Genomic DNA, 144,179 nt, shown 5'->3' on the forward strand with positions numbered 1-144,179 from the left:
ATGGATCCCCCCAACGCGTCTGCATCCGGAACGTACCGATGGAGAGCAGTCGAACCCTCCGCCACCACCTCCGCCTCCAGAAGCATGGCAAGATTTGATGGCGGCCACCAACGCTAACACTTAGATGCCGATTCAACTCATGCAAGAGCGAAATCAAGGCCAAGGCAACCAAGGGAACCAAGGCCAAGGCCACAACAACAATCAACCTCAGTTTGCTACCCTCAACCAGTTTCTTGCAAATCAGCCAAAGTCATTCAGCGCTTGTGATGAGGCCATGGACGCTGTTGATTGACTCGTGGACATCAACAAGCATTTTGAATGCAGCAATGTCAGGCCTGAGGACTACATCAAGTTCGCTTCTTTTCAGCTCAAGAACCAAGTAGTAGATTGGTATCGACAGTACAAAGACTCTAGAGGGGGCCGAGTGATTGCCTGGACTGACTTCTGCAGGGATTTTTGAGCTCATCACATTCCAACAAGTGTTGTCGACAGCAAGCGTGAGGAATTCCGCAATCTCAAGAAAGGAAGCAGGTCCGTGTATCAATACAATGTCAATTTCAGAATCTTGCACGCTTTGCAAGGCAAGACGTTCCTGATGAGAAGAGTATGATCTACCACTTCAGGGGTGGCCTCAGAGAGGATCTGCAGTTAGCTCTCGTTCTTGTTGAGCCTACTCAGTTCGATCAGTTTTATAACATGACCCTCAAGCAAGAAGCTGCTCAGCTCAAGTGTGAGGCTTCAAAGAAGAGACTCGGGGATGTAGTCCAGTCTTCTTCCTCCTCTCAAGTGGCAGCAAAGCAACAGAAGTTTTGCCTTCCTCCACCTCCTCCTTTTCATCCGCCTTATCAGCAGAAGCACTCATGTGGTCGTGGATCTTCCCACCCACCCAACCCAAGCCATCAGAACAAGTCTCAGCCTCAGGCTCCAAGGACGGGTGGTCCTCCTCCTCCACCTTTCCATCCACTTTCAGAGGACACTTGTCACAAGTGTGGTATGAATGGTCACCATTCCAACAAGTGCTTCAACCAAAGGCGCCTTACGCCTCCTCCTCCATTCAGGTCATCAAGCAATGCAGTAGTCAAGCACAATCCCAAGTCTGCAAGGGTGAGCATGATGAATTCAGCTCAAGCAAAGGATTCTTCAGAAGTGATCATGGGTAACCTTTCTGTTGACTCTATTCCTGCAAAAGTTTTATTCAATACTGGTGCATCCCATTGTTTCATCTCAAGACCTTTTGCATCAAAGCATTAGTTGGTTTTTCAAGATTTGCCTAGTCCGTTATCAGTTGTTTCTCCAGGTTTATTCATGCATGCGAGCTCGGTGGTTCGGGATGTCACCATCAAGATGGGCAATTATAAATTCCTGGCTTCCCCAATTGTTCTCGGTGATTCCGATAATGATCTCATTCTTAGCATGGATTGGATTTCGAAGCACAAGGCCTTTCTTGATTGTGCTGCCAAGGAGGTTAAATTAACGCATCCATCTTAGGATGTGATCATCTTTGCCGCTCGTGATGACACCATTCGGTTGTTCTCTCTCAATGAGAAAGGTGAGATCAACACTACTTCTCAGATTCCAGTTGTTTGTGGGTATCAAGATGTCTTTCCTGAAGAGCTTTCGGGTATGCCTCCTCACCGGCCAGTCGAGTTCGTTATTGATCTTGACACTACAAAAAAATACACTTCCGTGATGAGACGTGTTTGTCACAGTAGGTCACCGTTTTCTGTCATGCATGTACGTCCATGACAATTTTATGACAGAATCAAGATAGTCATACTTGTGCTGTCGTAGAAGTGTTCGATGACATTACCAAAATTATCATCACGGAAGTGTCCACTTCCATGACGATAAATCATGCATCACAGAAGTGCTTTCGTCAAGGGTGACCGACACATGGCATCCACCGTAGCGGAACGCCGTTAAGCTATCGGGTCCGGTTTTGGATCCAATAACCCGTTAATAGCCCCGACCAATGGGTATTTTCCACTTGTAAAATCATCATTGGCTGGAGGAAACACGTGTCGGCTCACCATTGGGACAGATGTCATCCACTCATTGGACCCAAAGCGCCTATGATACGTCGACACGTGGCACGGCCCAACAGAAGCCCATTCCTGTGAAAAGGCCGTCCCGTTTGACTTGGTCAAAAGGTGGTGGGCCGGCCCATGGCAAGCCTGTTAACGGCCTATTCGCATATAGCCCATTTACAGCCCGCTAATCCAGGGCCCGTTTACGGCCTGTCCGAATTAGGCCCAGTAGCGTCATCTGGGCCGTCCAATATAATTCAAGCCCGTTTTAACTTCCGGCCCATGTATGGCCCATGACGTATTTCGGCCCATATGAGTCCCTTTGTAACTCTTGGCCCATATATGGCCCGTGGTGAAACCGACCCATAATGAACAGTGTATCGCTTTATACCCATTAGCGCCCATTATTCCATTGGGTCGTTTCCAGCTCGTGTTACCTTTCGGCCTTCTGAGGTCCCATTTATTCTTGGGCTCATTTCCAGCATTCAGTTACTTACGACCCGTTACTGGCCTTTCCTGCTTGTGGGCCAAATTCAGCCCGTGGATACAGTCGGCCCGTTTGTGGCCCGTTAATCTGTTGGGCCATTTTCATAGCATCATCAAATACGGCCTATTAACGGCCCGTTATTGTCAGCCCATAAAACGTACGATTTCCACTCTAGCCCGTTTATGGCCCCTTATACAGCCCGTACAAGGCCCATAGATGAGACGACCCGTAGAAGGCCCATGGATCCTACGGGACGTAGAAGGCCCATTGACCCGACGGCCCATAGAAGGCCCGTTGATCCGATGGCCCAAGGCCCATGGATCTGATGGCCCATAGAAGGCCCATGGATCCGACAACCGATAGAAGTCCCACGAATCCGACAGCCCATAGAAGGCCCACGGATCCGACGGCCATAGAAGGCCATGGATCGTCCGTCCCGTAGATGGCCCATGGATCGTACGGCCTGTGGAGGGCCATGGTCACTACAACGTTTGGGCGAGTTGGCCCCCGTTTCAACGATATATCATATTCAAAGAATTATCCTACTCTATACTATCACCTCTAAAAAACATGTACTATACAATCAAGAGACTAAGGCATAGAAACGTAGAATAATCCTACACTATACAATAAAGAAATTACAGCCGATTATACCCACTGGGCATTATGGTTCGGCACCAGTGATAATAAAACATATGCAAACAGCAAATTACATACACTGGGCAAATCCAGCTCATACATCATGGACGCGCGTCAACATAACTTACCATTTCAACTATAATCTCTTCAGGAAATAGGATTGGCCGGATTTAGATAGCACAAATTTCAGTCTGCAAAATCTCCAATTCCTTCGTTGTTACCTCAGTGTCTTGTTTCATTTTGTTGACTCCTGCCTCTAATACCTGCATGTCCAGTCTCAACTTGTTGATTGTATGTTCAGAATCATGTACATGTTGTCTTGCCACCTTTAGTTGATGCTCGAGAACACCAGCACATTCCAATTCCAATCCATAATCATTCGGTAACGGCCATGGCGCGCTGCTCGCAGATCTTTGTGTTGATGTCACTTCATCCTGAAATGTTTCTGTAAGTACACATGACTAGGGCAAATATATAGTTACAACAGTGAAGCGAGCAAGACAGACTATTTTGTACATGGCAAAACATGACTAACAATAATGTTACACGTCATGAAGCATAAGCAGGTGATATTTTAAAAATTATAAAAAAGGTAGTCTGTGCAGCCTGCATACAGAAATCTCTCTTAGCTCACCAGAGGAGCATGATGTTGGGGCCGAATCCAAAACACAGACAAGTTACAAATTTAGACAGCACGTTGTGTAGAAGTAAGCAAGCAGTTGGCTATTCAGTAGCTCAATTAAAGTCTTAGGGAGCATAATGAACAGCAGAGGGTTTCATACAAACATACTACAGCAAGCAAAACTATGCAATCATTAGCCTAGTATAAACTAGATTGTGAGCCTCATGCAATAATAGTTGGTTAATAGACTTCAAAGCTTCACGCACACTTCGGCGGAGTAATTAAGTGGTAAGGCCTTTAATTATGTCAACTAATGGTTATACAGGTACCCAACATCAGGCATCATTCTTTGGGCATCTCATTGACTGAGGACAAATAAAGCAATTGAAAAGACCAAATTAACTATGCCTGAAACAAACAAGGAATTGAACTGTTGAGTTGGATAAAGTGACTTACCTTAACAGGTTGAAGAGGCTCAGCGTAGCTCCTACTTCTCTTGCAAGGCTCCTTCCTAACATCTTGTACTTGGAAGTCCTCAATCTTATCTTCATTGCACCCCCTCTGCAAGGTGACACAAACTAGTTACTCATCTCCTTGGAAGATAAATATGCATACTTTCCAGTCTGTGAACACAAAAGGATGAGATTATAACAAAACAACACCACATATTGAAACATGCCGCATCTCTTGCACTTGCACACAATGAAATGAGCATTTACTTTGTCTGCACTATGTAAAAACTAGGCATACCTTCGAACTGGATCTCCAGGTACTCTTCGAGAGCCTACTTTAGTGTACAACCAAACCTTTATGTCACCTATGAGTTAGAAAAGGCCCCACTACAGCAGCCCTTAGTGTTTAAATTGTTGACAAGCTCTGTTAGAGTGTTTGGTCAAGAATAGCAAGTAATCAAATCAAATAGTCCTAGTATGGCTGGCTGATGCAAACTAGCAATTGAACAGATGTGTGAGCAAATCTTACATATCAACAAAAGAAGCAAAGAAGGAGGCTTAAAGACCATCACTTGACTGACCAGATTTAAGGGGCATTTAAACATCATGTGCAATGTATGAACTAACATAAACATTGCATATTCCAGATTGTACAACGGAATGCACATGTATTAGGTTATGCCATGTATGATGATGCCTAAATGTACACTATAGCAGGCAGGAGTGATTCATCATTGCACGCATAATTGAATTGCAGGTTAAGGGCCAGTTCTATTCCTCCTTTTCAGGGCTTATTGTCAAAATAAGCCATAAAAGATGTAAAGAAGTCATTTTTGAGTTATGGGCTTGGGCTTAACTAATTTCGCTTTGGAGGGGGGTGTTTCGGGTAGAACCTGAGTAAACATTGAAGGTAAGGGGAATAGTGAAATGACTCTGTTGTATGCCTATATTACACTCAAAATGCAACTGCTGACGCCCGCGTCACACCTCACCCTCAAGTAAAAACAAACATGCAAGTCTTCATTGCCCTGCTCGCTTGCATCTCCTCTCCCCTTTCCCTCTACCTCGATCCCCTGCCTGTAGCACTAGGGTTCCTCCAACAAGCCGTCGCCACTGGTCCCATCTGGCCTGGTCCTCGACGATGCTCTGTACAGCTAGGCTACATGGCCGGCGGGTAGGGGCAAATCTCCCTGGCTGCTCCTCCCTCTAGCGCCGCCCCTCATTCTCATGGTCTCCAGCAGCTGCTCCAGTGTGGTTCGTCCAACACACTACTCCGGCAGGCGCTGCACAACTACGGCTGATGCCACACTGCGGCAGAAGGCACCTTATTCCCCCTCCCCACCTCCCAGGCCGTGGCCTTGAGGTGCTGTTAAAGGATGAGCACATCCAACAAGGTGAGGATCTCCTCTGATTTTTTGCCAAATTTTCATTCTGATCCACTATACGATGAATTGCTATGAGCTGGTTCTGCTGCTGCTATATGATGCATTGCTATGAGCTGCTCCTGCTGCTGCTATATGATGAATTGCTATGAGTTGCTGCTGCTATATGATGAATTGCTATGAGCTGCTGCTGCTATATGATGAATTGCTATGAGCTGCTGCTACTATATGATGAGTTGCTATAAGCTGCTCCTGCTGCTACTGTATGATGAATTGCTATGAACTGCTCCTGCTGATGCTATATGATGAATTGCTATGAGCTGCTCCTGCTGCTGCTATTTGATGAATTGCTATGAGCTGCTCCTGCTGCTGTTATATGATGAATTGCTATGAGCTGCTCCTGCTGCTGCTATATGATGAATTGCTATGAGCTGCTGCTGGTATATGATGAATTGCACACTGCTGCCGGTGCTGCTGCTGTATGATGAGTTGCTGCTTCTTCTATATGATGCTTTCAGGTGGTGCTGCTATATGATAATAACCAGCCACTTGGACCATCGAATTTCAATAAATAATTGTTCTTCATTTAAATGTGGGTCATGCGTTTTTCGTTTAAATTAGGCAATGGGATCTCTATGGAAAACATTGACCAAAGTAGATTGTGCCAAGTAGATGGTATCTTTGTATTTGCATTTTGAGCAAATAGTGATGGTCTATTTCCTATCATATTAATTACTGCACTGGGTTCAATTTGTGATGTTTGCAAGTCAAATTAATTTTCATATGGGCAGGAAAATGAAAAAATATAATGCAATCTAGACTTTTCACTGATCATACCAAAGATAAGCTGAAAACGCAATGAAAAGAACTAGTTGGCTTATTACATGAAGCTTATATTCACAGGTGCTTATTTTCTTAGGATAACTAGTAATATCTGTCCCTATGAAACTTGGCCAATAGAACTGACATACAAATAACATGTCACGATGATTGCAATGGAGGAGTGATGTACCATAGCACACTGTATAGGCTCACCGCTGGCTCTCCTTTTTTTGCGATGTTTCATGAAATTGCCACATATATCTTGTACTTTTTCATTGTGTAACCCTATCTGCATGTTGACACGACTAATTTCAGACATCTCTACATGATAATACATTGCATATCCCTTGCGCATATTTAAACCACCAATTAATGATTGTGTGCGTAGCATAAACTAGCCATGACTCTGTGTGCTGGACTAGCAGGCACTCTAAGGGAGCCTAATGTAGTGTACTGGAATTCATACATGCGACCTACGATTTTGTGTAATGTACTGCCTCTGTTCCTAAATACATGTCTATGTAGAGATTCCAGTATGGACCACATACAGCTGTATATAGATGCATATTCGAGTGTAGATTCACTCATTGTGCTCCGTATGTAGCCTATAGTGGAATCTCTAGAAAGACTTATATTTAGGAACGGAGGTACGAGGTAGTATCATGTATGACATCTACATATCTAATTTAGCAGCCAGTAGTAGAAATCATTGTCTGCACAAAGGGATTACTGGTCGAAAATCCTAGCAAAGCACGCTGGCAGGCACAGAACAATACAAGAGAGAGAGACACACTTACAAGATCATAGCAATGCCTCGGTCCAGGATCTTGGTTGGCCAAGCTGTTAGATCCAGAAGAAACATCGTCCTTGTAGTTTTTGCCAGCTGCATAACAGGTAATAGTGACCTGTTAGTATATTTGAAGTACATCGGGCATGTGATGCTGGACGGGTTTAAAGGTGACAAGTACCTAGGCCATGGCGGGTGCTTGGCATCTTGCCAGACGGTGGGAATCAGGTTAGAAACGTCAAGGATGATGACACTGCGCTGGCTGTTGGGGTCCGGTAAGGAGATCTAGAACCGTCGATTAGGGTGTTTGTGGAGCGGCTCCGGTAGGGTGGACTACGGTGTGGGCGAAGCGGATCTGTGGCCGCCGACGAGGGCGTAGGTCAAGCTGCTCCGGTGGTTGGGTTAAGGATGGTGTCAACGATGCGGATCTGCGGCCATGGACGGGGCGTCAGAAGCTGCTCTGGTAGGTTGGATGAGGGTGCGAGGAAGCGGATTTGAGGCCGTGGACTTGTGAGTTGGCAAAGCGGCCCCGGTAGGGTTGAAAATTGTATAGACGGCTACTCCGGTGTGGTTGACGATGGTGTCGGCGAAGCGGCTCCTGTAGGGTTGAGGAAGGTGTCGACAAAGAGGATCAGAGGCCGTCGACGGGGGCGTCTGTGGGGCGGCTCCGGGGGGTGTGGACGAAGCGTCTCCGGTGGGGAGTACGAATGAGCCGCTGCAGATGCGCTGCGGTTGACGAGAGTACCGGCAAAGCAGATCCGGTGCCGTGGACAAGGCCGGCACTGAATGGGCTGTGGTACAGTGGTGGATGAGCAGTCTACCTGTTTCTAGGGGAGGTGGGAGGGGTAGATGCGGCCGCAGAAGTAGATCCGGCGAGGTGGACGCCGCTGGTAGTGAATGGGCTCTGGTACGCCGGTGGATGAGCAGTCTAGGGTTTCGACAGGGGAGGGGAGAAAGGCCGCTGAAGTACGGATGGCGTGATGTGAGATGCTCTGGTGCTGTGGAGTTAGTCGTTTTTGCGGGAGGGGGAGAGGAAATGGGTGTGCCGTGTAGTGGGGGGAACCGGAAGTCACCAAAGCAGCCCCGACCTATTATGTAGATGAGGGCGGTATTGTAAATGTTGGTCTTCGTGCACCAAGGACAAAAGGGGAATTTCGCATGCTAAAAACTAAGGTGGCGGAAATTTTAGAAGGAGGTGGGAGATTTTGCCGCCCGCGGGATCGTTCGTATCCAGTTTCAACTAATTTTGACCGTGCTAGCGGGAAGGTCATGCGAGACTGTGTACACGGGGCACGCGTCGGCAGTTAATAACTGGTGTGAAGTCCACCCCAGAAAAAAAGACAATAACTCAGGATGATGCGCCGATAACTTGGACGTTCACACGGGCGCGGCCAAACGTACGGGTGTAGTGGCGCGTTCAAAAAAAGGGATCAAACACTCAGCCTATGTATTTCTCGTGTAAATAGATAATTTAGTGCAATTGGTTATTTACTTTAAACATAATGCATTGACGTGTTAGTGTAGAGGCGCACAAAAAGAAATGGATATTGTAGTCCGCTACTTAAAAGTGTTACCTCATATGATTACATAGCCTCCATTTCATAAATTGCGTACCCGTTGAATTCATATATGAATATTACATATATTACTTCATCATAGAACCTTAAATCATCCAAGACTAATGATTTTGAATGCAAGAGTAATAATGGTGCATGTACATGATAGCTACATTGGTTGTTTGAAGAAACATCACTGTAACTTTGGCATGCACAACTGAAAAGGTTTATTTAACTAGAAAAAAATGTGATATGTGAGTGTCCAATCTTTATAACATTGAATCCATATTGTACCTTTGGCCACGATACGAAGTAGATATTGATTTATGTTCAAGCGATGCACGTCCACGATCGCTATATAGTGATACGTGAACGAATTGTGCAATCTCTCTCACACGCATACATATCTCATTTCCCTGTGGGTATCGGAATCACACACGCGCACTTCGTGTATTTCTCTCCCTCCGTCCAGGTTAGAATTCGTCTTTCTACCCCGTCCTACAAGTCTCTCACACAGAAGCACACACGCTCTCTCTGTCGAACACGCCCACCCCTTTAATTCCGCCCACCCACAACCACTAATGTCTCAAAGTATAATAATGTCTCTCACACATATGCCTAAGGTTAACTCGAGTTCCGGAACCATATGAATACATACAATGGGATTCCAGCAGAAAACCTTTTGTTTTGAGATTTCGCTCTCTCTCTCCCCCCCCCTCTCTCTCTCTCACACACACACACGCGCGCGCACACACAGACATTGTTTCTCGCTTCATTTTTTCCGGCACTTGCATGCACACAATTTTGTTTATCTTCGTGATGCTTTAAGTATGCCTCGCACAAATGCTATCTACCTATCCCTTAATATAGCTAGATATGTGTCACACAAACTCCTTCTCCCTACTAGCAAGATGCCCATGTGTTGCACCGAACATCAAGATGCATTTGTATGAGTAGTTTATCTTGTGGGAGAAAAGGATAAACGAGGGAATGCCTTATTTGCAAATGCGGAGAGGGGTGTGGGTATCTTTTTGCAAAATTGCCACAATTTCCTTCCTATCAGTCGGATATAAATCGGATGGCCTATATTGAAGGATGGCAGGAACACCATCATCACCAACTCTGTTTTTATAAGAGTAGGGATATGTAAGTGTCACTGCCCCCCCCCCCCCGACACACACACCCACACCCACACCCACACCCACACAACCACACACACACACTTCCCAACACCGAAGGAGTAGGGTGACACCTCGATCTTGATACTAATATATCGATTGGCTTCACTCTCAAACACACACACACGCACACACACTACCCGACACCGAAGGAGTAGGGAGGCACCTCGATCTTGATAGTAATCTATCTACTCCTCTTTCAAACACACACACAGACTCGCTAGTTGTGCCTCTGTGCCTACCGCGCACACTCTCGATACGTCTTTCTCTCCGTCCCCCTCCCCCCCCACCCCTACAATGATAGCAGAAGGGTGACAATTCGATCTGATCGTAATCTGTCAATTGGTTTCTCTCTCGAACATTGTGTCTCTGTGCCTCGCTCAGTAGCCCCCTCGATATGAAGACTTCTCGCGCGCGCACAGCTGTAGTGACGATGACGCTGAACCCAGTGTGCCTCGTTTTTACCGGCCTCATGTGATAGTTTTCACCCTGTTTTCTGTTAATTAACAATGCAACCTTGTCTTTGTTACTACTAGTGAATCTGAAATCATTCGGGGCAGACATAAAATATACCACTTCAACCCAATTATCGTAGTAACTATTTTAAAAGAAACTAGCTAGATGCCCGTGCAAACGTGGAGTGGGGTGTGGGTATATTTTTGCAAAATTGTATGAGTAGGGGTGTGGGTATATTTTGGCAAACGTGGAGAGGGGTGTGGGTATATTTTTGCAAACGTGGATAGGAAGATGCATTTTTATGAGTAGTTTATCTTGTGAGAGAAAAGGATGAACGAGGGAAGTCCGTATTTGCGAACGTGGAGAGGGGTGTGGGTATATTTTTGCAAAATTGCTATAGTTTTCTTCCTATCCGTTAGATATAAATCTGACGGCCTATATTGCAGGATGGCACACACACCATCATCACCAACTCTGTTTTCTACTCTCTCCATTCCTAAATATTTGTCTTTTTAGAGATTTCAACAAGTGACTACATATGGAGCAAAATGAGTGAATCTACACTCTAAAATATGTCTACATACACATCCGTATGTGGTAGTCCATTTGAAATGTGAAAAAGACAAATATTTAGGAACAGATGGAGTATAAGAGTAGACATGGAGATATATCTCAAGCATGGTCTACAACCAAAATGTGCTGGACTGGTTAGCGCGGGATGCTCGCAACGCGATGACATGAGTTCGAATTATGTCTTTAACTTTAGATTTTTATATTATATATTACTTATTTAATATATACTTCTTTCGCTACTATACTGACAATGGAACCCACAGAGTACTTAGAATACAAGATTAAGGATGGACTTGTTTCTTTTTAACTTTCTGTACGAAGCTGTAGCCACGCTGCAAGTCACGTGTACACTGTACATGCAATTAACTTTTTATAGAGGGATAATCATACACGCAATTAACTCAAATGGATTGGACGTCACTCTATTATTTCCAGCATAAGAGCATCTCCAACGGCAGCCGGCAAATTTCCTCCCGCTTCCTTCCGCGGAGGACGACATCAAACGCCAGCGGCATACATTTTCACAACTCTAACCAACCAGATGAAATTCGTGCAAACACGGACTGATTTCACATAAGCATGAAGGATTTCGTATAGAAAAGCCGGATCTTCATATAAACATGATGGATTTCATTACATTTACATGAACTAAGCAGTGCCAATCCGGCTCTCTTGGTATAATTAATACTCCCTCCGTCCGGAAATACTTGTCCTAGAAATGGATGTATCTAGGCATATTTTAGTTATAGATACATACAATTTATCCATTCTTACAACAAAAATTTCCCGCCAGCTGGAGAGGGAGTACATAATCTAAATGGCCGCCCGCGGATCCCTTTGTCTTCCTCATGTCCGGCAGACACTTTGCGGGGTCGACGGAGGTGCTCGGAAGAGACAAAGAAGCAAAGAAACCACCTGAATGCGCAGTCTTCGCCTCGGCGGTGGCCTTCATTGGACCCAAGTGGCGGCAGCCTCCCGTGTTCTACTTCTCCTCGATGATGGCGGCGGACACGAAGAAGCTGGCCGCTGACTCGTCACTCTCCACGCACCCGGCTTCTGTATGTACCTGCATGGCGCTGCCACGGGGACGGGAGGCGCGCCCACACACACGGGAGGACCAGCACCGCAGACACTGGTGGCGCGGTGTGATGCGGCAGTGACGACGCCCGTACCAGTGTACTCGCCACCGTGCCGGCGTGGAGCAACTCGCCACTCCTCATAGAGCTGAACTGGAGCGGCGAGTTTCTGAACCACGTGCCTGCTTGGGGCGGCAATTGGCTTCGTCGGGCCAAGCGAGGTTGGTGGCACACCGAGCGGCCTCGCCCAAATCTGGAGGGCTCGGCGGGCCACCCAGCCGGATAATATGCCGGAGAACGGCTCCTCGGAAGCCATCGAAAGACTGGAGAAAATGGTGAAGGAGATGGGGGAGCGGCGGAGGGGTGCGATTCTTGCCTGCTGTCTGTCTGGCCTCGTGTAAATAGAGGGCGGACGGTAGGAGCTTGGTCGGCGTCTGGCCTCGTTTAAACTGAGGGCGGACGGGAGGAGCTCGGCTGGTGTTGCGTTTAATTCCAGCCCGCTCATGAACGGACATATGGCCGGAGTAGGTTTCTCGGTTTGCATGTGGGTTTAACGGAGGGGTTTGATGGAGGCGAGGAGGCGTGTTCAGCCGGGCGTGCAGCTCGCAGCGCAGTACTATTCGATTTGACAGCGGGCGGGGCAGTTCCCGATACGGGTTTAATGCAGACGAGGGACAGAGTAGCGGTTCCCGAAATGTTGAACGGCCAATGCATCCTCCTTCAATTAATGCATGAGGGAAGTAATGGGAGGAGGACCGGGAAAAGATGTTGCACGATGTGAATGCAACGCAGTTTGCCCTCATATAAAGGCGCCCCTCCATTCCAGTGCATCTACCACATCGTACGCACCTAAGCATTTGCCTAAGCACCTACACTAAGCGCAAAAGAGCTCACTCCAGACCCATGGCGGCGATGCGCGCGAGCGGCCAGCGGCTGTGCCAGATGGTCCACGACGTCGGCCTGCGGCATGGCGCCGAGGATCGTCTCCAGACGGTTTTGGAGACCGGCTGGTGGATGGCCGCCGTCGACGCCAACTACGACTCTTAGTTGGACCAGATGATCTGTAAGTGCATCTAGTGCCCCTTAGTGACTTTGGTGTATTGAAGACTTATAGGTTAAGGGACTAATGCGTTTGTGAGTGTACACAGATCTATAAGTCTATGAGGAGTTTGATATTACAGAGAAAGTCGACCCCTAAAAATGAAGTTCTTCGACTGAAGACTTTCTGAAGACTTTGAAGTTGAAAAAATTGGTGTGACCTTGAAGACTTGGTATTCATTTGAGGAATATGAAGTATGAAGACTTTTGTTTTCGTAGTTTCATTTTATCTTTCGTAGGAAACACCGTACTGTTAAAGGGGGTCAAGAAAATACTAAGGAAAAATTTCCATGTGATGCTCAACTCAAAATCCTACACCTACCAATCCCTTCGAGTGAAGCCATTGGAAATCTCATACAGTTTAGTCATATTCTTCAGTGACAGAGACGAAGTTCTTCTGGTCTCTAAGGAATTTGTTCTGACTGAGGAGTTAGAATTCGCCAGTGCGGATTGCCTACACAGTGAGGAACATGATAGCCCTGAGGAATTTGATACTCAAATTTCCCGACCGTTGCTGTGCTATGCGCCAGCTGTCCCAAAATATCTACCCACCTAACGGTAATATCATTGAAGGGCATTTATGTCTTATCATGTCGGGCTGCTCCTTAGGCTATAAATAGCCGCCCCCTACAACCACTAGCTGGTTGGCTGCTCCTAGAGAAACTGACACTTGTCATTTGAGAGCATCCCATCCTCCGAGGACTTTGAGCGAAAATCATCAAGTGAGGAAAAACGCCAAACCCAAACACCTACAAACCCAAAGTGATTGAGCATCACTGAAGAGATTGACCCTGCATGGATCCGACGCTTGTTATCTTTGAAGACTGTGCTTCTTCCAGACGGTTAGGTGTTATGGTCTAGAGCATCCAAGAGGAAATTGTGGATCGCCGAGTGACCGAGTTTGTGAAGGTTCGGAAGTCACCTGAAGACTTACCACGAGTGATTGGATGAGGTCTATGTGATGTTAGTTCAAGGAGAATATGGTGAGGACTGTGTGTCCGGGACTGGGTGTCCTCAGGTTTAAATACCTAGCCGCTCCAACTAGACGTACAACTGAGACAGCAGTTGGAACTGGTCTACCAAATCATTGTTTTCACCAAGCCAACTGGTTCTATTTCTTCAACTCTTTCATTTCCTCATTCCAGTATTGTGCAATTGTTCATATCTATGTTTGAAGACTTTGATTGAAGACTTTCTCAATTTCCTCAGTTCAATTTCCTCAGTCTGTTTGTCTTCATCCTATGTTATCCTGTGCTTACGCTTTCTGTACTCTGTGCTTGTTTTCATTTCATCATGATGACTATGCTTGAGTTCTGCTATGCATACTTTTGAGTACTTATTCCGCTGCAAGTAGTTCTTCGCTAAGGAATTTCCTCACGCAAAAATTCCTCAGTGAAGAATTTATAAAAATCGCCTATTCACCCCCCTCTAGTCGATATAACGCACTTTCAATTGGTATCAGAGCAAGGTACTCCCTTGTTCTGTGTGATTTTGGTTTAACCACCTGGAGTTTTAGTTATGTCGATCGCAGGTATGATCAAGGTCTCTGCTGGGTGTCCTACCTTCGATGGGACGGACTACCCCTACTGGAAGAATAAGATGCGAATGCATCTTGATGCAATTGATAACGATCTCTGGTATGTTGTGGAAAAAGGTGTTCCCTCTGTCTCACCCTTACTGAACACTGCCGATGTGAAGAGATTCAAGCAACTCGATTCTCAAGCGAAGAATATCATATGTGGCCATCTGAGCAAAGTACAGTATGGAAGAGTGAGTGCTTTGGAAACTGCTAAGCTTATCTGGGATAGGTTGTCCAAAGTAAATGAAGAAGCCTCAACACAGCGTGACTCTCGAGTTGATGTTCTTCACAATCTCTTCAACCGCTTCAAAAGACTCGACAATGAGAATGTTCAACAAACCTTCGATCGCCTCACTGACATCTCAAATGAGCTTCAAGCACTTGGTGCCACTGACATCACCGACCACGAGGTGGTGAAGAAACTACTGAGATCGCTTGATTCCTCATTTGATACTCTGGCCTTGATGATACAAGAGCGTGCTGATTACAAGTCACTTGATCCCGCTGATATCCTCGAAAGGCTAAACACTCATGAGTTCCAGCTTGCTGAAAAGAGAGATCTCTATGGTTCGAGCTATAGCAGATCACGTGCACTAAAGGCCAAGGCAGTTTCTGAGTCTGAAGATGAGGACTCTGAAAGCAGTCTTGGTGATCCTGAAGAACTGAGCCATGATCTATCACTGCTTGTGAAGAAATTCCATAAGCTCTCAAGACGTGGTCGCTTTGGAAGACCCTCAAGGAGCAATGATTCCTCATCCAATGACTACAAGAAGAGGCTTTGTCACAAATGCAAGAAACCAGGACACTACATTCAAGATTGTCCTCAGTGGGAAAAGGAATCAAAAAAGAAGAAATATAAGGATTACAGTTCTGATGATACGAAGAAAAAGAAGAAATCCTCAAAATCTTCATCATCAAAATCCTCAAAGTCTTCATCTCACAAGAAGAGTAGCTCCAAGAAGGCTCGGGCATTCATTGGCAAGGAAATGGACTCTGAGGCTGAATCTGAAGAAAATGAGGAAGAGGAGGCATCTGAGGATTCCGAATCCGGTGGGGCGAGCCTAGCCCTCGCTACTGCATTCGTCAGCAAGTCTATCTTCAACTCTGAAGAAAATGACCTCACGAACAAGGCTGATGAAGGCAATTATGACTACGCTCCCACATATTCCTTCATGGCAAAGGGTGCCAAGGTACTCAAATATGCCTCATCTGAATCAAGTGAAAATGAATCTGATGAAAACCTTAAGCCTAGCTATTCTAAACTTTCTAAGATTGTTGTGAAACAACAAAGGGCCCTTGAAAAGGTTCAAAACATGCTAGACAAGAGTGATGATATGTTGGGTGAAGAAATGGATCGCACTAAAACCTTGACTGGAAATCTTCAGAGACTTCAGAATAGGTATGACAACCTTCAAGGTCAACATAACACTCTTTTGTCTGATCATGAGAAGCTTTCTTATGAATTTCTTCAAAGAAAGCAAGATCTAGAGAAGCTAAAAGTGAGTTATGAAGATCTTCAGAAGGAGCGCGATTCATTACTTGCTCAACAAATCAGCGCTGCTCAGGAAGAATTTGTTCCTCCATGTTTGAAATGCATTGAACGTGAATCTGCTAATTCTTCACCTGAATGTTCAAATGCTCCTAATGCTACAAATTCCTCAACTGTCTCTGCAATCATTAATTCCTCATCTGAGGACATTGCTAGTATCACTAACGATGCAGGGCTGAAGGAATTGTACATGACAGGCATGTACAAAAGCCTCAAAGGGCATCAGACTCTTTGTGATGTGCTTAAAAGGCAGATCCTCAACAGGAACCCTAGGAAAGAGGGTATTGCCTTTGAGAGGAAACTCAATGCTGATGGTACATATTGGAAGCCTGAGCAGTACACAAAAACCTCATGAGTTGCTGCAAAGGGACCTCCAGTTGATCCATCTAATTTATCTGGCTTTACATGTGAATCTACTCATTCTTCTGATGAGTCATTTGACTCCAACTATAAACTGTTCAAAAATCAGAATGGTGAAGTATTTGCTAGATATGTTGGCACTAACTGCAGGAACGGTTCCCCTATGAAGAAAATCCGGGTTGCCAAAAGGTGCCTTGAAAGTCTTCAAGTGAATGTCCTCATGACACCATCTATGAAGAATAGGAACCCCATATCAAATTCTTCATATGGACCAAATTCTTCATATGGATCCAAGTCCTCATACGGACCAAATTCCTCACGTGGATCAAATTCCTCAAAAGGATCAAAGTCCTCATATGAACATCATTGTGCTAAAAACTCTATTTCGCAGGGAAGAGCCAAGGGCTATGAATATGAGCATTATTCTTCTAATCATTATGTTCATAAGTCCTCGAAGAATTTCTCTGCTTATTCATATGCTTACCCTAACTCCTCTTATGTGAAATGAAATGGATTGGCTTCTATGCCACCTTTCTCATATGGAGCTCGCAGAGTGATGAACTCTTTGCCACCCCTTCAAATGTGGGTGGTGAAGAAAAGAACTAATCTCTTCTGCAGGGTGAGGTCTCCAGACGTACTTGAATGTCTGAAGAATTTGCTGGAGACCTGAAGTTTGCCTGAAAGGACGCAGGCTAATCATGAAGAAATGAACTTTCATTTCTCACGTCCTCATACTGCTTTATCTGTTCTATTGCTTGATGAAATTGATCTGATGAATTGATGTCATATTCTTCACTGATGAAGTATATGAAGTTCGTAAGCTGCACTAATTCATCTGCAGGATGATCAACCCAAAGCCATTGAGTGGGTCCTCGATAGTGGATGTACAAATCACATGACTGGTGACAAGAATCTATTGATTGATGCTCCCTTATCACCATCGCATCTGAAGCATATCATCTTCGCTGACAAAGGCAAAAGTCAGGTATTGGGTCTAGGTAAGGTTGCGATCACAAAGGATCGACACATGGACAAAGTCATGCTTGTCGAGTCCTTAGGATACAACCTCATGTCCGTCTCAATGCTTTTTGATCTTGATATGGTAGTTGTCTTTGGCAAGTATCGTTGTGTTGTGGTTATGGAAGCTGACAATTTCGAAGTCTTCGAAGGCTTTAGGAGAGGAGACTTGTATATTGTAGATTTCTCTACAGGACCGCAACCAGCCGTGTGCCTACTTGCAAAAGCTTCAGAAGGATGGCTATGGCATCGACGACTTGGTCATGCAGGCATGAGGAATTTGCACACGCTTGCGAAGAAGAAGCATGTCATTGGCACTGAGAATGTCAAATTCCTCAAGGATCACCTATGTGGAGCTTGTGAAGCTGGAAAGATGACCAAGGCTAAGCATCCCGCGAAGACTATCATGACCACTACTCGACCATTCGAATTGCTTCACATGGACCTCTTTGGTCCTAACCATTACTCAGCTATCACAAATGACGCATCTCTCTATGGGCTTGTTATTGTTGATGATTACTCTTGTTACACATGGGTACACATTGTTACTTACAAACATGAAGTGCAGGAAGTCTTCAAACGATTTTCCTCGAGGGCTTCAACCAACTTTGGTGTGAAGATCAAGCACATCAGAAGTGACAATGGAACTGAGTTCAAGAATTCTAGTCTTGATGACTATCTTCATGAACTTGGTATTACTCATGAGTTATCTGCTCCTTACACTCCTCAGCAAAATGGCGCCGTGGAGCGCAAGAACAGAAATCTTGCTGAGATGGGTCGCACTATGATTGATGAGTACAAGATGCCTCATCACTTCTGGATTGAGGAAATTTATACTGCGTGCCACATCATCAACAGGGTATATCTGCACAAATTCTTCAAGAAGACTGCCTATGAACTCCTCACTGACAAGAAACCCAATGTGAGTTATTTCAAAGTCTTCGGTGCTAAATGTTGGATTGGAGATCCTCATCACAATGCTAAATTTGCACCGAAAGCACATGAAGGTTTTATGCTCGGTTACAGAAAGGACTCGCACACCTACAGAGTCTTCAACACCGTTCTTCACAAGGTTGTTGAAACTGTAGATGTGCGGTTCAATGAAACTAATGGCTCGCAAAGAGACCACCTACCCTATGTGATAGATGAACCAGCACCTGAGGAAACTATCAAGTTCAAGGCTACTGAGGATGTCATTCCTACCGAAGAATCTGCTGAAGAATTCATTCCAGAACGTGAAGAACGTCGAGCTAATGCACATGAAGAAATTGCTGAAGAAAATGGTGCTGAAGAAAATGCTGATCAAATTCCTCGACGACAACCTACTCATCCTCGTGTTGCAAAAGAAGTGCAAGTTGAGAACATCATCGATGACATTGAAGCACGAGGTCCTCTCACACGCTCAAAAGCTTCACATTTATCTAACTTTTGTGGGCAATATGCTTTTGTCTCTATCTCAGAGCCCACTAAGGTAGATGAAGCATTTCTGGAGCCTGAGTGGATTCAGGCCATGCAAGAAGAATTACATCAGTTCGAGCTCAACAACGTTTGGGACCTGGTCAATCGTCCAGATCCTCGCAAACACAATATCATTGGCACAAAGTGGATCTACCGCAACAAGCAAGATGAAAATGGCCTTGTGGTGAGGAATAAGGCACGGCTAGTAGCTCAAGGCTACACATAGGTTTTGAAGATCCTAAGCATCCTCACAAAGTCTTCAGACTAAATAAGGCCCTCTATGGCCTCAAGCAGGCCCCTCGGGCGTGGTATGATACTTTGAAGGAATTCCTCATGAAGAAAGGCTTCAAACCCGGTTCGCTCGACCCTACTCTTTTCAATAAATCATATGATGATGAATTGTTTGTATGCCAAATATATGTTGATGACATCATCTTTGGCTGTACTGACCAACGTTATAGTGATGAATTTTCCTATATGATGAGTGAAGAATATCAAATGTCTATGATGTGAGAGTTGAAATTCATCTTAGGTCTTCAAATTCGTCAACAGCGCAATGGCATATTCATATCTCAGGAGAAATACCTCAAGGATGTACTGAGGAAATTCGGCATGCAAGATTGCAAAGGCGTCAAAATTCCTATGCCCACAAATGGCCATCTGTGCACTGATGAAAATGGTATTAACTTCGATCAAAAGGTATACCGCTCCATGATTTGTTCTTTATTGTACTTATGTGCATCTAGGCCAGATATTATGCTTAGTGTTTGCATGTGTGCCCGATTTCAAGGTACACCGAAGGAATCACACCATAAGGCTGTGAAGCATATTCTTCGATATCTAGCGCACACACCAACACTAGGATTATGGTACCCCAAGGGCTCGGCTTTTGATCTCGTTGGATATTCTGACTCTGACTATGCTGGTGATCGTGTGGATCGCAAGTCAACATCTGGTACATGTCATTTCCTCGGACGATCTTTGGTCTGTTGGTCCTCGAAGAAACAGAACTGCGTATCACTGTCTACTGCTGAAGCTGAGTACATTGCTGCTGGTTCTTGCTGTGCTCAATTACTATGGATGAAGCAAACTCTCAAGGACTACGGCGTAAATGTGAAGAATGTGCCTCTCTTCTGTGACAATGAGAGTGCCATCAAGATTGCTCACAACCCAGTTCAGCACTCAAAGACAAAGCACATTCAGATTCGTCATCATTTTCTTCGCGATCATGTGTTGAAGGGCGACATTTCCATTGAGCATGTGAAGACTGAAGAACAGCTAGCCGATATCTTCACAAAGCCCTTGGATGAGAAGAGATTTAGCAAGTTGCGGTGTGAGCTAAATATCTTAGAATCTTCTAATGTTCTTTGAAAAGGACACTCATCCTAACACTTATGCAAAATTGATGACTTAGATGTGCAACACATGAAGAAACGTTTTTCTTCAATCAATGAAGAATAACACTCTAAGTGTGAAGAAATTAATGAAGAATTTGATTCTCAGTACCCTACGACAATTGTACGCGGTGTCTGAAATCATCATTCTTATACGGTGAGTCACGCCACCACAAAAGTTGAAAATCTTCAATTTCAGTTTTTCCTCAGTTTTGAAATTCCTCAGTTGTTCATATTCTTCAACTTTGCAAAATCTTCACTGTTTCCGTTGTTTCTCTTCATTTGCTATATATATATATATATATATATATATATATATATATATATATATGAGTTTATGTCCTCTACAACATTCACTTATGGCTAATTCTTCAAGTTGATTTTTCTACTAAGTGAATGTGATTGGACCCTTCCCCCTCTATGCTATACTCAACCCAATCTATTCACAAATTCTTCATGTGCGTTCTATTTGAAACTTGTTCAAAATCTTCACTGTGTCCTTGTCAGCTGAAGAATTTGCGAACGGAACTTTTAACTTATCCAAATTTTCGGCTTTGCCGCTCAAACCGTTCCGCGCCCCACGATATACTTATCTATTCACCCACGATCTAACACGATCTCCACTTCTCAGTACGTGGGTGACACATGTCATGTGAATGAGAAGGGTCAGGGGCACGTTCGTCCAATATCTTCGGGCGAACCGTTTTTCACCGTGGCTATAAATACCCCCTCTCCCCTGCCTCACTTCTTTTACTCCGCTCGACCTCTCTCCAAGCTCGAGGTTCTCAAACCCTAGCGCCGCCGCTACATCATCGTCGCCGGTGAGGAAGAGCTTCACTGCCTCGACCTCGTCGCCGCCGTACTCACGCCGGCCGCGGAAATCTTCAGTCCGCCGCCGCCATAGCCGTCTTCCTCCGCCAAGTTAGGGCGTGGAAGATCTGCACAGACGAGCTTCACTTCTCCACATCCCAGTTCGTCGTGTTCTTCGTTCAGGGTAATTAAAAGTTACTTTTACTGCCCACTTTGATTCAAATGTTTACTACAAAATCTTTAAAGGTGTTTTTTTTCAAATCCTCACACACTAAACACCTCACATGTCATCTGCTCTTGATTCGTTTCTCTAAGCATCACTTTTCTTCAAGATTCCTCAATTGTGTGGATCTTCGATCTATACAACTCTGGAACCTAAGACAAAGAACGCTTAGTGAAATTCTTCAAGACTCGTCTGGTCAAATTCCTCAAACTTGTTCTTATTGAAAAACCTTTTGAGAACGCATATGACCTCTCCAAATTCCTTGCAACTATACTCTGTTCACAGGTACTCATGTCTGCTGCTGAATCACTAGGTTCTCATCAACTTAACTCATTTGCAGTGTTCCTTGAAGAAAACTTGCATACTTCTTCAGAGAGTTCAATTGTTCAAATTCCTCAACTAAAGAAAATGGCTAATGAAAAGAGGCCACAGAAAGGAGGAAAGAAGCCTGAGGTCAATACTGCCTTTGAAATCCCTGAGGACATTTATGCTGGGTACTACACACCCCCTGAGGAAGATAAAAATCAGCGCAAGGTGCGCATTTAGAGGATAGAAAGGAGATGGGCTAAAGAGTGGAGGGAGTACAGGTATGTGACTCCAAAATACATGAAGAAATTTGCTATTACTCCTCCATGCTCAAGACCTCCATTGGCACCTGGCCAAGAGGCATATCCCACTAGCATCAAGCGCGGTGAGGATTTTCCTGAAGAATGGGCCAAGCGCCAGGCCAAGTTGGCCAAACAGGCAAAAGATGCAGTGAGGAAATTCAACGACGATTCCACTGCTGCTGCTGCTGAGGCCTCTGTAAGGCCGAAGAAATCCATGGCAAAGAAGCCTGCGCACCAGCCAAGTGCCTCTTCTTCAATGCCCTCACGGCCAATTTCCTCAGCTAAGCCCTCACGGCCAATTCCTCAAGCCGCTCCTGCTCCTCCAAAGTCCTCCGCTGCTCCGACAAAATCCTCAGCACATGTGCATCTTGCCACGTGCCAAAGGACTACAGGCATCTCCATTGCCTCAGGAGCTTCAGCTAGTTCCTCAGCTGCACCATATTCTTCAACAGGACCCTCTCTGCTGAAGACTAAGACCACTGCAGGACGAGGCTCTCGCCCAAGTCCTCAGAAGAAGCAGGTCGCCTTCAAAGTACCGTCTGAAGATGATGATGCAGATGGTGAAGAACTTGCTAATATCATCAGAGACAGGCAAGTCAGGGCCGCTAGAGCCAAGGGCATAGAAGTGCCACTGCTTTTGGATCCAAAGCTGATCCTCGACTATATTGATCTCTGGCACAAGGACCCAAACACTCCTATGCCTGATTTCAAGTTGACACCTGGCCAAAGTCACATGCTGACCCATTTCATCAGTGAAGAAAAATGGAAATATGAGAAGTCCAGGCAACTCAAGAAAGCACAGTACAGGAAGGAGAAGTTTCTGAAGAACAACATTGTCTCTATGACAACTGATGAACTCGTAAAGCTCCAGTCTGCAATCAAAGTCCTCAGCGATGATTTCAATGCTTACTATGCTGATTGGAAAGGAGCCAAGGTCAGGTTCGTCAATCTGACGAAGACACTCACTTCAAGTGCCGCTGCCCTTGTGCATATTGAAGTCACTCCGGCTGAAGCATCTGCTCAGCAAACTGAAGAACATGCCAGCACCGTTGATGACAATCAGGCTGCTGAAGATAATGTGAGTTCCAAGGCTGATGACTGCATTCCAGCCGCTGATGAAATTCCCAGGGCACCCACTTGTGGTGCGCCTGAAGAAAATGAAGAGGTCAGGGCAACTGCATCAGTTGTGCCTGAAGAAACTGCACCAAATTCCTCTGCTCCACCTACGCCTACTCCAACTCCAATCCTTCCATCTGCATCAGATGTTAAGAAGACCAAGGCTACAGAGCGTGCAGCAGTGAAGAAAAGGAAAGCATCAGCTTCTTCAGATTCTTCTGCACCGAAGAAAATGAAGTCTATGACCAGCTCCTTTGCAAACCCGATTGATGATGTTCCAATCTCAACCATGCCATCAAAGGACCTTGTTCCTTTTGGTGAAGAATATGTGATCCCTAGCGGATCTGATGAAGAAACTCCTTCTGCTGCTATGTCAGAGTAGATGGATGAAGAAATTGAAGTGGATGAACTCCCTTCAACCCCAGTTGTTTCCTCGCCCGTGCCTCAGTTTACTGCTGAAGAGGCCGACGTTGAAGAAATTCAAGATGAAGATGTGGACATTGGTTGTACCACACCTGTGATGAATGATGACTTTTGGGAAAGTCAGCACCCCAATTCTCCACTATTCACTCCACTGCAGCAAATTCCTCAGTCCCCAGTCACTACGGTTCAAATGGGATCTCATGAAGCTCATGAAGACATTCCAGTCGCTAGTGCTAAAGAAACTGAAAATGAAGAATTCAAGAACCAGGCTGCCACTGAAGAGGAACCAGAAATTCCTCGGCCTGAAGAACCTGAGATTGCGATTCCTGAGGTTGTGATGCAACTCACTGACACCCCTCTGCCCAAACCAAAGGATCCATTCTCCAGGAAGCAAAAATTCAAGACTGATGCCTTGTTTGGCGAGCATGTATTCTTCACTGATTACAACCCTTATGACTCTGCTCGCATAAGGAAGAGGCGTTTCTGGACTGCCAGCCAGGCAAATTTCTATTCCTCAGTACTGTTCGACAAGGACAAAGTCTTCGATCATGAGCACATTCCTCACATGGACATGGAATCTCTGCCGTGCTTCGTGCCAGTCCTCAGTGTTCTTCGCGACGCTGGACTGTTAAATTTTTGCACTGACATCTGTGATTGGAATGAATAACTTATTCTTCAATTCTATGCAACGCTGCACATCACCGGAAATTCTGAAGATGTGAATTCATGGGTGCTGGACTGGATGTCTGAAAACACTCACTACAAGGCACCAGCTACTGAACTGCTTCGTGCCTTACCTCTCAGTCCGCCCCTTGAAGGTGCTTGTTGCGTCTACAATGAACCTGAGCTAACCGATCACTACATGCAAGTGCTGATGAAGCCTTTGAAGCCAGGTCAGACCTCAAGAACAAAATTCCTTGTGAAGGAATTGATGTATGTGCCTCGGACTGTCTATCGCATTCTGACGAAGACATTGAGTCCAATCAAGGGCCACGACTCCAATGAAGAAGAAGTCGTTGGCATCATGAAGAATCTGCTTTTCAATATCATTCATGGCATTCCCATCAACTTCCATAATTTCTTCATGAGGACTCTGGCTAATGTCGCCATGTCACCATTTGAGTTGAAGCCTTACGCACCTTGGATTATGAGATTCATCGGGACAAGGTCTTCACTCAACTATAAAGCTGATACACTGAACCATTGCAGCTACTTGCCCCCAATTGAAGTCCTCAAACAGACATTTTCCTCAGCTGATGAAAAGGGCAAGGCTACTGCTGTAATTGATGAAGGCATTCGTCCATTGGATGGACAATTTCGCAAGGCTGCATCCTACTCCACCAATGATGACTCTGCCACCCATGACTCTGCCGCCAACACACCCAAGCAAAATCCTCAAGGCACAGCACCCAGGGTGATGACTGACCGTGAGCTTCTCCTCAGTCTTCACCAGAAGGTTGATCGCAATCATAAATGGGTCAAGCGTCAGTTTGTTTCAATTCTACACAACATGACTGCTACCCACAATCCAGTGAAGAAAAACCACTACTACCTTCATGAAATCCTCAACCGCACATGGGTTGTTCTGTCTCAAGTCTATAGTGAAGAAGATCTGAAGACAATGGGTCTCAAGGACGATCTTGACTGGGCTGCACCTCCTCCGAAGAACTACAAGAAGTTGAAGGTTCCTTCCTTGGTGGCCAGCTCCTATTCTTCATCACGTGACACTGATGAACATGAAGATTTGGACGACACTTCGGCAGGCCCTACTCCAACAACCGACCCCAACAACGCTGACGCTCCTTCATCACCTTGATATTCTTCAAGGGCGTTAGTCCTCATTTTCGACCCTTTTGGTCATTTGATGACAAAGGGGGGATTTGAGTTAGTCTTCAAGCGGGTCTATCTTAAATGGGCGTTTTATTAAGTTGCAACTCGCGTTCTTTTGAAGACTTTGCTGGATCGAGTTGTAAACTTAAACTCTATGGTGACCTGATACTTTTGTTGTTTCTTCTGCATTCCTCGTTAATGTTATTGCACGCATGCTGAATTACATCAGTCACCATATTTCATCATGCATTTCAAATTCTACATATATTATGTCAAATGCATGTATGAATTACAAGATATAGGGGGAGATCTCCATGATTCAACTTCAAGTGTGCATTGCTTCAAAAGCAAATTCCTCACTATGCACATCTTCAGGGGGAGTTCTTCTATATCTTGCAATCAAATTCCTCAATATCAGTGTTTACACTTCATATGTTTATCCCCATTGAGAACTTAACCTATATTGTCATCAATCACCAAAAAGGGGGAGATTGTAAGTGCATCTAGTGCCGCTTAGTGATTTTGGTGTATTGAATACTTATAGGTTAAGGGACTAATGCATTTGTGAGTGTACACAGATCTATAAGTCTATAAGGAGTTTGATAATTACAGAGAAAGTCGACCCCTAAAAATGAAGTTCTTCGACTGAAGACTTTCTGAAGACTTTGAAGGTGAAGAAATTGGTGTGACCTTGAAGACTTGGTATTCATTTGAGGAATATGAAACGTGAAGACTTTTGTTTTCTTAGTTTCATTTTCTCTTTCTTGAGTCATAGGAAACACCATACTGTTAAAGGGGGTCGAGGAAATACTAAGGAAAAATTTCCATGTGATGCTCAACTCAAAATCCTACACCTACCAATCCCTTCGAGTGAAGCCATTGGAAATCTCATATAGTTCAGTCATATTCTTCAGTGACAGAGACGAAGTTCTTCTAGTCTCTGAGGAATTTGTTCTGACTGAGGAGTTAGGAATTCGCCAGTGCGGATTGCCTACACAGTGAGGAACATGATAGCCCTGAGGAATTTGATACTCAAATTTCCGACCGTTGCTGTGCTATGCGCCAGCTGTCCCAAAATATCTACCCACCTAACGGTAATATCATTGAAGGGCATTTATGTCTTATCATGTCGGGCTGCTCCCTAGGCTATAAATAGCTGCCCCCTACAACCACTAGCTGGGTGGCTGCTCCGAGAGAAACTGACACTTGTCATTTGAGAGCATCCCATCCTCTGAGGACTTTGAGCGAAAATCATCAAGTGAGGAAAAACCCCAAACCCAAACACCTACAAACCCAAAGTGATTGAGCATCACTGAAGAGATTGATCCTGTGTGGATCCGACGCTTGTTACCTTTGAAGACTGTGCTTCTTCCAGACGGTTAGGCGTCATGGTCTAGAGCATCCAAGAGGAAATTGTGGATTGCCGAGTGACCGAGTTTATGAAGGTTCGGAAGTCACCTGAAGACTTACCACGAGTGATTGGACGAGGTCTGTGTGACCTTAGTTCAAGGAGAATACGGTGAGGACTGTGTGTCCGGGACTGGGTGTCCTCAGGTTTAAATACCTAGCCGCTCCAACAGACGTACAACTGAGACAGCAGTTGGAACTGGTCTACCAAATCATTGTCTTCACCAAGCCAACTGGTTCTATTTCTTCAACTCTTTCATTTCCTCATTCCTGTGTTGTGCAATTGTTCATATCTGTGTTTGAAGACTTTGACTGAAGACTTTCTCAATTTCCTCAGACTTTGACTGAAGACTTTCTCAATTTCCTCAGTTCAAAGACTCGCCTATCTTTACGCCGGTGCCTTCTTTAGCTGGAGACAACTCAGCTCGCAGTGGATCATCGTCAAAGCTGATACACACTTCTGTGATGGTATTGAACACAATGGCATCATATACATGATCAACAAAGCAGCTGGCACCACGTCTTGCTGGGACGGCGCGTGTAAGTTGTTTCCGTCTCATGTTAATGATGATGCCATGACACTGTTTGAACTTTTTGTGATGATTGGCATATCCCTGTATGAGCAGAATTTGAGTAGAACTATGGCAATGTATTAGAGACGCTGTAAATCAGCTATATTTGGAATGAGTTAATTCATGCAATCGTGATCGTGTCATTACAGCCAATTTGTACCCCTAAATAATCAAACGGTCAGGAATATATGGATATTCTCGTTATTTTACAGTAATTTATATACTACTACTAAATATGAGTGTGTATCAATGGCCATGTTAGTTTCCTCATTTTCTTGATGTGGAAACATGCACCACACTGTTGATTTCATCTAACCATACATTAGGGAAGTAAATGTGCATATGGAGAACTCTATATTTGGAAGTAGTGAAATCCTGTAATGCTTACCAAGTGTACATACCTATATACGCCCTTCAGCAATCAATGGCTATAATAATATCCTCACAAAAAATTTGCCCAGAGAACACGAGTATATAATAATGCATGGTCTGTTAGTTACCTTGAAGAATTTGTTTGTGAGGACAGAACATGACTACATAACATGCATGACATGGTAGTTTCCTGTGAAGAATCGATTGCGAGATAACATGAGTATAACCATGCATGGCACTTCTATATTTTTGAACCCAGTATACATTTCCGTGTATTTTCCTCCCAGTTCCAACACGGACATATCAATGTTGTTTCTTGCATTATCCTACTCATACTCTGAACAATGCTGATCTTACATTAAGAATGCCTGTCCTTTTTGATATGATGCAGTGTCCCTACAGTTACTTCCCTTTGTAATCACACCACCTTTGCCAAAAACAGGGAAGCACAACTGGTTCCTCGCTCGATCAGACGACGGCAAAAGATTGATGATCATTCGGACACATGAGCCGGAAAAGTTATATTGCAAAAACCCCACTGTATACAAGCACCGTGAAATACGTGAGTATCCGGACAGTGGCTGTTACGTTTATGAGCAGGATACCAGCTTGTTGGGGCCTTCGGGATTTTTTTAGTTGGAGGCGGGTAAACAGCCTTGGTTCACACTCTCTGTTTCTTGGACTTAATTATCCGATTAACCAGGAGATCACCGTTGGCAAGGACGTTGATTGCAGAGAGACTCTGTTTGCTATGGAAAACTGTGTCTACACGGCGAGCCCTAGGAGTTTGGGAGCAAACTCCCCTGATTGTCAACGATACAGCCTGCAGCCAAAAGAAGGTGAGAATGACAAAGGCATCCAGATTAACTTTGATCCTTGGATGTCCCAATTACGACAGGGAGTGATGTGGTTCAAGCCTTCAGGTTGATAGGTAATTGGGCTGTTGCATCGAAAGGGTGGAGTACTGGTGTCTCCGGATCATTGGTCGCTGAAGCGGGCCTACAAATTATGATGGTGTTGAATCATCGCTTCGAATGACTTTGTTGTCTTTGCTGCTTGTTCTGGATGGGTAGTTCTTTCTTTTGTTATGCATATTCCTTGTCATTTGGTCATCCTCATCTATGTCACTCATACTATGTAATAGTTGCCTCTGTTTAGAATGTCATTCTCGTCTGGATCACGAGAGTCTGAGCACTGCAGATGGGTGTGTTTTGGTGGTGTAGCAAGACTTCTTATGAACTATCATGTCTTGCTGTTTATGTCAGTAGTAGTCACTAGTCAGTGTTTGAATGTTGTATATATCATTGTTTCAAACTGTTTATTGTCTCGAACTACTGGTGGGCTAAATGAGGGCATCACCATTCTCCAGTGTTTAGAGTGTATCTCCTTTTTTGAAGTTATATAATTTGAGCTCAGTGTCTTTTCTATGATGTACACTTGTTTGGGCCAATGAGTTGTCATTGAATATGGGCCGAGTAGTAACGCAATGCCAAACAGGTCAATTATGACTCTTAGGCTGGGCTCTCAAAAGATCCTCAAAAAAAAGGTCGGGCTCTTCAAAAAAGAAAGAATAAGGACTCTTAGGCCGACATGTGGGCGCCACCGGTGTTTTCGTGCGCTTGCACGCCGAGAGCATATTGGCGCGTGTTCGAAATTCAAGCTACCTTTTTATCCCCAATCTCCCACCCCTCCCCCACCTCTGGAATCTCGATTCCTACTCCATTTCCCCAAAATCCCCCTCCTGTACTCCCTGTAGTCAAGCTCACTATCATGTCGCCGGTCAACGCGGATCTCCGAGCCGGAGATCCTGAGGTCCGTCCTGCCTTCGGTCGCGGCATGCTGTCGCTCAACAGTGGCATGGCGGCGCTTGACGACAATTTTGCCGACAAAGTGCTGATGGTAACCATCAACGGCGACCGGCCTCCCGTCTCGCCGGACGACCTTGTCAAAGCTCTTGGCATTGCGCACGACATCCAAATAAGTGACTTGCTCGTCGAAGTCTGTCCGCCACCGGCTGATTTCTTCGTCAGGTTCCGGACAACTTTTGACTACAGTCGTGTGTTCGAATCTTCCCGGCGTTTGTTCTGTGATGGCGCACTGGTGATCTTTGATCGGTGGCGCCAAGGATGGGGCTCGGTGCCCTCTGAGCATGAGTTTTTAACAAAGCTTACCTTCCATGGCATGCCTCGACGTGCTTGGAACAGCGAGTCCATGAATGAGCTTATCAATGACCTTGGAGGTGAGCTCGGAAGTATTTTATTCCTCCAGACAGCTAGGCTCTGGCGGTTATGGAATGGATGAAGAAGCCGTCCACCATACCGAAGGTGATTGGTGTTGAGATACCGGTGCAGGAACCGGGGTTGTACTATTCGTCGCCACCAAGGTCGCCATGGACCACATTAGGGATGTACCCGTATCGAGTGTTCGTGCATGTCGAAGAAGTGGTCAATCCATCAATCAAAGTCCTACCGCCGCAGCTGGTGCCAGGGTCCGTCTGAAGGAAAAATGCCCTAGAGGCAATAAAAAGTTATTATTTATTTCCTTATATCATGATAAATGTTTATTATTCATGCTAGAATTGTATTAACCGGAAACTTGATACATGTGTGAATACATAGACAAACAGAGTGTCACTAGTATGCCTCTACTTGACTAGCTCGTTGATCAAAATGGTTATGTTTCCTAGCCATAGACATGAGTTGTCATTTGATTAATGGGATCACATCATTAGGAGAATGATGTGATTGACTTGACCCGTTCCGTTAGCTTAGCACTCGATCGTTTAGTATGTTGCTATTGCTTTCTTCATGACTTATACATGTTCCTATGACTATGAGATTATGCAACTCCCGTTTACCGGAGGAACACTTTGTGTGCTACCAAACGTCACAACGTAACTGGGTGATTATAAAGGTGCTCTACAGGTGTCTCCAAAGGTACTTGTTGGGTTGGCGTATTTCGAGATTAGGATTTGTCACTCCGATTGTCGGAGAGGTATCTCTGGGCCCACTCAGTAATACACATCACAATAAGCCTTGCAAGCATTGTGACTAATGAGTTAGTTGCGGGATGATGTATTACGGAACGAGTAAAGAGACTTGCCGGTACCGAGATTGAACTAGGTATTGAGATACCGACGATCGAATCTCGGGCAAGTAACATACCAATGACAAAGGGAACAACGTATGTTGTTATGCGGTCTGACCGATAAAGATCTTCGTAGAATATGTGGGAGCCAATATGAGCATCCAGGTTCCGCTATTGGTTATTGACCGGAGAGGTGTCTCAGTCATGTCTACATAGTTCTCGAACCCGTAGGGTCCGCACGCTTAACGTTACGATGACGGTTATATTATGAGTTATGTGTTTTGATGTACCGAATGAGTTCGGAGTCCCGGATGAGATCGGGGACATGACGAGGAGTCTCGAAATGGCCGAGACGTAAAGATCGATATATTGAACGACTATATTCGGACTTCGGAAAGGTTCCGATTGATTCGGTTATTTTTCGGAGTACCAGAGAGTTACGGGAATTCGTATTGGGCCTGAATGGGCCATACGGGAAAGGAGAGAAAGGCCCCAAAGGGTGGCCGCACCCCTCCCCATGGACTAGTCCGAATTGGACTAGGGAGGGGGGGCGCCCCCTTCCTTCTTTCTCCTTATCCCTTCCCTTTTCCTACCCCAACAAGGAAAGGAGGAGTCCTACTGCCGGTGGGAGTAGGACTCCCCCCTTGGCGCGCCCTCCTCCTTGGCCGGCGGCCTCCCCCTTGCTCCTTTATATACGGGGGCAGGGGGGCACCCCATGACACACAATTGATCAACGATCTTTTAGCCGTGTGCGGTGCCCCCCTTCACCATATTACACCTCGATAATATCGCAGCGGTGCTTAGGCGAAGCCCTGCGTCGGTAGAACATCATTATCGTCACCATGCCGTCGTGCTGACGAAACTCTCCCTCAACACTCGGCTGGATTGAATTGGAGGGACGTCACGAGCTGAACGTGTGCTGAACTCGGAGGTGCCGTGCGTTTGGTACTTGATCGGTCGGATCGTGAAGACGTACGACTACATCAACCGCGTTGTGTTAACGCTTCCGCTTTCGGTCTACGAGGGTACGTGGACAACACTCTCCTCTCTCGTTGCTATGCATCACCATGATCTTGCGTGTGCGTAGGAAATTTTTTGAAATTACTACGTTCCCCAACAGTGGCATCCGAGCCTGGTTTTATGCGTTGATATTATGCACGAGTAGAACACAAGTGAGTTGTGGGCGATATAAGTCATACTGCTTACCAGCATGTCATACTTTGGTTCAGCGGTATTGTGAGATGAAGCGGCCCGGACCGACATTACGCGTACGCTTATGCGAGACTGGTTTCACCGTTGCGAGCACTCGTTGCTTAAAGGTGACTGGCGGGTGTCTGTCTCTCTCACTTTAGTTGAACCGGGTGTGGCTACGCCCGGTCCTTGCGAAGGTTAAAACAGCACCAACTTGACAAACTATCGTTGTGGTTTTGATGCGTAGGTAAGAACGGTTCTTGCTAAGCCCGTAGCAGCCACGTAAAACTTGCAACAACAAAGTAGAGGACGTCTAACTTGTTTTTGCAGGGCATGTTGTGATGTGATACGGTCAAGACATGATGCTATATTTTATTGTATGAGATGATCATGTTTTGTAACCGAGTTATCGGCAACTGGCAGGAGCCATATGGTTGTCGCTTTATTGTATGCAATGCAATCGCCATGTAATTGTTTTACTTTATCACTAAGCGGTAGCGATAGTCGTAAAAGCAATAGTTGGCGAGACGACAACGATGCTACGATGGAGATCAAGGTGTCGAGCCGGTGACGATGGTGATCATGACGGTGCTTCGGAGATGGAGATCACAAGCACAAGATGATGATGGCCATATCATATCACTTATATTGATTGCATGTGATGTTTATCTTTTATGCATCTTATCTTGCTTTGATTGATGGTAGCATTATAAGATGATCCCTCACTAAATTATCAAAGTATAAGTGTTCTCCCTGAGTATGCACCGTTGCGAAAGTTCTTCGTGCTGAGACACCATGTGATGATCGGGTGTGATAGGCTCTACGTTCAAATACAACGGGTGCAAAACAGTTGCACACGCGGAATACTCATGTTAAACTTGACGAGCCTAGCATATGCAGATATGGCCTCGGAACACGGAGACCGAATGGTCGAGCGTGAATCATATAGTAGATATGATCAACATAGTGATGTTCACCGTTGAAACTACTCCATCTCACGTGATGATCGGACATGGTTTAGTTGATATGGACCACGTGATCACTTAGAGGATTAGAGGGATGTCTATCTAAGTGGGAGTTCTTAAGTAATATGATTAATTGAACTTAAATTTATCATGAACTTAGTCCTGATAGTATTTTGCAAATTATATTGTAGATCAATAGCTCGTGTTGTTGCTTCCCTATGTTTATTTTGATATATTCCTAGAGAAAAATTATGTTGAAAGATGTTAGTAGCAATGATGCGGATTGGATCCGTGATCTGAGGATTATCCTCATTGCTGCAGAGAAGAATTATGTCCTTGATGCACCGCTAGGTGACAGACCTATTGCAGGAGCAGATGCAGACGTTATGAACGTTTGGCTAGCTCAATATGATGAATACTTGATAGTTTAGTGCACCATGCTTAACGGCTTAGAATCGGGACTTCAAAGACGTTTTGAACGTCATGGACCATATGAGATGTTCCAGGAGTTGAAGTTAATATTTCAAGCAAATACCCGAGTTGAGAGATATGAAGTCTCCAACAAGTTCTATAGCTAAAAGATGGAGGAGAATAGCTCAAGCAGTGAGCATGTGCTCAGATTGTCTGGGTACTACAATCGCTTGAATCAAGTGGGAGTTAATCTTCCAGATAAAATAGTGATTGACAGAATTCTCTAGTCACATCACCAAGTTAGTAGAACTTTGTGATGAACTATAGTATGCAAGGGATGACGAAAGTAATTCCCGAGCTCTTCGTGATGCTGAAATCGACGAAGGTAGAAATCAAGAAAAACATCAAGTGTTGATGGTTGACGAGACCACTAGTTTCAAGAAAAGGGCAAAGGGAAGAAGGGGAACTTCAAGAAGAACGGCAAGCAAGTTGCTGCTCAAGTGAAGAAGCCTAAGTCTTGTCCTAAGCCTGAGACTAAGTGCTTCTACTGCAAAGGGACTGGTCACTGGAAGCGGAACTACCCCAACTATTTGGTGGATAAGAAGGATGGCAAAGTGAACAAAGGTATATTGGATATACATGTTATTGATGTGTACTTTACTAGTGTTTATAGCAACCCCTCGGTATTTGATACTGGTTCAGTTGCTAAGAGTAGTAACCCGAAACGGGAGTTGCAGAATAAACAAAGACTAGTAAAAGGCGAGGTGACGATGTGTGTTGGAAGTAGTTCCAAGATTGATATGATCATCATCGCACACTCCCTATACTTTCGGGATTAGTGTTGAAACTAAATAAGTGTTATTTCGTGTTTGCATTGAGCATGAATATGATTTGATCATGTTTGTTGCAATACGGTTATTCATTTAAATTAGAGAATAATTGTTGTTCTGTTTACATGAATAAAACCTTCTATGGTCATACACCCAATAAAATGGTTTGTTGGATCTCGATCGTAGTGATACACATATTCATAATAATGAAGCCAAAAGATGCAAAGTTAATAATGATAGTGCAACTTATTTGTGGCACTGCCGTTTAGGTCATATTGGTGTAAAGCGCATGAAGAAAATCCATGCTGATGGGCTTTTGGAATCACTTGATTATGAATCAGTTGATGCTTGCGAACCATGCCTTATGGGCAAGATGACTAAGACTCCGTTCTCCGGAACAATGGAGCGAGCAACTGACTTATTGGAAATAACACATACTGATGTATGCGATCCGATGAGCGTTGAGGCTCGCGGCGGGTATCATTATTTTCTGAACTTCACAGATGATTTGAGCAGATATGTGTATATCTACTTGATGAAACATAAGTCTGAAACATTTGAAAAGTTCATATAATTTCAGAGTGAAGTGGAAAATCATCGTAACAAGAAAATAAAGTTTCTACGATCTGATCGCAGAGACGAATATTTGAGTTACGAGTTTGCCCTTCAGTTAAAACAATGTGAAATAGTTTCACTACTCACGCCATCCGGAACACCACAGCGTAATGGTGTGTCCGAACGTCATAACCGTACTTTATTGGATATAGTGCAATCTATGATGTCTCTTACCGATTTACCACTATCGTTTTGGGGTTATGCATTAGAGACAGCTGCATTCACGTTAAATAGGGCACCGTCAAAATCCGTTGAGGCGACACAATATGAACTATGGTTTAGCAAGAAACCTAAGCTGTCGTTTCTTAAAGTTTGGGGTTGCGATGCTTATGTGAAAAAGTTTCAGCATGATAAGCTCAAACCCAAATCGGAGAAGTGCCTCTTCATAGAATACCCAAAAGAGACTATTGGTTACACCTTCTATCACAGTTCCGAAGGCAAGATCTTTGTTGCTTAATATGGATCCTTTCTAGGGAAGGAGTTTCTCTCGAAAGAAGTGAGTGGGAGGAAAGTAGAACTTGATGAGGTAACTGTACCTACTCCCTTATTGGAAAGTAGTTCATCACAGAGATTTGTTCCTGTGATTCCTACACCAATTAGTGAGGAAGCTAATGATGATGATCATGTAACTTCAGATCAAGTTACTATCGAACCTCGTAGGTCAATCAGAGTAAGATCCGCACCAGAGTGGTACGGTAGTCCTGTTCTGGAGGTCATGTTACTTGACCATGGCGAACCTACGAACTATGAGGAAGTGATGATGAGCCCAGATTCCACAAAATGGCTTGAGGCCATGAAATCTGAGATGGGATCCATGTATGAGAACAAAGTGTGGACTTTGGTTGACTTGCCCGATGATCGGTAAGCCATAGAAAATAAATGGATCTTCAAGAGGAAGACGGACGCTGATAGTAGTGTTACTATCTACAAAGCTAGAATTGTCGCAAAAGGTTTTCGTCAAGTTTAAGGTGTTGACTACGATGAGAGTTTCTCACTCGTATCTATGCTTAAGTCTGTCCTAATCATGTTAGCAATTGCCGCATTTTATGAAATTTGGCAAATGGATAAACAAAACTGCATTCCTTAATGGATTTATTAAAGAAGAGTTGTATATGATGCAACCAGAAGGTTTTGTCAATCCAAAAGGAGCTAACAAAATATGCAAGCTCCAGCGATCCATCTATGGACTGGTGCAAGCATCTCGGAGTTGGAATATACGCTTTGATAAGTTGATCAAAGGATATAGTTTTATACAGACTTGCGGTGAAGCCTGTATTTACAAAAAGTGAGTGGGAGCACTAAAGCATTTCTGATAAGTGTATGTGAATGACATATTGTTGATCGGAAATAATGTAGAATTATTCTGCAAAGCATAAAGGAGTGTTTGAAAGGAGTTTTTCAAAGAAAGACCTCGGTGAAGCTGCTTACATATTGAGCATCAAGATCTATAGAGATAGATCAAGACGCTTGATAAGTTTTTTTTCAATGAGTACATACCTTAACAAGATTTTGAAGTGGTTCAAAATGGAACAGTCAAAGAAAGAGTTTCTTGCCCGTGTTACAAGGTGTGAAATTGAGTAAGACTCAAAGCCCGACCACGGCAGAAGATGGAAAAAGAATGGAAGTCATTCCCTATGCCTTGGCCATAGGTTCTATAAAGTATGCCATGCTGCGTACCAGATCTATTGTATACCCTACACTGATTTTGGCAAGGGAGTACAATAGTGATCTAGGAGTAGATCACTGGACAGCGGTCAAAATTATCCTTAGTGGAATAAGGATATGTTTCTCGATTATGGAAGTGACAAAAGGTTCATCGTAAAGGGTTACGTCGATGCAAGTTTTGACACTAATCTAGATGACTCTAAGTCTCGGTCTAGATACATATTGAAAGTGGGAGCAATTAGCTAGAGTAGCTCCATGCAGAGCATTGTAGACATAGAAATTTGCAAAATACTTATGGATCTGAATGTGACAGACCCGTTGACTAAAATTATCTCACAAGCAAAACATGATCACACCTTAGTACTCTTTGGGTGTTAATCACATAGCGATGTGAACTAGATTACTGACTCTAGTAAACCCTTTGGGTGTTGATCACATGACGATGTGAACTATGGGTATTAATCACATGGTGATGTGAACTATTGATGTTAAATCACATGGCGATGTGAACTAGATTATTGACTCTGGTGCAAGTGGGAGACTGAAGGAAATATGCCCTAGAGGCAATAATAAAGTTATTATTTATTTCCTTATATCATGATAAATGTTTATTATTCATGCTAGAATTGTATTAACCGGAAACTTGATACATGTGTGAATACATAGACAAACAGAGTGTCACTAGTATGCCTCTACTTGACTAGCTCGTTGATCAAAGATGGTTATGTTTCCTAGCCATAGACATGAGTTGTCATTTCATTAACGGGATCACATCATTAGGAGAATGATGTGATTGACTTGACCCATTCCGTTAGCTTAGCACTTGATCGTTTAGTATGTTGCTATTGCTTTCTTCATGATTTATACATGTTCCTATGACTATGAGATTATGCAACTCCCGTTTAGCGGAAGAACACTTTGTGTGCTACCAAACGTCACAACGTAACTGGGTGATTATAAAGGTGCTCTACAGGTGTCTCCAAAGGTACTTGTTGGGTTGGCGTATTTCGAGATTAGGATTTGTCACTCCGATTGTCGGAGAGGTATCTCTAGGCCCACTCAGTAATACACATCACAATAAGCCTTGCAAGCATTGTGACTAATGAGTTAGTTGTGGGATGATGTATTACGGAACGAGTAGAGAGACTTGCCGGTAACGAGATTGAACTAGGTATTGAGATACCGACGATCGAATCTCGGGCAAGTAACATACCAATGACAAAGGGAACAACGTATGTTGTTGCGGTTTGACCGATAAAGATCTTCGTAGAATATGTGGGAGCCAATATGAGCATCCAGGTTCCGCTATTGGTTATTGACCGGAGAGGTGTCTCGGTCATGTCTACATAGTTCTCGAACCCGTAGGGTCCACACGCTTAACGTTACGATGACGGTTATATTATGAGTTTATGTGTTTTGATGTACCGAAGGAGTTCGGAGTCCCGGATGAGATCGGGGACATGACGAGGAGTCTCGAAATGGACAAGACGTAAAGATCGATATATTGGACGACTATATTCGGACTTCGGAAAGGTTCCGAGTGATTCGGGTATTTTTTGGAGTACCGGAGAGTTACGGGAATTCGTATTGGGCCTTAATGGGCCATACGGGAAAGGAGAGAAAGGCCCCAAAGGGTGGCCGCACCCCTCCCCATGGACTAGTCCGAATTGGACTAGGGAGGGGGGGCGCCCCCTTCCTTCTTTCTCCTTATCCCTTCCCTTTTCCTACTCCAACAAGGAAAGGAGGAGTCCTACTCCCGGTGGGAGTAGGACTCCCCCCTTGGTGCGCCCTCCTCCTTGGCCGGCGGCCTCCCCCCTTGCTCCTTTATATACGGGGGCAGGGGGGCACCCCATGACACACAATTGATCAACGATCTTTTAGCCGTGTGCGGTGCCCCCTCCACCATATTACACCTTGATAATATTGTAGCGGTACTTAGGCGAAGCCCTGCGACGGTAGAACATCATCATCGTCACCACGCCGTCGTGCTGACGAAACTCTCCCTCAACACTCGGCTGGGTCGGAGTTCGAGGGACGTCATCGAGCTGAACGTGTGCTGAACTCGGAGGTGCCGTGCGTTCGGTACTTGATCGGTCGGATCATGAAGACGTACGACTACATCAACCGCGTTGTGTTAACGCTTCCGCTTTCGGTCTACGAGGGTACGTGGACAACACTCTCCCCTCTCATTGCTATGCATCACCATGATCTTGCGTGTGCGTAGGCATTTTTTTAAAATTACTACGTTCCCCAACACCGTCGACGACGTCCATTACAGGAGTCAACGTCAGACTTTCCCCGTGTTTCTCGGAACGATGGATGGCACAAGGCTTACTCCATCGCGCGGCGGAGGCCGCTGCTTCTTTGGGAGAAGAGGCAGGGTGGCTGCCTGGATGTGCTCTAATTTGAGGTAACAACTGAATCTTGTCAGATACTAGTTAAATCTGAGCTATGGGTGTGAAGCACTGATGTGCCAGTACATTTGATTGTGACCTGTTCTAATTTTCTACCTGAACTTTTTTAGAAAGGGTTGTACATCAACTTAATGTGCTAGCAGAACTTATTGTGTTGTGTGTCTGTTTTCTCTGCACAGCATTCAAGATATTTCCTTGTCATTGATAAAGACGATGAACCATTATGTACGAGTTCATTGGTTTCAACATAGCCCTACCCGTAGCGATCCACTGCTTCCATCCTGATTGTGCCGCCTGCGTGAAATTTTTGTATGCAAGTTCAGTGTGCTATGATGTTCTATATGATTGTGTCAACTATATAAGTTTTTACTGAGCATCAGCAATGCATATGGCTGAAAGATGTATTTACGAGCATCGACCGATGGGTCTCTCTCTTTCTCACACACACACACACAAGCACACACGCACACACACACAAGTGGGACCCGTTGAATTATTTCTTTGCTCGTGACAACTTTTAATTAGGTTCCACTGTAATCTAACTTTTTTCTTAAGTTATTAATTGAGATTAGTGACTTCAAAAAGTTGTACAGAAGCCTTGTTTGGGCCTTTCCGGCGTCACAACGAAGTTCCTCCATAGAGAACCCAACTGCACAGCACCATCGCAAAGGTTTCTTCCCTGAATGTGGGCTGAGTAGCCATGTTAGGTTGTATTATACTACACAGGCCTTTTTTTAACATCAGCAATGCAAGTAGGCCGACAGTTGTACACAATATCCGGGTCAACTTGTTATTCTCCGCCCGGCTGGGCTGCAAACTTTCCTAGGAGGTATGCATTAGGCTTAACAAGAAAATGGACTTTAAGAAATAATAAATGGGATGTAATTATAATAACTGGGCAGTAACTACAAAAAAATGCACCAAACGCGTAATTAGTTTAAAAATATATTATTTTTGGAATTTGAAAATTTTAATTTCATTACTTGTTGCGCGCGCAATATTTCGTTGGATTTTAACATAATACAACTTTATTTTGAAATTATATTTAATCTGACTAGAAATTTCGGATAAAAATATTTTGGATCCCATAAAAATGTGGGAATTATTTTTTAATTATGTTTTGAGCGGTTGGTTGAAATTATTAATCGTTGTCCTAGCTAGAAAATGGGTTGTACTTTTAACAAACTGTAAATGGGCTGTAGTAAATTCCATTAGAATTAAAAAAATGGGCTGTACATTCTTACAGATCGCAAATGGGCTATATGTTCTCTGCCTCACACTTGTGGGCCCTATAAGTTGACGCGTCCCCTAAAAAAACTAAGTTGACGCGTATGCAAGGCTTTGTCAACAACACACGGTTCTGGCAGCTGTGGCCATTGGATGTCTATCCAACGGATGTCGTGCTTCTTCTTCAATCTCGGATATTCTTGCTTCAGCCGCCCAAAAAATGATTCCTCCCCCTGACATCTGGGGCGCACTGTTTCGGAGGCTGACCTGTGGGCCTACTAAGTTGACGCATACCAAGGGCTTTGTCAACTTAGTAAATATAAACGATTCTAGCTGCAGTGACCGAATAATGTCCATCCAACGGCCGTAGTGCTTCTTCAACCTATGGTCTTCTTGCTCCAACCGCCCAAAGCAGCGCTGGTCGTGCCGCGTGCTCCTGCCTCCCGTGGCCGGCTAGGATGCCGCAGAGGCCTCAGCGCCCCCTACTACTCCCACCACTGGCCAGGCCATCCCTCTACCAACCCACACCCCCTGTTTTTCTACGGCGACGGTAGCCTCACACCGCAGCCGAACCAGTAAACCCTCGTACTCCTCTCTGCGCGGGCTTCCACTGCCGCGTCTTCCCCGGCTCCACATCGTCCCCTTCCTAGGCCTCGCCGTCGTCCACCGCCCTGGATCTCTCGGCGTGGCGTGGTCAACGTGATCAAGGAACGGCTTCCATCAGACGAGGACTGTACGTGGAGAGGCTGACAGCTGGGTCCACGGCCGCAGCAAGGAAGTGCCTCCTTATTACACGCAAAATAATTATTTCTCCACCTGACAGCGGGGACCCACCGAACGGGCCACCGTATTTCACAAAAAAAACGTTACCGCCGCTGATAGCTCGGATCCTCCAGCTATATCTTCGCACGCAAGGAAATGCCTCCTTATTACGCACAAAAAATGAATACTCCCCCTATTAGCTGGGACCCAGTATAGTGGCAGGCTGACTTGTGGGACTACTAAGTTGACGGAGACGGAGGGCTTTGTCAACTTAGTCAATATGCACGATTCTAGCTCCAGTGACCGTACGATGTCCATCCAACGGCCGTATTGCTTCTTCAACCTCTGGTCTTCTTGCTCCAGCCTCCCAAACCAGCGCCCGTCGTGCCTCGTGCTCCTGCCTCCCGTGGCTGGCTGTGCTGCCGCGGAGGCCTCACTGCCCCCTCTACTCCCACCGCTGGCCAGGCAATCCCTCCACTCACCCACACCCCCTGTTATTCTGCGACGACGGCAGCCTCACACCGCAGCCGAACCAGTGAACCCTCGTACTCCTCTCCGCGCGGGCTTCCGCTGCCGCGTCTTCCCCGGCTCCACGTCGTCCCCTTCCTAGGCCTCGCCGTCGTCCACCGCCCTGGTGCTCTCGGCGCAGCGTGGTCAACATGGTCAAGGAACGGCCTTCATCGGACGTGGACTGTACGTGGAGAGGCTGACAGCTAGGTCCACGACCGCAGCAAGGAAGTGCCTCCTTATTACGCGCAAAATAATTATTCCTCCACCTGACAGCGGGGACCCACCAGACGGGCCACCGTATTTCATGAAAAAATATTTCCCCTGACTGTTGGGACCCACCAGCTACATCTTCGCACGTAAGGAAGTGCCTCCGGGCAAAAAAAATGATTCGCCCCCTGACTGCTGGGACCCACCAGCTACATCTTCGCACGCAAGGAAGTGCCTGACAGTCGGGACCCACCTGGTCAAAGCGTACGTAGCGTTGTCATTCTGGTCACGAACATGTACTTACATACTGTCCAATGTAGTGGCGCGCATGTGTCGTACTAGAGGCGTGCACGTAGCATGTACACATACGTACAACGGCCAGGGTGCAAGAAAGTAAATACGGCCACGTACGTACATACGGGCGGGGTCTCGAATGCCTACTCGTGCGTACGTATGGCCAGGGCTCGTGTACATGGCTGGGTCGGAACGGAGAAACTACGTCGTCGTCGTGTTCATGGGGAGGCAACGGAATGCGTCGTGTTCATCGAGAGGCAACGGAACACGTGGGAGCCAACCGGCTTGGACGGAACAGCCGATGGAAACGAGGCCTGGCGTACCGCAGAATGGAGGAAACGGCCTTGTGTTCGACCGGCCACGTTCGAAACGGGATCCTGTTCATCGGGAGGGGTCTGGCGTACCGCAAAACGGGACTCCACGAGATACTATTCATCTCCACCGTCGACCCCCTCCAGCCTCCACGGGCTACTGTTCAGCCACCGTCGACCTCCTCCAGCCTCCACCTGCGACTGTTCATCCACGGGCTCCTGTTCATCCAGCCTCCACCATGCGCTACTCCACCGGCTACTGTTCAACCAGCCCTCTCCACGGGCTACTGTTCAACCACCCCTCCACGGGCTACTGTTCATCTAGCCCTCCACCGTCTACTGTTCATCCAGCCCTCCACGGGGTGGTCCTGTTCATCCAGCCCTCCACGGGGTCCTGTTCATCCAGCCCCAACCGGCTCGATCGATCGGGGTCCTGTTCATCCAGAGGCACCACCACGGGGTCCTGTTCATCCACCCCCACCGGGAACTGTTCATCCAAACCCCAGCAGCAACGCTCACTGTTCATCCAGAGGCAGCATCGATCGGCTTCAGTTAGCAGCAGTAGGGAAGGAATCGCTCGATCGGGTTCAGTTAACAGCCATCGATCGATCGCTCGGGTTCAGTAACGCGTAGCCTACAGTGCGATCGCTCGGGTTCAGTTAGAGCCCAATGCCTCGCTCGGGTTCAGTTAGAGCCCAACGCCTCGCACCCACGCCCGTGCGTGCACGAGAGAAACGCGCATCGCTCGGCCCCGACCACCCACCATAACCGGGAACACCCCGATATTTTCCTTGCCGTCGCTTCTGCCACGGTTTTTTCCGTCATGGACGGCCAAAAGAATGTCATGCAGCTGCGTCTCCGGCCCGCCCAGGACGAAAAACCCATTTGCTATCATGATTTTTGTCATAGAAGTAGGACCCCACCACATCTATGATGATACCGTGTTTTGTCATGATTATTGTCATAGAAGTGTCATAAGTATGACAGAAAAAAATTCGTTCGCCCCAAAATTTCACGTATGTGTCTTTTTTTGTAGTGTGAGCCCGGTACAGAACCCATTTGCAAGCGCCCATACAAGCTTGGGCCAGAAGAGCTAAAAGAATTGAAGAAACACCTCAATGAACAAGAACGTCTGGGTCTGATCAGACCAAGTTCATCTCCTTGGGGATGTGGTGTTCTCTTTGTCCAGAAGAAGGATGACACGGAACGACTTTGCATCGATTACCACCCATTGAACAAGAAGACAATCAAGAATAAATACCCACTCCCAATATCAATGAGCTATTCGAGCAACTCAAAGGTGCAAAGGTGTTTTCCAAGCTTGACCTCCGTATGGGGTATCACCAGATTCGCATTCGTGAAGAAGATAACCCAAAGACAGCATTTAGAACGAGCTATATATGGTCCTTATGAATACACTGTCATGTCTTTCGGGCTTGCAAATGCCCCTCCAACATTCTCTCGTATGATGAACTTCATCTTCAACCCCTACACCAATGAATTCGTCCTGGTGTATCTCGACGATAACCTGGTTTTCTCCAAGAATAAAAAGGATCATGCCAAGCATTTGCGACTGGTGCTCGACAAACTCAGAGAGTATCAATTCTATGCAAAGATCTCTAAATGCGAATTTTGGCTTGATGAAGTTCTTTATCTTGGTCACTTCATCTCTGCCAAGGGCATCGTTGTCAACCCGGAAAAGGTTTCTGCAATTGTGAACTGGGAGCCTCCACAGAACGTTAAGCAGCTCCCAGTTTCCGCGGGCTTGCAAGCTATTGCTGAAGGTTTGTCGAGAACTTCTAAAAAATTGCTAAGCCTCTCTCCAACCTCCTCCAGAAGCATGTCAAGTACTCCTGGACTCCTGAGTGTGACATTGCTTTCCATACACTCAAAGAGAAACTCGTCACAGCTCCAGTCCTAACTCCTCCTGATGGGTCCAAGCCCTACCAAGTTTTCTGTGATGCTTCGTTGCAAGGTCTCGGTGCAGTCTTAATGCAAGAGAAGGAAGTTGTGGCTTATACTTCTCAATAGTTGAAGCCAAACGAAAGGAACTACCTCACTCACGATTTTGAGTTTGCGGCAGTTGTCCATGCATTAATCACTTGGAGACATCTCTTGTTGGGAAGGCAAGTGGACATTTTCACCGATCACAAGAGCCTCAAATATATCTTCCCTCAACCCAACCTCAACCTCAGGCAAACTCATTGGGTCGAAATGATTCAAGAGTATAATCCAAGCATTGAATACACTCCAGGCAAGGCTAATGTGATTACAGATGCGTTGAGCAGAAAGGCATATTGCAACAGCTTAATTCTCAAGCCATTCCAACCTGATCTTTGTGAAGCTTTTCGAAAGCTCAACCTCCAAGTTGTTCCTCAAGGTTTTCTTGCCAACCTTCAAGTCACTCCAACTTTGGAAGATCAAATCTGTGAAGCACAACTCCTTGATACCATGGTGAAGAAGGTGAAACATGGTGTTGCCAAGGGCTTACCCAAATACAAGTGCTATCACATTGATGACAGAGGCAGTTTGTTCTTTGAGGACCGGATTGTGGTTCCAAAAGGTGATCTCAGGAAGGTCATAATGAATGAAGCTCATAATTCTCTTCTCTCCATCCATCCAGGCTGTTCGAAGATGTACCATGACCTCAAGCAGTCGTATTGGTGGCCTCGCATGAAGCGAAAGATTGCTAAATTCGTGAATTAATGTGATGTCTGTCGAAGGGTGAAAGTAGAACATCAACGACCAGGTGGTCTCCTCCAACCTCTTGCTATCCCAGAATGGAAGTTTGATCATATCGAGATGGACTTTGTCACTGGCTTTCCAAAGTCCAAGCGAGGGAATCATGCTATCTCCGTTGTCATTGACAAGCTTACAAAAGTGGTTCATTTCCTTCCAGTCAAAGAATCTATCAACGCAGCTAATTTGGCAGAGCTATACACCTCCAGAATTGTCTCATTGCACGGGATTCCTCAATTGATCTCCTCAAACCGCGGATGCATTTTCACTTCCAAGTTCTAGGACTCCTTCCAGAAGGCCATGGGCACCAACATTCGATTCAGCACGGCTTTTCATCCTCAAACAAGTGGACAAGTCCAGAGAGTCAATCAAATCCTCGAAGACATGCTCAGAGCTTGTGTCATCTCTTTCAGTATGAAGTGGGAAGATTGCCTCCCATATGCCGAGTTATGCTACAACAACAGCTACCAAGCAAGTTCGGGCAGGGCCCCTTTCGAGATCCTATATGGCAGAAAGTGTCGTACTCCTCTCAACTGGTCCGAGACTGGTGAACGTCAACTTCTTGGCAATGACTTGATCACAAAAGCTGAAGAAATGTGCAAAGTCATCCGTGAAAATCTCAAAGCCGCGCAATCACGCCAGAAGAGTTACTATGATAGCAAGAACTGTGACTTGGCTTTTGAGATTGGAGACCATGTCTATCTCCGCGTCTCTCCCATGAAAGGCACTCAAGCTTCGGTATCAAACGGAAGCGTGCCCCAAGATATGTGGTTCCTTTCAAAATTGTTGGCAAAAGAGGCGACCTTGCCTATCAACTTGATCTCTCCTCAAACTTCTCAAATGTGCATGATGTGTTTCACGTGTCACAACTTTGCAAGTGCTTCAAGACGCCCGAGCGCACTATCAACTTCGAAGAGATTGACCTCCAAGAAGACTTGTCTTATCATGAGCATCACGTTGCCATTCTTGAACAAACCGAGCGCAAAACTTGCAACAAGTCGATCAAGTTCCTCAAAGTTAAGTGGCCTCATCATTCCGACCGAGAAGCTACTTGGGACCGCGAGGATCACCTCCGTTCCGAATATCTAGAATTCTTTCAGCCCTAGATCTCGTGACGAGATCCTGTTATCGTGGAGGAGAGTTGTAACACCCCAGATGTAAAATTTCCATATTTGGAAATGTATCCAACCTTGTCATGTTCAATCCCAAGTGGTTTCCTCCTTGTTGGTTTCATTTTGGGTTTTGCTTTGTTTCATATTGCATTGTATTGTCATTTCTTGTCGGTTTTCATTTTGCCATTAATTGTTGCATCATAGCCTCATCATAGGTTGCATTGTGCTTGGTGTCATTTTGCATATCCTCATCATCATGTGCATCTTCATATTGTAGCATATGGCATTGTGGCATGTTCTTATGGATCTAAGCATCATCATTTCCCCTTCACTCATCACCACCTACCCTTCTCTTTTCATTCATTTTTGCAAGTGCACCTCTACCCTACTCCATTAATGTTCATCTTTGCCTCATAAATCATGCACCCTGCCTTAAACCTCTCTGCAAAATTTTATCTCTTTTGGAGTTGTTTTTGTTAGGTTCAAAAATGGCTCAAGTTTGAATTTAATTCAAACTTGAATTATTTTTCTACCTCTAAAATTTCCCAAACCATTTTATCAAAATAGTGCAAATTTCCAGGAGCATGAGGATATTCTCATCTCTCCCAAATTCCTCTTCTAGCCCCCTGTGCTTTTCTCTTTGTTTTTCTAGTTGAGGAAAAAGAAAGGAAAAGCAGCAGCACCAGGCGCGCAGCCCAGCAGCAGCACCAGCAACCACATGGGCCCCGGCCTCCAGGACGGACCAGCTAGCACCGCGCGCCAGCCAGCCCACCAGCCCAGCGCGCGCCCCTCTTGCCCTTTCTCACTAGCACGCCCGCGTAACCCCGCTACTTCGCTGACACGTGGCGCCCCGGGCCCCACCAGTCAACGAGCTGCTACAGCCCGCACCCACCTTTCCCCTTCCTCGGCCCCCCTCGCCGTGCACGCACATGCCGTGGCCGAGTGCGACGCCGTGCTCCACCCGCTCGCCCTAGACCCCCTTTTAAACCCCACTCCATGTCCCCCCGTCTCTTTGGGGTCTCCCTCATCCGTCGTCGCCGCAATTTGGTAAGTTTAGCCACCAGATCCAGCGTTCCACCACCGCCCCGAGCGCATCCGGGCGCTCGACCTTGTAGTCGAGGTGCTCCCCGGCCACCTCTGACCCATCGTCCGTGTCCGTCAAGTCCGCCGTCGTCGTCTACGTCGACTACTACCCCTACGGCCTCGAGGGACGCCAAGTTCAACGCCACCCTCTTTGTCCTAATGACGGGAAAATGGCGGGCGTGAGACATGCGTCCACATCATTGATACAGAATGAATAAATTTAAGTGCATAAACGCATAAATAAAATAGAGATCAAACATTGCAGGTACTTTATTTCCAGAACTCTTACATTTGCATAAAAAAAATCTGTTGATTACGTCTCCAAAGAGAAAACCCCTGATTAGGAATTCCAACATTTCTATTACATAGGATTACATCACATGCCTATTACAATATGCTACAATAAAATAAAATAAAAGGAATCCTCCTCGCGATCGACGCTGAACTCCGGCATGGGGGAACTTGAAGTTTATCCGCGTAGGTTTTCTTCCATGACATTATGTTCGATATGATGTCATATGTTTCTTTACCATGCATGCAACATATTTTGTTCGTGCTTGACCTCATTTATGTTATGGTGTAAATGAAGGTTGATTTTGGCCAGGCCTGTTTTGGGCCCGTGTTTCGATGCATAGGGTGTATGCATGTATTTTCAATATTTATAATTCGTGCCATGGAATTCCTTTGGAAGAACCCATGCTTAGAGCATAATTTCTGTTTTGTTTGGTTGATGATTTATGTCGTGGAATTCGTTTGGAAGAACCCACGCCATAATACAATTTTTATTATGCCACGGGATCCATGAAAGAACCTATGTCAAAGGGTGGTTTGCATTTTCTTTAATTTATGACTTATGCCACGGAATTCATTAAGGAACCCATGTCATAGCATAGTTTGTGTTTTGTTATTTTATGGTTTATGCCATGGAATTCGCATGAAAGAACCCATTGCATACTTTGCATTTTTCTTTGTTTTATGGATTATGCCATGGAATTCATTTGAGAAGAACCCATGACATATCATAATTTGCATTTCATTCATTTTGTGGATCACTCCACGGAATGCATGAGTGAAAACCCATATCATGTCATAGTTTGTACTTTTAGTAATTTTATGCATCGTGCCATGGAATTCACGAGAAAGAACCCATGCATGAAATGTGCCTTGTGGGTATTTTAGAATTTTTTGTGGCCCATGTCATGGAATTCGCATGAAAGAACCCATGCTCGGAGCATTTTATATGTCCCCTAGACATGACATGTCCGCGTGAAGAAAAATATGCATCCTTGATTCGAACCAAACGGACAAAACTAAGGACAAGATTTCTATATGAAAAATATGCTACTCCTTGATTTCATGTAGTATGTAAAACCCTCGATCGAAACCAAAAAGCCGAACCTAAGGGCATGATTTTTGTGGGTTCATATATTCCTTGATCCGAACCAAAAAGGCCGAACCTAAGGGTGTAATTTCATGATGTGCATATTCCTTGATCCCAACCAAAAGGCTGAACCTAAGGTGTGATTTCATGCATATGTATTCCTTGATTCGAACCAAAAAGGCCGAACCGAAGGGTATAATTTCATGATGTGCATATTCCTTGATCCGAACCAATAGGCCGAACCTAAGGTGTGATTTCATGCATATATATTCCTTGATCCGAACCAAAATGGTCAAAACTAAGGATAGCATTTCATGGGTGAGGGAGAAAGGGAACCTTGATCCGAACCAATTTAGCCGAAACTAAGGACAAGAATTCATGAGTAAGGGAGAGATGTCCTTGATCCAAACCAAATGGCCGGAACTAAGGACAAGATTTCGTGGATGAGTAGAGAGGACTCCTTGCTCCGAACCAACGGCCGAAACTAAGGGCATGAGAGAGTAGCTCCTTGGAACCAACTAAGGTTCTTCCCCTTGCTCCTAGCTTCCTTTTCTGACGGTGTGCTTTTGTGTGTAGTATGATGTGTAGTAGAATATTGCTACTAGAGAGGAGGGAAGGAGACTAGAGAACCCAGGAGTATGTGAGCCGAACCCCAAACCAATGAGCAGGGGGGGTATTTATAGGGGAGAGCAGAGAATAGCCAAAGGCTATGGCTGAAGCCCGCGCGCCCACGTCCAGATCGTGGGTTCATGTTCACGATCGCGGGGAGTGGCTAGCTCCCTTCCTTTTCCTCTATTTTTAATCACTAATTACCTGGCAACCTCTAATTAGCCGGAATGGGTTTAATTAGGCCAAATTCTACTCAATCGTGTGGGCTCTGGACACTAGATTAATTTAATATTTTATTAATGTCTTTCTATGGGCCCTTGGGTATAAGCCAATGTATGGGCTTCTTAACCCAATTGTTTAATTGGAGCTTCATGCATGCATGGTTATTACACAGATTTGTCATATACGTAATGCATGTACGCTTAGCTGAAATACATTAGCACATAATGCAAGCACTTGCCAGCCACAGATTTGATGCTAATATTTTCTTTAGTCATCGATTATATTCTATATACATTTTGTATATGCAGTGATATTTTAATGGAGCCGCGTCCTCATTTGTTATACTTTGTCAATATTCGTGCCGTATGTGACGCTGGGATTTTAGATCGATTTTAGAACTCCACGTTGACAGTGTAACGCGTGCCAACACGCCATGCATCCTCCATATTTTCTTATGACAAAACTAGACGATTTTCGTCCTATTGTATAATCATCGGCTTTTTTCAATGTCCGTAATATCAAAAATAAATCGTACCATTGTTTTTAAATTGTTTCCTTTTTCTAAAAAAAAACCAGATTTTTGCCGTTTTGCATTTATATTTTAATTTTTTCACAGTCAAAATCCATGTCAAACGGATTTTTGCCGTTTGGCATATATATTTTACGTGGTTTATACATTTTAATTTATCATGGTCAAAATCCATGTCAACAGATGCCCCTCGAGGTCTGGGTTCGAGTATATTTTTTTTCTTTTTAGTCGGGCCCAGAGCTCGAAACTTGTATGTATATATTAGTTTTGTTTATGAAGTACCTCCCGTAAGCATATGGGCTCATGGGTTGTGTGCCAGCTACGTATATGCACTCTTTTTTTTATGGTAGCATATTCACAACAGTGGGAGCTAAAAGTCAGGCCACGGAGGCTAGCTTCTCCACAAAATCTGGTCTAAACAGGCGGCCTTATTCTAATCTTAGACTAGCAAGGAGACGTGGGACACGAGACTTGACTTGATTCCGTCCGGACTGCGGCCGCAGCCCCGTACGCATTAAGGTTTCCATTCATCCCATTTGTATATATGATATTGTGTACTGCTTCGCTAGTCCCTAGATTAATTCATTGGCTGATTGATCTGCTATTTCAATCGCCCAGATTGCTTTCAATCCCATACGAGATGCACTTCCATGGGGACAAGTTGTGGTTTCAACAAGTCCAGGTGTGATCAACTTCCTTTTTTCATTAAGCGTTTGTCCTCCATAGTCTAATCTGTTCGCTCATGTTTGCGTTGTATCCTTTTATCTTGCTGTTGATGTAGGAACTAGCAATATTTGGGCCACGGCTTGGATTGATCCGGCTTAGTGGATTTGCCTTTTGAACGGTATGACTACATCTTCCTCTGTGGTCACGTCTCTACTATTATTTGTCATACTGCCAAAGATGCGATATCTTGCTTGTATATGAATTCATGAGAAGGTTATATATACCAATGTATGAGGCGTGTGATGCGTTTGATCTGTATTTATTCATCCGAAAATTGTTATCCCACGTTTGGCGTTCCGGGAAGCCTCTACCAGGGCTTGGTCCGTCGTTCCACTCGGGGATTATTTTATTTGTATGAATTAGTAGATTGCTCACTGTTGGCGTTTTTGGATGCCTTCATATAGGCTTGGTCCATCGTTCGACAGTGATTTTTGTTGTTGTTGTTGATGTATGAATTTAATGACTTGATCACCGTTGGCGTTCTGGGAAATCAATATATTGGCTTTGTCCGTCGTTCGATGATGATTATTTTTATCATATATGTATGAATTAACGACTTGATCGCTGTCGTAGTTCTGGGAGGCCAATATATTGGTTTCGTCGGTCGTTCTATGATGATTTTTTTGTATCATATGTGTATGAATTAATGACTTAATCATTGTCGGCGTTCCGGGAAGCCTATCTATATATAGGCTTGACTCATCGTTCGACAGTGATGCTACTGTTCTTATGCGTGAGGAATATTTTTAATCATGCATACCTCTCTTCTCACATCCCATGTATTTTCATTCTGTATATGCTAACTTTTAATATTGTTGATTTTTCTTGTAGATACTACTTGTCTCATCCTTGTTGTGGGCTGGTTGCTTGCGCTCATCACGTCCCCCTTGGTAGGGTTTTTATCATGTATTTTCTCTTTTGTTGTTTTAACTTTCGATAGTGTTTGGTGCATGTACCAATATGCATATTTTCCTTGTATATGGATGGAGCCGGATGAAGTGCATAGGATGTCTCTATTGCAGCTAGCTAAGAGGCAACTTTTTGAACCAGATACTAATCTGCTGTACAATCCTGTGATAAGAGAACAACACACACCCCAAGGAAATCCTGAGTATTCTAGGCGAGGGTGGACATCGAGCCGCTCTTTCATAGCTCAGTGCTATTATCCTGTCGCTCCTCATCCTAGAGTCGATACAGCTGTCACCCTGGGGACTCACGTGATATCCAAAGGATTAGGTTGGGAATTCCACGAGGTTGAATATTCAGTAGCCCCCCCTAGGTACATTGAATGGGGAGCTAACATTTTGAAGAATCATTCCATGCATTTGAAAGGTAGTGAAGAGAACACAGACTATATCTATGGAGCCATTTATTGCTCTTTGGGTGAGTACTCTATATCTCCCCCACTTCTGAGGGCTTTGTTAGAGCACTGGGATCCCAACACTAGCACGTTCTTATTCCCCTATGGTGAACGCACAATCACTCTTCTTGATATGAACCAAATGGCTGGGCTACCCTTAGATGGTGATCCGTATGAAGAATTTATACCCCCTACTCATGAACTGGATCCTTCTCTCTTGTTGTACCCCAGCTTTTTGCCACAACTCCTTGACATATGGAACAAACTCTCCGAAAGCGGCAATGTAGGTTTTCGGGAATGGTGCGATTACTTCCACAATCGTCTAAACGACACATTCTTTATCAATGGTCTCCAAGACGAGCGCCTCTACACTGCAGCCTATATTGCTATTTGGCTCTGTCGCTTTGTTGTTCCAGGTGGAGGGCCATATATTCATCCCGGGGTATTAGTGATGGCCTCTTGGATCACAATAGGGCGTCACATATCCTTAGCTCCGCCGGCCCTTTGCTCCTTATACTATTCGCTTTGGCTGATCAGTACTCATCCCATTAGTCCCTCCTTTTTGAAAAGGGCATGGCAAGTCCACTATCTGATCAAATGGATGGGTATATACTTAAGGAAGGTTTTTGGGAATAAATCTAGCACCAAATCACTCCCATTCTATAAACATCCAGCTCCAAAACCAAAAATGTGGAACACTATGTCTAGAACTCCACTTTTCCATGATCATGACTCAACACACAAACTTCTTAGAAAGCACACCCAGATCTCATGGCACCACTAAAGTTTGTCTAAATTAGAAAATGTAGGTTATTTGAATCGGGTTCCAAGTTTCCATACGTCGGGGTATGCTTCCATGGAGGCGTGTTGAAAAATATATAGCAGAACCTTATCATCCTGACAGAGTAGCAAGACAATTTAGGCTTGACCAAGTGGTGCCTTTTCCTCCATTTACCAGTCTGTATACAAGACATGATATCGGTATTGCATATGCTTTTTGGCTTCATTTATTGCGGGATGCGGAGGATCCACGCCCCATTCCAGATGATTCTTGCGTTGGTGACTCATCTGTTGCATGGACAAATTGACTACATGAATTTCTGAAGCCATTCGCTGATGTATTTGACCAACTTTGCAATGGTAATTTGAATGGGAAGGTCCCTTATAATGAAAGGAGAAAAATTAGGTCCGCACTGCAACGCCATATTAGAGTTCATCCATTGTCTGATGAGGATTTTAAGGTAGTAAGAAGGGTGGCTGATGAGCACCGGGACCAGCATATTGGTGTCATTGAATAGGAGGAAGCACGTGTCAAAGATCGCTGGATGCCAATCCTCCATAGCTACTTACAAGACGTTGCTGCTACTCAACCCATGAAATCTGAAGAGGTGAGCTAATGGTCCGCGTAAAATTTATTTGTTTCTTTATTGTACTAACCAGTACTAATAATATTATCCTTTTATATATGTGGCTGCAGCAAAGTGGCGTAACAAAGTCTGTTGTTGCCGTTGGTTCTTCCTCTGCTTATCCAGTGCTAGTGGGTAGTGATGATCCTCCGGAAACTGGCCCGGCCACCAGCGGACAGAAGCGTAGAAATTTATTGCCCACTCATGCTGACGAGGAAGCGAGGCTCTCCCTCAAGCGCAAACTTGACTTTTCCCATGAATATGATTTTTCTGAACCAATAACATTAGACGGTCCATCATTAGATGTTGAACTCTGTAACTTTGTTAATGATGAAGATTTTGGTCACGTTCTCACGGGAGAAAAGGACCATGGCCTTGGTACCTCTTCAGTTTTTTTTGAGGGGAAATATTGCCGCATTTATTTAATCAAACGCATTCGGAATGTCATCGGAGATTACATCAAGCACACAATCTGGGGTGACCCCCAACCAAACATTGCAAAGTTCATCTCCTACCCCTATTTTAGCAAGTCTATGAGCGACAACATTCGCGGAACGACGAACCCAAGTGACTTTGGAGCTAACGAACGAAGAAAACAACGTCTTCAGCTCTTGAATCAACGGGCCAGTGGCTGACATCTCCTTGTGCTGATTATTGAGCATCTTAACTACTCTTTGCGAATCCAGTTCCACATGTATCCTGTCGGCCTGTATTTCCTGCGCCAAAACAAGGCCTCTCTTGCATGCAAGAATCTCTAACACTTCAGGGTCGACCATGCCCCGGAACAGGTGGCATAGCCCGGCACGAAAGGCCCCATTCTCATCCCTTATCACAGCACCAGCACCCCCCTTGCTCCCTGACAGAGCAACTGCCCCATCTGAGTTGAGTTTAAGCCACCCCTCCTCTGGAGGCTTCCACTTTTGCTTGATCTGTTGCTCTCTCGGGGGCTTGTTGTCGTCATGGACAGCTCTCCATTCAGCCATGTGTGTGACCACGCACTCTATGATTTCATGTGGCGGGGCTATGCACTTGCCTTCTCTGGTTTCATTCCTTGCTAGCCAAAGCTCGTAGGTAGCCTGAACCATTGCTCCCCGCTTGTCGTCAGATGCGCCGGCGAACCATCCCAGGAGCCAGCGAGCCAAAGCACTCTGGGAGTCGATCGGACATGGTGGTTTGGCCACCATAACTCCCTTTTTCGAGTACAACAGCTGCCAGAACAATGTGGAGTGCGGACAGGACCAGAACCGGTGTAGCACCGTTTCTTCCCTCCCACACGCCGCACAAAAAATCCCCGGCTTGATTCTCCGTCGGTGCAATTCGGCTCCCACCGCCAGTCCATTTCGAATCAGCCTCCACATGTGAATTTTGGCCTTAGGTGGTGCATTGGTATCCCATAACGCCATGTATCCTTTATGCTTTTCAACTGAACTCGGGGACTCCGGCCGTCCGGTCCTCGCATTATCCAATGCCTTCCGCAAATGATACCCAGATTTCACCGAGTAGACACCATTGGACGTGAAGTTCCAAGCGAGATAGTCCTCACAGCTCGGACCCCCGATCGCTATTTGCTGTATATCTTTGGCGTCATCCTCCGAAAACATCAGCTGTATCCTCTCCATATCCCAGCTACACCCATCTGGTGTGAGCAAATGAGCTACCTTGGTTGTACCTGTAACAAACACTTGTCCAAGAGGTTTCATGCTACCTGCTCGTGGGATCCAATTATCATGATGTATGTTTACCCCAGTGCCATTCCCAATGCGCCAAATGAGCCCCTCCCTTAGCAGGTCCCTCCCCCACAGAATGCTACGAAAAGTGAACGAGGCCGACGCCGGTGCTGTAGCGGACATGATGGATTCTACAATGTAGTAACGAGCCTTGAGCACACGTGCACACAAAGAGTTAGGCTGCTGGATGAGCCTCCATGCTTGTTTCGCTAACAACGCTTGATTGAAAGCCTCTGGATCTCGGAAACCCATTCCTCCTTCCCTCTTCGAAGCACACATTTTCTGCCATGCAATCCAATGTACCTTGTGTTCACCATGTGTTGCCGCCCACTAGAATTTAGAGGAAATTGATGTCAGGTTCCGGCATATTTTCTTCGTGAGCTGGAAACAACTCATGGTGAATGTGGGTACAGCTTGAAGCCCCGATTTGATCAGCACTTCCCTTGCTGCCTTTGACAAACCCTGCCCCTTCACTCCATCCACTTTGCCCTTCGCACTTTCAGTCACATATTTGAAGGTCCCATCTTTGGATTTCCCAACTAGTGTTGGGAGCCCAAGATACTTCTCACTTAATGCTTCCGACTGAACGCCCAAGGTGTCCTTCAACTCCTGCTTGTCCTCCTCTTGCTGCCCTTTACCAAAGAAAATCGACGACTTCTCCAAGTTGACACGTTGGCCCGAAGCCTCCTCATATTGCCTCAAGATCTCTTTCAGCTTTTCCATATTACTCCGTGTCCCCTCAAGGAAGACTATGCTATCATCCGCAAAAAGAAGGTGCGTAACATGGGGGCCAGTGCTCCCGAAAGTCACACCCTTGACCTTCCTCTCCTGTTGTGCATGTTTGAGTAACGCAGAAAAACCTTCAACACAAAATAGAAACAAATACGGAGAGAGAGGGTCGCCCTGTCTGAGCCCTCTAGAGGGGGAAAAACCACGTGATAAACCTCCATTAAGCTTGACAGAGAAGGACGCCGACTTTACGCATCTCATAATCATCAAGATCCAGTCATTCGCGAAACCAATATGTTCTTGATTAAACTTGGCGAGTGTGGCACAAGTCGTCCACCTTCCAGCCCGGGTGTGACTGAAGCTGTGCCCCATACCCCTAATGCTCTTGATTTCTTGTCAACTTTACCTAGTAGTTTATTTACTTATACATTTATTTAATTGGCCGTGTCTATGAACCATCATTATCATCAATTTTTCATGACTCTCACTTATTTTTTCGGTTGCGAGCAAGAAAGTTACTACTCGCAAGACCTTGTAATGACGGTTGTATCAGGGGAAGGCGCACAGATGGACTGCAGCTTTGTGAAAGACACATTTATAGATGCCACGGATACCGTGGTGAAACGAGCCCTCGAAGGACTGAACGACTCCACCCTTGGTGATCCCAAGCGACGCATCATGCTTGAGAGCGTTTCTCAGACGCTGCCCACGCAAGTACGTGAGGTATCTAAGGTGCAGGCCATCTTGGTCGGGCTTATTGACCTTTCCAAGAAATTGGAGGTTGGCCAGACTGAGTTCACGAAGGGATCCGAGCGAGATGAACATGCTGCTGCTAAAGTTGAGCTTAAAATTAAGTCCGGCCACGAAGTTTCCAAGGCTGCAATTGGGGACTTATCTGACCTAGACAAGGCTGAAATGAAGGTGTAGGAAGCAGCGCTTAAGGTGCAGCTTGAGGAGGCTACCGCAAGTATGCAGAAGCTTAAACTAGAGAGGGAACAGCGCCGGCAAGCACATGATGCCCATCAATCTGAACTGAAGGACTTGGTGAAGAGTCTACACGACACCAACGCCGACAAGCGTACAAGGCTTGCTGAATTTGAACAAAAGATGACAAAATTGAAGACTGAAGCAAGTCAGTTGTTGAACGGCCTGCAGAACTGGCGAGCTCCTTGAGAAGGCCTAGACTTCGCTTAGTTTTGTTTTTACTATTTAGCCATTTCAATTCATCATTTCCCTTTGAATCATTTTATGTTCATTACTCAGTCTCACTTCAAATGTAGCAGCACTTTGTTTATTCACGTGGGAACTCCAAATTTTATGCATGATGTGCTAGTACACCAGCTTTGACGTTGAAGCATCCTTATTTATCTACACTATCGTTGTGTATGGCCTGAAGCCTTATTTATTTTATGCATGTACGTACCATCTTTTTGTACGACAGTTTAAGCTTATGAAGTCTGGAGCCTGCTTGATGTTTATTTTTTTTAATTTTTTAATTACCTTTTTTTACGTCACAATTTATACTCGTACGTCATTTGGAGTTTTTTTGTGCCCCAGTTTATACTCGTAAGGGTGTGGAGTATTTTGGATGATTTTTTTGCATCACAGTTTATACTCATAAGTTGTTGGAGTATTTTGGATGATTGTTTTTGCATCACAGTTTATACTCGTAAGTTGTTGGAGTATCTTTTTTTTGGTGCGCCCCAGTTTACACTCATAAGGGTTGGAGTAAGTATGATGATTCGATTTTCTTTTTTCATCACAGTTTATACTCGTAAGTCGTTGGAGTCTTTTTTTTGTGTGCCCCAGTTTACACTCATGAATGTATGGAGTATCATTTTGTTTTTTACTCAAGCATAGTAGCGCTTAAGGAATTTTATATTTATCGGTGGTGGGTAATACTCGCTGTTTGGGGAAATTATCCTATAAGCACCACTAGAGTAGACTTCTTTTACGATGTAGGGGCCCTCCCATTTTGGCTCGAACTTTCCTCCCATCCGTCGTGTAAGATTCATGGGACGGTTGACCACGAAAACTAGGTCTCCTTGCTTGAATGATCGCCTTTTAACGCGCTTGTCGAAAGCACGAGACATTCTAGCCTGGTATGCTTCCAAATTTTGTAATGCCTGAAGGCGTTTCCCTTCGAGCATTTCGAGTTCACCGAGGCGTAATTTTATGGCCTCTTCTTCAGAAAGTTTCTCCTGAACAGCAACTCTAAGCGAGGTAATTTGTATCTCTAACGGTAGAACTGCCTCTCCTCCTAATATGAGGGAGTATGGTGTCATTCCAGTCGGTGTACGTGTCGTGGTTCTATAAGCCCACAAGGCCTCAAGAAGTTTCTCATGCCACTCATGCTTATTTCTAGACACGACTTCTTTAACAATTTGCATAGGGTTTTGTTAAAAGCTTCCGCTTGTCCATTAGCTGCCGGATTATAAGCCATAGAATAGTGATGACTTATCTTGAACTTTGAACATAACTTATCAACATGTTTATTTTTGAACGGCCCTCTGTTATCAGACATGATACACGAAGGAACTCCGAAGCGGTATATGAGTTGTGTTTTTATGAAGTGTTCCACATGCTCTCCCTTATCCTCTTTTAATGGTATAAGCTCAGCCCATTTAGAGAAGTAATCTGTGGCAGCCAGGATAAATTTATGGCCCTTTGATGATGGCGGATTAATAGGTCCTACTATATCCATTTTCCACATTTCAAATGGCCATGCCATATTTGTGGGGTGCAACGACTCATGGGGTTGATGTATGAAATTACCATGTACCTGGCACTCGTGACACCTTTTTGCAAATTTCATGGCGTCGTCAAACATGGTAGGCCAATAGTAACCAAGATGTCGCAATTGATAATATAACTTCGGTCTAGATTGATGCGCACCACACACCCCGGCATGCACTTCATTTAAGGCTTCCAAAATTTCATTTCCTGCTACACAGCGGAGGAGGATGCCATCGAAGGAACGCCTATATGGGGTATCATTTATACATGTATAGTGAACTGACCTTTTCCGAACTCTAGACCTTTCTGCGGAGTCTAGAGGTAAATATCCATGGCGCAAGTATTCCAGGAAAGGGCTTCACCAGTCTCCAACTTCAATCTCGTAGACATCTGCAGTCATTGCAGCCGACGTCGTCGTCTCCTCCTCCTCGGCGAGTATAGGTAGGATTCTGCATTCTTCAACACGAACGTCCATCATTTGATGTGAAGTTAATGACATACTAGCGGCTAAACCTCCTAAGGCATCAGCCTTTTGATTATGACTTCTTATAACATGCTGAATATTTAGATCAGCAAACATGGACATGAGCACTTTGGCTCCTTCGAAGTAAGGCATTAATTCTTCTTTCTTTACCATGTAAATTCCCAGTAGTTGGTTGATTACTAACTGAGAGTCACCATAAACAGTGAATGAATCTAACCCCATATTCAGAGCTAATTCAAGCCCAATTATCAAAGCCTCATATTCAGCTGAATTATTTGAAACCGCTGAAGTTAGGGTAAATGAGTACGGGATTATTCCTTCACTTGGTGTAACAAATACAACGCCCGCACTTGCTCCTGATCGTCGACGTGCGCCATTGAAATACATTTTCCATGATGAACTAGCAACTGATGTAGGAAACACTTCTTCATCGGGCAAGTCATCATCTATGGGGAAATCATCGGGTATTGGATGCGTGGCTAGGAAGTTAGCTAACGCCTGCCCCTCATAGCCTTTTGTGGCACAAATTTTATATCAAATTGTGACAAAAACATCGCCCACTTAGCCAGTCTACCTGAAAGAACCATTTTATTTAAGATGTACCTGAGAGGGTCTGCTCTCGACACGAGGTGTACAGTATGCTCTAATATGTAATGGCGTAATTTTTGTGCTGCAAACACCAATGCGAGACATATCTTTTCCATGTCCAGATAGTTGCACTCAGTCCCCACGAGGGTGCGACTAAGGTAATAGAGGGACATTTCCTTTCTGGACTCATTATTCTGTGCTAAAAGAGCTCCCAACGACATAGGCATGGCTGCCGTATATAGGATCAGAGGACGTTCCTTAACTGGTGCACCCAGGATAGGTGGGTGTATAAGGTATTTTTTAATGTCCAAGAAGGCATTTTGGCATACTTGCTCCCACTCGAATGAGACACCCTTTTTCATGAGATGTGAGAATGGTTTACATCTTCGTGATAAGTTTGAGATAAATCTCCTAATATATGCTAGGTGACCTTGGAAACTCTTTAGTTCATGTAGGTTTGTGGGTGGTGGCAATTTAACGATCGCTTTTACTTTATCTGGGTCAATTTGGATGCCATTCTTTTTGACCACAAAACCAAGAAATTTCCCGGAAGAAACTCCGAACGCACATTTCATGGGATTCATTTTCAAGTTATGTTCCCTCATACGCTCGAAAACCATTGCAAGATGTTTCATATGGTCTTCTTCACATTTTCTTTTACCACTATGTCATCAATATAACATTCAACGATTACATATAACAACCCATCTAAAACTATGGTCATGGCTCGTTCATATGTTGCCCCTGCATTTTTGAGTCCAAATGGCATGACCTTATAATAGAATATGCCTTTGGGCATTTTGAAAGCCGTTAGCTCTTCATCTTCTGGCGCCATTTTTATTTGATTATATCCAGAATATCCATCCATAAAAGAAAATATTTCATGGTTCATGGTAGCGTCGACGAGTATTTCAGATATAGGTATAGGAAAATCATCTTTAGGGCATGCTTTATTTAAGTCCCTAAAGTCTACACACACGGATTTGTCCATTTTTCTTTTCAACTGGAACAATATTGGAAAGCCACATAGGTTATTTAACCTCCCTAATGAATCCAGCGGCTACGAGTTTGTCGACCTCAGCATCTATCTTGGGGAGTAGCTCGGGTCGAAATCTCCTTTGTGGTTGTTTTACTGGGGGAACATCGTCTTGCACGGCAAGTCGGTGCACCGCTACCTCTAGATCCAAGCCTGGCATTTCCTCGTAAGTCCAAGCGAAGACATCTTTGTTTGCAGAAAGGAACTTATGATATTCCTCTTTCTTTTCTTTGGACAGACGTGCGCCAATAAAAATCGGTCGAGGATCCTCGGATGTCCCAATATTTATTTCTTCCAAGTCATCAATAGTTGGCTGATTACCATCCTCCATTTATGGGGATGCCTCAGTTGGGTCTACAAATTCAGTCGAGCTCATGCAAACCTCATAGCCCAGCCCATGTCTTTTTTCTTTCAAAGGCTGGCCCTTGTGTAGAGCTTCGAGTTGTACTCGGGACAACACCTTGTCAAATGGCGCTCGCTGCCCCCGGCCATCGCACAACGACGGGCCAGTGAGAGTATCATATCCCATTCTCGGCATCATATACAAAACTCGGTTATCGTACAGAGAAATAGGCAATGACTCATCATCTTTATTTTCCAAGGTGATATGAACCACATTTTTATTTTTATTTTCACACTCATGCGACTCTTCTTTATCTTGCTCATTTTTATGTTGAACCAAAGGAGGTAAGAGCATAGGCATTTTGGTACCTCTTTTAACAGATGATTTATCGATGACACGGAATATTGGGTCACCCTCTTTCCTTTGGTCACTTGGTATATAATGATAAATCCTTCGGCCAAATGAGGATTCTGCAGCATTTTTCTTTACATATTTGATTCAGGTACTACTACAGGCCTTGGCTTGTGTACTTTTTCAACAGGCTCAAAGTAGAATTTGGCATCAGCGTAGAAAGATTCAGCTACGGTGAATGGTTTCTTATCTGCAAATATTCTTACTGTTTCTCCAGATTGCTCTTTGTACTTGACACACCGATGGAGTGTAGATGGCACAACCTGATTTTCATGCAACCATGATCGGCCCAACAGTGCATTGTAAGATGTGGCTGCATCAATCACATGGAATCTCATGTATGTAGATAATGCTTCCATTTTTAGTACCAAGGAAATGGTACCCATGGCCTCTTGACCTGACTGGTTAAAGCCGTGAATGACCACATTTGACCGACTCAAATCCTTAGGGGAATATCCAATCCTTTTCAAACTACGTAGAGGCAACAAATTTATGGCAGATCCACCATCTATCATTATGCGATTTGTTGGCAAGTCGTCAATCTCTCCAAACATAAGAAGAGACAAAGCATCATACACAGAAAGCATAGCTGGTATTTTCTTCAAATGAGAGATTACATCATACTTGACCGACACCTTAGAAGGCGGGTCAATTGTTTCATTCTTAGTTACATCTTTGTTCCTAGGCTCCTTTCTAGGTGGAGGATGTGGGTCAGCTAACTGGTGACCTGATCTAAGGTGGACCTAATCCACTTCTGGCGCATCTTCTTCGGGGAAGTGAAGAGACTCGCTATCATCCTCAAACACACCTATAGTGAGAACGTTGAATTATTCACTAGGCGGAACCTTCATGCGCTTCGCCAGATGCTGATATTTCTTTGGTACGAAGCGCAGAGGAGTGACATCTTCCATCACTCGGGGTAGTACATGGCGTTTTGGCCGCTGTTCCCTCCAGCCTTGGGGTTCTTGAGAAGCTGGTACACTGGGCCATCCATCACGGCTGCAGGGAATGTGAGCCTCTCTTTTACGCTGACCCTGGGACGTGGTCCTATGACCGGGGTATGGGAGGAAGCCTGAAGAGATAATTGGGGTAAATTCATATCCTGATGTAAAAATCATATCATCATAAGTTGGCCTCATATTTGAAGATGCACAACTCACCGAGCTATCTTGAAGAGTGGCAACATTTGCTGTAGCCACCTTCTTTCCTTTCTTTAAGCTTTTGAGGAGGTCCGTATCAATGGTCCCCTCATCGATCATTTTCTGGATGATATTCTTCACAACAAAGCAATCTTTGAGTGTATGTCCCAAAATGCAATGGTAGTGACAGAAATTTGGGTCATTAAATTTTGAAGCTTCTTCTGGCCTTTTGAGCTTGGGAAGCTCTATAAGACACAACTCCTTTAAACCAGTGAAAAGGTCATCAATTTCTTCCACAGGAAAAGAATACTCCATGTTTTGTCGTTCGGTGAGAGTTGGCCTCCTACCGACCTGTGCATCTCGCTACCCTTGATTCCCTATAGGTGCTCTTCTGGGCTGAAACTGAGGTTTTACCATCGTTGTCTCCATGGCTTGTGCAGACTTGGGTTTCATCGACAACTTTTCATGCTGACCACCTTTGTCTGTAGGCTTGTTGAACGTTGTTTTTGTTCAACGAGAGACAAGCTGCATAATTTTTTTTATATCCGTGGATTTTTAAGCTAACACTTCAAACGTGAGGGGCCTCACTCCTTGTAACTGGACAGCCAATTCCGAACGGAGATTGTTCATGCACATGCGCACTGCTTCTGGCTCAGTGATTGGCTGTGGGCAGTGAAGACTTATGTTTCTCCATCTATTTATGAAATCAGCCGCCCTCTCGTTGAATCCTTGTTTAGTTTGGGTCAACTCAGTTATGCCCACCATCCTCTGCATGCTATAAAACCGCTCGAGGAATGAGTTTTGCATTTGTTCCCCATTTTTATAGAGCTTGGAGGTAGCTTGCTGTACCAAGTGAAGGCAGGACCAGACAATGTCTGTACAAACTTCCTAAGGAGAAGTGCTCCGTTGTTAGCTGTATCCTGACAAGCAGCAAGGAAGTGTGCTATGTGCTCATGGGGAGATCCACTCCCGTTGAACTTACTAAACTGTGGCTGCCTATAATTTGTTGGGAAAGGAAATAGGTCCACGTCAGGTGGGTACGGCTTAACATACCCTAGCCGCATCGAGTACTGAGTTTGCATCAACTGCGACTTTACCCCTTCAGTGGTCATTCTTTGGATCGCCTCAAGGTTAAGCCCTGCTCCTCCATGTTGGCTACTAGCACTTGTGCCACCATCCCCTTCATTTCCTTTGCTCTGGTTATTGCTCATATGAATTCAAAGGGCTGCTAGCGCGTCTTCCTTTTGCTGAAGTGCTGCAATAAGATTGGCTAATTTCTCCTCAACCGAACAAGTTCCATTTGCAGCTAGGACTTGTTCTGTATGCTCTGCACCATGGTGAAGTTCTATCTCATTTTCAGAAGGACAAGGAGTGCTATCTGATAGGGGATTGTAAGAACCCCCATTGCTTGACCCAAGTTCTTCATAATCTGAACCCTTCTGGCTGCACGTCGTGCGGCGAGGACCTTCTACAACGGTCTTATGTACCTTCTTCCTCTTGAAGTGTGTTGATGTTGATGAGGTTCCGCTACTGTTGTCTGTCACCACTTTGACACAACCTGGCATTGCGTTGAATACTTCAAATGAGTTGGCTTAGACCTTCTTACGAGTTGGCCATGGAGCGAGAGTTCTGGTAGTCTTCTTTTCTGTACTTGCCATTTCTTTTGCCCAATTTCCTCCACTGACTTGGCTTGTTGATGGAGAATCTCTTCCTTGTATCCTGCTATACCCCAAATCGGCTCATACTGCCATCTCTCTTTGTTTCAGGGCAGCCCGCTTTTTGCATGCATGAGCAGCCTGCTTCACATACTCTTGTCGTAGTGGATCTGCCCTCAGAAATTCTTCATATTCTGGCCACTTCGATAGAGTTTCTACATGCTGCATGATGGAACCACCAACATTATCAGCAGAGATAGAGCATCTTGGAAGTATTTCCTTCAAAGCTTGGCAAACATTCTGTGTCATGACGGCATGGAAGCTAGCATGGCTCCCCCCGCAGATCCTTGCATTGATCTTCCTTTCTCTATTTCTAATGGGATATGCCACTTGCTTCCGTTGTTGATTGGTCATGTTTGCATCAGTTGCCACTGGGAAATCAAGCCATGCACGGTGAGCCGTCTGCCGTCGACGACAGCAACGTGGTGGATCAACCGAGCCTTCAAATGATGGTCTTGGTGCTAGCAGCGATGAGGACAAAGGATCTGATATTGTAGCAGTTGGATCCACATGACCAGCTTGGAAGTCATCTCAAGTGACAAACACCCCCTGCCACTGGAGTGAGCGTCTATTGCTTGGCTCACCCACTAGGCATGGTCCAATGGGATTATAGCCCATGGTGGGGATAAATTCCGGTGCATCAACACGAAGTTGGTTTCTTGGATGAGCCGATCCTTCATGTGAGGAAGACTCAGTGTCCTCAACCATTACACCTTTTCCTTTGTCTGTGGAGCAAGCCATTTGAGCTGCCCCTGCGTTGCTTGGGATAAGCTTATGTGAGCTTTCTCCGGACCCTTCGCGTGCGCCCACCCTAAGTTTTGAAGGTGTAAGGGGCACTACGACTTTGGTCGATGTAGTTGAAGAAGATTGTCTTGGCGACGCCACCTTTAGTGATGCCGTCCGTTTTGCAAGAACGGGCCACTCTTCGGGTTTCATGCGAACAACCTTTGCTGGTACCTCATGGCTTATGACCTTGGTAGGTGACATCTTTGTGAAACTAGGAGGAACTGAAGTAGATGAAGAAGCTTCACGTACACCCTGATCCTTAGATGCTCTTGCAGCTGCACACATTCTTCTCTTTGCTGACTTTGTGAGAACAGTAGTAAACCCTTCCTTCAGTGCAGAAGAGACATCCTTTTCTTCTGGCTTAGTTGGGGATGCAGTTGTTGTTTCCAAACTCTTGCTAACTGCAGCCACAAGCGGACCAATACGCACATCTAGCCAGAGGTCGCCAAAGTGGAGAGTGACAAATTGCTGGACATGTCCCTCCATACCTTCAAAATAAAGAAAACCATATATTAGTTTTCTTCATCTATATTTTTTTGCAAATGTGTACATAATGTTTTATGCTTTATGTACTATGGAAATTCATATGTTGCAATGCTATGTTGGAATTCGAAGATGAGGGGATAAATATGTCCTACTGGGCGTGCCAGAATCTGATGACGGGAAAATGGCGGGCGTGAGACACGCGTCCATGTCATTGATACAAAATGAATAAATTTAAGTGCATAAATGCATAAATAAAATAGAGATCAAACATTGCAGGTACTTTATTTCCAGAGCTCTTAGATTTGCATAAAAATTCTGTTAATTACATCTCCGAAGAGAAAACCCCTGATTAGGAATTCCAACATTTCTATTACATAGGATTACATCACATGCCTATTACAATATGCTACAATAAAATAAAATAAAAGGAATCATCCTCGCGATCGACGCTGAACTCCGTCCTGGGGGAACTTGAAGTTTATCCGCGTAGGTTTTCTTAAATGACATTATGTTTGATATGGTGTCATATGTTTCTTTACCATGCATGCAACATATTTTGTTCGTGCTCGACCACATTTATGTTATGGTGTAAATGAAGGTTGATTTTGGCCAAGACTGTTTTGGGCCCATGTTTTGATGCATAGGGTGTATGCATGTATTTTCAATATTTATAATTCGTGTCATGGAATTCCTTTTGAAGAACCCATGCTTTGAGCATAATTTTTGTTTATTTGGTTGATGATTTATGCCGTGGAATTCGTTTGAAAGAACCCTCGCCATAATACAAATTTTATTATGCCATGGGATGCATGAAAGAACCTATGTCATAGGGTAGTTTGCATTTTTTTACTTTATGACTTATGCCACGGAATTCATCAAGGAACCCATGTCATAGCATAGTTTGTGTTTTGTTATTTTATGGTTTATGCCATGGAATTCGCATGAAAGAACCCATTGCATACTTTGCATTTTTACTTGTTTTATGAATTACGCCATGGAATTCATTTGAGAAGAACCCATGACATATTATAATTTGCATTTCATTCATTTCGTGGATCACTCCATGGAATGCATGAGTGAAAACCCATATCATGTCATAGTTTGTACTTTTAGTCATTTTATGCATCGTGCCATGGAATTCACGAGAAAGAACCCATGCACGAAATGTGCCTTGTGAGTATTTTAGAATTTTTTGTGGCTCATGTCATGGAATTCGCATGAAAGAACCCATGCTCGGAGCATTTTCTAGGTCCCCTAGACATGACATGTCCGCGTGAAGAAAAATATGCATCCTTGATTCGAACCAAATGGCCGAAACTAAGGACAAGATTTCTGTATGAAAAATATGCTACTCCTTGATTTCATGTAGTATGTAAAATCCTCGATCCGAACCAAAAAGGCCAAACCTAAGGGAATGATTTTTGTGCGTATATATATTCCTTGATCCGAACCAAAAAGGCCGAACCTAAGGGTATAATTTCATGATGTGCATATTCCTTGATCCGAACCAAAAGGCCGAACCTAAGGTGTGATTTCATGCATATGTATTCCTTGATCCGAACCAAAAAGGCCGAACCTAAGGGTATAATTTCATGATGTGCATATTCCTTGATCCGAACCAAAAGGCCGAACCTAAGGTGTGATTTCGTGCATATGTATTCCTTGATCCGAACCAAAATGGCTGAAACTAAGGACAACATTTCATGGGTGAGGGAGAAAGGGAACCTTGATCCGAACCAATATGGCCGAAACTAAGGACAAGAATTCATGAGTAAGGGAGAGATCTCCTTGATCAGAACCAAACGGCCGGAACTAAGGACAAGATTTCGTAGATGAGTAGAGAGGACTCCTTGCTCCGGACCAAACGGTCGAAACTAAGGGCATGAGACTAGCATGATATCTCACCTTCTTCCTCCTTGGAACCAACCCAGGTTCTTCCCCTGGCTCCTTGCTTCCTTTTCTGACTGTGTCATTTTCTGTGTAGTATGATGTGTAGTAGAATATTGCTACTAGAGAGGAGGGAAGGAGACCAGAGAACCCGGGAGTATGTGAGCCGAACCCCAAATCAATGAGCAGGGGGTATTTATAGGGGAGAGCCGAGAATAGCTAAAGGCTTTGGCTAAAGCCCGCGCGCCCACGTCCAGATCGTGGGTTCATGTTCACGATCGTGGGGAGTGGCTGGCTCCCTTCCTTTTCCTCTATTTTTTAATCACTAATTGCCTGGAACCTCTAATTAGCCGGTATGGGTTTAATTAGGCCAAGTTCTAGTCAATCATGTGGGCTCTGGACAGTAGATTAATTTAATATTTTATTAATGTCTATCTATGGGCCCTTGGGTATAAGCCAACGTATGGGCTTCTTAACCCAATTGTTTAATTGGAGCTTCATGCATGCATGGTTATTACACAGATTTGCCACATACGCAATGCATGTACGCTTAGCTGGAATACATTAGCACATAATGCAAGCACTTGCCAGCCACAGATTTGATTGATGCTAATATTTTCTTTAGTCATCGATTATATTCTATATACATTTTCTATATGCAGTGATATTTTAATGGAGCCGCGTCCTCATTTGTTATACTTTGTCAATATTCGCGTCGTATGTGACGCTGGGATTTTAGACCGATTTTAGAACTCCACGTCGGTAGTGTAACGCGTGCGTACACGCCATGCATCCTCCATATTTTTTTATGACAAAACTAGACGATTTTCGTCCTATTGTATAATTATCGGCTTTTCTCAATGTCCGTAATATCAAAAATATATCGTACCATTATTTTTAAATTGTTTTCTTTTTCTAAAAAAACAATTTTTTGCCGTTTCACATTTATATTTTAATTTTTTCTAGTCAAAATCCATGTCAACCGGATTTTTGCCGTTCGGCATATATATTTTTATGTGGTTTATACATTTTAATTTATCATGGTCAAAATCCATGTCAACACGTCCTTCTCCGCTTTGATCGTCGTTCAGCTCCGGCCAAATCCCGCCGTCTCCGACCTCCTCTCCAGCAACCAAGCGCACCACCGTGCTTATGGTGAGCATGCGAACCTACCCGTCCTTGTCCCCCTTCTTTTGCATGCTCTAAGCGCGATCGCCGTCCGTGCCCGAACCCGCCGTCGTCGGACCGCGCTCCGGCGAGTGTTCCGAGCACCGTTCTCCTAGCTGCCATGTCCAGCAGGTACCTAGCCCCGCGCGCGTCCGAACTGTGCATTTTGCCGCCCGTTTAGTCCCTCGCCTCGCCACGTACATCTTCGCCATTGCCGCCTCGATAGGTTGTCGCCGGCGTCGTTTCCATCGACGCCCGGTGCAACTAGATGCACCCGCGGGCGCGGGATTCTCCTGCGACCCAGATGGACCCCTCCGCCGCTCCGATAGGCCACCGGAGGCAGCTCCGGCGAGCCTCGCCGCCGCGCCGCGTCGCCGCTTTCCGCTCCTCTACTTCCCCTGTTTTGTGAGGCCAGCCGCAGCCACCACCTTGTGGGACCCTGCGGGACCCACTTGTCATAACCACAGGGGACCAGGGACCCACCCGTCATCCCCTCTCCCCTATTTTTTCCTTTTCTACTAAGTCTGAAATCTGGTCATATCACTTGCCTTGTTTGCATTGGTGCTATCATCATTTCTGTAGATCTTTGGAACAAGTTCAGTAGGGGAGATTTGTTAACCGCATCTAGGACTAACATGCCATGCTCAAGTTTACCATGATAGGTTCCCGTAACGTGTAGTTTACTGGCTCTAAACATTGCAACCTGATGCTATTTTCTGCCATATCGAGAATTTTCTAAAGTCTGTAAAATTGTTGTCATTTGCATTTTTGCCATGCTGTTTTAAACATGTTCTAGTGAGTTCTAGCAGTAGCTCATTGTTCATGATTTGTAGAGCTTCACCTGTAATTCACTTCCATGTATTTTATTTTCATGTTGGAGTACTGTAGCATCTTTTTATGTTGCATCTCAAGTGCCATGTTGCTGTTAATCTCAGCTTTACATTGTTATTGTTTTGCTCACCGTTTGAGTTGTGTGCATCCGTTCCTCCTGATCTTTATATCGGTTTCAACCGAAATCTTCCAATCTATCCAGTGGCATGCTTGGTTTGCCAAGTTAGTGCCATGTTCATCTTTCCCCTTCCAGAGTACCCATATGCATTGCACATCATATATTGCATTCCATGCCATGTCTTGCATCATGTTGCTTGTGCATTGCACCGTGATTGATTGTTGTGACATTGATTGTGTTCATTATTTGGTTAGGGACGGGATGCGGATTCGTGAATGAGGACCTTGTCGAGTACGTTCACGAGGAGCAAGGATTCGATACCTCTAGAAACATTGTAGGCAAGATGATCATTACCCCCGATATCACTTCTATCTTTGCTTGCTAGTTGTTCATTCTATCGCTATGTCGCGCTACGTACCACTTGTTTATCAAGCCTCCCATATTGCCATGTCAAGCCTCTAACTCGCCTTCCTAGCAAACCATTTTTTGGCTATGTTATCACTTTTGCTCAGCCTCTCTTATAGCGTTGCTAGTTGCAGGTGCAGTGCAGGTTGTTCCATGTTGGGAACATGGATGTGTTGGGATATCACAATATCTCTTATTTTAATTAATGCATCTATACACTTGGTAGAGGGTGTAAGGCTTGGCCTTTTGCTCGGTGTTTTGTTCCACTCTTGCCGCCCTAGTTTCCGTCATACCGGTGTTATGTTCCTTGATTTTGCGTTCCTTACACGGTTGGGGTTTATGGGCCCCCCTTGATAGTTCGCTTTGAATAAAACTCTTCCAGCAAGGCCCAACATTGGTTTTACCATTTGCCTAATAGCAACTAAAATTTGGATAGGGAGTAAATAACCCAAGGATTCTTAATCAACAACCCCGGCCTGTGCTCCTCTGAGTGCTGGTGCAACCTGGGCGATGTCCGGCGCCCCCTGGGCAACCAGGGTCTCAGCCAACCCGACGTCTGGCCCATCCGGTGTGCCCTGAGAACGAGATATGTGCGACTCCTACAGGGATTTGTCGGCACATCGGGCGGTCTTGCTAGTTTTGTTTTACCATTGTCGAAATGTCTTGTGAACTGGGATTCCGAGTTTGATAGGGTTGTTCCGGGAGGAGGATTTTCCTTCGTTGGTCGTGAGAGCTTGTGATGGGATAAGTTGGGACACCCTGCAGGGTTTAAACTTTCGAGCGTCGTGCCCTCGGTTATGTGGCAGATGGGAGTTTTTCATATCTGGTTGTAGTGAACTTGAAACCAGACTCAACTAAAATACACCAACCGTGTGTGTAACCGTGATGGTCTCTTTTCGATGAGGTTCGGGAAGAGAACACAGCCGCGTTATGTTTGAACGTAAGTTGTTCAGGATCACTTCTTGATCATTACTAGATTACGACCATTTGCGTAGCTTCTCATCTGATTCTTACATTCGTAAGTTAGCCACCATACACTGCTTAGTGCTTGCTGCAACTCCACCATATATCCATACCTTACCTTTAAGCTTTGATAGTGTTGACACCGTGGGTGATATGATTGTTGAGTCCCCATGGCTCACAGAATACTACAAACACAGTTGCACGTATTGATGAGTCCGATGCAGGTGATGCCTGTGAACTCAAGTGGGAGTTCGACGAAGACCGTGGCCGTTACTACGTTTCTTTTCCGGACGATCAGTAGTGGTGCCCGGTAGGGTCGATCGGGACTTAGCTTGGGTGGTTGTCTTTTATTTGTTTGATTTCGTCTGTTGCCGAAATCTGTGTTCATCTTGAATGATTGTATTACTTGATGATATTTGTGTGACATTGTGGCGATTGTAAGCCAAAGCTCGTACTCTATGTATTCAGTACATGAGATGAGCAAAGATACAACCACTCTTGCAACCATACCAATATGCGCTTATGCCCCAAGTCATGCCTCCACACGTATGGAGTATAGTTGCATATAGGGCGTTACAAGCGTCGAGCAGCTTGGAGACATTGGCGAGCAAGGCGTCGTGGCTGCCTTCCGCTAATCTGCATCTTAGCAACTCGCGCGCCACGAGGAGCGCGGCTCGCGTGTTCGCCTGCTCCCGGTGAGCATGCAGGCACAGCGCCATAGTGTAACCGGAGGACCGCGTGGTGACTCGGTTGCGGCGCCGAATGGGAGGGGGCGAGAGCGGCCCACGCCACTGGTGGTGGTTGATGCCAGTATCCGCGCCGGCTGCGGGGAGCGTAGGGTGATGATGAACTCCCTGGCCGAGTGGCGCCACCTGGGTGGTGCAAGCAGCCCGACGCCCAGCGCAAGCTCGGGGAGCCTCCTCTATGGGTGCGATGGAACGGACATGGGGCGGGGATAGCAGAAGAGCTTCGACATGCCCCTATCTGGCGCACCAATGTTGGATTCAGGGCTCCGCTGACCCAAGAAAGGTTCAGACTCTAGGGCATGTGCGAAGAACTCAACCTCTCCAGCCAACCAGTTCATCACACCCACGACTTAGCCCAACAAGAAAGGAAAGGGACACGACAGTTTACCCAGGTTCGGGCACCCTGGCGGTGTAAGACCCTACTCCTGCTTTGTGGTGGATTAGCCTCGTGAGGTACTGAGGATGAACTAGTACAAGTGAAGAATAACCTCACAAGGTCTGTTCTAGTGTGGGTGTGAGCTAGTGAGGTCTCTCTCCCCTCCGCCCCTACTGTGGTGGCTAAGCTATAGTTATAGTGGCCTTGGTCCTCTTCCTCAAAATGAAGGCGGGAAGGGATCCCACAGTGGCCAATTTTGAAGGGGGACAAGAAGTACATCCTATCCTGACGAAAGTTGGTCTTTGCCTGCAAAGCTTCTAGCTGTGACGCCGTGGTGGTCTCGTTGATGACATCCATCCTAGTGGTCTTGGTCTCGTTGCACGTGAATGGAAGCCTTTGGGTGATTCCTCGGGACCCCGCGCCTGCGCTTGCCTCCTTAGCACCAAAGAGGAAACTTGCTGCTCTGCGCCCGCTGGCGCCCGCCTGGACTTGGCCGTCATGGCTTGTGTCACCCCAACCTCATGAGGTGGGCACCTGCATAGAAATCTCCACTCCTCAGGAGACAGCCCGGGGAGGCTGCTCCCTCCGGAGGTCTTGATGTCGCCCGCCTTGTGAGGCTTGGCCCCTCGCGAGGGTCTTGTATTGATGGTCACATAGATGGGCCATACTAGGCCGTCGACAGAGCCACGCCATGGGCCGCAGGCAGGCAAGTCTAGGTACCCTGGTTCCCAGAACACCGACAGTAGTCCCACGGGCCCAATGTGCGCTCGGAATTGGCTTCGAGGCGAAGCCAAAGGGCAAGGGCAAAGCACCGCGGGCCCCAATCGCCTGCGGACCGAGCTGACGCCTGGCGCTTGATCAGACGTGGGCGTCTCCACTTCCTCATGCTGCCTCGGCAACTGCCCAGGCTTACAAAAGATTGGCGCCCACTACCGAGCCTTCATTGCCTTTTCTTCGACTTGCTCCAGATCCCCTTTCTGCCCGCCGAGAGCATCTCCAGATCTGGTCGAGCTCCTCCTCCCTTCTACATCTCTCCTTCCAAGGTCCTGCGGATGGCAAACTCCTCCTCCTCACCTGTGCCAGCCCTTGGCACGTCCTCCATCACCGAGATGAAGCACCACGCCGCCGCGCTCCCGCTGACGGCGAGCGACGACAACGAATGGAAAGAGACGACGCTCCTAGCTGGCACCGCCGAGCAAAGGACCCTGGTCGGGACGTTCTATCCCTTCTTCCACCATAGCATCTTCGCGGGGCTCGTCCCGCCTTTCTCTGAGATCTTCAACACTGTCCTCGACCACTACCAAGTTCAGGCCCAGCATCTTCCGCCTAACTCCATCCTTGCCTGTCCATCTTCTCCTTTTACTGCAAGGCGTTCGTGGGCGTGATTCCCTCCATTGCGCTTCTCTGCCACTTCTTCTTTCTCTGGATGCACGATCCAACCCAGCGTTTGGGTTGCGTCTCTTTTGCCGCGGTCCACAAGGGCAACACGCTCATGAGGGTCAGGAAGAAGGTGGAGAACTTCCGGTGCAAGTGGGTCTTCATGACGCCAGGGGCCTCCACACTTGACTATAGTTGCCAACCGAGCTACCGGAGAAGCTTCATGGCAAGGCCGATGAGAAGCTCGATGACCCCCGGGCCGTGCTGGTCCTGAAGAAGATGACGGCGGACATGGAAGCCTGTGCGTTGACGGGGGCCATGCTTGTCAAGGAGTTCCTGATGCAGCGCCTGTCCCCGCTCCAGGCGCACACGCGCCCCATGTGGGAGTTCAAGGGCGCACAGGACGACATCCGGCTGCGCTCGGGGAGCTTGACGTGCAAGGAGTTGGACAAGGCCAGGAACACCCTGCTCGAGGGGGATCCAAGCAACCTCCCAGCAGCCTACATCCCGCTCTACCGTCGTGCTGACAGGGCGGCACTGGTCGCCGCCATGGCCATCTTCAACGAGCAGGTGCTCGTGCCACCCGAGCTCCCCAACTCCCCAGTGCCGGTGTCTTCCTGCAATGACACCAGGGAAGAGGGCGTGGATGACTCGGAGGTGATCATGGATGATGTGGCAGAGATCTCTCCCCCGTCTCAGGGTGAGCTTCTTCGCGGCCTCACCGACGACGACGACGCCACTGAGCCTCCTATCATGGAATCCCCATGCTCCACCGGGGTTGTTACGATGTTCGGGGCCACTCCCCCGGCCCAGCATAGGCTAGGCCAAACGACCCCGAAGAAGAGCGGTGCAGCACCCCCTCTCCGAGGCGACGCCTCCGCCATGCCGACAGTCGATGCCGCACCGAACTAGCCGTCATGCGCCCCGTCAATCCTCAGGACACGGCAAGGTCCACGGCCAACAAGATTGGAGGCGCCCTGGCCCCGGCTAGGAAAAGGGCGTACATTGCCTCTGACAAGTAAGAATCTTATCTTGTTTTCACTTCTCACCCTTGATACCGTGCCCACAATACTCCCCTCCTAGTGACCAGGATGGGGATGGTGGTGAATAAGAGGAAGGAGGGGGCTGGGACACCAGAGGCACCACCGCCCGCCATGGCCGTAGTGGTTCTGGTGTCGGCGGAGGAGATCGCCTCATGTTCCCCTGTGACAGATTTTAGCGGGCCCCCCAAAGCACGGTGGTGAAGCCTCAGGAGGAGTCTGCTTCCATGGGCCAGCAGGCTATGGAGCCGCCCATCCCCTCGTACCCGCGGGGGCTTCGAAGGCTCCAGAGCCCCCGGCTGCCCTTGCTGCTGCGGCAACGCCAGCCCACACACCGGTGTCGCCTCCTCTCCAGGCCCTTGTGCTGGCGGACTGCGCCCCCCTTGTCAGGACCGGGGCTCTGGAGGAGGCCAACACTGCACTAGACCGATCTCCAAGATGCCGACTGGTGCATGGTGAGGGAATGCATGTAGCTGATCTCAGGGTGGCTCCAGGCCAATGCGTCTGCTAGGCCGGCCCGGAGTCGGGATGAGGCTGCTGCCGCAGAGAGCAAGAAGGAGGCCAGCGAAGCCACGATGGCTTGTGACGTGGTGCTGACCGACGCGGCGTCCGCCAAGGAGCACTGCAGCAAGGCGGAGGCTGAGTTGAAGACTCTTCGCAAGGAGCAGGCAGCCCACGGCCAACGGCTTCAGCAGCGAGTGGAAGAGCTCAAGGCCCGTGAAGCAACGCTTGCCGATCGCGATGCCAAGCTGGTCCATCCGGCCACCGATCAAGCCGCGGAGTGGGACCGCCTGGGCAAGCTGAATGAGGAGGAGGAAAAGGCCCAGGCATCCCATGCCTAGCTCGTCTCCGAAGTGACGGCCCAGCTGGAGGCCCGGGAGAAAACCCTTGCCGTCGCCGAGAAGATGGTGGCCGTGGAATGTGAAGCCTTCGTCTCCCTTGAGCTCAGGTCCTGCAAGGCGCTGCACTCCATGTATGGGGGAGGGTACGAAAGGCCGCTGGTGACTCTGGAGGGCGGCCTCTTTGGGCTTCTCCCCTAGCTTGTCGAGGCACTTGAAGGCATCGCTGCTGGAGTGGACTCCATGGTGGAGGGGGAGTGCCACGCGCTTTTTACCGCGGACGTGACGCGCGTCTTCAGCCACCTCCACCTCCGGGAACCAGGCTTCGACCTCAACACCCTGATCGAACCGGTGGCTCCTGAGTCCCGCACCGCTGCTGCTGAGGCCGTGATGAAACATGTGGAAGCCCTGCTGGGGAAGTTCCTCTGCGTCCCCGACCCCGCCGTTGCGGCGGCGGAAACCGGCGGTGAAGATGGTGGTAACATCATTGACGATGGGCTTCCCAAGGGGAGCAGCGGCGGCAACCAAGGCGATGGTGGCACTTCTTCCCAGTTTGACCCTGCAACATTCATCGTGCCTTGCGGAGGCGTGAGAACTTCTGCTTAAATTTGTGGAACATTATTTTTTGTAATAACTGGCTGGAACTCCGCGATTTCCTTTTCGTGCTTGATTTCCTTTCTGTTTGCCTTAGTGTTCTGCTTCGCCAGGGCCCGGCCCTGCGCATACCTCAGCCACCGTTGGGGTATCCGGATCACTAGGATGAGGCCAAGGGGTGAGAGGCAAGGTGACCAGTGAGGCCCCTGAGTCGCAATGCTCAGGGGTCCCCTTGACGTAGGAACGGACCTCATGAGGGAAACGCTAGCAGTGTCTGAGATAATCCGGAGTCCCTCATACCTTTCCTCGCCAGCTTTTGTCTGGGAAGGATGCCAGAAGACCATGTGCGAGAGCCCTGGTGAGGTGGCGTGCGCCAGGCATGGCCTGACATGGCCCCTGTGCCCAGCTCCCTCGCGCGAGCCTCCAATGGGGAAAGCTGCGCGGCAGGACCGTACAGAGAGTCTGTAGGCCACCGTGAGGTTATTACAGCCACTAGGGTGCCCTTAGTTGTTTATTCACCAGCGCGGAGCATGGTGCTTCCACTTTAGTGTGGGCATAGCCGCTCCTCGACCATGTCGTCCGGCAGCGCGGAGCATGGGGCTTCCACTAGTGCGTGGGTGGGAGTTCCCTCGGGGGGAGACTCTGGAGCATGTACAGCCCCGTTCGTACACATGGCTAGCACGGTAGAACTAGAGGAGGTGTATATGGGCCTCATGAGCCAGCGTAGGACTCACGAGGCCCTACATCAAGGCGGGTTGCGCCTGAATTTTTAGCGCGGGGCGCTTATAAGAAACCTGCAAGATATGTGAGGTGGCCTGCGCCGAGTGAATCTCCGGAGGACATCGCATGAGAAGGCCAAACACCAATGACCCCAGGAGGTGACGGGAATGGAGCCGGCCTGCCAGACAGAGCACATCCGTTGGGTTTTTTGACGCTGCAGGGACGGACCCAAGCATAGACGTCGTGCCTAGTCTTCTCATGCAATAATCCTAAAGAAAGACAACCGGCGCGTGGCTCCCGCGGCGCAAGGCACCGGGTCGCGCGCCCTGACTTATCTACACGCGATTAGCTCATGTGAGAACAAGGCACCAAGGACCACGGAAAGTCACATGCATGGGAGCTGGCCCGCGAGACAGATATCAGCCACTTGGGTTTAGCGATACTGCAGGGACGGACCCGAGCACAAACGCCCTGCCGGTCCTTAATCATGAGGTGGTTGTGGGCGGGCTTCTCAGGGTGCACAACATTCATGGTGGCCAAGCACCGGACATGCATGTTGCAATATTTTAGGAAATCATAAGAGGCGAAGCCAGTTCTGATACATGCGCAAAAAGATACAGGCTGCAGGGCGGGCCCTAATAGCTTGAGGATAATGCAGCCCAAGGGGCGCCCTCAACTGAACAAACCAAAAAGTCACCTGACACCGTCGTTGTAGAAGTGTTGGAGTAGCTGAAGATGCGTGCTACAGAGGTCACTTCTCACGAGCCGGCCAGCTCCTGAGTCCTGAGGGGCTCCGAAGGTCCAGGGGGCTCACGAGGTCCCGGCACCTCCTCCGTCAAGGCCTTCTGGCACCTGGCCACGTGAGCCACCAAGACACCCTGCATATAGTGCTGGTGTGAGGCAGCCACATTCAGTAGGTCGAACGGCATGCGGACATAGCTGCATGGGTATCCCCCACTTCGGCCGACGCGGGACGGCCAGAAGAGCTCCTGAGAAGCCGCCCTATTAAGGTCTGGGAAGTTGACACAGCGCAGCTTGCTACCCACGTCAGTGGCGGCAGCTACACTAGACGGGGCGGGGCAGCGCTCGCCACGCATGGCCGCGCCTCCTGAAGCACATCGATCGCCTTGGTGATGAACACCTGAGCGCCTGGCGCCTCGTGCCCTACGCCCTGATCATGGAAGTGCACGTTGAAGCATGCCTCCACATGGTGCCCGAATGCCTCCCTCATGACGTTGGTCAGGTCAGAGGCCCTCCAGATGAGAGCCCCCGAGCCCATCCTGAGAAGGGCGTTGGGCACGCCTTCCTATGCGAGAGAGAAAGGCGCCCCAGCAGTGGGCGCGGGGCCTGAGGCACGATAGTCGGACGCCCCACCCTCTTGGAGGCCCTTGAGGAGGAGCTGCTTCTTCTTGGGGGTGGCCTCCGGAGGCCGGATGGTAAACTCGTCATCTGTGTTTTCAACTGCTGCGGCTTGGTAGGCACGCTCGAAGGAGCACACCGCATCTTTATCGTCGCAAGCAACTATGATGATGCTCCCACTTCCTGGCATCTTGATGACGTTGTAGCCGCGGTGAGTCACTGCCATGAACTTGGCGAGGGCCGGATACCCGAGAATGGCATTGTATGGGAGACGAATGTGGGCGAAGTCAAAGTCGATGAGCTCGGTGCGGTAGTTGTCACACTTGCCAAAGGTGACAGGGAGGTGACTATGTCCCAGGGGAATGGTGGAGCCGTCGGTCACTCCTGAGAAGGCCTTGGTGGGGAGGAGCTGGTCGTAGGGCAACTGGAGCATCTCGAACGTCTTGATAGAGAGAACGTTGAGCCCCGCGCCACCGTTGATGAGTGTTTTGGTGACGAGGACGTTGCTGATGGCGGGTGAGTAGCGCATTGGGAGCGCGCCAGCCGCGGCTGGGCACTTGAGTTGGTCCGTAGAGTCGAAGGTGATGGCGTACTAGGACCACCTCAGGGGACGCGACGCCTCGAGCTTGTGGAGGGCCGCGTTCACCTCACGAGCGAACTGCTTGAAGATGCGATGAGACGCGGGAGCCTCAGCGTCACCCAGGATGCAGGCAATGGCACGAGGCTCTTGGAAGCCCCCAGCCCCATTGTCTTGGCGGTGGTCGTCGTTCCTCCTTGGCTGCGGCAGCAGCGGAGGGAGGCCGGCATTGCCCTGAGGACGGTCCTCACGAGGCTGGTCTCTCGAGGGGCCATCGCGGGGCTGATCACGCCAGTCCTGGCGGGGGTCGCGGTTGTCCCAGCAGCCTCCATCGCAGCCTCCTCCGTAGCCGTAGCCACGGTCGTTGCACTCGGGACAGCGGCCGAGGCGCCCGTCGCGGATTGCCCTGAGCTTCTAGCAGTCGTTAGTGTTGTGGCTGTGGACATTGTGGAAGACGCATAACAGGTGGCTGCGCCTAGAGGGTGCGGTCGCAACCACGCTTCATCTCTGGTTCAGCCGCGTGCACGGTAGGGCCCTTGCGCTTCACGTCCTGAGCCTTGGCCTTCTTGTCTTCAGGATCGGCCTCCGGATGCTCCATGAGGGAGGGCGACCTTCCTCTGCCCTCGCACATCTGGCGGCCATATTGAACATCTCCAGAGCTGAGCACAAGCCCTCGTGTATGGCGAACTCCTCCTTCATCCGACACCTTCAGGGATCTTGAGACGGACGTTTGTGAAGCGTTGTATGCACTTGTGCAAGGTTTCGCCTGGCTGCTGCTTGATGCGTTGTACGTCGCCTCCAGCAGGGGTGCGGTCGCGAGTGCCTTGAAAGTTGGGGATGAAGCGCTCGCACAGCTCGTCCCAGGAGGATATCGACCCCACCGGGAGATTCAGGAGCAAAGAACGTGCGCCATCCTTGAGGGCCATGGGGAACCAGTTTGCCATGACTTTGTCATTGCCGTTTGCCGCCTCGATACTTAGCTCGTAGAGCTGGAGGAACTTAGTGGGGTCATGGGTGTCGTCGTAGTGTGGAGGCAAATCCGGCTTGAACTTGCTGGGGCAGACGATGCGGCGCAACTCTGGGGTGAATGCACGACAACCTACTGCACCCACAGGAGCCAGCCACAATGCAGGAGCCTGATCTTGACGCCCGTGCACCGCTGCCTCTGGCGGCACACGGTCAATGTGGCGGTGCTGGAAGCGCGCGCTTTTCTCCTTGGGGACACTGCACCACTCGGCAGCTTTCTTCATCGCACGCCAGCGCCCTGCGCGGCGGGTCGCGCTGGGGTACCTCACGCCTCGGCTCGGAATCCACGCCATGCAGAGGAGGAGCTTGAGGCATGCCATGAGCCATGTCGCCCGTGAGGGACGGCGGAGGATGAGGCGAGCGGGGCGGTGTAGGATCCTCTCCAGCAACGTTGATGAGCTCGGCGATGCGTGCGAGCCAGTCGTCATAGAGGTCGTTGGCCGGATGATAGCGCAAAAGCTCGCGCGCCATGAGCAGTGCAGCCTGTGTGTTCGCCAGCCCGTGATTAGCATGAGAAGACGACACCGTGACCGAAGTGGGTGATGGAGTCGCGGTTGTCGGCGTTCTGGGAATGGGGGTCCCCAGACCTGCCTGCCTGCGGCCCATGGCGTGGCTAAGCCAGCAGGCCGTACGACCCATCTTCATCAACAAGGCATCCAAGACCCTCGCGAGGGTCCAAGCCTCGCGAGGCGGACGACGCGAGACTTCCTCAGGAGTGGCCTAACCAGGCAGGCTCACGAGGAGCAGAGATATCAAGGCAGGGCAAAAGCTCGCGAGGCTCTCGTGACGTGAGCCATGACGAACGACACCAGGAGGGCGGCAGGCGGGCGCCAGCGCGCGCAGCGTCCTTGTTTCCTCTTTGGTGCTAAGGAGGCCAGCGCAGGCGAGGAGTAGCGAGGCATCAGGCAAAGGTTGCTATATTGGTGCAACGAGACCGAGACCAAGAGGACGGCAAGACGGAGGTCATCGTGGAGCCCAAGACGGCTTCACCACCAGAGCCTTTCGCAGGCGAAGACCACTTTTGTCAGGATAGCTTGTACTAGCTGTCCCCCTTCAAATTTGCCCGCCGTTGTTGGCTCCCTTCCCGCTCAATATTTGGGAAGAGGACCAGGGCCTATATAACTAGAGCTAGCCATCACAGTAGGGGGATCGAGCAATTCACCCAGCTCTCACCCGCTAAGACACCAAGCACAAGAACACCTCGACCTTAGGAGGCTGTTCTTCCCTTGTACTGTTCTTCATCAGCCCAAGAGGCAATCCACCACCACCACACTGGAGTAGGGTATCACACCACAATGGTGGCCCAAACCGGTATAAACCTCGTGTCTCTTTGTGTCTCGAGTTCGTCGAGTTCGTCCGCGAGATCTTAGCGAACTAGGGCGCAGATCGGTAGGAGGGAAAGACTTCGCACGCACCCCAGTGTTCGAACCTTAAGGGTTTGCCGGAACCCCACATCCGACATTTGGCATGCCAGGTAGGGGTTCACCGGAGCTCCTCTCCACCAACCTGCGCCCTGCGCCGCCGCACTTCGCCCCCATGGCAGGTGCCCCGCCATCCACCTCTGCGGCCGACACCGACAGCGGGGCGTCTGGGTACCGAGCCCTGGCCCCCGCCCTACGCCGAGTGCGCTGGCCGACCAAGTTCAAGCCAGAGATGCCGCCGCGTTACGGCGGCGCGGCGGACCCGACGCCGTTCCTGCTGGCGTACGAGGAGGCTGTCCTCGAAGCCGGAGGCAATGACAAGATCATGGCCAACTAGTTCCCCATGGCCCTCGCCGGCGAGCCGCGCGCCTGGCTGCTCAACCTCCGGAGGTCCACGGTGGCCTCCTGGGAAGAACTCCACGATTTTTTTTCTGTCTTCTGTAGATGTGGTGGGCTTTTTATCCTGGGCGGGCCCAAGACAGAAAATGGGCTTTTCGTCCTGGGCGGGCCCGAGACGCAGCTACATGAGATTCTTTGGGCCGTCCATGACGGAAAAAACCATGGTTGAAGCGAGGGCGAGGAAAATATCGGGGAGTTCCCGGTTAAGGTGGGTGGTCGGGGCCGAGCAATGCACGTTTCTCTCGTACAAGTACGCGCGTGGGTGCGAGGCATTGGGCTCTAACTAAACCCGAGCGAGGCGTTCGCCTACTGAACCCAAGCGATTGCACTTCAGGCTACTCGTCACTGAACCCGAGCGATCGATCGGTCCCGGGCTATTAACTGAACCCGATCGAGCGATTCCTTCCTACTGCTGCTAACTGAAGCCGATCGAACCTGCTGCCTCTTGATGAACAGTGAGTGTTGTTGGGGGTTGGATGAATAGGACCCCGATCGAGCTCATTGGGGGTGGACGAACAGGACCCCGTGGAGGGCTGGTTGAACAGTAGGCGGTGGAGGGCTGAATGAATAGTAGCCCGTGGAGGGGTGGTTGAACATGACCCTGTGGAGAGGGCTGGTTGAACAATAGCCGGTAGAGGCTGGATGAACAGGAGCCCGTGGATGAACAGTAGCTGGTGGAGGCAGGAGGGAGGCCCCATGGATGAACAGTCGCAGGTGGAGGCTGGAGGAAGTCACTGGTAGATGAACAGTAGCCCGTGGAGGCTGGAGCGAGGCAGTAGACGGTGGATGAACAGTAACACGTGGAGTCCCGTTTTGCGGTATGCCACACCCCTCCTGAGGAACAGGTCCCCCGTTTCAACCGTAGGAGGTCGTAGAGAAGTCCAGTTCCTCTATTTTGCGATACGCCACACCCCTCCCGATCAATAGGACCCTGTTTCGACCATAGGAGGTCGAAGAGAAGTCGGTTTCCTCCATTTTGTGGCACGCGACACCCCTCCCGTTGAACAAGATCCCGTTTTGACCGTAGGCGGTCGAACACAAGGTCGTTTCCTCCGTTCTGCGGTACGCCAGGCATCATTTCGACAGTTCCGTCCAAGTCGGTTGGCTCCTGATGAACACAACGCATTCCGTTGCCTCCTGCTGAACACGACGACACGGTTTCTCTGTTCCTACCCAGCCGGTTGGCTGCCGATGAACAGGACGCCGACGCTGCCTCTCGATGTACAGAGCCCTGGCCTTACGTATGCGCGTGTAGGGATTTGAGACCCCACCCGTATGTACGTATGTGGCCGTATTTACTTTCTTGCAACCTGGCTATACGTACGTGTACATGATATTGACGGAATTGCATGACATGCTACGTGCGCACTTCTACTACGACACATGCCCTTCGTTACTCGGCCACGGTTCATCGCTGCAGCTTGCAGACAGACCAATCATATGTACGTACAAGTTCGCGACCAGAATGACAACGCTACGTACGGTTCGACCAGGTGGGTCCCGACTGTCAGGGAGGATAAGGAGGCACTTCCTTGCGTGCGAAGATATAGCTGCTGGGCCCCACTTGTCCGGGGGAGAATCATATTTTTTCCCATAACATGGACGTGCGTGGGAAGATGTAGCTGGTGGGTTCCAACAGTCAGGGGGGAAACGTTTTTTCGCGAAATATGGTGGCCCGTCTGGTGGGTCCCTGCTGTCAGGTGGAGGAATCATTATTTTGCGCGTAATAAGGAGGTACTTCCTTGCTACGGCTGTGGACCTAGATGTCAGCCTCTCCATGTATAGTACTCTTCCGATGGAAGTGGTTCCTTGACCACATCGACCATGCCACGCCGAGAGCGCCAAGGCGGTGGACGACGGTGAGGCCTAGGAAGGGGACGACGCGGAGCCAGGGAAGACGCGGCAGTGGATGCCCACGCGGAGAGGAGTACGAGGATTGACCGGTTCGGCTGCGGTGTGAGGCTGCCGTCACCGCAGAATAACACGGGTTGTGGGTGAGTAGAGGGATGGCCTGGCCAGAGGTTGGAGTAGGGTGCGGTGGTGAGACCTCCGCAGCAACTCAGCCGGCCATGGGAGGCAGGAGCAGGTGGCACTACGCCCATTGGATGGACATCGTACGGTCACTTGAGCTAGAATCGTTCATATTGACTAAGTTGACAATGCCCTCCGGCCGCGTCAACTTAGTAGGCCTACAAGTCAGCCTCCCACTATGGTGGGTCCTAGCTAGCAGGGGGAGTATTCATTTTTTCTGCGTAATAAGGAGGCACTTCCTTGCGTGCGAAGATATTGCTGGTGGGTCCAAACTGTCAGTAGGAGGAACATTTGTTTGCCCGTAATAAGGACACACTTCCCTGCGTGCGATGATGTAGATGGTTGGTCCCAACTGTCAGGGGGAGAAAACATTATTTTTGTGAGGGGCAGTTGCATGCATGCGTCCATGGGTGTGGTGCGTGCCCACTGTCAACCTCTCACGTACAATCACCTTCCGATGACTCTCGTTTGTTCACCGTGTTTTACTACACCATGCAGAGCGCACCAAGCCGGTGGACGACGGCGAGGCCCCAGACTGGAACGCCCTGGAGATGGGGAAGACGCGGCGGTGGAGTCGCAGACAGAGAGGAGTGGGAAACTTGACTGGTTCGGGTGTGGGGTGGGCTTACACTCGACAGAGAATAACAGGAGGTGCGGAGAAGTGGATGAGGGAGTCCTGGATTAGGGGGTCCTCGGACAGCCGGACTATATCCCTTAGCCGGACTGTTGGACTACGAAGATACAAGATTGAAGACTTCGTCCCGTGTCCGGATGGGACTTTCCTTGGCGTGGAAGGCAAGCTTGGCAATACAGATATGTAGATCTCCTCCCTTGTAACCTACTCTCTGTAACCCTAGCCCCCTCCGGTGTCTATATAAACCAGAGGGCTTAGTCCATAGGACAACAACAATCATACCATTGGCTAGCTTCTAGGGTTTAGCCTCTACGATCTCGTCGTAGATCAACTCTTGTAATACTCATATCATCAAGATCAATCAAGTAGGAAGTAGGGTATTACCTCCATCGAGAGGGCCCGAACCTGGGTAAACGTCGTGTCCCCCGCCTCCTGTTACCATCCGCCTTAGACGCACAGTTCGGGACCCCCTACCCGAGATCCGCCAGTTTTGACACCGACATTGGTGCTTTCACTGAGAGTTCCACTGTGCCATCACCGTAAGGCTTGATGGCTCCTTCGATCATCGGCAACGATGCGATCCAGGGTGAGGTTTTCCTCCCCGGACAGATCTTCGTATTCGGCGGCTTCATACTGCGGGCCAAATCGCTTGGCCATCTGGAGCAGATCGAGAGCTACGCCCCAGTCCATCAGGTCAGGTTTGGAAACTTGAACTATACTGCCGACATTCGCGGATACTTGATCTTTGACGGATTCGAGCCCATGTCAGGTGCGCCGCACAATTACGACGAGCATGACTTAGCTCTGTCGTCGGACAGTGTTCAGGAGATCGCACCTGCAACTACTCCGGCCCTCAATCCGGAACAAATTGCGCCAACTAAGGACGGGTGGATAGACCCCGCCATGGAGGCCGCACTCTCAATGGCGATAGAGCCGAACACTGACTTCACCTCCTACGAGAGCCGTGTTGCCGAACCGTTGGATTCGTCCCCGGCCACGGGCTCCGAGCCACTTGCGTCCGTGCCTATCAAATCCGATTGGGCACTGATCATGGAGTTTACCTCCGCGGATATCTTTCAGCACTCGCCCTTTGGCGACGTACTAAACTGGTCGAGGTCTCTCTCCCTATCAGGAGACCCTTGGGCAAACTATGTCTTGCTAGAATGGGATGCGGACGACAAAGAAATTTGCTCCCCACCCACCACCCACTTAGTAGCCACTGTCGACGATTTAACCGACATGCTCGACTTCGGCTCCGAAGACATCGACGGTATGGACGACGATGCCGGAGACGAACAAGAACCACCGCCCACAGAGCGCTGGACTGCCACCTCATCATATGACATATACATGGTGGACACTCCCAAAGAAGGTGATGGCGATAAGACAGCGGAGGATAACCCCTCCAAGAAGCAATCCAAGCACCGACGTCAGCGGCGCCGCTCTAAGTCCCGCCATAGCAAAAGCAGCGATACCGGCACAAGAGACAATAACCCTCCGGATAGTACCGAAGACGACGATAATCCCCTCCAGCCAGACCTCGAGCGGGAGGATGAACAAGCTAGTCCTCCGGAACAGGCAGCAGACGGAGAGTCAGAGGATGAAAATTATATGCCTCTCTCCGAAGACGAGGTGAGCCTCAGCGACGAAGAATTTATTGTGACTGAGGATCCCGTCGAACAGGAGCGCTTCAAGCGCCAACTTATAGCCACAGCAAATAGCCTGAAGAAAAAGCAACAACAGCTTCGAGCTGATCAAGATCTGCTAGCGGATAGATGGACCGAAGTCCTTGCGGCTGAGGAATACGAACTCGAATGCCCAACCAAGAGTTACCCAAAGCGCAGGTTGCTACCCCAACTCGAGGAGGAAGCATTAAAACTCACATCACCAGCGTATGATGCGGCTGATCGGCCACCTCGTGGCCAAGACAGAGGGCCACATCAGCCCGAAGTCCCGCCCGCACCCCGTCGCCAGACCAACAAAAACACGAAGGCCCGGGGCTTCACGCGGGACCTGCGAGACGTTTTGGAAAACAAAGCAGGGCATACAAGATCGATCTACGGATCACGGGGTCGCGCCCCAACGCGGGACGATGATCGTCACGCCGGATATACCAAAAGAAAATCCAGCCGGGCCGAATACAGCAGAGAAGACTCGTATGAACTGCGTCGTGATATAGCCCGGCACAGAGGCGCCGCACACCCCCTATGCTTCACTGATGAAGTAGTGGATCACGAATTCCCAGAGGGTTTTAAACCCGTAAACATGAAATCATATGATGGTACAACAGACCCTGCGGTATGGATCGAGGATTTCCTCCTCCACATCCACATGGCTCGCGGTGATGATCTACATGCCATCAAGTACCTCCCACTAAAACTCAAAGGACCAGCTCGGCATTGGCTGAATAGCTTGCCAGCAGACTCCATTGGCAGTTGGGAGGACTTGGAAGATGCATTCCTTGACAACTTCTGGGGCACTTATGTACGACCACCGGATGCTGATGACTTGAGCCATATAACTCAGCAGCCAGGGGAATCTGCAAGGAAATTCTGGTCCCGGTTCCTAACTAAGAAAAATCAAATTGTCGACTATCCGGATGCAGAGGCCTTAGTGGCATTTAAGCATAACATCCGTGACGAGTGGCTCGCCCGGCACCTCGGCCAGGAGAAGCCGAAGTCTATGGCAGCCCTCACGACACTCATGACCCGCTTTTGCGCGGGCGAGGATAGCTGGGTGGCTCGAAGCAATAACACATCAAGGAATCCTGGCACTTCAGATGCCAAAGGTACTAACGGCAGACCACGTTATAACAGACACAAGCGCCGCAACAACGGCGATAACGCCGAAGACACGGCAGTCAATGCCGGATTCAGTGGCTCTAAATCCGGTCAGCAGAAAAAGCCATTCAAAAGAAGCAATCCGGGCCCGTCCAGTTTGGACCGCATACTCGATCGCTCGTGTCAAATTCACGGCACCCCCGATAAGCCAGCCAATCACACCAACAGAGAATGCTGGGTGTTCAAGCAGGCCGGCAAGTTGAATGCTGAAAACAAGCACAAGGGGCTTCATAGCGACGACGAGGAGGAGCCCCGGCCGCCGAACACAGGAGGACAGAAGAGGTTCCCTCCACAAGTGAAAATGGTGAACATGATATACGCAACCCACATTCCCAAGAAGGAACGGAGGCGTGCACTAAAGGACGTCTATGCGATGGAACCAGTCGCCCCAAAGTTCAACCCATGGTCCTCTTGTTCGATCACCTTTGATCGCAGGGACCACCCCACTAGTATCCGTCATGGCGGATCTGCCGCATTAGTCCTTGACCCTATCATTGACGGGTTTCACCTCACTCGAGTCCTTATGGACGGTGGCAGCAGCCTGAACCTGCTCTATCAGGATATAGTGCGCAAAATGGGCATAGACCCCTTGAGGATCAAACCCACCAAACCCACCTTTAAAGGCGTAATCCCAGGTGTAGAGGCCTGTTGCACGGGCTCAATCACACTGGAAGTGGTTTTCGGGTCTCCGGACAACTTTCGAAGCGAGGAGTTAATCTTCGATATCGTCCCCTTTCGCAGCGGCTATCACGCACTGCTCTGACGAACCGCATTTGCCAGATTCAATGCGGTACCGCATTATGCATACCTCAAACTCAAAATGCTAGGGTCGCGCGGGGTTATAACAGTTAATGGAAACACAAAGCGCTCGCTCCGCACGCAGAAGCAGCCTTATTAGGCAAACCGCCAATTCGGTGAAAAAGACCCCGGACACCTTCAAGCGAGTCCGCAGTACCCCGCAGGCGGATCGACAGGCACGTTTTGAGCTCGACTAGCAATTTGGCCTCAGTCCTAATCCTAGTCAAGTGGCGAAATTTGCGCCGCGCGTACATAACTACGCACTCAAGATAACATGGGAATAGGCGGAGGCACAACTACGACACGTCCCACAATGCAGCTCAACCGCCCCAGGGGCTGTATACATTTATCATTTTCTCTCTTTCAGGACCTTACTCTCTGGAAGCCCTTTCCGGCGGTCTAATTGTTGGACTCATCATGGTATGGAAATACCAAGGAAGCAAGACGGTCTGACGTACAAGGGAATCCCCAGGTGGTCTCTCATAACGATCAAAATACCTGTTTTACATACCCGCACGCAACTTGCCCTTGGATGGGACAAGTCAAATGGCCCTATTTTTTGCTTATTGCACTACTTGTATACGTAGGCCTTGACGTATTATTTAATAACTATGCATAGCGTTAGCCTATTATTGCATTCCACTTTCTTTTTTTCTTTTCCTTGTCTGCCTATTTACGACAAATTGCACCCGTACATTCTGGTACGAATAGTACGCCAGGGGCTTCAGTATACCCCATAATATGGCGTGTGATGTCCGAACACTTTCGACAGTGCGGCACCCCGAACTTATAGCATTATATGCATCAGCTCCGAATCATGTCTTGGGTCAATAGTTGGGTTTGCCCGGCTCCCATGTTTTGGTACCTTACATTCCGCAATATCGGCTAAGGTAGCGCTGGGAGAACTACTGCAATTGTGTCCCGGTTCTTCCGGATGAGCACCTCAGGAGAGAAAGCCGAAAACTGACTGTCATGATGAGGCGAGAGCTGGTCGCTGTTCGAGAGGTCTCAAGTCCTTAAAGACTTTTTCCGCTTCGGGCGAGGAGTCGGCCTTGCCCGACTTAGGCATATATAGCGCCCCAAATTCGGCCTTCCGAATACTAGGGGCTTCGCCAAAATTTAAAATTGTAGACTTCTATGGCTAAGTGAGAGTGATAAAGCTTTATAGTCCGATTGCCTGGTTCGCTGTGCCGAACACCTCCTTCGAAGGACCCAAAATTGGGATAAAGAGTGCTCAGGTTTATCCCGAACACCCCAATACTAGTTACATGGGGGCAGAAGCCGACGACTGGCCAACTCTCAGATTTCATAAACGGCCGCACAGAAGGTAATATTTTAAATTAACAAGCGCGGTATAGCGCAAATGAACTCGTTTCGTATTACAGGATCACATGAGTACATTCATTCGAATATTGCATCCTTAGCACATTCCTTCGCCACAAGGCGAGCACCCTTCAGGACACTGTCATAATACATTTCAGGGTGGCGATGCTCCTTGCCTTCTGGCGGCCCCTCCTTCACCAGCTTTACGCCGTCCAGCTTCGCCCAGTGCACCTTCGCCTGGGCAAAAGCCCTGCGCGCACCCTCGATGCAGACGGACCGCTTTATGACTTTGAGCCGTGGGCAGGCATTCACAAGCCGCCTCACCAGACATAAGTAGCTATGAGGCAGGGGCTCGCCAGCCACATCCGGACTATAAGATCCTTCATGGCCTGTTCGGCCGCCTTGTGGAGCTTGACCAGTTGCTTCAGCTGGTCGCTCAAGGGCATTGGGTGTTCGGTCCCTGTATACTGAGACCAGAACAACTTCTCCGTCGAGCTCCCCTCCTCAGCCCGGTAGAACTCCGCGGCATCCGACACACCGTGGGGAAGATCGGCGAACGCTCCTGGAGAGCTCCGAACTCGGGTAAGTAAAAGGAAAGTTTCCTTCACATGCTTGCTTTGCATAATGAATGCCTTACCCGCTGCTATCTTCTTAACCGCCTCAATTTCCTGGAGGGCCTTTTGGGCTTCAGCCTTGGCATGTTGTGCGCTTTCGAGGGCCTTCGCAAGCTCGGACTCTCTCGTCTTAGAGTCAAGCTCCAAGGACTAGTGTTTTTTGGCGAGAGCCTGGAGCTCTTGCTGTACCTCGCCTACTCGGGCTTATTGCTTTTCTCGCTCGATGCACTCCTTGGCCGCTTTGTCTTCGGCCCCGGATAGTGCCTTCTGCAGGGTCGCCACTTCGGTCGTGGCCCCTAGCAAAATTCATGATGATCCTATTATTCTAAAACCAATTTTTTTAATATATAGATGGGGTATCGCTTACCTTTGTTCTCTTCGAGCTGCCTCTTGGTAAGGCCGAGCACTTCCTTGGACCGCTCAAGGTCCTGCTTCAGTGCAGCGACCTCCGCAGTACATGCAGCAGCGGCTAGCAGTGAAGCCTGCATATGCACATAGACATATTCTGATTAGACTCCTGCAGTTATTATTTGATCCTCTATTCGGCCTTTCTTCGCGAACGCCAAGGAGAGCATCAGGGGCTTCTGCCTATGCTGTAACATTTTCTTATAATTTGATTACTTACCTCAAAGCCTGTTAGGGGGCTGGCACAGGCTTCAGTCAGTCCGCTTTTGGTAGAGTCAACCTTCTCGATCACCGCACTCATGATAGTGCGGTGCTCTTCATCGATGGAAGCGCCGCGAAGCACTTCCAGGAAGTTGTCCGATGCCTCTGGATGGACAGAGGCCGTCGGCACAGGCGGCTTACCCCCTCTTAGCGAGGGGTCACCTAACAGAGTACGGAACCACTGGAGGTTCCGGCGCAGTATTCGGCTGGGGGCCGAATTTGCCGCCCCCGTCATCAGAACCCATGGGAGTCTTGCTCCTCTTGCGCCCAGTGTCCGGAATGTCGCCTTGAGGCGCCTCCAGGACTACCTCCCCTTGGTTCGGTGCCCTTCGAGACAACACCTCGACGTTGTCCATAGGGCGAGGGGAGGAGGCGGTCGGAAGTGAATCACTGTTTAGGTCCGACGGGCCCAAAGAATCATCCGACGAGGATATGTCGATGTGGGCTCGGGAGGGGCTGCATAATCACGCGCAGCGTGATAAGAAACAGTACAATAAGACATACCATGAATGACTATGGTATCCGAATACTTACGACTTCGCCAGGGGCTTGTCCCTGGGCAACCACTCGTCGTCGCTATAGGCGGCCATCGTGGAGCAGTCCGGGAGGAGGGTCCTTCCCTTCTTTGACCCTTCGGCCTCCCCGGATGGGGTGGCCTTCCTTTTGTTGTCCCCCCCGGCTGGGGGAGAACTTTCCTCTTCTTCCTCCTCATTTTCATGGGAGGAGTGCGCCTCGGTGTTTTCGGACGATGAGTCTGATATAACCTTGCGCCGGAGACCCTTCCGGGTCCCCGTGGCCTTCTTCTTGGCCTTCTTCACTGGCACCTCATAAGGCGCCGGAACCAGCATCTCCGTTAGGAGAGCATCTGCTGGATCCTCGGGCAGGGGGGCTGGACAATCGATCGGCTCCACTGTCTCTACCCAGTCCTGTTAAATAGCGTGGAGGCTTATATCCCGCGCATGGTTAAGCTGGGGAAAAATGAACATCTTACGAGATATCAAAGACTTGCCGGATTGGCAGGGCGCTTTGCGCTGAGTCCACGGTCCTCGTAAGGGGAGGATGTACCTCGGCTCCCTTGAACAGCACCTTCCAGATGTCCTTGTGCGTCGTGTCGAAGAGCTCTCGCAGCGTCTGGTGCTTGGTCGGGTCGAACTCCCACAAATTTAACGCCCGTCTTTGACCCGGGAGGATCTGGCGGAAGAGCATGACTTGGACCACGTTGACAAGCTTGATTTTCTTGCTCATCATGTTTTTGACGCATGTCTGGAGTCCGGTCAGCTCTACCGAGGAACCCCAAGATAGGCCCTTCTCTTTCCAAAGGGTGAGCCGCGTGGGGATTCCGGATCGGAATTCGGGGGCCGCCACCCAGTTGGTGTCGCACGGCTCGGTGATGTAGAACCACCCCGATTGCCACCCCTTTATGGTCTCCACGTAGGAGCCTTTGAGCCAGGTGACGTTGAGCATTTTGCCCACCATGGCGCCTCTCCGCTCCGCTTGCTAGCCGACCACCACCTTCGGTTTAACATTGAAGGTCTTCAGCAATAGGCTGAAGTGGGGCTTGATGCGGAGGAAGGCCTTGCACACGACGATAAACGCCGAGATGTTGAGGATGAAATTGGGGGCCAGATCATCAAAGTCCAGCCCGTAGTAGAACAGGAGCCCGCGGAAAAACGGGTGGAGGGGAAATCCCAGTCCGCGGACGAAGTGAGTAAGAAAAACCACCCTCTCGTGGGGTCTGGAGTAGGGACGATCTGCCCCGCATCTGGCAGCCGGTGCGCGATATCCGCGGCCAGATATCCGGCTCTCCGTAGCTTTGTGATGTCCTCCTCCGTAACGGAGGAGACCATCCACTTGCCTCCGGCTCCGGACATGCTTGGAGTGGTTTGAGGAGAAAATGCGAACTTGGGTGCTGGAGCTCGAGTGCGCAAGAATGGATGAGCAAGGAGGAAGAAGGCGTGGGTAAAAAAGAGGAATCCTCGTCCCATTATAAGGGCGGAAGAAACTATACGCCTCCGCACCTGCCTGGTAAACTCGCTTATTCCCCAAGCGCCGTAATTGATGGCGCGGTTGGGTTACACACACCCGTATTGATGAGAATCCCGTGATAAGGGGACACGATCTCTGCTTCGACAAGACGTGCCAGGGAAACTGCTTCGCAATATGTGCAGTAGCTGGTTGAGAAAACGGTTCGAATAATGACCGGGCCGTGGTGTGATGCCACGTTATGAAAAGTTGTCAGCAGATTAGATTTGTGGAAATATTATTCTCTCTATGGTGGTACGTGGAATTTGTTTTGCAAAGCCGGACACTATCCTGGTGTTCAAAATCTTCTATGGAGTATTTGGAGGAAGAACCCGCCTTGCAATGCCGAAGACAATCTGCGCGCTGGACTCATCGTCATTTGAAGCCTGGTTCAGGGGCTACTGAGGGAGTCCTGGATTAGGGGGTCCTCGGACAGCCGAACTATATCCCTTAGCCGGACTGTTGGACTATGAAGCTACAAGATTGAAGACTTCGTCCCGTGTCCGGATGGGACTTTCCTTGGCGTGGAAGGGAAGCTTGGCAATACGGATATGTAGATCTCCTCCCTTGTTACTGACTCTGTGTAACCCTAGCCCCCTCCGGTGTCTATATAAACCGGAGGGCTTAGTCCGTAGGACAACAACAATCATACCATAGGCTAGCTTCTAGGGTTTAGCCCCTACGATCTCGTGGTAGAGCAACTCTTGTAATACTCATATCATCAAGATCAATCAAGCAGGAAGTAGGGTATTACCTCCATCGAGAGGGCCCGAACCTGGGTAAGCGTCGTTTCCCCCGCCTCCTGTTACCATCCGCCTTAGACGCACAGTTCGGGACCCCCTACCCGAGATCCGCCGGTTTTGACACCGACAGTGGAGGGATGGCCTGGCCCTCGGTGGGGTAGCATTTTGATGCGACGCGCAAAACAACATCGTTGGACGCCGGAGGCTGGAGCAGGCGGTCCCGGGAGCGCTGGGGGAAGAAGACGAGAGATTGAAGAAGAATGCCGTCCATTGGATGTAAATGCAACGCCTTGCTTAGGCTTCGACCTTTGTATTTTTTTGCGGAAGTCCTTAGGCTTCGACCTACTAGCCCACAAGTCAGCCAGTCCATTTGTTTTTCTAATCCATTTGGTGGGCTGGGCAAAACAATGATGTAGCGCTTATGCAACCCGTTTATATATTATGGTAGAATTTAAAGCCCATTTCCATTTTTCTTGAAATCCACAGACTTGCTGGGCTGGGAGAAAATATCATGTTGGGCTGGACGGAGAAATGTTATAAAAACATAAACACATGATTGCAGGTCTATTACTTCATTGGTTAGTAAAATCTTTGCAATCTTATGTACGCAATCACCAGGACTTAACTTGCCAAGTTATATATAAACAATTATTATTACTATTTTGTAAGAACTTTCGATTTACGAAATAAAATATCATTTTAATTTGATGAGTTAATAGGACGTGGGGTATTATTATTATTTAGGCAAGACGTGGGACAGTTGAGTTGGTTCTAGGGAAAAGTACTGGGAGAAAACTCAGATTACATCGAAAAAGAAAGTGCGAGAAAATTCAGATATAGGATTAATGAAAACAAAAATAAAGGAAGTGGGAAGGTCTATAAAATGGTTGGACGAACGACAGGTCTAATGGAACCTTATGTTCTTTCTAGTCTTGAAAAAATAAACATAACTTGGGTTGCTGATGTTATAGGCAAGCTAGGCTGGGAGGCCCAGGGCAGCTTGATACCTGCTGGATCCAAAAAAAGTTGAAACATGTCGTGGGCTGCGCATGTTAAACAACAAAACCTAGGCCATGGATCTGGTGGGCCCGGGACAATCAGCGTCTCGATGAACAGTCGTCTCTCGATTCTTCTTGTTTTGCTGACCATGTTGGGAACGACAGGTGGCGGCGCCATGGTGAGAGCACCAACGGGAGGACGACGTCGAGACCTCGGCCGAACAAACCGGGGCGGGGGAAGACGCTGGTGGAGGGGAGTACGAGTGTTGACTTGTTCGGGTGCAGGGTGGGCCAGTGGAGCTGCCGCCGCCGGTTAATGTGTGGGAGTAGAGGGATGGCCTGGCCAACGCCATAGGCTATGATGGGTCACCGAGGCGTGCGCGGCAGCGCTGCCAGCCGCTGTATAGGAAGAGACGAAATATTGAACAAAATAAAGAAATACAAATGGATAGGTGGTTGGTCCCAAATGCCTATGTACGAGACCTGCTGGGCCCACCTGAGAAGGGGATTATGTTGGGAGGAAGGAGATTCAAAGCACGGCAGCCCAGTGAACAAGTTACATACATAAGCAAATAGCCACTAAGAAAAACAGGTTAATGGGTTCTTAGACGAAATATTTCAGACATAACAGATAGTTACGACACATAGGTTAATGCATGAAACACTCAAATGATAAAGGTACTTAAACAGATAAAGTACATCATCTTGACCTTCCTTGCACGCTTGATCATGACGCTGCGGCTGTCTGTGTACTCGTCGGTTACGGGAAGCAGACACACCCTCATGTCCAAGATCCGCCTGTACATGTCGTAGCATGCGTATGCGTCCTTGGCCGCGTAGGTTATGTAGGCTAGATTCAGAGGTACCTCCGACGTGTTCAGGTCCTTGCTATCATTGTCTTGTTTCATGTTAGCGTAGCAGGGGTCGATGATGGTCTCGGCGAGGTCAACCACAAACTCCTTCTCCTACCCGTTGTCGATGATCTTGTATAGCTTCTGGATGTCGACAAGCTTGTTGCACCAGATGGCTGAATCATCACGTTCTTCCTTCTCTCCAGCGTAGCGAAGGTGCAGTCAGTGCTGCCGATGAAACAGGCAAATGCTCTAGAACCTCTAATGGCCCTACAGTAGTGGTAGACGAGAACCTCGTCCCGCACGCATACCTGGGTGACGGGATACACTGGTCCCTGTCAGGAGACGGCACAAGGTCTAGTCCTGCAACCTTGTGCTTTCTCGCCCTGTAGGTACTGCTTGAATTCGGCGAGGCAGAGCTTCACTGAGACTGGATCGTTGGTGTACATCACATTCAACTTGGTGCAGCCATAGGACTGAACGGCGAACTCAATGGTGAACACCTTGCTGAAGTCCATATCTAGCAGGCTCACCCCTCGGATCGCCATTGGAGTCTCTTCAAGTGAATGAGTGGGTAGGCGGCGGCAGTAGTTCGTTTTTAACTCTTGGGGCACTGGATTCAACAGTAAACTGAGTGTGTACAGGCGACAACAGTTACTACCCCTCCCTCGCCCGCTGCACGCCCAGCAGAACATGCACCCTCTGCGCATTCAAACGCCTCCATTAAGAAACCTATTCCAGCCACATGTCGGTTCACGGGCAAGTCTGTATTGGTACTGTAATAACAAGTTAAACATGGTTGCATAGATGCTATCATAAATCTGTTTCTACCATGCAATTTAAATTCTACCAAGTCTAAAATCTGTTCATATCACTTGCCTTGTTTGCATTGGTGCTATCATCATTTCTGTAGATCTTTGGAACAAGTTCGGTAAGGGAGCTTTGTTAAGTGCATCTAGTACTAGCATGCCATGCTCAATTTTGCCATGGTTGGTTCACGTAACCTGTAAAACTGTTGTCATTTGCATTTTTGCCATGCTGTTTTAAACATGTTCTAGTAAGTTCTAGCAGTAGCTCAGTGTTCATGATTTGTAGAGCTTCACCTGTTATTCACTTGCATGCATCTGTTTTCATTTTGGAGTGTTGTAGCATATTTTTATGTTGCATCTCAAGTGCCATGTTGCTATTAATCTCAGCTTTGCATTGTTATTGTTTTGCTCACCGTTTGAGTTGTGTGCATCCATTCCTCGTGATTCTTATATCGGTTTCAACCAAAATCTCCCAATCTATCCAGTGGCATGCTTGGTTTGCCAAGTTAGTGCCATGTTCATCTTTCCCCTTCCGGAGTACCCATATCCATTGCACATCATATCTTGAATTCCATGCCATGTCTTGCAGCATGTTGCTTGCGCATTGCACCGTGATTGATTGTTGCTCCATTGGTTGTGTTCTTTATTTGGGTATGGCCGGGAAACGAATTCGTGAACGAGGACACTGTCGAGTATGTTCACGACGAGCAAGGATTCGATACCTCTGAAAACAATGCAGGCAAGATGATCATTACCCCCGATATCACTTCTATCTTTGCTTGCTAGTTATTCGTGATATCGCTATGTCATGCTACCTACCACTTGTTTATCAAGCCTCCAATATTGCCATGTCAAGCCTCTGACCCACCTTCCTAGAAAACCGTTGCTTGGCAATGTTATCGCTTTTGCTGAGCCCCTCTTATAGCGTTGCTAGTTGCAGGTGCAGTGCAGGTTGTTCCATGTTGGGAACATGGATGTGTTGGGATATCACAATATCTCTTATTTTAATTAGTGCTTCTATACACTTGGTAGAGGGTGGAAGGCTTGGCCTTTTGCTCAGTGTTTTGTTCCACTCTTGCCGCCCTAGTTTGCATCATACCGGTGTTATGTTCCTTGATTTTGCGTTCCTTACACGGTTGGGGTTTATGGGCCTCCCTTGACAGTTCACTTTGAATGCCTAATAACAACTAAAATTTGCATAGGGAGTAATTAACCCGAGGATTCTTAATCAACAACCCGGGCCAGTGCTCCTCTGAGTGCTGGTCCAACCTGGGCGATGTCCGGTGACCCTGGGCAACCAGGGTCTTAGCCAACCCGACGTCTGGCCCATCCGGTGTGCTCTGAGAATGAGATACGTGCAACTCCTATCGGGATTTGTCGGCACATCGGGTGGTCTTGCTGGTTTTGTTTTACTATTGTCGAAATGTTTTGTGAACCGAGATTCTGAGTTTGATCGGGTTGTTTCAGGAGGAGGATTTTCCTTCATTGGTCGTGAGAGCTTGTGATGGGCTAAGTTGGGACACCCCTGCAGGGTTTAAAATTTCGAGAGCCGTGCTTACAGTTATGTCGCATATGGGAGTTTTTAATATCTGGTTGTAGTGAACTTGAAACCAGACTCAATTAAAATACACCAACCGTGTGTGTAACCGTGATGGTCTGTTTTCGATGAGGTTCGGGAAGAGAACACGGTGGGGTTATGTTTGAACGTAAGTAGTTCAGGATCACTTCTTGATCATTACTAGATAACGACCGTTTGCGTAGCTTCTCATGTTATTCTTACGTTCGTAAGTTAGCCACCATACACTGCTTAGTGCTTGCTGCAACTCCACCATATATCCATACCTTGACTTTAAGCTTTGATAGTCTTGACACCGTGGGTGATATGATTGCTGAGTCCCCGTGGCTCACAGAATACTATAAACACAATTGCAGGTACCGATGAGTCTGATGCCGGTGATGCCACTGAACTCAAGTGGGAGTTCGACGAAGACCGTGGCCATTACTACGTTTCTTTTCTGGACGATCAGAAGTGTTGCCCAGTAGGGTCGATTGGGACTTAGCTTGGGTGGTTGTATTTTATTCGTTTTATTTTGTCCGTAGCCGGACTCTGTGTTCACCTTGAATGATTGTATTACTTGATGATATTTGTGTGACATTGTGGCGATTGTAAGCCAAAGCTCGTACTCTATCTATTCAGTACATGAGACGAGCAAAGATACAACAACTCTTGCGACCATACCAATATGCGCTTACGCCCCAAGTCGTGCCTCAACAAGTATGGAGTATAGTCGCATATTGGGTGTTACAAGTTGGTAATCAGAGCCATCCCAACTTAGGATCCCCCTGCTTGATCGAACCGCTGACGTTGTTGAGTCTAGAACAAAACTATTTTGAGTCTTAGGAATGTATATATCAGAGAGTAGGATTCTTTTTACTCCTCAACCCCTTCGTCGCTCTGGCGAGGACTCCTAACATAGATGTTTGACTTCCCTCTCCTCATTTTCACTAAAAAAAATTTAGGATCACGCGGGTATCTTGGGATCATTCCGATATTGTGGTGATGAGAACATTGTTCGTGGTGCCTCTTGACATTTAGGGGTTGTGGCAGTGTCCCGGGGAGTTGAGCTCCAAGGTGTTGTCGTCACAACTTTATCGTTGCAGTGCCGGTATACCTAAGCTCGCCGACATCGAAAATCTCTTCTATGCAGTTAGTGGTGAGATAACCTCGACGCCACCCAGTACTGGGGAGGGAGTTCGGGAGTATTGCCATAGCTAGTATAGCGAATGGTTTTCGAAGGTCGAGGTACTTGATTCCTGGAGTTTTCTTGGTTATGTGTTGACGGATGGATACAGTGGAGCGTAGGGCTTGTTAGTTCTGTGATATATATTGTGCCTCCATGTATCCCCAACACCAGATTGCATAACCAGAAAGTTTCGAAAGTTAATAGGTGGGAATTCAAGTAGCTCTTAGTTATCTTTTCGACAGATATTTGGTATGAGATTGCGGAATATGTACCATTTATTTGTTCCAGTTGTACCTTGTTGTTTTATTCATCAATCTCTTTTCAAGTGGCTTCTCACTCAAATGGTCGTATCATATTGACTTTGGAATGCATTCGTTCAATCTCTCTGTTATGATGCTTATTGTGAAGACTTCTTTGCACATGTCTATCTGTTGATTCAGCTTCTCTATCATTTCTATGGTGGTTCTAACGGATGTCACCTTCTTCAGGATGGATCCCCCAACGCGTCTGCATCCGGAACGTACCGATGGAGAGTAGTTGAACCCTCTGCCACCTCCTCCGCCTTCAGAGGCATGGCGTGCTTTGATGGCATCCACCAACGCCAACACTCAAATGTTGATTCAGCTCATGCAAGAGTGGAATCAAGGCCAAGGCAACAACAACAATCAGCCTCAGTTTGCTACCCTCAACCAGTTTCTTGCAAATCAGCCAAAGTCTTTCAGCGCTTGTGATGATACCATGGATGCTGATGATTGGCTCGTGAACATCAACAAGCATTTTGAATGCAGCAATGTCAGGCCTGAGGACTACATCAAGTTCGCTTCTTTTCAGCTCAAGAACCAAGCAGCAGATTGGTATCAGCAGTACAAAGACTCTAGAGGGGGTCGAGTGAATACCTGGACTAACTTCTGCAGGGATTTTCAAGCTCATCACATTCCAACAAGTGTTGTCGGGAGCAAGCGTGAGGAATTCCGCAATCTCAAGCAAGGAAGCAGGTCTGTGTATCAATACAACGTCAAGTTTCAGAATCTTGCTCGCTTCGCAAGGCAAGACGTTCCTGATGAGGAGAGTATGATCTACCTCTTCAGGGGTGGCCTTAGAGAGGATCTGCAGTTAGCTCTCGTTCTTGTTGAGCCTACTCAGCTCGATCAATTTTATGACATGGCCCTCAAGCAAGAGGCTCAGGGATGTAGTCCAGTCTTCTTCCTCCTCTCAAGTGGCAGCAAAGCAACATAAGTTTTGGCTTCCTCCACCTCGTCCGTTTCATCCGCCTTATCACCAGAAGCACGGAGGTGGTCGTGGATCTTCCCACCCACCCAACCCAAGCCATCAGAACAAGTCTCAGCCTCACGCTCCAAGGACGGGTGGTCCTCCTCCTCCACCTTTACATCCACTTTTAGAGGACACTTGTCACAAGTGTGGTATGAAGGGTCACTATTCCAACAAGTGCTTCAACCAAAGGCGCCTTCCGCCTCCTCCTCCGGTCAGGTCAGCAAGCAATGCAGTAGTCAAGCACAATCCCAAGTCTGCAAGGGTGAACATGATGAATTCAGCTCAAGCAAAGGATCCTTCAGAAGTGATCATGGGTAACCTTTCGGTTAACTCTATTCCTGCAAAAGTTTTATTCGATACTGGTGCATCCCATTGTTTCATCTCAAGACCTTTTGCATAAAAGGATGAGTTGGTTTTTCAAGATTTCCCTAGTCCGTTATAAGTTGTTTCTCCGGGTTTATTCATCCACACGAGCTTGGTGGTTCGGGATCTCACCATCAAGATGGACAATTATAATTTCCTAGCTTCCCCAATTATTCTGGGCGATTCCGGTATTGATCTCATTCTCGGCATGGATTGGATTTCTAAGCACAAGGCCTTTCTTGATTGTGCTACCAAGGAGGTTAAATTGACGCATCCTTTTGAGGATGTGATCATCTTTGCCGCTCATGATGAAACCATTCGGTTGTTCTCTCTCAATGAGAAAGGTGAGATCAACGCTATTTCTCAGATTCCAGATTGTTTGTGAGAATGAAGATGTCTTTCCTGAAGGGCTTCCGGGTATCCTCCTCACCGGCCAGTCAAGTTCGTTATTGATCTTGAGCCCGGTACAGAACCCGTTTGCAAGCGCCCATACAAGCTTGGTCTAGAAGAGCTGAAACAATTGAAGAAACACCTCGATGAACAAGAACGTCTGGGTCTGATCAGACCAAGTTCATCTCCTTGGGTATGTGGTGTTCTCTTTGTCCAGAAGAAGGATGGTACGGAATGACTTTGCATCGATTATCACCCATTGAACAAGAAGACAATCAAGAATAAATAGCCACTTCCCAATATCAAGGAGCTATTTGAGCAACTCAATGGTGCAAAGGTGTTTTCCAAGCTTTACCTCCGTACGGGGCATCGCCAGATTCGCATTCGTGAAGAAGATATACCAAAGACAACATTCAGAACGAGCTATGGTTCTTAAGAATGCACTGTCATGTCTTTCGGGCTTGCAAATGCCCCTCCAACATTCTCTTGTATGATGAACTTCATCTGCAACCCCTACACCAATGAATTCGTCCTGGTGTATCTCGACGATATCCTAGTTTTCTCCAAGAATAAAAAGGATCATGCCAAGCATTTGCGACTGGTGCTCAACAAGCTCAGAGAGTATCAACTCTATGCAAACTTCTCTAAATGCGAATTTTTGCTTGATGAAGTTCTTTATCTTGGTCACATCATCTCTGCCAAGGGCATCACTGTCAACCCGGAAAAGGTTTCTGCAATTGTGAACTGGGAGCCTCCACAGAACGTTAAGCAGCTCCGCAGTTTCCTTGGGCTTGCAAGCTATTGCAGAAGGTTTGTCGAGAACTTCTCGAAAATTGCTAAGCCTCTCTCCAACCTCCTCCAGAAGCATGTCAGGTACTCCTGGACTCCTGAGTGTGACATTGCTTTCAATACACTTAGAGAGAAACTCGTCACAACTCTGGTCCTAACTCCTCCTGATGAGCCCAAGCCCTACCAAGTTTTCTGTGATGCTTCGTTGCAAGGTCTCGGTGTAGTCTTAATGCAACAGAATAAAGTTGTGGCTTAGACTTCTCAACAGTTGAAGCCAAACGAAAGGAACTACCCAACTCACGATCTTGAGTTTGCGGTAGTTGTCCATGCATTAATCACTTGGAGACGTCTCTTGTTGGGAAGGCAAGTGTACATTTTCACCGATCACAAGAGCCTCAAATATAGCTTCACTCAACCCAACCTCAACCTCAGGCAAACTCGTTGGGTCGAAATGATTCAAGAGTACAACCCAAGCATTGAATACATCTCCAGGCAAGGCTAATGTGATTGCAGATGCGTTGAGCAGAAAGGCGTATTGCAACAGCTTAATTCTCAAGCCATTCCAACCTGATCTTTGTGAAGCTTTCCGAAAGCTCAACCTCCAAGTTGTTCCTCAAGGTTTTCTTGCCAACCTTCAAGTCGCTCCAACTTTGGAAGATCAAATCCGTGAGGCACAACTCCTTGATACCACGGTGAAGAAGGTGAAACATGGTGTTGCCAAGGGCTTACCCAAATACAAGTGCTATCACATTGATGACACAGACACTTTGTTCTTTGAGGACTGGATGGTGGTTCCAAAAGGTGATCTCAGGAAGGTCATAATGAATGAATCTCATAATTCTCTTCTCTCCATCCATCTAGGCAGTTCGAAGATGTACCATGACCTCAAGCAGTCGTATTGGTGGACTCGCATGAAGCGAAAGATTGCTCAATTCGTGAATTAATGTCATGTCTGTCGAAGGATGAAAGCAGAACATCAACGACCAGCTGGTCTCCTCCAACCTCTTGATATTCCAGAATGGAAGTTTGATCATATCGAGATGGATTTTGTCACTAGCTTTCCCAAGTCCAAGCGAGGGAATGATGCTATCTTCGTTGTCATTGACAAGCTTACAAAAGTGGCTCATTTCCTTCCAGTCAAAGAATCTATCAATGCGGCTCAGTTGGCAGAGCTATACACCTCCAGAATTTTCTCATTGCACATGATTCCTCAATTGATCTCCTCAAACCGCGGAAGCATTTTCAGTTCCAAGTTCTGGGACTCCTTCTAGAAGGCCATGGGCACCAACATTCGATTCAGCACGGCTTTTCATCCTCAAACAAGTGGCCAAGTCGAGAGAGTCAATCAAATCCTCGAAGACATGCTCAGAGCTTGTGTCATCTCTTTCGGTATGAAGTGGGAAGATTGCCTCCCATATGCCGAGTTCTCCTACAACAACAACAACCAAGCAAGTTCGGGCAGAGCCCCTTTCGAGATCCTATATGGCAGAAAGTGTCGTACTCCTCTCAACTAGTCCGAGACTGGTGAACGTCAACTTCTGGGCAATGACTTGATCACGGAAGCTGAAGAAATGTGCAAAGTCATCCGTGAAAATCTCAAAGCCGCGCAATCGCGCCAGAGGAGTTTCTATGATAGCAAGAAGTGTGACTTGGCTTTTGAGATTGGAGACCATGTCTATCTTCGTGTCTCTCCCATGAAAGACACTAAAGCTTCGGTATCAAACAGAAGCTTGCCCCAAGATATGTGGGTCCTTTAAAAATTATTGGCAAAAGAGGCGACCTTGCCTATCAACTTGAGCTCCCTTCCAACTTCTCAAATGTGCATGATGTGTTTCATGTGTCACAACTTCGCAAGTGCTTCAAGACGCCCGAGCACACTATCAACTTCGAAGAGATTGACCTCCAAGAAGACTTGTCTTATCATGAGCATTCCGTTGCCATTCTTGAACAAACCGAGCGCAAAACTCGGAACAAGTCGATCAAGTTCCTCAAACTGAGAAGCTACTTGGGAGCGCGAGGATCACCTCCGTTCCGAATATTCGGAGTTCTTTCAGCCCTAGATCTCGGGACGAGATCCTGTTGTCGTGGAGGAGAGTTGTAACACCCCAGATGTAAAATTTCCATATTTGGCAATGTATCCAACCTTGTCATGCTCAATCCCAAGTGGTTTCCTCCTTGTTGGTTTGATTTTGGGTTTTGCTTTGTTCCATATTGCATTTGTACTCTCATTCTTGTCATTTTTCATTCTGCCATTAATTGTTGCATCGTGGCCTCATCATAGGTTGCATTGTGCTTGGTGTCACTTTGCATATCCTCATCATCATGTGCATCTTCATATTGTAGCATATGGCATTGTGGCATGTTCTTATGGATCTAAGCATCATCATTTCCCCTTCACTCATCACCACCACTCCTTCTCTTTTCATTCATTTTTGCAAGTGCACCTCTACCCTACTCCATTAATGTTCATCTTTGCCTCATAAATCATGCACCCTGCCTTAAACCTCTCTGCAAAATTTCATCTCTTTTGGAGTTGTTTTTTTAGGTTAAAAAATGACTCAAGTTTGAATTTAATTCAAACTTGAATTATTATTCTACCTCTAAAATTTCCCAAACCATTTTATCAAAATAGTACACATTTTCAGGAGCCTGAGGATATTCTCATCTCTCCCAAATTCCTCTTCTAGCCCCCTGTGCTTTTCTATTTGTTTTTCTGGTTGAGGAAAAAGAAAGGAAAAGAAGCAGCACCAGGCGTGCAGCCCAGCAGCACCAGCAGCAACCACCTGGGCCTTGGCCTCCAGGCCGGCTCAGCTAGCACCGCGGGCCAGCCAGACCACCAACCCAGCACGCGCCCCTCTTGCCCTTTCACACTAGCACGCCCGCGTACCCCCGCTGCATCGCTGACACGTGGGGCCCCAGGCCCCACCAGTCAGCGAGTCATTGAAGACCGCACCCGCATTTCCCCGTCCTCGGCCCCCCTCGCCCATGCACGCACATGCCGTGGCCAAGCGCGACACCGTGCTCCACCCGCTCGCCCTAGCCCCCCTTTTAAACCCCTTTCAATGTCCCCTGCCTCTCTAGGATTTCCCTCATCCGCCGCCGCCGCTGTCTGGTAAGTTTAGCCACTAGATCCAGTGTTCCACCACCGTCCCGAGCGCATCCGGGCGCTCGACCTCGTCGTCGACGTGCTCCTCGGCCACCTCCGACCCAACGTCCGTGTCCGTCAAGTCTGCCGTCATCGTCTACGTCGACTCCTACCCCTAGGGCCTCGAGGGACGCCAAGTTCGACGCCGCCCTCTTCGTCCTTCTCCGCTTCGGCCGCCGTTTAGCTCCAGCCAAATCCCGCCGTCTCCGACCTCCTCTCGAGCAACCAAGCGCACCACCGTGCTTGTGGTGAGCATGCGAACCTTCCCGTTCTTGTCCCCCTTCTTTTGCCTCCTCTAAGCGCGATCGCCGTCCATGCCCGAACCCGCCACCGTTGGACCTCGCTCCAGCAAGTGCTCCGAGCACTGTTCGCCTAGCTGCCATGTCCAGTAGGTTCCTAGCCCCGCGCGCGTCCGAACCATGCATTTTGCCACCCGTTTAGTCCCTCACCTCGCGACGTTCGTCTTCGCCATTGCCGCCTGATAGGTCGTCGCCGGTGTCATTTCCATCGATGCCCGGTGCAACTAGATGCACCCGCGGGCGCTGGATTCTCCTGTGACCCAGACGCACCCCTCCGCCGCTCCGATAGGCCAACGGAGGCAACTCCGGCGAGCCTCGCCGTCGCGCCGTGTCGCCGCATTCCGCTCCTCTGCTTCCCCTGTTTTGTGAGGCCAGCCGCAGCCACCACCTTGTGGGACTCCACGAGACCCACCTGTCATACCCACAGGGGACCAGGGACCCACCTATCATCCCCTCTCCCGTATTTTTTCCTTTTCTACTAAGTCATGATAGGTTCTACTAAGTCTGAAATCTGTTCATATCACTTGCTGCATTGGTGCTATCTTCATTTCTGTAGATCCTTGGAACAAGTTCAGTAAGGTAGTTTTGTTAACCGCATCTAGTACTAACATGCCATGCTCAGGTTTGCCATGATAGGTTCCCGTAACATGTGGTTTACGAGCTCTAAACATTGCAACCTGATGCTATTTTCTGCCATATCCAGTATTTTCTCTAAGTCTGTAAAACTGTTGTCATTTGCATTTTTGCCATGCTGTTTTAAACATGTTCGAACGAGTTCTAGCAGTAGCTCAGTGTTCATGATTTGTAGAGATTCACCTGTAATTCACTTCCTTGTCTTTTTTTTTCATGTTGGAGTGCTCTAGCATATTATTATGTTGCATCTCAAGTGCCATGTTGCTGTTAATCTCAGCTTTACATTGTTATTGTTTTGCTCACCGTTTGAGTTGTGTGCATCCGTTCCTCGTGATCATTATATCGGTTTCAACCGAAATATCCCAATCTATCCAGTGGCATGCTTGGTTTGCCAAGTTAGTGCCATGTTCATGTTTCCCCTTCCGGAGTACCCATATGCATCGCACATCATATATTGCATTCCATGCCATGTCTTGCATCATGTTGCCTGGGCATTGCACTGTGATTGATTGTTGTTCCACTGCTTGTGTTCTTTATTTGGGTAGGGACTAGAGATGAATTCTTGAACGAGGACCTTGTCGAGTACGTTCATGAGGAGCAAGGATTCGATACCTCTGAAAACATTGCAGGCAAGATGATCATTACCCCCGATATCACTTCTATCTTTGCTTGCTAGTTGTTTGTTCTATCGCTATGTCGCGCTACCTACCACTTGTTTATCAAGCCTCCCATATTGCCATATCAAGACTCTAACCCACCTTCCTAGCAAACCGTTGTTTGGCTATGTTATCGCTTTTGCTCAGCCTCTCTTATAGCGTTGCTAGTTGCAGGTGCAGTGCAGGTTGTTCCATGTTGGGAACATGGATGTGTTGGGATATCACAATATCTCTTATTTTAATTAATGCATCTATACACTTGGTAGAGGGTGGAAGGCTTGGCCTCTTGCTCGGTGTTTTGTTCCTCTCTTGCCGCTCTAGTTTCCATCATAGTGGTGTTATGTTCCTTGACAGTTCGCTTTGAATAAAACTCTTCCAGCAAGGCCCAACATTGGTTTTACCATTTTCCTAATAACAACTAAAATTTGCATAGGGAGTAATTAAACCAAGGATTCTTAATCAACAATCCGGGCCAGTGCTCCTCTAAGTGCTGGTGCAACCTGGGCGATGTCCAGCGCCCCCTGGGCAACCAGGGTCTCAGCCAACCCGACATCTGGCCCATCCGGTGTGCCCTGAGAACGAGATACGTGCGACTCCCATAGGGATTTGTTGGCACATTGGGCGGTCTTGCTGGTTTTGTTTTACCATTGTTGAAATTTCTTGTGAACCGAGATTCACTACTAGGGAAAACCCTAGCAGTAGCGCGGGTATTTTGCCTATCAGTAGTGCGGGACGATGCGCTACTGATAAGGCGCTACAGCTAACGTGTAGCAGTAGCGCCTGTCGTCCCACGCTATTGCTATACATGGATAGCAGTAGCGCGCTTTGGTGAAGAGTGCTGCTGCTAATATCTGCAGCGCTTTTTAGAAGGAAGCACTACTAGTAAGGCAGCGCTACTGCTAACTTTGTTCCACTGGCTACTACTAGTTTTATTAGTTTTCTTTTCTGCATATTTGTTTTGTATTGGGATAGGCTTTATACGATAATCTTTAGCATATCATACACATACAAATGTAATCATAGCATATACATACAACTAGTCTCATCAAATCATGTCATCATCATAATCATCATCCAACACAAAGTGGTCTCTCGTCATCATCTCAAAAATAGCGATACAAGTCTCTATTACTTGCAACTACATCGTCAACCATATCTAAACAATGATATACGCGAGAAGAGCTATCACTTTGAGTGAGAGCGGAACTATGCAGTACATGAGTTCGTATCCCTCTCTCACATTAGCGTGAACCTAAAATAACTACTTCCTGTCGCTCGGAAACCGGAAATCGGTACACCTGGGCCTGACACTCCGACCACTCGTCGTATATATACTCCTAGCGTAGCACTTCTTCCACATCGATGATCTATGCACCTGCATCGTCACATGTGTCGATGATATGCAACATATATAGTTGAGCAACAGAAAGAGACAGACTTGGCAAAAATAGAAGCAACATATCATAAGCATAAATCACAAAGTTGATCGTACCCAAAATGCCCTAACTAGAGTGATCGTCGCTAGTTGAGGAGGACGGTTTAATTACATCACAAATAAAGTTTTGCCGTGCATAACTCAAAGTTTCATCATACAGAAAGTATGGACTAAACGGACACATTGTCATATATCGACATTCACTCCAACATGTAGTGCCATCCATCCAAGTCAGGGAGATAGTCCCCGAGCCTAGTGAAAGGCTTCAGGTCGAGACGCCGAGAGGCTACCCGTGTTCGGACGTCTTCCCGCGACATTTGTCCTTCTTCGTAGAACATCCCTGTTTTAACGACGACCTCCTTCATGATGATTTGGGCAAGTTCGCGCTGGATGTGATAGAACTCAGCTCCAAGTCGATGATCCTCGATTTCTCCAACGTTCTTTGCCCATTGCAGAATATAGGCATCGCCGGATGTAGGTGACATGCGAAGGTTCTGGTGTAGGACATAGAATCCATCATTAAGAGAATTACTCGGTTGCTGGATGCAGCAGAAGTCGGTCTTCTGGCCGAAGGCGGGCCTGCCGTTCCTTCTCTTCTTGTCCTTGACCTCTCCACCCTGTGCGTCCTAGTAAAACATAGCACTATCAAGAACATCCTTGATGTAGGTGTAATCCTTTTTGTTAATGTTCTTCGACGAGTCCCAGTAAAGAGCGTGGGAGTATCGTGGGTAGAGGATGATGAGGACGCGCGCCCGCCGCTGCGCAGAATAAGTACACCTCAAATTAATTAGCCTCCACCGTGCAAATGAATGATTGAAATCGAAGGAAGGATATCCGCGCGGATGACTTACAGGGGATGATAAGGCACGAGAATCGCCTCCTTGTCCTTATTGGCGAGCATGAAATTGACGATGTATTCCCTCGCGTATTCACGGTGCTTTGCGCAGACTCCCAAGAAGCCCTCATGCATGAAGTACGGGTCAGCGACACAGATATGAGGTATCTGCTCAACCCCGATGCTGTAGTTCATGTGCAAGGCATAAAGGCGGACAAACGTAAAATCCAGCTTCTTCATGTGAAACATGTCGAATATGTAATCGAATCGAAGGAAGAACTTATCTGCAGGGAAGAAGTCGACGTACGACAATTTCCGCGGAACGTTAACCACGTAGAGTGGGTATCCTGGATCTTTCGAGGCGAGGAGGCCTTTCTCTATCCGCAGCACATCGTCATGAAGTCTCCTTAGATCGCCGAATATGGTCCCTAGCGCTGCTGCAGGTAGGATTGGTTGACCGGGGATATGCCATTTATCCGCACCAGGGATATCTATACGGTCTTGAACCCGAGGCTGCTGAGGCGGCTGGATCATATAATCAGTTTTCTTGCCTTTCCTCGGTCTCTTCCTAGGCTTCTTTGCCGGATGGTCGTCTATAATACGTTGAGCATCCGGAGGCGGCAATTCAGGCACCGACTCATGACGCACAAACCCTGAGTAGGCGCCAGTATAGGCATACTGTTGAGTGCCATTGTCATCCTCATCCTCATCCATGGCGACGTCATCAGCGACTAATGGAGCCTCTTCCTTACCCCGTCCGCTATCACCCAACCCGACACCCGACGCTAATTGGGTAGGTGGGGTGTTGATGTTCATACCTTGCTGAGGCTGCGTGCTCGTGGGTGTGCTCCCGGCCGCCTCCAGACGAAGGAGACTCTTTGGCCACAATAGGACCCACCCATTGCAACAATCACCAAGCCGCCGCGGGGTCTCGTCGTCATCCCCCACTAGTATGAGAGGAGGCAAATTCTCGTGGCCCGGTTTGACACTGGCCACGGAAACCTTGAAGATCTTCAGGGGGATCGGCCGGCTGTGGAACAATGGTTCCTTCGACTTCATTATCATCGCCTTCCCCACGTCCACCTTTTGGTCGCCGATGGTGTACAATATGGTGCACGGGGTTTCGTCGGCCTGCAAAGAAAATTCTACGACGTGAGACATCTGAAAGGCAACGAAAATGGGAGATTATACATTTATTGAAGGGGGCCGGTGTGACAGATACCGTGAGGGCGTCGAGCTCAGCCAAAGACGAAGCACCGCCGAGCACATCCGGTGCCTGAGCAGGTGCGGGAGCCGGTGCAGCTGCATGTGCTGGTGCAACGCTAGTCGAGCTGCTCGCCAAGAAGTCAGCAAGGGGAAAGTCTGCTGCATTTTTTTCTGGATTTTGCCTGGTCCAATTGAAAACAGCCGGAACCAAGGAAGTAGACATATCTAAAACCACCTGTTTTGCGGCAGCTACCGCTGTTGCGACTGTGTGAGATGATTTCTTCTCAACCACAATCTCAACCTTCGTGCCGATGTTTTCTTCAGTTAACCTCCGTCTTTCCTTTCTCTTCTCCGTGGTCTCACGGTACTACTTCTTCCACGTGGCGCTATCTCTGACACCGTGCACGCGTCCATACAACGGTCGAGTCTCCACCGGGAGTCGTTTCAATATGTTCAACGCCCGGTTGAATGGAGTGTCCCACTTGGGCCTCGCCAATGCCTCAGACGGCGAGTCGCTTTCGGCCGCAATCCTTTGCTGCTCTCTCTGCAAAAGGCACAAGGATCGTTTACAAATATGACTAATGTGTAGTCGAATTGATCAGAAACTAAAATTACCAGCAGTGTCATGAACTCCGTCGTGACCGCGTTTGTCTCGAAAACCTTCTTCACTGGGTCCCAACGGTGCCGGGCCCTGAGGACGTCACGCTCCTACGGGACGGTGAACTCCGCCAAGGGGTCTAGGATGCCCAGACTCGCGGCTTCCGCGTCCTCCTTGGCCCATATGGACCTCTTCCCGCCGTAACCACGGCTTCCGAGGTGGTGGCACCCAATGTTCCTCTGTTGAAGCCCCTTCATGTACTTCGACTTTTTTTGGCATCTTCGGCCTCGCAAGCCGCCTTGAATATTTCAAAGTGCTCTGCCGTGTTTGTCAGATTATCCTTTACAATCTCGGAGTAGGGTTCCTTTTTGTCGATCTTTGCTTTCACCCTTGTTTTCCAGGCGGCCAACGCGTCGCTAAACTTGGACATGGCGTGTTTGTTTATCTTCTTCATTGCCGGGTCCTTATCCGCATCTTTATAATCCTTTTCATTCCGGCCCGGGAACAAGAATATCTGGTGCAGCTTCTTTAGGAGGGAGGGCCTCATATTATCTATCTTCTGTAGTTTCTCATCGTTGATGGTGGCGGTTGTCCGTACGATGTAGCCTATTTGATTGCCGTAGCACGCGCGCGCTTCATTGGGCGCGGTTGGCTCAAAATTGCCATCGTCCACCTCCGTGACCACCAGTCTAGTAGTCCTGAGTTTGTTAGGAAGTCGTTGCCTATTTGCTTTCGGTTCTACACTGGCTCCGCTCCCTGAGGCAGCGCCGGTCTCGATGCCGGTCTAAGTCTCAGCGCCGGTCTCAGTCTCAGCGCTGGTCTTAGTCTCAGCACCGGTCTGCGTGTTGGTCTCAGTCCCTGATCCGACTGCTGGGCCCAGCAACAACATCGGTTGATCGTCGGCAAGGTTCAAAATTCGTCTGCCGCCAGGTAGACGTCGTCGCAGTAACCAGAACCCTGTCCTTCATCGTTGCTAGCCATGTTTCCTACGGTTAAATCTACTCAATTAATTCTAGACCTAATAAAATGAATAATGACATAAAAAGGCCTATGTTTTGCAGGAACGTTGACTCCTTCCCGGTGCGGCAAATCCCGGGCACTCGACATGTCCTAGTTTGTAGAACAAGTCATACCGAACTTCACGTAAAATTTCGGCATGACCTTTGCTAAAAAGTGGAAAAATTGAGAACCTGAAATTTGCCGGAACGGAAATGAATCAACATTCCGGCAAAACATAGGCCACTCAGCTTCATTCCCTGGAAACAACAAAATGCCACTTGGGCACAATCGAAACATGGGCAAACATAATTGAGGAATTTGCATATATCCTGACCACTTCAAATTTGCATGTCGTAGCGTTTGACACTTCAAGAAAATCTACACAAATCTCATGCTCTCTCAAACTCAATTCAAAAACAAATTATAGATTATATTTAGTTAACTACTAAACTAAACTTTACTCTAAACTAAACCCTACTGCCCTAATTAACATCTAGTTAAACAAACTTAATTCAAAAACTAAACCCTACTGAACTAATTAACATCAGCATTATCTACTACTTAACATCTATTATTACCCTAACTAAAAAACATCTACTATTAACCATACTGCCCTAGTTAACTAGTACCATCACTACTACTAATTAACATCTACTACTACTACTAGAAATCATTATGTATGAACCCTAGTACTAATTGACATCTACTACTACTGCTAATTAACATGGCAGAGGAAGAAAAAGCAGAGAGAGAGAGAGAGGGGGGGTTGGGGGAGGGGTGGGGGGCTTACAGAGAGGGGAGAGACGGTGGTGGGGAGATGCTCGGCGGCGGAGGTAGGGGCGGCGAGGGCGGGCTCGGGATCGGGAGGCGGCGGTCCTGGGCGGGCTCGGGGGCGGTGAGGTCGAGGGCGGCGGCGGTGAGGTCGAGGGCGGCGACGGTGAGGTCAAGGGCGGCCCGAGAGGCGGCGGCGGCGGTGAGGCTGGGCGGCCTCGGGCGGCGGCAGTGAGGATGAGCGCGGCGTCGACGCCGGCAAGGAGACGGCGGCGAAGTGGGAGCGACGGCAAAGTGGGGGGACGGCGGCAAAGTGGCGGGGCGAGGGATTTGGGGGAGAAGTGGTGGCCGGGGGGAAACCGTTTTTGCGTTAAGTCAAAAATAACGGTAGTGCGTTAGGGAAAACGCGCTATAGCTAAGTTAGCTATAGCGCGTTTTAGCAAACGCGCTACTGCTATACCTTCATCCTTTTTTCCCTGTTTCGTTTATTTTTCTTTACATTTTATATTTTTCCTTTCTCCTTTTTCTATTTCTTTCATTTTCATTTACTTTTCTATTTGTTTTTCATTTTATTTTCTTTTTGTTAGCAGTAGCGCTTTACACATAAACGCGCTGCTATAAGAATACTAGCGGTAGCGCTGTTTTTTAAAGATCGCTACTACTATGTGTAGCCCATTGGCTTAGTGGTTGGAATTTTAGTAGTAGCAAGTTTTCGCTGAGACGCGCTATTGATATATATGCATCTGCAGCGCGCTTATTTTGCTCTCGCTATTGCTGTCTAGCGGTAGCGGGCTTTTTTAACAAGCGCTACTACTAAAGTTCTGTGTATAACGTTTTCCCTAGTAGTGATTCCGAGTTTGAACGGTTTGTTCCGGGAGGAGAATTTTCCTCCGTTGGTCGTGATAGCTTGTGATGGGCTAAGTTGGGACACCCCTGCAGGGTTTAAACTTTCAAGAGCTGTGCCCTCGGTTATGTGGCAGATGGGAGTTTTTAATATCCGGTTGTAGTGAACTTGAAACCAGACTCAATTAAAATACACCAACCGCGTGTGTAACCGTGATGGTGTCTTTTCGATGAGGTTCGGGAAGAGAACATAGTCGGGTTATGTTTGAAAGTGAGTAGTTCAGGATCACTTCTTGATCATTACTAGATTACGACCATTTGTGTAGCTTCTCATCTTATTCTTACATTCGTAACTTAGCCACCATACACTGCTTAGTGCTTGCTACAACTCCACCATATATCCATTCCTTACCTTTAAGCTTTGATAGTCTTGACACCGTGGGTGATATGATTGCTGAGTCCCCGTGGCTCACACAATACTACAAACGCAGTTGCATGTACCGATGAGTCTGATGCAGGTGATGCCAGTGAACTTAAGTGGGAGTTCGACGAAGACCGTGGCCATTACTACGTTTCTTTTCCGGACGATCAGTAGTTGTGCCTAGTAGGGTCGATCGGGACTTAGCTTGGGTGGTTGTCTTTTATTCGTTTGATTTTGTCCGTAGCCAAACTCTGTGTTCATATTGAATGAATGTATTACTTGATGATATTTGTGTGACATTGTGGCGATTGTAAGCCAAAGCTCGTACTCTATATATTCAGTACATGAGATGAGCAAAGATACAACCACTCTTGCCACCATACCAATATGCGCTTATGCCCCAAGTCGTGCATCGACACGTATGGAGTATAGTCGCATATTGGGCGTTACAAGCGTAGAGTAGCTTGGCAACGTGGGCGAGCAAGGCGTCGCGGCTGCCTTCCGCTAATCTGCATCGTAGCAACTCACACGCCACGAGGAGCGCGGCTCGCGTGTTCACCTGCTCTCGGCGACCGTGCAGGCATGACGCCGCAGTGTAACTGGAGGACCGCGTGGTGACTCGGTTGCGGCGCCGAACGGGAGGGGGCGAGAATGACCCACACCGCTGGTGGTGGTAGACGCAAGTATCCGCGCCGGCCGCGGGGAGCGTGGGGTGATGATGAACTCCCTGGCCAAGGGGCGCCACCTGGGTGGTGTGAGTAGCCCAACGCCCAGCGCAAGCTCGGGAAGCCTCCACCATGGGTGCGACGGAACGGACATGGGGCGGGGATAGCAGAAGAGCTTCGACATGCCCCTACCTGGCGTGCCAAATGTCGGATTCAGGGCTCCGCAGACCAAAAAAGGTTCGGACTCTAGGGCATGTGCAAAGAACTCAACCTCTCTAGCCAACCAGTTCATCACCCCCACGGCCTAGCCCAACAAGAAAGGAAAGGGACACGACAGTTTACCCAGGTTCGGGCACCCTGGTGGTGTAAGACCCTACTCCTCCTTTGTGGTGGATTAGCCTCATGAGGTGCTGAGGTTGAACTAGTACAAGTGAAGAATAACCTCACGTGGTCTGTTCTAGTGTGGGTGTGAGCTAGTGAGGTCTCTCTCCCCTCAGCCCCTACAGTGGTGGCTAAGTTATATTTATAGTGGCCTTGGTCCTCTTCCTCCAAATGAAGGCGGGAAGGGATCCCACAGTGGCCAATTTTGAAGGGGGACAAGAAGTACATCCTATCCTGACGAAAGGCGGTCTTTGCCTGCAAAGCTTCTGGCTATGACGTCGTCGTGGTCTCAGTGATGACATCCATCCTGGTGGTCTTGGTCTCGTTGCACGTGAATGGAAACCTTTGGGTGATTACTCGGGACCCCGTGCCTACGCTTGCCTCCTTAGCACCAAAGAGGAAACCTGTTGCTCTGCGCTGGCGCCCGCCTGGACTAGGCCGTTATGGCTTGTATCACCCCAACCACATGAGGCGGGCACCTGCATAGAAATCTCCACTCCTCAGGAGACAGCTCGGGGAGGCTGCTCCCTCCGGAGGTCTTGATGTCGCCCGACTCGCGAGGCTTGGCCCCTCGCGAGGGTCTTGTCTTGATGGTCACATAGATGGGCCATACCGTCGACACAGCCACGCCATGGGCCGCAGGCAGGGAAGTCTAGGTACCCTAGTTCCCAGAACACCGACATTAGACCCCCAGGCCCAATGCACGCTCAGAATTGGCTTCGAGGCGAAGCCAAAGGGCAAGGGCAAAGCGTCGCGGGCCCTAATCGCCTGCGGACCGAGCTGATGCGTGGCGCTTCATTGGACAAGGGCATGTCCAATTCCTCCTGCTGCCTTGGCAACCGCCCAGGCTGACAAACGATTGGCGCCCGCTACCGAGCCTTCATTGCCTTCTCTTGCCTTGCTCTAGATCCCCTTTCTTCCTGCCGATAGCATCTCCAGATCTGGTCAAGCTCCTGCTCCCTTCTACATCTCTCCTTCCAAGGTCCTGTGGATGGCGTCCAGGAAGGTGAAGCCCGCTACTCCGACTGCAAACTCCTCCTCCTCACATGCACCGGCCCTCGACACGTCCTCCATCACCGAGAGAAAGCACCATGCCGCCGCGGTCCCGCTGATGGCGAGTGACGACAACGAGTGGAAAGAGACGACGCTCCTAGCCAGCTTCGCCGAGCAAAGGACTTGTCGCCGCCACGCCCATCGACAACGAGCTGGTGCTCGTGCCACCCGAGCTCCCAACTCTCGAGTGAAGGAAATATGCCCTAGAGGCAATAATAAAGTTGTTATTTATATTTCCTTATATCATGATAAATGTTTATTATTCATGCTAGAATTCTATTAACCGGAAACTTAGTACATGTGTGAATACATAGACAAACAGAGTGTCACTAGTATGCCTCTACTTGACTAGCTCGTTGAATCAAAGATGGTTAAGTTTCCTAGCCATAGACATGAGTTGTCATTTGATTAACGGGATCACATCATTAGAGACTGATGTGATTGACTTGACCCATTCTGTTAGCTTAGCACTTGATCGTTTAGTATGTTGCTATTGCTTTCTTCATGACTTATACATGTTCCTATGACTATGAGATTATGCAACTCCCGAATACCGGAGGAACACCTTGTGTGTTATCAAACGTCACAACGTAACTGGGTGATTATAAAGATGCTCTACAGGTGTCTCCGAAGGTGTTTGTTGGGTTGGCATGGATTGTCACATCCCTAGTTCTGTCAATGCTTAGTGCTAGCACTTGGTGTTGCGTCATGTTTACTTTTCACAGGAAGTTGAAATGGGGATGACAGAACCCCCAGCACCCCCTGAACCCAACTAGGGTTTACTAAAATGTTCTTCAATGAACCTGAAATGCCCTTCTAAAATGTCCATCATTTTTGTCTTGGTCTAGAACCTCTGCCAAAATTGGTTCACATTTTTCTAGGACACATAAGGTCACTGAATTAAATCATACCCTATTTGCATTTGGGCATTTAAGTGCTACTAATTATTTTAAATGTCCAAATAATCCTAAACTGAAATGTTCCATGTTGTTTATATCCTGAACAGTGGGCATGAGTAGTTTGGTGATTTTTCAAAGTGCGTGGCTATTTTTAGAAAAGCCACAAACCTGCAGAAAATAGAAAACAGAAACTAAAATAAAGAAAACAGAGAGAGAAAGCCCACCTGGCCACCTACCTGGCGGCCCACCGGCGGCCCAGCCCACTGGCCTGAAGCGGCTGTCTTCAACCTCTCCAAGTAGGCAGAGGCGTGTCGACAGCGCGGGCGCCCAAGCTCCACCTCCTGCTTGCCACCGAGGCGCCCCCGACGCGTCTGGAGACGCCCCGCAGCCCCCTCTGCCTCTCCCCTCACTCTCTGCTCTCTCCCTTGCCCTGTCCTCGCCATGGCCGCAACCGCCAAGCGCTCGCCGCTGTGAAACACGCAGCCACCGGCCTCCCTCGCTTCCCCGACTGGTCCACGAGCTCCACGACGTCGTCCTCGACCCCCTCACCGAGCCACGCCCCGCCGGAGGCCCTGCAGCGTCGCCCCGACCTTATCTTCAACCTTCGGCCGCCGGCAACCTCGCCGTGGATTCATGAGCTCCAGACCCTCCCCGGCCTCGCCGTTGCCTCTTTTGGATTCTGCGTGAGCCCCTGCCCCTTTCCCCTTTCTCCCCGCGCTCGTCCGCGTCTTCTAACCACCATGGCCATCGGAGCCGATAGCTCCTCGCCGCCGGTCATGTCGCCGTCATGGCTACGGCCGTGCAAGCGCACGCACGAGCTCACCACTGCATTCAGTGCACCCCAAGGAGTTGAACACACCCACCCGCTAGCCCTGCCGTGCTCCCTAACGCCGAACCGGAGCTCGCCCGAACCCCGGCCGCCGCCACGAGCTCGACTCCGGCGAGCTTGCTCCACCCCAACCACTCCCGTTTGCCCTACCAGATGCGCGCGAGCCCCATCTACGCGTAGGACCAAACCACGGTCGATTTGGTCGACCGTGGGCAAAAACCGAGCCAACCCCGTGTGCCTCCGCCGCGTTTTGGTCGCCAGCGGCGTAACTCCGGCGATGGTATCGTGGCAGATTAGTTTAGGGCTAATGACGCAGTTAGTTAACACCTAGTGACACTGACAGCAGGGCCCCATTGCCTAATTAGACTTGGTTTAGTTTCTGCTTAGGATTAACTAACCAGAGTGGCCCCACGCGTCACTTTTGACCGTGCTGACGTGGCCGTTGACTGGGCCCACCTTTCAGCGACACAAATGACACGGTGTCACTCATACGCGGGACCCACTGGTCAGGTTTGACCTGGACCGTTGCCGTTGACTGCTGATGTCACCCTGACGCAATGCTGACGCAATAAATCATTTACTGGATTTATTCTTATACAGGAAATTCCAGAAAATGTTATAAACTTCAAAAATTCATAGAAATGGATCTGTAACTCCAAATGCAAAGATTTATATATGAAATTTGATCAGAAAAATCCAATCTTCCCAACCTGTTTAGAATGCATTAGCCAAAACACACCCATATTGCCATGTCATAGCATGCATCATATGGTTGCATATTGCCTTGTGATGATTGTGTTCCGATGTGTCTTTCGTGGTAGGTTCTGCCTCCGAGGATACCCACGAATATCCAAATGAAGGGCAGTATCCTACTACCACTCCATCAGGTAAGCAAAACCCCCTTGTTCATTCTGATACAATCCCACTCTCTTGCTCCTGCTCTCTTTTACTGCATTAGGACAACATCGATTCAACTGTTACATGCTGCGGTAGCTGAACCCCTTTTCCTTTGCACGACCTGTCATTGCCACAGTAAATAGATGAAACCCACTAGCATGAGTAGGAGTTGTTTGAGCCCTGATGTGCCTACTCATTCATGCTTATTTGTCATGCCTGCTACTACTGAGAGTTGAGTTAGGTCTGATTCATCGGGAATGAATTGGAATGGTGATGAACATGTCCTACTGTGTGTGAGCTAAGTGTGTGAACACGATTTGGTAAAGGTAGCGGTGAGAGGCCATGTAGGAGTACATGGTGGGTCTCATTGAAACCGTCCTTAGGATCTCATTTCTATGTTTGTGATCCATGAACAACTACTACCACACATTGGGATCCTTAATTTACTCTCTCGACTTATTAACCGCCCCTGTCCTCTGTCCAGGACTTGCAACTAGTTTCTGGTGTTTGTAGGATCTGTGTTGGAGGCCGTGCGTAGCGCTGAACCTAGGGGTGGGCTATGATGCGGTAGATACACTGTGGCAGGGTGTACCGGGCCCCCGTTTGGTGTCTCGGGAACCCCGCACACATCGTTTGGGGCTGTGAGCGAAACCCCGGCCGGATCTCCTCGCGGGTGGAACCCGAATAGGCGATAAACCTGGACTAGAGACTTGTGTGGTTAGTTAGGTCGTGGCTGACTCCCTCGCCAGGCTTCCGCTTGAAGGTTGCCGAGATACACGACGTGTACATGGTGGTAAGTGGCGAGAGCTTGTGAAGAAGTACACCCCTGTAGGGTTATAAATGATCTATTCGAATAGCTGTGTCCGCGGTAAAGGACTTCTGGGTTGCCTATAATAGTTCATAGAAAATTGAAAGTGGATACTCTAAAATGCGCAAGATAAGCATGAGTGCTATGGATGGCGTTCTCGTAGGGAGACGGGAGCGGATCCATAGTGGTGTATTGATATGGTGAATATGTGGACTCGTGTGCGCCACCTCAAAAGAGTTACTTGCAGTCATAGTTTAGGATAGGCACTGAGTCAAAGCTGGCTTGCTGCAGTCAAACTCCACCACCCCCTTTGTTGATATTGATGCATATGTAGCTAGTTCTGATGTAAGTCTTGTTGGGTACATTTGTACTCATGTTTGCCTATTTTATGTTTTGCAGAGAGACGTCAGTCTTGCTAGTAGTTCTATGTGGACTTCAACGTTTAGCTTGATACCTCAGCTACGATCTTGTGCCCTCTGCAAGATCTGGTAGATAGTCAGGTTTCTCAGCCTTTTCCATTTGTAGATGTCTGTACTCAGACATGTTAAGCTTCCGCATGTGCTTTGACTTGTATGCTTTGAATGTTGGGTCATGAGACCCATGTTTGTAATATCTCGCTCCTCGGAGCCTAATGAATAAATACTTTGAGTCGTAGAGTGTCGGTGTAAAAAAGGAGGGGCTCACTTTTGTGCCCCTTTACATGTGCACGGACAGTCGGAGCGGCGCCCGCGGCCACACCAAGTAGAGCAGGGGAGGTGAACCAAGGTAAAACCAAAGCCTAAGACCACCAGAGCAATGCCAAGGCCAAGACCACAAAGAGCAGAGGGAAGAAGCAGTTTCCCCCGGCAAGACCCTTGCCGGGGCAGCTCGCCCCACACCAACAGAGCGAGCCACCCTTGAGCCCATGGTCTCCAACATCTCGTTGGGCCAGGGCTCTGGAGGCACATCCATGGTGGCATGCAGATCTTTGTGAAGACAAGTAACACTGAAGATCAGTTGAGGATTAGAAGACGACGATCCTCGGCAAGATCCTTGCTGAGGAAGGCCACCAGACCCCCGGCAAGGTCCTTGACGGGGACGACAGCGCGCCACAGCAAGACCCTTGCCGGGCCACCCGGCAAGGCCCTCACCAAGGACGCCAGCAGGGCCACCGCCAGGCTCGCGCCAACCAGGTTTCCACCACCGTTCGCATGCAGCTGCCAGCCCAACCAGCTGGGCGGGCGCCTGCATGGCAACATGCAGCTCCCAGGCCAACTCATCAAGTGCCTGTGTGGCGGCATGCAGATCTTCATGGAGGCTCCACCACCGCGCCACCTCAGCTACCTGCCTGCCTACGTAGCGCCGCATGCGTTGCTAGCCAGGGCGCGTGTCGAAGCAAGGAGGAGCGGCGACTGACGGGACGGGCCTCGCCCCCATCCCCGATAAAGCTAGGGGACACCTAAGCTACGCATTAAATGCGTCTTGTCCTATAATACAAGCGATAAGCTCATAGCACTGTGCGCCTTTCCACCTCCTGTGTGCCACTGTGGCAGCCCCTTTCGACTATAAAAGGGGCCCATGGCATACTGGAAAAGGATTCGGCTCTTTCGAACCACACACTCATCACAGCTAGTTCGGGAGCTCAAGAAGTCTCTGAAATACACCCACCAAAGCAGGAGTAGGGTTTTATGCATCCTCGCGGCCCGAACCTGGGTAAACGATCCTCGTGCTGGTTACTAATCCTGCTCTTCTCGCAACCCTGCGCCCCGCCAACCGTAGTAGGGGTTCTTGTGATCCCATAGATGTCGTTCCACACCGACATCTTTGGCACGCCAGGTAGGGGGCGCAATTGTGAGAATCTGGTCTAGTAGCTAGCCTAGCGTTTCCTCATCGCCATGGCTCCCAAGAGGAAGACGGCCACGGCGATCAGCTCGTCGAGGGCTGAGCGGCCCGTTCCACTACGGGCGAGCAGCGGCCCGGTCGCGGACAGGACCCGGGCCGCTGTCCACGAGCACCAGCATCACCCTGGCAGGCAGAGCCTGGCGAGCGGCGTCGTTCGCACGCCCGACGACCGCAGGTGGCGCGGGGCCCTCTAGGGGTGTCGTTGTGCCACCTCCGGGCGGCACAACGACCTCCAAGACACCCACGCCGGTGACCACTGCGCGCTCTTCACATGGTGTGCGCGACGAACAGCGTCACCATGCCGGCGACCCTGGGCACCACCGTGGGAAGAGCCCTGTGCGTCGTTCGCGGGATGAAGGAGTTCAGCATGCCCGCTGAAGTGCTAGCGAAAATGGCGCGCAGCCGCTGGGTTGTGGTGGAGCTCCTTCTAACATGATTAGAAGTCGAAGCACGCCACGGTCCATGCAGCTAGCGATGCCACCCACGCCATCGGAAGCTTTGGCGTGCGCGCAGCTACTCCTCGACTTCCCTCCTGCTGCAGAGAACCTCGACGAGTGGAGGGCCACCATCCGGAGCCTCGTCGCCGTCGCCAACAAAGATGATCCGCGACCGGCGGGGCCCTCGGGGCGGCGCTCCACCGAGCCACCACATGCTGGAGCTGGGAGGACCGGGGGAGCTGCAGCCATGCTGCACTCTCCGCCTCCTCGCCAGCCACCGCGGGCGTCTGCCCATCGTCATGACGCTTGTGATAACATCTCTATAGCGTCGTCCGACCCACGGACCCACCGCGACCAGCGCCAAGTTCTTCGAGAACGAGCTCACGAAGATGCTCAGACCACTACTGAGCGCCGGCGTGATACACGCCACCAGTCGGACAAGCGGGCGGGGGCCGCTATGGACCACCCAGCACCGGGGGGCTCCGGCGGCCTACCTTACGAGGTGGGCTGCCCGGCCTTTACCCGTGAGCTGCAGCAGTTCCAGTGACCATCCCACCGCACGTTCAAGCCCGACGTCGGCGAGAAGTACACTGGCAAGACCCATCCGTCCGAGTTCCTCAGCATCTACACCATCGTGATGCAGGCGGCCGGAGCTCGCGACGACAAGGTTTGTGCCAATTATTTCCCGCTGGCGCTGAAGCCCAATGTTATGTCTTGGTTGATGCACTTGCCGGCGGATTCCATTTCTTCTTGGTCGGATCTATGCCATGAGTTCGTTGGCGCCTTCACAGGAGGCCACCAAGCTCATGGCCAGGCCAGCGATCTGCATATCATCCCCCAAAAGGAAGGGAAAACCCTGCGCAAGTACATCCAGAGGTTCAGCCGGGTGCACTACAACATCCCTGACGTTCATCCCGCCGCTGTGATCAGCGCGTTCCACCAGAACGTGCGCAATCTCAAGATGCGCGAAGAGCTGGCGATGACCAAGGTTAAGGATGTGGCCGAGCTCTACGTTCTGGCCGATAAATGCGCCCGGGCTGAAGAGGGAAGGAAGTACCCCGGCGAAGACGCCGGTGCCGAAACCGACTCTACCGACGAAGATGCCGCCACCCCGACGAAGAAGGGCCGGCGTCGTGACAGGAAACGCAAGGGCAAGGCCGTACTTGCCGTCGAGGGGTCTGACGACACCGGCACTGCCAAGAAGGTCAAGGCAGACGGCCCCGGCAAGGAGATTGGCGGATGCGCCGCCCGCCGGGCCTTAGCAGCCATCGACAAGCCAGGGGGATCTGGCAAGCAGTACTGCAAGATCCACCGCATCAAGGGCCACAATCTCCAGAACTGCCGACATGTCGAGCTGCTTGCTGAGAAGCAAAAAGCTGCGTACGAGAGGCGGGACAAGGAGAAGGACCAGGATGGTGCTGAGGGATCCGGCAAGAAGCGTGGCGGCCAAGGAGACCGCCGCGGCAAGGACAACCAGCAAGAGAGGCCCGCCGGGGCCCTGACTAGAAACAAGAAGACGATGATCACGACAAGGACGACGAGTCCGGTGAGCAAGAGTTCCAGAAGGCTACGGAGGCCATGTGCGTCGATGGCGACGCCTCGCTGCATACTTCTCACCGCCAGCTCAAGCACTGGGCACGTGAGATTACAGCAGCGGAGCCGTCGTTCGACGCTCAGAAGCCGCTGAAGTGGTCCAGCACACCCCTCATCTTTGACGCCAAGGACCACCCTGACCGCACGACCGCGGTCGGGTGTTTGCCATTGTTGGTCTCACCAACGATACGCAACCTCAGGGTGAACAAGATGTTGGTTGACGGCGGGGCCGGCCTGAACTTGATCTCACCTATCGTTGTCAAAAGATTGCAAATCCCTGACGGAGACCTCGGCGAAACGGGCACGTTTCAAGGGGTCAATCCGGGGAGGAGCCAGCCGAAGGGGAAGGTCACACTGCCCATGACGTTTGGAGGGGAGTTGAACTCTAGGACGGAGAGGATCATCTTCGACGTGGCCGAGATCCCCTTGCCCTAGAATGGGATCCTCGGCTGCCCGGCATTAGCCAAGTTCATGGCGGCGTCACACTACGCCTACAACATGCTAAAGATGCCCGGGCCGTTGACCGTCATCTCCGTCCCCTACGACAAGAAGGACGCGCTGATTTGCACTGACCAACTCTACCGCGAAGCTATTGCAGCAGCTGCCGTCAAGGCACCTGCTCCTGCCGCTGAAGGCCCGGGAGGGAAGAAGAAGCCCGACAAGACCTCTCGCACCCACTCCGGCAAGCGCACCTCCTCGGAGTGTTGTGCTACCATCGAGGATGTGCCAGAGAGCTCTACCGGCAAGAGCAACAAATCTAGAGCTGAGCCACCGCAGACCAAGAAGGTGTCCATCGGGGAGGATGGCACGGGAGGGGCCTTCACCATAGGCTCCACCCTCGACAGCAAATAGGAAGGCGCGCTCGTCACCTTCCTGCGGGCGAAGGTCGACGTGTTTGCGTGGCAAGCATCCGACATCCCCAGTGTTCCCAGGGAGGTGATTGAGCACCACCTAGCTGTCTTTCCTCATGCGCGGCCCGTCAAGCAGAAGGTCAGAAAGCAGGCTCTGGAGAGGCAGGAGTTCATCACAGAGGAGATAAGGAAGTTGGAAGCGGCAGGTTTGGTGAGAGGAGTGCTCCACCCGACATGGTTGGCCAATCCGGTAGTGGTGCGCAAGGCAAATGGGAAGTGGAGACTGTGTATTGACTACACAGATATCAATAAGGCTTGTCCTAAGGACCCCTTCCCGTTGCCGCGCATCGACCAGATTGTCGACTCCATGGCCGGGTGTGATCTGTTGTCATTCCTCGACGCCTACTCGGGCTACCACCAAATCTTCATGACAAGAGAAGATGAAGAGAAGACATCATTCATCACCCCATGTGGTACGTATTGCTTTTTGCGGATGCCTTTCGAGTTGAAGAGTGCTGGCTCGACGTTTGCAAGAGCAGTCCAAATTGGTTTTGAACCCCAGCTCCATAGAAATATGGAAGCATACATGGATGACAATTTGTCAAGACCAAAGACGGGGAAACTCTTGTGCAAGATCTGGAAGAGACATTTGCCAACCTGCGCAAGATCAACCTCAAGCTGAACCCTGAGAAGTGTGTCTTTGGCATTCCGTCCGGCAAGCTTCTCGGGTTCTTAGTGTCGCAGCGCGGGATCAAGGCAAACCGAGACAAAATCAAAGCTATTGACCAGATTGAGGCGCCCAAGCGGATCAAGGATGTGCGTCGGCTCACCGGCTGCGTCGCCGCCATGAGCCGATTCATCTCCAAGTCCGCCAAGCGCGCCCTTCCTTTCTTTAAAATCTTGAAGAAGGCAGGCCCAATGGAGTGGACCCCAGAAGCCGAGGCAGCATTGCAGGATCTGAAGAAATACCTTTCCTACACGCCAATACTGGTTGCGGTTAAACCAGAAGAGTCGTTGCTGCTGTATCTAGCGGCGACGAATCAAGTGGTCCGCGCCGCACTGGTGGCATGGTGGGAGGTCGACAAAGAGGCAGTGACGACGGCAGAACTAGCGAATGGCAAGCCAAAGATTCCCCCCGGCAGGGCCTGGTGCCGGCAAGGCAAGGCCCCCGGCAAAGTCTGATGCCACCAAGGCAGTGCCCGCGCAGTCGAGTGAGGTGGTGCAGAAGAAGAAGATGATGCAGCACCCGGTTTACTTTGTGAGCTCCCTGTTGCAGGGAGCTAGATCGAGGTACTCCGGTGTGCAGAAATTGCTCTTCGGCCTCCTTATGACCTCGAGGAAGCTACGTCATTACTTCCAAGCCCACGAGATCACTATCGTCACCCGCCTCCCGTTGCAACGGATACTGCATAACCCAGATGCAACCAGAAGGATTGTGGAATGGGCCTTGGAGTTATCACGTTTCGGTTTGAAGTTTGAAAGTACCTCGACAATCCAGAGCAGAGTCTTGGAGGAGTTCATTGCAGAATGGACCTCAACGCGTGATGAAAAATCCAGGAGACCACCTTCCCCGGCAAACAAGCAAACCGCGACTGGGTCATGTACTTTGATGGAGCTTTCTCGCTGCAAGGCGCCGGTGCCGGTGTGCTGCTCGTCGCACCCACCGGAGAGCACCTCAAGTACGTGATCCAAATGCACTTCCCCATAGAGATGTCCACAAACAACACTGCTGAGTACGAGGGATTGCTCGTCGGTCTCAGGATCGTGGCAGACCTCGGGGTCAAGAAGCTCATCGTCAGGGGTGACTCGCAGCTTGTTGTTAGGCAGGTCAACAAGGATTACTAGAGCCCATTGATGGAGGCCTACGTAGATGAGGTGAGAAAGCCGGAGGAGCGCTTTGACGGCATCCAAGCGGAGCACATCCCCCGAGCGGAGAACGACATCACCGATTACCTGTCAAAGCGTGCTGCATTCAAGCTACCTGTGGAATCGGGCACCATTTTGCTCCCTTTAACTCAGCCATCCGTCGAACCATCAACGGAGCAGAACAAGCTGAGAAAATCAGGTCCTGGCAAGTACCTTCCCGACGAGCCCCCTGGCGTGCACACTGAGTCTTCCCAAGAGCAACTGGCTCCGGCATGGCGTCAAACCCTGGCCGTAGAGACAGCCGCTCCCATGGCGGAAGAAATTCCTTTGGTCCTTGCCGTCGAGCCCCAGGCTCTGGCATGGGCGCAGCATACCGTCCAATTCCTCCAAACAGGGGAGCTTCCTGAGGAGCAGGAAGAAGCGGAGAAAGTAGCCCATAGGTCCGCCCTGTACCAGTTCGTCGATGATGTCCTGTACAGGAGAAGGCCAAATGGAGTGAAATTGAAGTGCATCCCCCGGGAGGAAGGACTGGAGCTATTGGCGGAGATACATGGAGGCATATGTGGCTCCCACATAGGGTCGAGGGCCCTAGCCGGCAAGGCGTTCCGGCAAGGTTTCTTCTGGCCCACCGCCCTCCAGGATGCGACGGCACTAGTAACCAAGTGTGAAGCGTGTCAGTTCCATTCAAAGAAGCTTCATCAACCAGCTCAAGCCCTTCAAACAATCCCTCTCTCCTGGCCATTCTCGGTCTGGGGGTCGATATACTGGGCCCTTTCCCCCGCGCTGTCGGGGGCTTTGAGTACTTGTACGTTGCAATCGACAAGTTCACAAAGTGGCCGAAAGTGGAAGCAGTGAGAAAGGTGACTGCTCAATCAGCCGTCAAGTTCTTCAAGGGACTGGTCTGCCATTTTGGTGTGCCAAACAGAGTCATCACCGACAACGGCACGCAGTTCACAAGCCACACCTTCATGCAATACATTCAAGACCTCGGTAGCAAGGTCTGTTTTGCCTCCGTGGCACACCCACGGAGCAACGGCCAAGCGAACAGGGAAAATGCTGAAGTGTTGCGAGGCCTGAGAACGAAGACCTTTGACAAGCTGCACAAGAGTGGAAAGCGCTGGATTGATGAGTTGCCGGCGGTTCTTTGATCGAGCCATCGGACAGACACCCTTTGCCCTAGTATACGGGGCGGAGGCAGTTCTCCCCACGGAACTCATATACGGGTCACCTCGAGTGCTCGCTTATGATGAGCTTGAGAAAGAGTAGTTGTGGCAACATGACGCAATGCTCCTTGAGGAAGATCGTCTTCGGGCGGCTGTGAGAGCAGCACGCTACCAGCAAGCCTTGCGCCGCTACCATAGCCGCAAGGTTCATGCCCGAAGCTTTGAGGAAGGCGACCTTGTTCTTCGGCGCGTTCAGTCGGCCAAGAATTCCAACAAGTTGACGCCAAAGTGGGAAGGCCCTTATCGGGTAATACGAGTCACCAGGCCTGGCGCAGTCCGCCTGGAGACCGAAGATGTTGTCCCAGTGAGCAACTCCTGGAACATCGAGCATCTTCGCAAGTTTTACCCATAAGGCGCGGCTTGCTGGGCCTCCCGACAAGCCACCTTGTGTACAAGCTTTGCCGGCAAGGCATGTAACCCTTCGTACAAAGCCAGGCGCAGACCCTGAGCATAAATAAATGAAGCGTTGGCGCCCTAAGTTATAGCATGCATGCTAGGTCAAGTCTCTTCCTTGGTTAGGGTTGATAGTGCTTAGCGGCAACTAACCCCTAGCCTAGAGGTCGAGTGCGCGTCTATCTGTTTCTTTTCTGTCCTCCTTTGGTTCGCAGGGCACATGAACACTTCTACTGAGCTACTTGGAAGAAAGGAAATGGACCGGCGTCCCGACCCTGGCGAACCAGAGTTGCCGGGGGCTGCAAGCACAAGGATCCAACCACGGCAAGACAAGGTTGCCGGGGGCTGCAGATCCAGATAGGTCTGTCATCCTCTATCATGCATTTCGGAACGGAACTGGGATATGTGAAACCTCGTTTTATTTCTAGGCCAGCGTGCTTCCCTTTCCTATACCCAAGGATTATCTCCTGGGCCCGGATTTGGTTGTAGTCGTGGTGGCAAGGAAGTAGAACGACGAGCCTAAGCCCGCTTCATCCCTGCCTCCGCCAAGGGCGCGAGAATGGTCGAGCGAAGTGGGGGGATGGCAAGGCCTATTGCCGGGTGAAAATGTTTATCTTAAATTGTAACAAGGATTCGCTCCTTGTCGTGGGGTCTACCCACTAAAGAAAAACCCGACAAACATCCCTTTTTCATTAAAAGCATCCCACACAGGTACAGTCCGTACGGAATGAAAAACATGACCAAGGGGGATTACAAGCTTTAAAGTTAACAAGGCCCGAAGGCTTACAGATTAAAAAAGAGATAAGATGCCCGTGATCCCTTTCTTGTCCCTCTCCTCAGGAGGCGGGTCAAGGAGGCGAAAGGGCAAAAGGGGCGCCTAGGCGAGCTATGAGCAGCAGAAAGCACCAAGAGAACACCTCGGTGGCCACCCACAGGTGGGCCGGTGATGACGGTGCCGGGAAAGGAGCTGGAAGACGAGGCGGCAGGACTGGCAGTACGCGATGAAGGCGTCGGTGCCCGCGTATTCCGAGTTGACGGCCTTGCCGCCCGCCCTCTTCCTCTTCCGCAACCTCCCAATGCCAGCCGCCCAAGGAGACGGCCCCGAGAAGTTCAAGGAGCTGGCCCCACCCCCGGCAAAACTCTGCCGGAGGAGCGGCCAGGTGCAGATGCTGCTGCTGCCGCACCCGCCCAGGCGGGGCATCCGACGCCTAGTCGGACTCGTCCCCGTCATCTGCCATGCTATCCTCCTCATTACTTTCGCTCTAGGAAGAGCTTCCATCGTCGGAATATCCGTCGGAGGAGCTCTCCACGCAGCACTTCAGGCGAATCCCGAAGTCTCCGAAGACCTTGACGGAGAGCAGGCCGTCCTCCATTAATTTGAAGTAGAGGACGAGCCCCGCCGTCAGGCTGCGGATGCGAGCGAACATCTTCCATCCCCGACGGAGGTACATGACCCGAGGAGCCGGGAAGTCGACGTCGACCCGCGTGCCCCCATTCCCACAGCCCCTCATGTGCAATCTGAGGGATTGGGGCGGGTCACGCTCCATCTCCTGAGCAAACGGGGCAGGAAGACGAAGACGGCGACGCGGAGGCTGGCGTAGCCTAATGAAGAACTCGCGGGGCTAGTCCCCAACATGGCCTTCCATCGGAAAAGGCATCATTGGCGGGGCGCAGCCGGTGCGCCACCCCGTCCTCCTGTTCCCCGAGCACTATGACCTCTGCCCGGCCTCGCCCACGGCCTTGCCCGCCGGTTCAACCACCGTGGGCTCAGGAGGGGGAGGGACATGCTAGCGGCGACCCTCGCCGCCACCGACGAAGGACCAGGATTCCCTTTCTCCATGGCGAGTGAAAGGAAGAAGCGGAAGCAGGAGGAGATAGATGACCGAAGAGTACGGGGTGCCATTCCCCCCTTCCCCCTCCTTATAAAGGGCCGGGGTCGGGGCTCAGCCGCCCCGCTCGGCCAATCCAGCCACCAGAGGCATGGGGAATCGAGACTGACCCGCTGCCCCAACCAGCGACGGCCCGGTTTCCCACCTCCACCGCTTGCCACCCCAAGCGCATGGAGGACGCGTGGCAAACGTGCAGAATCGAGGGGATGGGTGAAGCGACCTCTCCCCACCCCGTCATCGTGGGGTGTGGACGCCTTGGAGACCGCAACCCGGCACCGCGCAGTAAATAAGCCGCACCTCCGCGCCTCCCTCCTTTCATAGGGAAGGCGTGAGCTGCCCATTTACTGCGATGTGACGCATGCGTGCAGGAACCGCCCCCCCGCATGCCACCCACGTCACGCGCACCCCTCCACGCCACGCCGCGCCGCGTGCGGGTCATGGGAAGCACAGCGCGCGAAAAGTTTTACCGCTGTAAAAACCGCCCCGCCTGCCCGCGCACCGTTTTGGGCCTGGTCCAACAACGTGTCGTGCTTATGTGTGGCCCAGGCCCGGGGGCTCCTGTTGGTGTACAAAAGGAGGGGCGCACTTTTGTACCCCTTTACCTGTGCACGGACAGTCGGAGCCGCGCCTGCGGCCACACCAAGCAGAGCAGGGGAGGTGAACCGAGGTAAAACCAAAGCCTAAGACCGCCAGAGCAACGCCATGGCCAAGACCATAAAGAGCAGAGGGACAAAGCAGGTTCCCCTGGCAAGACCCTTGCCGGGGCAGCTCGCCCCACACCAACAGAGCGAGCCACCCTTGAGCCCACGGTCTCCAACATCACATTGGGCCAAGGCTCGGGAGGCACCTCCATGGTGGCATGCAGATCTTTGTGAAGACAAGTAACACTCAAGATCAATTGAGCATTAGAAGACGACGATCCTCGGCAAGATCCTTGCCGAGGAAAGCCACCAGACCCCCGGCAAGGTCCTTGCTGGGGACGACAGCGCGCCACGGCAAGACCCTTGCCGGGCCACCCGGCAAGGCCCTCACCAAGGACGCCAGCAGGGCCACCGCCAGGCCCGTGCCAACCAAGTTTCCACCGCCATTCGCATGCAGCTGCCAGCCCAACCAGCTGGGCGGGCGCCTGCATGGCAACATGCAGCTCCCTGGCCAACTCATCAAGCGCCTGCGTGGCGGCATGCATATATTCGTGGAGGCTCCACCGCCGCGCCACCTCAGCTGCCTGCCTGCCTGCCTACGTGGCGCCGCATGCGTCGCTAGCCAGGGCGCGTGTCGAAGCAAGGAGGAGCGGCGACGGACGGGACGGGCCTTGCCCCCGTCCCCGATAAAGCTAGGGGACACCTAAGCTACGCATTAAATGCGTCTTGTCCTATAATACAAGCGATAAGCTCATAGCACTGTGCAACTTTCCACCTCCTGTGTGCCAGTATGGCAGCCCCTTTCGACTATAAAAGGAGGCCCATGGCATACTGGAGAAGGATTCGGCACTTTCGAACCACACACTCATCACAGCTAGTTCGGGAGCTCAAGAACTCTCTGAAATACATCCAGCAAAGCAGGACTAAGGTTTTACGCATCCTCGCGGACCGAACCTGGGTAAACGATCCTCGTGCTGGTTACTAATCCTGCTCTTCTCGCAACCCCATGCCCCGGCAACCGTAGTAGGGGTTCTTGTGATCACATAGATGTGGTTCCACACCGACATAGAGTTTTGTTGTGATGCCATGTTGTATTTACACATATCGAGCATATTGTGTGTATGATTGAAATGCTTGATATTTGTGGGATCCGACAACCTAGTTATTTATCCTTGGTAGCCTCTGTTATGGGGAAATGTAGTCTTGTGCTTCCATGATCCATAGTAGTCCGCTACAGCCCGGTTCACCGGAGTCCTGCTAGCCCAGCACTACTGCTCCGGAACACTTGACTGGCCGGCATGTGATTCACTTCGTTCCTGTGTCTGTACCTTCGGGGAAATGTCACGCGGTGACATCCGGAGTCCTGCCTAGCCTGCTACAGCCCGGTTCATCGGAGTCCTGTTAGCCTAGTGCTACAACCCGGATTCGCACGCTGCTGACCGACATGCTCGATGTTGATTCATGTATGCCTGTCCCCGTAAGTTATTGCCACTTTGGGTTCACGACTAGTCATGTCGGCCCGGGTTCTATCATATGGATGCTAGCGACACTATCATATACGTGAGCCAAAAGGCGCAAACGGTCCCGGGCCATGGTAAGGCGACACCCGTGGGAATACCGTGCGTGAGGCCACAAAGTGATATGAGTTGTTACCGGCTAGATTGATGTGACTTGGAATCGGGGTCCGGACAGTGTTGGTATTAGAGCCTGACTGCCTGTAGGATTACCAAGCCAAACTGGTCGAAGTTGAGTCTAGAAATTCTTTAGTTATGTAAGGGAATTGACTATGGAAGGGAACGTAAAGATCCTTTTACTCCTTTACCTTATGCCCTTCTGATCTGAGTCATCCTCTTCTCTTCTACGGGGATTAAGAACTAGTCCTTCTCATCTATCTACATGGATTCAAGTCTCAGTTCAGTTTCTACCACTTCCGTGTGTTCATAGCTGGCCTCAGAACCTTGATATTGTGATGCTGAGTGGTCATGCCACTATTTTGCAGGATGTCTCAAATCTTTTTGAGCATTTACAGTGGTTATGCTATCTGAGTCATCCCAGGTTTCTAGATAGTCTGACGCACTTGCAATCATTCCTCCATGTTATTGATGTCCATTTGGGCCAGATTAATCACACTAATCGGTGAGTTGAGGTACTCTGTTGCCTCGCTATATATGTTGGAGCTATTATTATGACCCTAGGTGTCTTAGGGAATCACCCAGTAATCCAGCAATGCTTTATATCCTAGTGTGATGATTCTGGCCGTCATTCTCGAAAGCATCCCGTGATGCCATTTAGTTAGTAGGCATTCTATTTCTGGGTTCTTGACCCGAGATTCACCCTACTCATTCATGTTGGTAGTGTTTGCTAGTTCCTTTAGGATATTAGTAACCTTTGTGATAGTCCTCGAGGTCTGTGGTATATCGTTCTTCCAATACCATGTACCATTATGGCAGAAGTTCTTTGAACCAAAAGATCACAACCAGAGTGCTCTTGATGAGTTCTCCATTCTACATTGTGAATCTGCCAGTCCTACCTTTCTACATGGATTATCTGGAAGAAATATGTTGAACTTGTTTGACATACTAAATCTATGCATCCACAATTCAGAAAGTTATATGTTCCTTTGAGTTGCCCCTCTTCAATTGAATTCTAACCCTCATCTATCAAGTGATAGTTAGGAGTAGTAGTGCACTCGTGTTCATCGATGCCTATTATTCTTGTGGTCCGTCGAGCCATCCTATTCTGGAATGACTAGGAGAAACAAACTCCAGTACCTTGTCCATTTTTAGGATTGGGTCAAAGCAGTTGTATTCCGCAGATCAAAATGCCAATCCAGCTTTTGTTCTGTTCTACCCTGGTGTATTACCTTCTTTTGTCAATAATACCATAGTAATTGCACACCATCTTATGAATTCTTGATGTAGTGATACTTCTCGCCATCGTTGTTCATTTCTCGGTCCCCATGTTGTTGCAACCAGAATGCCGATAGGTGAACTATGAGGTGTAAAATCAATACTCCTAGCAACCCCATTGCTTGGTAGTTAAAGGACAATAATTTCATCCTTAGTGTGTTGGTTATTGAATCACCATCCTAGGACTGATCGTGCTACCTTGTCCTTATTTCTGGTGCACTCTTTGATCTTTGAGTTAGGATTCAATCCCTCGCTCTTTGATCATATCGTCTTGCCCTGAAAAGCAAGATTATTCTCGAGCTTAGTAACATATCGGTGGTTCGTGATATTCTGAATATCTTCTCGGAAGTATCACCAGGTTGTCACCTGACCGCTATGTTGAGTTCGTGATCAAGTTGGTTATCGAAACCACCCTTTCTCCAAGAATATGTGTTGGATACCCTGAGCTAGTTGGTTAAGCTAAACAACAACTTGGAGAGTTGGAAGATGAAAGTTTGTCCGACTTAGTTCATATTAAGGGATACCTTGATTTTGTGTTGAAGAAAGATGATATCTTCATTGATTGATCCTCGTGTCAACTGTTGGATCTATTGTCTTACCCAAATCCTTGATTGCGTATGGGCTATCGTCATATCAAGTCAGAACCAACGATATTCGTAATGTTGTCTTACCCGTGGTTGTTTCCTCGGGCATACACCGTTATATCCTTTGGTCTGACCGATGCTATCGCCTTGTTCACATAATTGTGGAATTCCACTTATATGGAAACCTAGATTAATTGTTGTTGAGCCCATCAGCAACATTTTTATCTCCTCCATGATTCGTGTTGAACATTCAGCTAGTATTGGAAACTTATACAAGCATTATCTTTGTGTTTCGTTCATGAAGAATATGCTTGGATGAAAGAAGTTACTTCCTCTAATTCATGCGCATTTGATGCAAGTTGCCGCCGTGAATTCGAGAAAGCATGTTTTTACTTCCTATGGAATCATCCCGAGTTGGTCATGCACATGTGAAGTATTTTGTGGTCTGTTAGACTGATCATCTTCGTTCCATATGAATTCCGTAGCACACGAAGCCACTGATTGATTTGCTGAAGGAGAAGAAGTTTCTTCTTAAGAGCTAGACTTACGCAAGGACTTCGATATCCTCGTTGATGGTTCCCCCTGAACTCGCTAGTGTTTCGTTGTAAGACTACCAGGTGACCATGCTTGTCTGGGACAACGTGTTCACATGCTTGTAGCAGAACCAGCTCATGTTTTGGAGCTTACTACCGTAGTTCATTTCCCCGAGAATCTCGCAACGTCATCTCGTCGATTTGTGTTGCAAACTTTCATTTTTTCCCAGACCTGATGAGTCTGGATTATCCTGACACCAACCAGAACTAAATCTCAGGCAGATATGATGGTTGGAACGTTTCTTAGGAACTATAATATTGGTCTCTCTGTAACCCGGTAAAGTGGATGTTGTGGCCAACACACCCAACCGGAAGACTTGTTATTGTAGTATCTTGATTGAGAAAGTTGGCCACCTCCCCATAAGGATCTCGTAGAATTTATTCCAATAGTTGTTCCTTATGGATTTTTTGTGTTCCTGAAGTCCGACCTTTTACTTGATGTTCTAGATATCAAACCATATCTATGAATGGATTACGCTAGCACATCAAGGAGAACATTAGAAGCGGAGTGCTAAATATCTCTCGGTCGATCATCCAGATTCTGTTTCCTTAGCCTCGCTAAGGGGAAGTCTGAGAAGGTGTTATCTTCCTTTGTATCCGCATGATCCATCTCTATTCATCATGGTAGTATGTCGTGTGGCCAGGATCCTTGCCACATATGTTGGTAAAACCTTGATGAATATGGAAATGCTCAAGTTCTTGAGATCACGCTCAGACACTAGGTTACATCCTGGGTATCAATTGGAATGTGCCTTCCGTTTGCCGAGTTGTCTTATAACTCTAGTTTCCTTTCCAAGCTGAGTATGCCATTCTTTCGAATTCCTTCAAATGATCGATTGTGATTTTCCTTAGGCTGGTATAGAGAGTTTCAATGATCTATGCATCAAAAGTAATTCCTTTTGCCACTTAAGGGAATAGTTTTACGAGTCACCTCTCCAAGGTGCCCCGTTATGGAATCATGGCAATTTTTCCTCGCTACTTTGAAACCCTCGTCAAATTGTTTCTTCTGTCCCTCCCGATGCATGTTTTGCCTCTCAGCTCCAGAGGTGTTTCTATGTCGCATCCCGTGAGTTGATCTTGTGATCATTAAGATGACCCTAAGTTGCTCGAACCTCAGGAAGATCAATTCTTCTAAAATTCTCCCTTTCTACTCGTTGTCATGTTGGATGTAGTTCTCAAAGCAAGACGTCGAGATCAAGGTGATGCAATGAATCAACACCCTCGAGAAAGACATCTGGATCGTGAAGATTGTGTTAGCTTGTGTCCCCCTGTCTTCTTACCTCATGACTTGAATCTCGGGACGAGATTCTTGTTTAGTGGGGGTGAGTTGTCACATCCCTAGTTATGTCAATGCTTAGTGCTAGCATCTGGTGTTGCATCATGTTTACTTTTCACAGAAAGTTGAAATGGGGATGACAGAACCCCCAGCAACCCCCTGAACCCAACTAGGGTTTACTAAAATTATCTTCAACGAACCTGAAATGACCTTCTAAAATGTCCATCATTTTTGTCTTGGTCTAGAACCTCTGCCAAAATTGGTTCACATTTTTCTAGGACACATAAGGTCACTGAATTAAATCATACCCTATTTGCATTTGGGCATTTAAATGCTACTAATTATTTTAAATGTCCAAATAATCCTAAACTGAAATGTTCCATGTTGTTTATATCCTGAACAGTGGGCATGAGCAGTTTGGTGATTTTTCAAAGTGCCAAGCTATTTTTAGAAAAGCCACAAACCTACAGAAAATAGAAAACAAAAACTAAAATAAAGAAAACAGAGAGAGAGAAAGCCCACCTGGCCACCTACCTGGCGGCCCACCGGCGGCCCAGCCCACTGGCCTGAAGCGGCTGTCTTCAACCTCTGCCAGTAGGTAGAGGCGTGTCGACAGCGCGCGTGCCCGAGCTCCACCTCGTGCTTGCCACCGAGGCGCCCCCAACGCGTCTGGAGACGCCCCGCAGCCCCCTCTGCCTCTCCCCTCACTCTCTGCTCTCTCCCTCACCCTCTGCTCGCCATGGCCGCCGCCGTCAAGCGCTCGCCGCCGTGAAACCCGTAGCCACCAGCCTCCCAACTGGTCCACGAGCTCCGCGACGTTGTCCTCGACCCCCTCACCGAGCCACGCACAGCCGGACGCCCTGCAGCGTCGCCTCGACCTCATCTTCAACCTCCGGCCGCCGGCAACCTCGCCATGGATTCGCGATATCGAGACCCTCCCCGGCCTCGTCGTTGCCTCTGCTGGATTCTGCGTGAGCTCCTGCCCCTTTCCCCTCTCTCCCCGCGCTCGTCCGCGTCTTCTAACCACCGTGGCCATCGGAGCCGAAAGCTCCTCGCCGCCGGTCATGTCGCCGTCCTGGCTACGGCCGTGCAAGCGCACGCACAAGCTCACCACTGCATTCAGTGCACCCCAAGGAGTCGAACACACCCACCCGCTAGCCATGTCGTGCTCCCTAACGCCGAACCCGAGCTCGCCCGAACTCCGGCCGCCGCCACGAGCTCGACTCCGGCGAGCTCGCACCACCCCAGCCACTCCCATTTTCCCTACGAGATGTGCGCGAGCCCCAGCTACGCGTAGGACCGAACCACGGTCGATTTGGTCGATCGTGGGCAAAACCCGAGCCAACCCCATGTGCCTGCGCCGCGTTTTGGTCGCTGCCGGCGTAACTCCGGCGATGGTGACTTGGCAGATTAGTTTAGGGCTAATGACGCAGTTAGTTAACACCTAGCGATACTGACAGCAGGGCCCCACTGCCTAATTAAACTTGGTTTAGTTTCTACTTAGGATTAACTAACCATGGTGGCCCCACGCGTCAGCTTTGACCGTGCTGACGTGGCGTTGACTGGGCCCACCTCTCAGCGACACAAATGACACGGTGTCACTGACGCGCGGGACCCACTGGTCAGGTTTGTCCAGGACCGTCCTTGTTGACTGCTGACGTCACCCTGACGCAATGCTGACGCAATAAATCATTTACTGGATTTATTCTTATATAAGAAATTCCACAAAATGTTATAAACTTCAAAAATTCATATAAATTAATCTGTAACTCCAAATGCGAAGATTTATATATGAAATTTGATCAAAAAAAATCTAATCTTCCCATCTGTAATGGTTTCATACATGTCAGAGCACTTTAACATTGCTGTTTAAGTGAAACAAGCTAATGCATTAATATGACTTCATATCATGGGCTTTCATTTGAATCTTTGATTCAAATGGACTCAAACCAACCTTTTTTAGAATGCATTAGCAAAAACACACCCATATTGCCATGTCATAGCATGCATCATATTGTTGCATATTGCCTTGTGATGATTGTTTTCCGATGTGTCTTTCGTGGTAGGTTCTGCCTCCGAGGATACCCACGAATACCCGACTGAAGGGCAGTATCCTACTACCACTCCATCAGGCAAGCAAAACCCCCTTGTTCATTCCGATACAATCCCGCTCTCTCGCTCCTGCTCTCTTTTACTGCATTAGGACAACATCGATTCAGCTGTTACATGTTGCGTTAGCTGAACCCCTTTTCCTTTGCATGACGTGTCATTGCCATAGTAAATAGATGAAACCCACTAGCATGAGTAGGAGTTGTTTGAGCCCTAATGTGCCTACTCAGTCATGCTTGTTTGTCATGCTTGCTACTACTTAGAGTTGAGTCAGGTCTGATTCATCGAGAATGAATTGGAATGGTGATGAACATGTCCTACTATGTGTGAGCTAAGTGTGTGAAGACGATTTGGTAAAGATAGCGGTGAGAGGCCATGTAGGAGTACATGGTGGGTTGTCTCATTGAAACCGTCCTCAGGATCTAAGTTCTGTGTTTGTGATCCATGAACAGCTACTACCACACATTGGGATCCTTAATTGACTCTCTCGACTTATTAACCACCCCTGTCCTCTGTCCAGGAGTTGCAATTAGATTCTGGTGTTTGTAGGATATGTGTTGGAGGCCGTGCGTAGCGCTGACCCTAGGGGTGGGCTATGATGCGGTAGATACACCGTGGCACAGTGTACCGGGCGCCCGTTTGGTGTCTCGGGAACCCTTCACACATCGTTTGGGGCTGTGAGCGAAACCCCGGACGGATCTCCTCGCGGATGGAACCCCAATAGGCGATAAACCTGGACTAGAGACTTGTGTGGTTAGTCAGGTCGTGGCCGACTCCCTTGCCAGGCTTCCGCTTGAAGGTTGCCGAGATACACGACGTGTACATGGTGGTAAGCGGCGAGAGCCTGTGTGAAGAAGTACAGCCCTGCAGGGTTATAAATGATCTATTCAAATAGCCGTGTCCGCGGTAAAGGACTTCTGGGTTGCCTATAACAGTTCATAGAAAAGTGAAAGTGGGTACTCTAAAATGCGCAAGATAAGCGTGAGTGCTATGGATGGCGTTCTCGTAGGGAGACGGGAGTGGATCCATAGTGGTCTATTGATATGGTGAATATGTGGACTTGTGTGCGCCACCTCAAACGAGTTACTTGTAGTCATAGTTTAGGATAGCCATTGAGTCAAAGCTGGCTTGCTGCAGTCAAACTCCACCACCCCCTTTGTTGATACTGATGCATATGTAGCTAGTTCTGATGTAAGTTTTGCTAGGTACATTTGTACTCACGTTTGGCTATTTTATGTTTTGCAGAGAGACGTCACTCTCGCTAGTAGTTCCGTGTGGACTTCGACGTTTAGCCTGATACCTCAGCTATGATCTTGTGCCCTCGGCAGGATCTGGTAGATAGTTAGGCTTCTCAACCTTTTCCATTTGTAGATGTCTGTACTCAGACATGTTAAGCTTCCGCATGTGCTTTGACTTGTATGCTTTGAATGTTGGGTCATGAGACCTATGTTTGTAATACCTCGCTCCTTGGAGCCTAATGAATAAATACTTTGAGTCGTAGAGTTTTGTTGTGATGCCATGTTGTATTTACACGTATCGAGCATATTGTGTGTATGATTGAAATGCTTGATATGTGTGGGATCCGACAACCTAGTTGTTTATCCTTGGTTGCCTCTCTTATGGGGAAATGTAGTCTTGTGCTTCCATGAGCCATAGTAGTCCGCTACAGCCCGGTTCACCGGAGTCCTGCTATCCCAGCAATACTGCTCCGGAACACTTGACTGGCCGACATGTGATTCACTTCGTTCCTTTGTCTGTCCCTTCGGGGAAATGTCACACGGTGACATCCGGATTCCTGGCTAGCCTGCTACAGCCCGGTTCACCGGAGTCCTGTTAGCCCAGTGCTACAGCCCGGATTCGCACGCTGCTGACCGACATGCTCGATGTGGATTCATTTATGCCTGTCCCCGTAAGTTAGTGCCACTTTGGGTTCACGAGTAGTCATGTCTGCCCGGGTTCTCTGTCATATGGATGCTAGCGACACTATCATATACGTGATCCAAAAGGCGCAAATGGTCCCGGGCCATGGTAAGGCGACACCCGTGGGAATACCGTGCGTGAGGCCGCAAAGTGATATGAGGTGTTACCGGCTAGATTTATGTGACTTGGAATCGGGGTCCTGACAGCGTTGGTATTAGAGCCTGACTGCCTGTAGGATTACCAAGCCAAACCGGTCGAAGTTGAGTCTATAAATTATTTAGTTATGTAAGGGAATTGATGATGGAAGGGAATGTAAGGCTCCTTTTACTCCTTTACCTTATGCCCTTCTGATCTGAGTCATCCCCTTCTCTTCTACGGGGATTAAGAACTAGGCCTTCTCATCTATCTATCAGCATGACGTGTTACTAATCCATAGACTTATAGGATTGATTGATTCAAGTCTCAGTTTAGTTTCTACCACTTCCGTATGTTCATAGATGGCCTCAGAACCTTGATATTATGATGCTGAGTGGTCATGCCACTATTTTGCAGGATGTTTCAAATCTTTTTGAGCATTTACAGCCGTTATGTTGTTCGAGTCATATCAGGTTTCTAGATAGTCTGATGCACTTGCAATCATTCCTCCATGTTCCTGATGTCCATTTGGGCCAGATTAATCACACTAATCGGTGAGTTGAGGTACTCTGTTGCCTCGATATATATGTTGGAGTTATTATTATGACCCTAGGTGTCTTAGGGAATCACCCAGTAATCCAGCAATGCTTTATATCATGGTGTGATGATTCTGGCCGTCATTCTCGAAAGCATCCCGTGATGCCATTTAGTTAGTAGGCATTCTATTTCTGGGTTCTTGACCCGAGATTCACTCTACTCATTCATGTTGGTAGTGTTTGCTAGTTCCTTTAGGATATTAGTGACCTTTGTGATAGTCCTCGAGGTCTGTGGTATATCGTTCTTCCAATACAATGAACCATTATGGCAGAAGTTCTTTGAACCAAAAGATCACAACTAGAGTGCTCTTGATGAGTTCTCCATTCTACATTGTGAATCTGCCAGTCCTACCTTTCTGCATGGATTATCTGGAAGAAATATGTTGAACTTGTTTGACATACTAAATCTATGCATCCACAATTCAGAAAGTTATATGTTCCTTTGAGTTGCCCCTCTTCAATCGAATTCTAACCCTCATCTATCAATTGATAGTTAGGAGTAGTAGTGCACTCGTGTTCATCGATACCTATTATTCTTGTGGTCCGTCGAGCCATCCTATTCTGGAATGACTAGGAGAAACAGACTCCAGTACCTTGTCCATTTTTAGGATTGGGTCAAAGCAGTTGTATTTCGCAGATCAAAATGCCAATCCAGCTTTTGTTCTGTTCTGCACTAGTGTATTACCTTCTTTTGTCAATAATACCATAGGAATTGCACACCATCTTATGAATTCTTGATGTAGTGATACTTCTCGCCATTGTTGTTCATTTCTCGGTCCCCGTGTTGTTGCAACCAGAATGCCGATAGGTGAACTATGAGGTGTGAAATCAATACTCCTAGCAACCCCGTTGCTTCGTAGTTAAAGGACAATAATGTCATCCTTAGTGTGTTGGTTATTGAATCACCATCCTAGGACTGATCGTGCTACCTTGTCCTTATTTCTGGTGCACTCTTCAATCTTTGAGTTAGGATTCAATCCCTCGCTCTTTGATCATAGTGTCTTGCCCTGAAAAGCAAGATTGTTCTCGAGCTTAGTAACATATCGGTGGTTCGTGATATTCTGAATATGTTCTCGGAAGTATCACCAGGTTGTCACCTGACTGCTATGTTGAGTTTGTGATCAAGTTGGTTATCGAAACCACCCTTTCTCCAAGAATCTGTGTTGGATATCCTGAGCTAGTTGGTTAAGCTGAACAACAACTTGGAGAGTTGGAAGATGAAAGTTTGTCCGACTTAGTTCATATTAAGGGATACCTTGATTTTGTGTTGAAGAAAGATGATATCTTCATTGATTGATCCTCGTGTCAACTATTGGATCCATTGTCTTACCCAAATCCTTGATTTCATATGGGCTATCGTCAAATCAAGTCAGAACCAACGATATTCGTAATGTTGTCTTACCGGTGGTTGTTTCCTCGGGCATACACCGTTATATCCTTTGGTCTGACCGATGCAATCGCCTTATTCACATAATTGTGGAATTCCACTTATATGGAAACCTGGATGAATTGTTGTTGAGCCCATCAGCAACATTTTTATCTCCTCCATGATTCGTGTTGAACATTCAGCTAGTATTGGAAACTTATACAAGCATTATCTTCGTGTTTCGTTCATGAAGAATATGCTTGGATGAAAGAAGTGACTTCCTCTAATTCATGCGCATTTGATGCAAGTTGCGGCCGTGAATTCGAGAAAGCATGTTTTTACTTCCTATGGAATCATCCCGACTCGGTCATGCACGTGTGAAGTATTCTGTGGTCTGTTAGACTGATCATTTCGTTCCATATGAATTCCGTAGCACACCAAGCCATTGATTGATTTGTTCAAGGAGAAGAAGTTTCTTCTTAAGAGCTAGACTTACGCAAAGACTTTGATTTCCTGGTTGATGGTTCCCCCCTGAACTCGGTAGTGTTTCGTTGTAAGACTACCAGGTGACCATGCTTGTCTGGGACAGCGTGTTCACATGCTTGTAGTAGAACCAGCTCATGTTTTGGAGCTTACTACCGTAGTTCATTTCCCTGAGAATCTCGCAATGTCATCTCGTCGATTTGTGTTTCAAACTTTCATTTTTTTCCTAGACCCGATGAGTCTGGATTATCCTGACACCAACCAGATCTGAATCTCAGGCAGATATGATGGTTGGAACACTTCTCAAGAACTATAATATTGGTCTCTCTGTAACCCGGTAAAGTGGATGTTGTGGCCAACACACCCAACCGGAAGACTTGTTATTGTAGTATCTTGATTGAGAAAGTTGGCCACCTCCCCATAAGGATCTCGTAGAATTTATTCCAATAGTTGTTCCTTATGGATTTTTTGTGTTCTTGAAGTCCGACCTTTTACTTGATGTTCTAGGTATCAAACCATATCTATGTATGGATTACGCTAGCACATCAAGGAGAACATTAGAAGCGAAGTGCTAAATGTCTCTCGGTCGATCATCCAGATTCTGTTTCCTTAGCCTCGCTAAGGGGAAGTCTGAGAAGGTGTTATCTTCCTTTGTATCCGCATCATCCATCACTAGTCATCATGGTAGTATGTCGTGTTGCCAGGATCCTTGTCACGGATTTTGGTAAAACCTTGATGAATATGGAAATGCTCAAGTTCTTGAGAGCACGCTCACACACTAGGTTACATCCTCAGTATCAATTGGAATGTGCCTTCCGTTTGCCGAGTTGTCTTATAACTCTAGTTTCCTTTCCAAGCTGAGTATGCCATTCTTTCAAATTCCTTCAAATGATCGATTGTGAGTTTCCTTAGGCTGGTATAGAGAGTTTCAATGATCTATGCATCAAAAGTAATTCTTTTTGCCACTTAAGGGAATAGTTTTACGAGTCACCTCTCCAAGGTGCCCCGTTATGGAATCATGGGAATTTTTCCTCGCTACTTTGAAACCCTCGTCAAATTGTTTCTTCTGTCCCTCCTGATGCATGTTTTGCCTCTCAGCTCTAGAGGCGTTTCTATGTCCCATCCCGTGAGTTGATCTTGTGATCATTAAGATGATCCTAAGTTGCTCGAACCTCAGGAAGATCGATTCTTCTAAAATTCTCCCTTTCTACTCGTTGTCATGTTGGATGTTGTTCTCAAAGCAAGACGTCGAGATCAAGGTGATGCAATGAATCAACACCCTCGAGAAAGACATCTGGATCGTGAAGATTGTGTTAGCTTGTGTCCCCCTGTCTTCTTACCTCACGACTTGAATCTCGGGACGAGATTCTTGGTTAGTGGGGGTGAGTGTCACATCCCTAGTTCTGTCAATGCTTAGTGCTAGCATCTGGTGTTGCATCATGTTTAGTTTTCACAGAAAGTTGAAATGGGGATGACAGAACCCCCAGCACCTTCGTGAACCCAACTAGGGTTTACTAAAATTATCTTCAATGAACCTGAAATGCCCTTCTAAAATGTCCATCATTTTTGTCTTGGTCTAGAACCTCTGCCAAAATTGGTTCACATTTTTCTAGGACACATAAGGTCACTGAATTAAATCATACCCTATTTGCATTTGGGCATTTAAATGCTACTAATTATTTTAAATGTCCAAATAATCCTAAACTGAAATGTTCCATGTTGTTTATATCCTGAACAGTGGGCATGAGCAGTTTGGTGACTTTTCAAAGTGCCTAGCTATTTTTAGAAAAGCCACAAACCTGCAGAAAATAGAAAACAGAAACTAAAATAAAGAAAACAGAGAGAGAGAAAGCCCACCTGGCCACCTACCTGGCGGCCCACCGGCGGCCCAGCCCACTGGCCTGAAGCGGCTGTCTTCAACCTCTACTAGTAGGCAGAGGCATGTCGACAGCGCGCGCGCCCGAGCTCCACCTCCAGCTTGCCACCGAGGCGGCCCCGACGCGTCTGGAGACGCCACGCAGCCCCCTCTGGCTCTCCCCTCACTCTCTGCTCTCTCCCTCACCCTCTCCTCGCCATGGCCGCAGCCGTCAAGCGCTCGTCGCCGTGAAACCCGCAGCCACCAGCCTCCCTCGCTTCCCCAACTGGTCCACGAGCTCCGCGACGTCGTCCTCGACCCGCGCACCGAGCCACGCACCGCTGGAGGCCCTGCAGTGTCACCCCGACCTCATCTTCAACCTTCGGCCGCCGGCAACCTCGCCGTGGATTCGCGAGCTCGAGACCCTCCCCGGCCTCGTCGTTGCCTCTGCTGGGTTTTGCGTGTGCCCCTGCCCCTTTCCCCTCTCTCCCCGCGCTCGTCCACGTCTTCTAACCACCGTGGCCATCGGAGCCGATAGCTCCTCGCTGTCGGTTATGTCACCGTCGTGGCTACGGTCGTGCAAGCGCACACACAAGCTCACCACTGCATTCAGTTCACCCCAAGGAGTCGAACACACCCACCCGCTAGCCCTGCCGTTCTACCTAACGCTGAACCCGAGCTCGCCCGAACTCCGGCCGCCGCCACGAGCTCGACTCCGGCGAGCTCGCTCCACCCCAGCCACTCCCATTTGCCGTACCAGATGAA

The sequence above is a fragment of the Aegilops tauschii genome, chromosome 6 (genome assembly GCF_002575655.3).
Source record: "Aegilops tauschii subsp. strangulata cultivar AL8/78 chromosome 6, Aet v6.0, whole genome shotgun sequence".
In the NCBI taxonomy this organism is placed as follows: domain Eukaryota; kingdom Viridiplantae; phylum Streptophyta; class Magnoliopsida; order Poales; family Poaceae; genus Aegilops; species Aegilops tauschii.